The sequence below is a fragment of the Pseudonaja textilis genome, chromosome 3 (genome assembly GCF_049901715.1).
Source record: "Pseudonaja textilis isolate UNSWEBS1 chromosome 3, rPseTex1.2, whole genome shotgun sequence".
Lineage (NCBI taxonomy): Eukaryota > Metazoa > Chordata > Lepidosauria > Squamata > Elapidae > Pseudonaja > Pseudonaja textilis.
The window spans coordinates 56821187-56965365 of NC_141992.1; the positions used below are offsets into that span (position 1 = coordinate 56821187).

At 37.2% G+C, this 144179-nt stretch overlaps 1 protein-coding gene and 1 long non-coding RNA gene across 7 annotated transcripts; one reads left to right on the plus strand and one right to left on the minus strand.

The window, feature by feature from the left end:
• Positions 1-19604: 19604 nt before the first annotated feature.
• Positions 19605-57236, minus strand: PIK3R3 (phosphoinositide-3-kinase regulatory subunit 3). Its single transcript, XM_026707137.2, has 10 exons — positions 56302-57236; positions 30016-30127; positions 28851-28949; positions 26339-26519; positions 25452-25577; positions 24644-24786; positions 23181-23357; positions 22355-22429; positions 21710-21880; positions 19605-21050 (listed from the first exon to the last, which is right to left on the minus strand). The coding sequence occupies exons 1-10, from the start codon at positions 56405-56407 to the stop codon at positions 20852-20854; spliced, it is 1389 nt and encodes a 462-aa protein (XP_026562922.1). The 5' UTR covers positions 56408-57236; the 3' UTR covers positions 19605-20851.
• A 337-nt stretch (positions 57237-57573) lies between these two features.
• On the plus strand, positions 57574-106826 carry LOC113440697 (uncharacterized). 6 transcript variants are annotated; one of them, XR_015742856.1, is made up of 7 exons: positions 57574-57732; positions 59928-60065; positions 67048-67080; positions 70218-70259; positions 100046-100100; positions 104617-104779; positions 106284-106821. It is a non-coding gene; the product is annotated as an uncharacterized LOC113440697 (long non-coding RNA). The 6 variants fall into 6 exon arrangements; XR_015742855.1 differs by lacking the exon at positions 57574-57732 and adding an exon at positions 99445-99529 and having other exon boundaries at positions 59841-60065; positions 106284-106826; XR_015742859.1 differs by lacking the exons at positions 57574-57732; positions 104617-104779 and adding an exon at positions 99445-99529 and having other exon boundaries at positions 59841-60065; positions 106284-106826.
• The last annotated feature ends 37353 nt before the right edge of the window (positions 106827-144179 follow it).

Consider the following 144179-nt stretch of genomic DNA (forward strand, 5'->3'; position numbering starts at 1 on the left):
GGATACTGGTACAATTTATTCGGCATGAATTACAAAGCAAATTAAGTTGAATGGTACTTCTTGAACTAATACCTGGGTTGGAAGGTAATGATTTTCTGGTAAAGTTTGACATCATCATCATCATAAAAGGGAAAGCTGAAAGCTGATTGGGATTGAACTCCTGGCAGTAGATAGAGTCAGCCTGCAACATTGCATTCCAACTACTGCCTTCATCCCTTGAACTCTCTGAAATCCTACTATTAGTATTAACACATACTATTAGATAAACGTATTAGGATCTATCCCAATCGGAAACCCTGGATGACCAAGAAAGTCCAGTGCCTCTCACGTGACAGGACCAAGGCCTTGAGGTCCGATGATGGGGCAAGATACAGTGTTGCCAGAGCTAATCTGAAGAATGGTATTCGGAAGGCAAGACTGATTATAAGAGAAAGACTGAGGATAATTTTTATAGCAATAACATGAGGCAGGTGTAGCGAGGGATTCAACAAATTACAAACCATCAACTGACCAATGTCATCCCTGCTTCATTGGTAGAGGAACTGAATCATTTCTTTGCTTGCTTTGAAGTGGAGACATCAGAGACAGATAAAATACAACCACCAGCCAATTGTAGCCCCCACCTCATTGTGGAGGAACAGGAGGTGAGGAGCATTCTGAGGGTTGTGGACCCTAGAAAGGCTGCTGGTCCTGACAGTATCTCTGGCCGAGTGCTTAAAGACTGTGCTGAGTCTTTAAGTCTTAAGGCTGGAGTCTTTACCAGGATCTTCAATCGATCTTTATCCCAGTCTACTATTCCATCTTGTTTGAAGGCTTCCACCATTGTTCCGCTGCCAAAGAAGTTCCCTATCAATAATCTCAATGATTACAGACCAGTGGCACTCATTCCTATCATCATGAAGTGCTTTGAGAAATTGGTTTGCTGGCACATCATTTCTGGTCTTCCACATACATTTGATAAACACCAGTTTGCATACAGAAGAAATAGATCTACAGAGGATGCTATAGCTATTACTCTTCACACTGCTCTGACTCATCTAGAATGGGGGGGGGTGTTATGTGAGGATGCTTTTTGTAGATTTTAGTTCTGCTTTTAACACAATTCTTCCACATAGACTAGTATCTAAACTTCTGGACCTTGGACTTTCTCATTCAATCTGCCTTTGGATTATGGATTTCCAGTCTGGCTGCTCACAGAGGGTCAGATTAGGTAATCAAGCCTCTTCAGCCCTTATTCTTAACACTGGTACATCACAGGGTTGCGTGTTGAATCCCTTACTCTGTACTCTTTATGTGCATGACTGCATTCCCACTCACACTACTAATACTATTACTAAATTTGCAGATGATACAACAATGGTGGGACTCCTCTCCAGGGGGGATGAGTCTGCCTACCGAGATGAGGTGGACCGGTTGCTTTCATGGTATGGAGACAATAACTTGGTCCTCAACACCAATAAGACCAAGGAGCTTATAGTGGACTATAGAAGGAACAGATCAGACATCCATCCCTTGCTTATCAATGGAGACCGAGTGGAGCAAATAGCCAGTTTTAAGTTTCTGGGTGTTTCCATGAAAGAGGACCTGACCTGGCGTGCTCACGTTGCAGCACTGGTCAAAAGGTCCCAGCAGAGGGGGCTTCCAGTTTGGGTCTCTTCAGCGACAGACTGAAATCCGTGATCGTGCGTGGTTTCGATCTGTGCTCACCACTGGAGTGCCCCAATCCTTTGGATTTGGGGCTGAAGCCACCCCGTAGAGGTGGTAAAGAGGTGGGAGATTGCTAGCTGAGTGGAGGGGAGCCACATCTCTCCTTGGATGGTCTAAACTCCCTTCCCCGAAGGCAGTTGCAGTGATGGTCAGAAATGGCCACCTCAAAGAAGAACCCGACTGGATAAGATTGTGCAGGAGGAAGACAAAGAGGAAAGCAGGACAGACCAGGCTAAACAACAGAGAACATCTAAGCAAGGTACCCTGAATCTAAAAGTACCTAGAGGGATACTTCTGAAAGAAGATTTTTAAGCAGCGAAGGAGAGAGAGAAAGAGGTTAAAAACCCGTTTTTTACCTTTATATTGACAATTACAAATGCTATGAAAGAAATTTATATTAATCTATTTTGACACTGGTAGGCAACCTTAAGCTGAAATCTAAGTGTCAAAAGGAGAATAAAGATTTTTTTTCTTGGTCATTTTAAAGCCCTAAAAAGGAGAAGAGTGGAGGCAAAAGGGTGGGACTTGGAATAATGGAAAAATGGAGTGCCACCTGGAAAAATAAAGAGGATTAACAGTGAAACTTTGAAAAGACTCCGGAGGATACATTGTAACCGAAATCTTATTAAAAGATACAGTAACCCACGGAAAGGAAAAGTAAAGGAAAGAAACAAGAAGGAACAGTCCTGGATTATTGTGTGATTTAAAAAAAAAGTTTTTGTCATTGGTTTTTTCTTTCTTTTTCTGTTTTTACTTAAAGTCAATTGGGTGGTGGTTCAAAAGTGTTTAAAATGCCATCACACCTGGAGGAATTGAAGATGTGTCTTAAAAGACGGAAAGAAGATGCAGAAAGGGGTGGAAAGATCCTTTGGCTTTGTATTTGAATTTTTTGAAATGGAGATCCTGAACTATGAAAAGCAAAAGGAAAAGCTTCAAGAGCAAGAAGAAGGGCGGGACAAAGAAGAAGCCATTTTCAATGATCAAATAATGCAAAGTGTGGTAATAAGGGGAAAAAGGGGGAAAGGAGTTAAAAGTTTGAGATCAAAGGGAACAGCCAAAAAGAAAAATATCCCGAAAAAGAAGTATAACAGCAAGGAGAAGCAGGAAAGAAAACTACAGAAGGGAAAATTAGAGAAGGGTATAAAAAAAAAGGATGAGAAAAAGGGGGGAAGGATAGAAAGGGAAAGAACTTGTGAGGGACAAAAACAGGAAATAAAGAAACGGGAAACATACTAGGATTAAAGGTATTTGCTCAGCTAGAAAACAGAATGGTTAAGTTTAAAAGAGGATTCTGCAAAGGTACTAAAGATAGTGTTGTGACAGTACAATACTGTAATGAGTTAGAAATGAAATAAGTAAATAATCTATGAGATAAAACTATTGTTATGTAATGGTATGTTTATAATTAATGCAATAATAAAGAAGAGAGGGAAACATTTCAATTGTTTCTAAAGATTGATAAAATATTGAAAAGAAATGTGAAAGATTTATAAGGAAATTTATACCAGTTATTAGAATGAATTTGAATAATTATTTTGCTTATTAATAGTAAATAATTTATAAGATAAAACTGTATGACTATCCAATGGTATGCTTAACAGTTAAGTAATAATGAAGAAGGGAGGGAAACATTTCAATTGTTCTCAAAGATTGATAGATATTGAAAAGAAACGTCAAAGATTTACAAGGTTCATACCAGTACTAGAATGATTTTGAATAACTATTTTGTTTACTAAGATTATATATATATATATATATATACACACACACACACACACACATACACATACACATACACATACATATACATACATACATACATACACACACACACAAACACACGATCTATATATATATTGTTTTTGCTATGTTTTTATAATTTTTCTTTTTACATTTTCAAGGGGAAGTACCAAGCAGAGTCTGAATGATGAGATTTACATGATCTAAAATAGATATTAGAAATTTGAATGTTATAATTTTAGAATGCACAAATTCAATGTTTAATGAGATTTCATATGATAATAACAATAAGATTTAAAGGTGTTGCACTTCGATTGGGGGAATCATAGGGGGAATTTTGCTTCTTAAGAATGTTGAAAGAGAACATATGAAATTGTAAACAAGAGAGATAAAAGTATAAGTACAATGAATAAAAAGATATAGAAATTTAGGTAAAAGAAATACAATTGAATAAGAAGAAAATGAGATAACCATAAACAAAAATTAAGAAAGGTAAAGGGAGAAATAATGAGAAGTTGGGAAGAGTAATAAGATATGAGGTTGAATACATAAGATGAATATGCATATGAAATTGTGTCTGTATGGAAATGTGATAACCCGGAACCATGCTGTAGTCAAATAAGATGTTTTATTTGTTTTGTTAAAACTCAATAAAACTTTATTTTAAAAAAAGGGGCCCAGCAGAGATTATATTAGACTTCTCAGAAAACAACTGAATGAAAAACTGCTGGTGACTTTCTGCTCCTGCACCATAGAGAGTATCTAAACTTACTGCACCTGTGTATCGTTTGCCAATTGCACAGTGCCAGATAGGAAAGCACCCCAGAGTTAACGTCATTGCCCAGAAGATCATTGGTTGCCCTCTCCCCTCTTTGTAAGAGCTTTATAGCTCCTGCTGCCTTAGGAAAGTTCAAAATATTCTCAAAGATCCATTTCATCCTGGGCACCCTTTTGGGGAACTATTACCATCTGGCAGATGGTACAGAATATTAAAAACAAGCACAAATCGGCTGAAAAACAGCTTCTATCCCAGGGCAGTAGCTCTTTTGAATTCTATTGTACAGTGCAGTGTTGGTGCAGTGTTGGTGGTTTTCGGTTCAATGTATGGAGTGTGAAGGATGTATGTTTGTGTTTATTTTCATGGTCATGATGTGCACTGAAGATGGTGTACTATTGTTAATAAATCCTGAAAACAGTGTTTGCCTTTTTAGCATTTGTATCATATTATTGGCTCATATTCAACATGTGATAAGCTAGAACACTTGGGTTCTTTTCACAGGTATCACTATCCAACTCTCTTTGGTTCTGCACTCATGCTTTTCATTTCTTCTCCCTAGAAGTAGGACTTTTGCCTTATTAAAAAAATTTGTGCCTCATCTTCTATAATGTTAGTCATTCCTAATTTCATGTCATCTGCAAATTTGATAATCCATATAACCCATACAACTACATCCTTATTAAAAATGTTAAAACATGATTAAAAGCTAGGACTGAGAAGTGTGGCAATTCTATTCAATACTACTTTCCAAGGTGATATGGCACCATTTATAAGTACTCTCTGCGTACAGTCACTCAACCAATCTTTCTTACAGTTGTATCACCTAATCTGTATTTACCATTTTATTAATTAGGATATGATGACAGACTTTTTTGAATGCTTTGCTGAGATTATCACGGTACACTATGTCCATCAAATTTCCCCACTCTATTAAGCATGTAACTTTCAAAAAAGATGTACTGCATATATATAATGCTATGTAGTGCTAATAGTAATGAGTACTATAGTACTAATAGATAGAACTATCAGAGTTTCCAAAAAGATAAGCACTAATAAACTTCCCAGACGAGACATGTCATTTCATGTAATTTTAATACTGATCAAAGAAGGCCTTTCCAATATCAGTTTTGGGGAAAAATAGTTAAGAGTTGGTCCCTTTATGCTGTTGCATTTTATATCGTCAGAAAGAAATGATGTTTGGATGAGTGCCTGAATGGCTATAGCTGAGAAAGGAGTCACTTTGTGCAGAGCTTTTTAGAAGAGTCCCATCCTTAGTATTTGTGGAGATGGCTAGAACTGATCTTTGTGGGAAAGCTAAGTATATATTTTGTTCTTTTATTGGGAAATAAATCATACATTTAGTTTGTTATGAAGCACTATTTAACTGAGCAGTATTACCAATATCAAAAAACAGTTAAGAAATCTTAGATTTGATTTGTTCTGTACTACATGGAAAGTAATGATAGGGTTACAGTTCTTATCTGCTAAACAACTGGTTAGGGTTAGGGTTAGGGTTATTATATTTAAATAGTTCTGAAAAGAGTAAAACTTGCCTATCAGTATACCTTCTTGCTAATTCAAGATATGTGCAAAATGTAGAAATGGCTAAGAAAGAAATTATTTCACAAGGTACAAAAAAAGGCAAAACTAGTTTCAAAAGGTAAAACTAGTTTCTTTTTAAAAATGAACTTTCATTAAACAAGTTTCTTTCAAAGTAAAAACAATTCAAATTTAAAGGAAAAAATAAAGGAAAAGTGATAAGTAAATAGAAAAGAAATGAAAGAAAATAGACAAAGAAACAAATACAACAGAAGTGGTTTCTCATTTTCTTATTGGTAGTTATAAATATATTTATATTTTATCCTTTCTAAGGTTACAGCATAATTGCTTTAATTCAGTAATCTATCCTTTCTAATGATCAAACTGAACATTTTTTCTTTTTTCAGCAGAGTCCATAAATGGTACCAGTCGCTAATACATGCAGTGATTCATATATCTCTAAGCAAACAATTTTGTCACTTCTGCTAGTTCATCATTTTAGAAATCATTACTCTATTGCGGTGTTTCAAAGTCTTTCCATTTTTTTGATATAATACTCTTGCAGCAATAAGATATAAGAATGGTCTTCCATGGCTCTTTTCTAATCCTCCATTAATCCCAGCAAAGAAAGTTCTGGTTTCATAGCGAGTTTCCATCAACATCATTAATTGCAACCATTATTCTAAGTTTTTTCCCCACTTCCTCTTAACCCATTCACTCTTTCGTCATGTGTCTGTCTCCAATTGAATCCTCTTTATTCTTTCTGGCTGATCAAACCACCTCAAAGTACTTATTGTACTGAACACTCATCAGTATTGGTCACTCATTTCAGTCCACTTTCATTCGGCATTCATTCTTGGTCCTGTCTCTTCTTGGTTTAATACTCAAAATAAGTAATCCATACCCAGTCCATTCAACTTATCTTTATACAGGTAGTCCTTGACTTACAACACTTCATTTAGTGGCCATTCAAAGTTACAACGTCACTGAAAAAAGTTGACTTATGACCATTTTTCACACATGACCATTACATCCCCATGATCACTTGATCAAAATTCAGATACTTGGCAACTGACTCATATTTGTGATGGTTTTGCAACCTTCTGACAAGCAAAGTCAATGGGGAAGCCAGATTCACTTAAAACCGTGTTACTAACTTAACAGCTGTAATGATTCACTTAATAACTGTGGCAAGAAAGGTTGTAAAATGGGGAAAATTCACTTAACAAATGTTTCATTTAATAACAGAAATTTTGCTCAATTGTGATAGTAAGTCAAGGACTGCCTGTATTTCTCCCGATATACAGTACCCAATTCTATGTGCTGAGAGTATGCTCTTATACACAACCATTGCACTTATTTCAACAACAATTTGTACTACCCATGTTTAATTAGATCACATACCATCCCCTATCTTCCTACCAGTATTCATGCATATTAAACATTTTTCATCCTTACTAAGATTTCTGGTAAAATATACAGCTTTATCTACTTGCTTTGAGTTTTCCACCATTTGGTATAGCTGCAAATAATTTTCTTGTCACAAGCAGCTACCTTTTATTACATTAATGTTCAAATCCATTTTCCTTGTGGTATCACACAATCTGTCTAGCATTTGTTGAAAGTCATTGGTTTCTCAGCCAGTAACAGCATGATCTATGTATAAAGGTTCATGTACAATAATGTCTCCAACTAATACACCTTTAACAATACTGCAAGCATTAATTATGCATTTATTCATAAATACATTAAACAACCAATACATATTATTCTCTTTCTTCCAGCAGTGCTGTGCTATTTACTAAGCATTCTGTTTATTTTCATGCCTGCTTTATTTCTGTCACATATACCTCATTCAGCAACCAAGCCTTAATTTCATCTTCAAGCAAAACATCAATTCACAGAGCCTATTCACTTTCTCATATGCTTTCTTTAAATCAGCAAATGTTCAATAAACTTTCTCATATTCCTGCATTACTTAGGGAGCTACTGAAAAAGCTACAATAAAATGTGCTTATTACCTGCTTAGCATAAAGCTGTATTGTGCTTCCTAAATTTTGCTTTTGATTGCTTCTTGTACCCTTTCAATCAGAATTCTGTCAGACATCTTTCCAAGCATTAAAATAATCCCTCTGTAGTTTTTGCATGGACTCTTGCCAGGTTTTTTTTTACATAGGAGAATAATAACAGCATTCTTCCAATTGTCAGCCACAGATATAGTCTTCACATATGTTAAATAAGTTGCCTGACCATTCCAAAACAAACCATCTATACATTTTTGCATTTTTCAAGTTATACCATCTAGGTCTACAGTTTTGTAACATACCAACACACTTATCATTTCCTTTTCATCATTTTTTCTTTGGAATGCTAACATTAATAGCAATGTGATTGAGTCCATATTGCACTGATTGTGTCAGTTAGTTTTGTCTTTATGTTTTGTCTTTTGTCTTCATTTTTTTTTCCTTATGGTGATTTTTACCTGTTTTTTATTTCTTATCTGCCCACAGTTATATGTTTCAGATGGACGGCCAACATGTGAATTGACTAAATGATATTTGTTTCTGTTCCACTTATCACTTTCTGTTTTCTAAAGTATTCCTTCTAACGCTCTCTCACTTCATCTCACTTTCATTCCAAATCCATCTGCTCTATTATTTTTCCCATGTATTCTTCTAGGAGACTCCTTGCTAATCCTTCTTTGTCTATTCCCAAAACATTTGTTTTATTTGCATCAAAACTATTCTTCATTTTTTTCTGCATTTTTTAAAATCATGGAATCAAAAAATAGCAAGCAAGGATTGGAAGAGAACCTGGAGATCTTCTATCCACCCTCCCCCGCAAACCCATCAAGTTAAATGTCAATCTTTGCTTGCAAGCAGTTGATGGGATGTGAGCAACAGCATGTTTATTTGCAAATGGCTATTTAGATTAGAGGTCCCAACTTGCATAGAATAGGGTGAGAATACTTGGAATAAAACTGTCACTAGGCTTTGTTTGTGTTTATAGCATACTGGTCAAAATGTGCCCAAACTGACCAATAATATCATTACTCACAGAGACTTCTTTATGTGCTATAGGCTGGTAACCTAGACTACATCTTTATTTTATTTAAAAGCATGACTAAAGCTTTGGTATAAATTAAAGTCCTTCTTGAAGCTATTCAAGGACATTGTTCCCTGTAAATTTAAAGTGTGGAGTTTGAAGGGAAGCAAGTTGCGGGGGGGACGGGTGGGGGACGGACACTCTTTCAAAGGGGGAACAAGTGATCAGTCTCTCTGCTTATCTTGACCTATTGCTGCAGAACAGTAACATATTTCTCTTTTTTTCACAGTACAGGAATTGTGCTGGATGTAGCCAAATAGAGTGGAATACAAGAGGCAAACACCAATAAACATACTAAGTCTACTAAATTTAAAATAACCCTAAATCTGACCATGTGTTTCATGAAAAAGTTCCAAATTGCATTTGTGGTATGGATTCCCCAAGTGGTGACAATGCCTGCATTGTCGGATTTATAGTCTTTGCTCACTCTGAGGAATGGCAAACAGGATTGAGCAAAATGCCAACCCAGGGGAAAAAGAGAGAATATTGAAATATATACACGATTTCTGTGCTCACAGAATGGCTAATCAAAGTCAGCCACACCCCAAGGCAATTGGCTCACACCCAAGACAAGAGGATGACATGAAAGAGGAGTCCCAGACTTAAAAAAGGAAGTGGTAAGTGAATCACTTTCTGATTATTCAGGAAAATATTTAAGACAGAGCCTGGTGTGAACTGACATGTTAAAAGTCAGAACTGGAGAGGCAGATTTATCTTATTCTATCCTTATTTATTCCATCTCGTCCTTTTCTCCCATTTGCGTCTCCCCAGTTTTGCAGAAGTATTCAAGTATTTTGACAGGGTTTCATAAGCAGGGAGAAAGGGTTCATGCTTAACTTGAAAAGAGGATGCAGTTTAGGCCCAAACTCCTTTTATTGCTCCCACTGACTGGGTTCACTTGCTAAGCCCTGTCCTGACCCAGTTTAGTGTCAACAAGTGTACTAGAGATTGGACAAGTAAACAGTACTTAGAGCCTCTCTGTGTCATAGGTGCTGTGAATAAATGCTTATTTCAGTTCAGGAAAACTTGATGGCCTCTGGAATTATTAGCAAATTGCCACACCACACTGGCTTTTCCAGCTGAGATTTTTTTTCACAGCAAAGTTTAAAACCAATCTGTAATTTGGCCTCACTATCTGCAGATTTAAAGTGCCTTCAGCAGGGCCCTGTCAACTTGTTTGTGAGTCTGGATCTCGTAAAGAGTTCTTTCGGAACTGAATTGACAGAGCATAAGTCAACCTGTGTTCCCTCTTCTTCTATTAGACTGACATTTGTTTTATGAATGACCATACAACCCTTTCCTCTTTCCAGAATGATAGGAAACTAATTTCCAAATGATCCCTCCGTGCAGCCGATGCATTTATCTAGATGTAATATAATTTGACCCTTTGCAAACATTTCTTCAGGATGCTTTGGAGATTTGCAAAGAAAGACTGACTTTTGAAACTATTGGTAAATTCATTGAGAAGTCTCAAAAGTTTTCTAATCATTATGGTGGGGTTTCTGTATGCCCTAAGATACCCATAATATACCCATTCTGATGGGTATATGAAATGTGTTGCCCCAAGGTAACCTGAGAGATTTGGATGACGATAAACATTTTTGTAATATACAAGCTAAATGGCATTTGAGGGTTTTAACCCCAGTGGACTGAATAAACCACTAGCTCAGAAGCAGATCATATGGCTCATCTCTCCAATGAGTTGTCACAAACAAGATACTCTGCCCAAAACAGGAGAAAAAGAGGGCAATTTGTTTCCCGGAGAGTTGGATGTTTTGGCTATTTGCACTGTGGCAATTCTGGTTTGTAGACTGTAGATTACCCATGATGTGGATGTGGCTGCATATACTCAGAGAACATCTACCTGATGTTCTGTAAAGGACTCAAATGTGAAATTTCTGACCTAGCAAAACTAATCCCTCAGATTGTGCATTATACTAAAGAACTGGAAAGTGAATGTGGCACCAGTTTTAAACAACCTAGCAGTAGATTCAAGTAATTATAAGCCAGTTGACTTAATGTTTGTAACAGGCTAACTGCACGACATGATCATCAAAAAAAAAAAAAATCACCCAGAAATACAAAGGAAGGAAAATCTGCATGGGTTCTGCAAACAAATTGTTTCACCAATCTTCTGGAATTTTTAAGGACATGAAGAATGGGTATGGATGAAGGTGACACTGTGTTTTTGAATATTCAAAAAGCCTTTGACAAAATTATTCACGCCCTTGAGTAAACTTAATAGTCAGGAGATAAGAGCATTAGGATTCTGTTAGGATTGGTGCTTTTTTTAGTTCATAATCTTGAAATAAGGGATAAACAGCAATATGGCCATGTTTATAAATAATAGCAAATTATTCAAGATGGTAAGACAAAATAATGACTGTAAAGAGATCCAAAACAAACGTTATGAATGGTCAAGAAAACAGCAGATTAATTTTCAGTGTATAATAGCACAGATTGGGAAAAAAAATCTTCTTATATGAACTAATGGGATTTAAGTTGTTTGTATGTACCCAGGAAAAATTTTGGGCCAATCACTCACTTTCAGTCCAACGCACTTCACAGGGTGGTTGTGAGGAAAAGAGGAGGAAATAGAACGCATTGCCTTGTAACAATAATGGCAAGCGGCAAAATAGATTCCTCAATTAAAATGTGAAGCAGGTATGTGGCTGCTGTGAAAAAAACTCAAATTCCATCCTAGGTTCATTAGGAAAACGAATATAAATAAAAATATCAACACTATAATGTCTTATTATAGATCTATGATACACCTGCATCTGGAATATTGGGCAGTTCTGTTTCTTGAATTGGGAAAGGATATATCAGAGCTAGAAAAAAATGAAACAAGCTACCAAAACAATCAGGGTGGTCAAACAATTACATTGTGAGAAAAGTCTGTAGTATTTGGGATCATTTTGTTTGCAAAAAAGGTGAGTGAAGGTAGACATATTCAAGATGTATACCTGACATGGAAAAAGTACAGAGGAAGAAGTATTTGATCCCTCTCAAAACATTGGGACCAGGAATCATCTAATGAAGTTGACTGAAAGATTTAGAATGGATAAAAAAAAGTATCTGCCACACTGATTTTACTACCGGTGGTTTTCATTGCTATAAGAAGTGGTCTAAACAGAACTGGATAAATTCATGGAGAACAAATTTATCAAGGACTGTTGTCCTTGAAGATGCAGTTTTCTCTTACAGGTGAGGTCAGCATTTGATAGATACCAGTTCTAAGAAAACAGTGGTATGAGTAAGGCATATTTCCACACCTTATTTGTGAGCACTTTAGACTAGAGCCTTCTGATTGTTTTAAGAAACAAAATGCCAGATTATTATGGACCTTGGCTTGATCTATTTTTCTATTTTGCACATCAGAAAATTCAATATTTGGAAGTATGCTTGAATCAGAATAAATAAAATTTTGCCAGCTTTCACCAGAGTCAAGCATTTCCTCGTCCTTACCTATAATTTTGTTGATAGTTTTGATGACTTCCAATTTTTTTATACCTAATGTTTATTTTCATTGATTAAAAAACAGAAAAAATGAAAAGAATACAGTACATACATGTAAATATATAGTACGACGTATCTAAATTAACTTATATTGTTAATATTTTTTCTATTGTATAAACTGTACACTAAAGTGAAAATTGAAATGATAATTCAAAATATGGAATTATCAAATCAAATCATAGATATATCAAAATTTAAAAATAAAAAAACCAGAAGGGTTATTGTAGCCCCTTTTTAGGAGATACTGCAACTTAAAAAAAGGAAAAAAATATTCAATCTTCCTTTGTTCTCTTTTTTCCTCCTCTTATGTAAACATTTTATAACATGCTTTAAACTTCTGGGATTATTGCTTATTTTAATTTAAATCTTTTTGATGATTTTTAAACATTTTTCTTCTGAAACCACACTCTGAGTATCTTAATTTTCCTTACTGTGTGTAATAGTTTCCAATTTCAGTTTAATATAATGCAAATGTTGAGTGCAAACAGCATGACTTTAGGAAGTGCAGACCGCTCTATACATTGAATAAAAACCCCAAGCATTTTAGTTCAAATGTTTGTGTACTTTACTCTTTGGGAGAAATCTCATTACGTATCAAAACATTTAAGAATGCAATTCACACTCATTAAAATCAACATTCATAACATTTGGCATTTAATCTTAGCATTGCGTTGAACCTAAATCAGAGACTACTTAAATAATAATCTGATGGGTGCAATTTATAACAAAACCTGAAGCTTGTCAAAACTGAGAAAATAAATCTGTTTTGTGATTTATAGATAAGAGAGACAGACAGACAGACTGTTCTAGGAAGCACATTGCAAAGGGAACAGAACTGCAGGAATAGGACATCTTTAGAATTTTATCAGTAACAGCAAAATTGCAGTAGACTATATCTAGTAAAGACTGTCTTAACTGAAGAGAGAGTTCTTGTAATTAGCTTTGAATTATGCATTAATACGGTCAGGATAGAGGTGGTATGTAACTCCATTAGTTGCTTGATGGAGTTATATAAATATTAGTTTTTATTATGAAAGCTAGTGGAATTTGGTCAGAACACAAGGGATAATAAACCCCATTGAATTAAATTGAATTTATTCAATGTATATATTGCCCATCTCACTACCAAGTCGCTCTGGGCAGCCCTCTTATTATAAGATGGATCCAAGTATCCTTCTTTAAGAAATATTTCAGCTTTAACATTGTCATATTGTCTTAGGTTATCATAATACTCCCTCCAAATGCAAAATGCTTGAAGACAGAGATGTGACAAATAGATTTGAAATTTTGAAGCTAGAAAAAACTTGATGTTGGTGTTCTAACTAAGTAACAAAGCAGTTTAGTAATCAGGATTTTAAATTGGTAAGACTTTTGGAGATTCCACAATAAGATAACTACTGAAGTATCATGATTTATAAGAATTTATCTTTAAGAAATCAAATATTACATTTTAAAAAGCAAGCCAACATACTTTTACCATCACATCATACCAACTAGGCTGTATTTCTGAATTTATTAGAAACAGCGGTCAGTACATCCTTCTAAAACATTACATTTAAATGTGCTTTATTGCAATCTTTATTGCATTTTTATTTTAAAGCAAAATAGGCCAGAATGCTTAGTGTCTGGAATTCCAAAGCTCAATCATCTATTTAAAAAAAATAAAAAACAAAGAAACATCATAGTACACTTGGTGACACATATGATGTTGCACTACTCATCTAGAAACTTCAATATTATTAACATACAACTGTTTTCTCCATGAAGCAGTTTTTTTTCAAAAGTTAAACAACATGAATTGGGCTACATCATAAAATGACAGAACAGGTTTTACATACCAACACGAATACCAAAGTTACATGCTGGAATTCATATTAAAAAGAATAAAAATAAAAACAATAGTTGTGGCTTCGTGAGAAGCAAATCTTTTGATAAAGAGTATCCATTAAGAGGAAAACCAAAATGTATTTCAAGAATGCAGTGCTTAGGTGTGAGATGTACAAAGGAATGCACATTCCTAGCATACTCCATTAAAATTAATAACAGTATATTCTTCGAGAAAATGATACTCTATTTATATCTAGATATATCTGTTTCCATATATTGCAATTAATGTTACAGCACTGCTCTCCTTTACACCCTATTTCTAGATGTGGCTTTCACTTTAAAAAATGCAAATATTACTTTATCTCAAAAGAGTTGAGGACTTGTAGAAAGCATTACAATTTTGCTTTATTTGAAGCGAGAGAAGACTCACTTTACTTTTTGTAGCGAGGGCAGTCAAAATATAATCCAGTTTCAGGCTAAATGGTTCCAGCAAGAGGTGGGCAATTTGGACTCTGTGGGGTAATGTCATGGCTAATGCGTATAAATGTATAGGTGAACCCATTTTCCATGTATATATACACGTAGCACACTTGCTCACATTCAAAACCACAAACAGAAAAGGTTGCAGAGCAATAGATGACATGGGGCTGAAAAGTGGCAAAACACAATTAATAGATTCATGTTTCTTTATAACCAGTCACCCCAAACTCAAATACTCTATACAGGTTGCTAAACTGGCACAGACAGCTGGGGTGAAGGGTACGGAGAATATTGTCCTTTAAAAATGCCTGGAAATAATTCTGTTTTCCTACCAATCTGTTACCTGCCTTAAAAAATGCTGCAAGGTATTAACTGCAATCCTTCTACCTTTGTAGGCAGATTACCAAATCATGTGGAAAATCAAAGTAGACTTTAAATGACCCATTGTTTTATTTTTAGTGTTTCAGTTCTCTTCTGTCGAGCTCAGAGTTGCTTCTGTGCTATTTGCTGTGGAGCTCTTTAAATTATATTCTAAGTCACCAGGAGCTCTCTGTATCAAGACATGTTGCTGAAAACATAATAGAAAAAAAATTGCCTTAAAAACTATGGTGCCAGCCAAAATGGCAGTGCTTGAAATTTTTTTTAAAAGAAAAGTCAGATATGAGGGGAAGTAAAAATCATTTACGTTATCATTAAAATAATTCTTCTGCATATTTGCTATAGGTAGAAATATTCAAATCCTTTCCTCTTTTCCAGAATCTTACTGTATCTGTCAATCTAACAGTATGATCATTAAGAAAACAATTGATTCTTTGTATTTCAATGTAGCTTTTGCATTTTCAACAAAAACTTTGTAAAACCAACTAATATAAGATCAAGTGCCTGGATTGTGATCTATCCCATTGAAACAAGAAATTTAATCCCCAAAATTTGAATAACTTCTATATTTCTTTACATTTTCTCCAACATGAGGCTTTTAGTAGAATTTATCACGTTTCCTTGACATTAAATATCATCTGTAAAATACTGTTTTCTCTCATTCTCACTGAAATTTATTTCTGTTGTTTTAGTTTTGTGAGGGTGTTAATATTCCAAAGGAAGATAAGCTTTCCACACACACCCCAGCATTTCCATAGCATTAATTAACTGCCACTTCTATTTCATTGTCCCCCCAACTGTGAGATAATGAAAGATTGCTAGACTAGTAAAAACATAGAATGGAAAAGAGGCACTATTCCAGGGGTGGGATTTTACCAGTTTGCACCTATTTGCTAGAACCGGTTGTTAACATTCTAAGCAGTTCGGAGAACCGGTTGTTAGAAGGAATTACTGGCCTAATCCTGTAAGGAAGGCAGGAAGGAAACATTCCGGTGTTGCTTACAGAAACTGCCTCGCCGTTAACCCTTATTACATTCTTGGCAGGACTACACTTCCTGTCTCAGGAACTTCTCTGGAGTTTTTTTCCTCTCCTTTGTTGGTACTTTGCTTGTGTGGAGTGACCATCCAAAGTTACAATGGCACTGAAAAAAGTGACCTCTGACCGTTTTTCACACTTATGACTTGCAGCATCCCCACAGTCATGAGACACCAGGCAAGGAGATGCGTGCCTCAATGTGAATGATATTGAGCTGGCCACACCCATCAACTAAGCCATGCCCACAGAACCGGTTCTTAAAAAAATTGAATCCCTCCCCCTGCACTATCAGTAATGAAGAATCTATCACTGGCAAAAAAATATAGCCACTAAAAGTATGCTGGAATAGAGTGGTAGCCTAAGTACAACAGCAACAAGGGCTGTAGAGCCCAACTTTTTGATGACACAGAATATTTTTCTTGACTTAAGCAATGAAGCAGCAAGAGGTGAGCTGCAGGAAGTATTGTGGCATACCTAAAGTTTCTATGAAGGTGGAGAAAAACCTGGGTTTGAAGAGAAGGACTGATGACTCAGGTATAAAGAAAAGGCAAAGATAGCAACACTGAGACTAATGGTGGCTCCTTATTCTTAATGTTGAATTTAGCATCTGCCTAATCATTCCAGAAAGAACAACACCATTATTTTGTTTTTTTAATCTAGCATTATGCCCTAACATATTTCCACTGTAGTGTTTGAAAACAATCCTATCTTTGAAGTAAGATCTTCGGTTTTGTTTTTGAACAAGAATAACTTTTACTATTAAAGTTACTGACAATCAAATCTACAGTTAATTTTGGCTAAATTTTAAGCAAATAGGGAGTTTCAAGAAATGCAAAGAATTATCCTTCCAATGGCAATTCTCTTTAAGGATAAAAAAAGACTGCATGTAAATTTACCTCATAAACTTATTCAAATATCCCAAACCATAAATCACTGATTTAAGAATTAAAGTGCCCCAATTAAAAAAAACAACCAATGGTTGACCATATATTCAAACGCTTGGCTATTACCACATATAACCTTTAACCTAAAAAAAGTTAGCCACAATACACACTACCACTTTAGCTTTTTATTCCCCGTTAACTGTAAATTTAAGATACACAAAATTTAAAACAAAAACAAACAAAAACCCCAATAACCATACATTTCATCAGGAAAAAAAAATCAAGTACCAAAAAGGGATTTTCCAAATTTGAGAAAAGAGCAAAAAAGCAAAATTGCTACATGAACAAACACTGAATTAAGTCCCTGTGTATCTTGTCAAGACTTTTCATAGTGAGTGCCAACGTTTATCCCCCAAGTCCGTAACATAGCACTAAACATGTCCCAATTTCTTTAAACAAACCACTGTATACCTATTCCAAGACAGATTGAATGACCTGCTCTATTCCTGAGATTATGCAGGTTGATGTCTTATAGCATTGATGTGGCTTCTTTTATTTTAATCCAAGTGCTACATTATATAAAAGAAATACAATATGACTGCAGAAATTGCATATAAATGAATTCAGTTTAGATGGATTTGATGGATGTAGCTGGAAATTGGAGTACTGTATCCCAGAATAATGTCACTTAGTCCATGATCCCAATGAATCCTATGGATGTGCAAGAAGTTGTAACAGTGGTAGTTTATATGACTTTTGAAAAACAAATATATGCAAGAGTACTTTCTGAGGCAGCGTAAGAGGGAATGGAGACACAAACAGCTCCAGTTTGCTCATACGAGCCCTTGTATATGTTTAAAATGGGTCTCTAGTTCATAAACTATTCATATGATTAAATGAATGGTTCAGGGTTCTGCTTAGGGCTAAGAGTGCAAAAGAGAAGTTATATCCTAGATGTTTTGTGAAACCTTCAATTAAATGTATGCATTAGTTCTTGTTAAGTACTACTGGCAAATAAATTAATTACCAGAAATACTGGCATTTCAATTGTTTTTAACCTGACCCACTGAGCATCACAGTAAATTTAGCAATTGCATAAAAGCTGAACTTGTGAGGAAACAAAATACTGCAAAATTCTCAATCAAAATGTGCTATATTAGACAACACTATTTCGTCCACCATTTAACACTGCAAAAACAAAGAATGGATCATCAAGATCAGCATTTTTTTAAAAAAATCATACTTTTTAACAACCCAAATATTTTTGTTTTCAGAAGCAAAGATCTTTTCTTTGCTTTGGATGTACACGTTCGTTCATAGATTTGACTTGTTGTTTTCTGTTCATTTCAGCTTTGCTGTTAGCCAGTGATGCTTGTAGGCAGCTAATCCTAACAATCAGCCAGGAGAATTAAGAATGCTGCCACTTGAGGTCAGCTAAGTCTCACTAATGTAAAAAAAATTATTGCAGTCAAGAACATTAAATCATGAACGCCTGCTGAAACTGCATGCAGATGGTAAAACATATTCTCTATCTATTTCAATTAGGTTTTAAATAGTGGAAAACAATAGAACCACATTCATAAATTGGATCAAAGTGGCTCCAGAGGTATACATGCAATAGATGTTTAAAGGAAGTGTACATTTCAGAATTTACTGAAATCAACAAATTCCAGTGAGTTTGAATGGGTAAACAAGGTGAAATTTATTCATAATAGTGGGAGTTGGTAGATTTTATACTGGCAATCCATTTTGTGTTTATATTTGAAATAGCAAGATTGATTATGGAAGGCCCAGAAAAGTTCCACTGATGTTGACATATGACTTTTGTAGCCTAACCGGTACTTGAAAAATGTGCAAGTGCCAGATGAGACCGAACAACCTGCCTGGCACCCAGAGGATCTCCATGCTATTTCTGAAAACTAGCACTTAACAGTAAGTAAGTAAGCTCGCTCTGCTGGTGAGTAAAAACAAAGTGTGGTGTCCAGGCTTTATTTAAGAGGATGGGAAAGGGTCATTCATTATCTTTGCAGAAGCCTAGGGATTACACAGCTACAGTTCTTTTCACAAAGAACTACAGTCAATCCAGTTTTTTTCTGAAGACACTACTGTAGCTCTTGGCTTAAATGGCAGTAGAATAGTGCAAATCAGAAGTGCTGTTGGGACATATTAAGCAGTCTACTTTGGCCCCTCCAGCTGATGATTAGAACTCAAGATCTTTCAATTCCTGTTCAGCAATTTCATATTCTGCATAATACATATGCTTTTTGTAGTGCATTCTGCTATATGTAAACATTTGTAACAGTCGGGGGGGGGATCAAGATGTCATGAAAACAAGGAAAGACAGAAGAGGTTCATGTCCCAACCCCCTGGCATGCACTTTATGCTGAATTTGTTTGTTTCCCCCTTCTTTGTGTAATTGTTCTAGCTCAAGTATACAGAGAAGATTCAAGAAAATCATACATGGAGTGACAAAATGACAGCATTTTAGGAGCACAAATTCAGCACAAATTCTCACAGTCTAGTGGATCCAGTTCTCATTATTTGCTAATATTATTTGATGTTACACAGAATCTAGATGGATCTGATGACAGCAGAAAACCAAGCAGAACTGTTTATATTCTGATAAATTCTACCACTTTTATAGCTTGAGCAGTCTGACAAAATTCAGTTACCCAAATATTTGCTTGATGGTAAAACAATGAATTATAAAGATATGTATACAATCTGTGCAATGGAATTAATGATTTAGGGTGCAAGTCAAACATATTACAAATAAAATTACTGTAGCCAGTTTTAACAATATATAGACTGCACTCATAGGGATTTTTTTTTTTTGGTTTAGCAAGCCACTGAGAAGCAATCCATTGCACTTTTCAAGAATTTTTTTTTATAAAAACAAAATCAAACAATGTTTTCAAAACAGCAAAAATTATTAAGCATTTTAAAAAAACATGCCAAGAGCCCGCTTCATTCTGGTATACATTCCAAAGCTTAGTATCTTTTAAAAAGAACATCTGAAGTAGTTATAAGAAAAGAAAAATGTTAAAAACTAATGGGGAAAAAGTGGTGCAGTTACATCAGGTCAGTTATAAAAATGACATGAGAAAGTTTTAGCTTTCATAATTTTCTCTTCAAGTTTTGGCAAGTGTGCGATTGCAAATGCAATTATCCCCATAAGTGCTCAGTCCAGCAATGAGAAAAGTTTTGTTGGATAAAGTTTGTTTGTTTTTTAATTTGAAGATCTGTAGTGCTGTTGAAACTGAAACTTTGTTATTGTTGGTAATATATAAAGCAACATTTCTTTGAGGATATTCTTTTAAGAATGAACCTGAAACTTCCCCCAAAATTCCTTTGGTCTCCTCTCACCAAATACCATGCTACATCAAGATGAGCCCTCATTTGTAAGTTATCTAACTTGCAGCAAAGTTGCTAAAATTAACATGGAAAAGCTTCTTTAGGTGAGCCTTTCTCCTATTTTTCTGGAGTTTAAGACAGAAAGACATTACCAATACCTCAGAAAAGAAAAATCCATGTAGAAATTCCATTGATGGTGCCAGGCAAAAATGTTTCTACAATTTTGCTCCAATGGATTTTTAAACACACAGTTTGAGAGAGTGTTCTTGTTCTTTTTGGGAAATCAAGAGGCAGTCTCCTTATGAACACAGCTGATCTTCAGGTAGCACTATGGTACCTATCCCGAAGCTGTTGCTGCTAAGTTTCCGATTCACATTCATCATATAACTTCTTGTGCAAAACGAGCAGTCTAAGGAGAAAGAATGCCCTCTGGGTTCTAATAAAAATTGTAGAAAAGAAATTCGAGATAACCAATGCTTCACCTATACTTCATCTTCCTAAAATTTATCTACAAAGGGAGGGCATCTGTGCGTAGACAGGATAAGCAAGACGGACATTTAGAGAGTCATTGTGTTGGACGAGAGAGGTATGCTGGTAATGCAGGACTAATTCTTTAAGGGTGCTGTATAGGTTATATGGCTCTGCAAACCCATAACCTCTTGGAGTGCTGTAGATCACACAGTGTTTAACTTCACCTTCAGTTCTGTTAAGGAAAAGAAACAATATTTAATGTGATAAGTCAGCTAGAAGATTACAATAAAAAAAAAGATTCAGAAATTAATGAACCACACATTAGCTCTGTAATTCAAACTATTTAAAAAATTTTTAGAACACTGAGACATCGATAATTTTAAGAAATGTGGAGCTGTATCTAAGAGATTACATGTATACTATTTCTACAAAAATAGTTTTGTTTTTAAGTAATAGAATTTAGACCAATAGAACTGAAGAATGAAATATTTTGTCAAAAAAAATGATGTGAGTGAGTTGAGTGGGAATGAAGAAAAACCCAGTTTTTAAAGAAAAACCACTTCAAATTCCAATTAATTGTATCACTTATTTCATTAAAAGATTTGTATTTTACTGTTTGCTTTAGTGATTTTTTAATTGTATTAAATAATAAGTTCACCAAAAAGAGAAACATTAGGGGAATTGTGACTGGGAAAGTCCATTATAAAAAGTCAAATTAAAATATGCTGGTTTGTATTTTTAAAAAGTTTTTAAGAACTAAAAGGAAAACATCCTTAAAGTAAAAAGCAGATAAGACTGAACCACTCCCAGTCTAAAGCAAGTTCCTCTAATATAGTTACAGTTTGCAAGTATGCCGAGAGCTTTTAGGTAATTCATAAAGCCAATACTTACACCACAGAACAAGCATAGCAGCCTTTCTTGCTACTTTCTCGAATTAAAAATGCTCCATCAGGTTTCCCGCAAAGCAAATCTTCTGCCTGGATGCGATTGATGTCTCCCACAAACCAAGTCTTTTCATCATAATGTGGCAGATTTTCATCTTCCTCATTCAGAAAATATGTACTAAGAAAACAACAAATCCTTTTTCCTTAATGCAGAGTTACTTTTTATAATAGGATCATTTATTCTTGAATAAAACAATATATACAAACATCAGCAAAACCTTGCCTTAAAAACAGCACCTAACACTACTACCATCAACTTTTGTTAGAAGCATAACAAAAACTGGAGAGTAGGTATCGGTCATCTCATATATAAATGTGCATGTATATAATTAAAATAAAGAAGCATTAGTTACATTTTTGTGTTATATTCTACATATGGTAAAATCCATTACAATAATAAACTTTACTTTTTTATGAAAGTATATAAAACAGAATATCAGTGTCATTTGGCTGTTCTTATGGATGGTCTTTGACTAAGAAAATATACATATTTATGTGGTGATGACATTATTCTAGCACAGATCTGTATGCACCTTTGCTAGGATTTTAAATACAATTTGATAGCAATATAACATTAAACAATGGCACTTACTCATCAACAGTTTCATTTTTGATCCCCAGCCATTCATTAATTCGTTTCTGCCTTACTCCTTTATGATTAAGCCAGCTGCCAAAGAGAGACAATACTAGTTATTAACTTTCTATAATGATTTGGATCATTCCATCAAATGCCTCTCCAAGATCCCAAGAATACTAGGCCTATTATTTTACCAATATAAATGGTTTTATTACAGAATTATGCCCAACAATAATGTTTTAAGAGTAGAAGACAGTTGTGCTTCTTTTGTCTGTGTGTACATTATATGGCATTTTCTTTCTTGGCAAAAACAGCTGATTATGGCATAGAAAATATTTGTGGTATGTAAAAACATACACTTCCTCCTTCTTCCCTCAGCAATGAGAGAGAATGGCTAATTTATTCAATCATGCCCCCAATCATTGTAACACTAATGCATGAAGTCACCATATTGCAGAATGGCATAAATGAACATTGCATTGCCTTTCATTTCAAATTGTCTGGGAATATAGAACAAGAATAGTATTGAACATGCTGAAAAGGCTAGCTAAATTTATAATTCTTTTGTGTCAAGAAACTCGCTTATCTTATTTTATGTTATTAGTAGAGGCAAGCAGTGGTAGGGAAAGTCACCTGGTTGGCCAGGATTTTTTTGCTTCTAATTAGAATCCTACTCTGAATCGGGAACCTTTTATATTAATCAAAAACTATTCAAACATTTTAAAAATCCTTTTGTAATATCTTGTTTAATTTTGTTACCCTTCTCTTAGAATTAAAGCAGAGACTAGGTGTTGTAGTAGATAGTGAATAATGGTTAGGTGTTTAGCTTGGGCTTACTTACACAAGGTATTGATCTCTGATTTTGCGTAACTGGATAAGATCAGGTTTGATACTGTTCATTTTCTTGTCTGTTTCTCGGTTGTCCAGGGCTTGCTTCTTCAAATCTTGTTCCAGTCGTATCTTACTATCATGAATCTCACCCAGGCGTAATTTCAATTTTTCATAATTTATCATAATCCTATAAAACAAAATCTAGTGTTTTTAAAAGTTAAAAATACACTTCTCAAACTAAAATATTAAGTTCTGGTTTTAAAAGTATGCACATATTTTATCCATAATTATATAGCACCCAAGTCAATAGCATGCACTCCACAGAATAATTCTTGTCCAACTTGAAAACATCCCATTTCCAGTTCCTCCTTTTTTTTAAAAAAAAAAAAGCTTTAAAGTTTTATTAATAGTACATACTTGTGTCAACCTCAATCAGCTAAATTATCTTCATTATATCAGGAAAAATCTTTATGGTGTCTAGAATGTACCTATATCCCTACAAACTGCTTTGATGTGTCTTAGGGGATAGAAGTGATGCGACTGAAGACAGAATTCTGATCTCAGAGGGAACCACTGAGGTTTCTTCTTGCCTTTTTGCCAGCCTCCAATGCTGGGTCTTTGACAAGATGAAATATCTTGATCCAGGAAAGTCCTAGCACAAATATGAAAGTGGGCTGAGAATATAATGCTAAGCCTGATGTAGAGATCATAGAGAATATCTTTGAAAGACAGTGGAAGGATCCATGACCAAGCTAATGATCAGATGAGCACAGAGACTTTTCCAAGAAACAGCGGCTTACACTTGTCCCCCCAGCTTTCAAACATTCATATTACCAAGCGCGGGCTTTTTTTCTCCTTAGTCTGACCATTTCCTTCTTTCAGATAACATTTAAATGATATTGTGAGGAAGATAAATGACATGCTTTATAAAAATGATTTTGGCATATGGTATCAGAATCTGAACTAAAAGGAAATTCAGTTATATAATTGAATATTCTTCTGCTGCTATAATTATACCTTTAGAGTATGTAAAAACTTCATTCAACACGAATGTGTTGTTAAATTTTCCTGCTTGGTTGTATCTCTGTCTGTCCTGTAAAGATTCTGCTGACTTCAAACAGCATAATTAAGTTTTTTTAAATTACAATTATTATTTTTATAATGAAGAATTATTTAAATTATTTATATATACCTGAACTGTTTGTCCCTTAATTCAGAAAATGGAAATTCAAAGTATTTTTGTAAAGACTGTATGTTAAAACCATTAAGCTTTCTGAACTCAACAGAACATTCCTTCATAGCTGGAAACCGCATACTTATGTAATGACTCCAGATTAGTTATTTAGGTACTGTTTAATATTTAATGCAGCTCCTTCAGAGCGGAGTGAGAACAATTAAACAATTTTGGGCTGACAATGTAATTACCATGCTGAACTAAATATTATTAGTAGGTATAGTATTTGGTAGACTTACCGTTCAATTTCTTTCTCATTCCCTTCTCTTCGAAATCGTTCAATGTATTCTTTGCTATACCGTTCTTGGGTGTGGCACTGCTCTTCAAATATTTTAATTGTTTCATTAAAAGCTTCTATTGCTGTCCTCTTCATTTGAATTTCCTGCACAAAGCAGTCCATTTAAAATATGATAGTTTACAACCAGAAGCATAAAGCTATTAGAATGACTCTTATGTATTACCATTATATGAAAATACAACACACTAGTAATATAGGGGGCAACATTTACAAAATTCAAACTTTTTTAACACTTAAAATTTTGTTAAAATTGATTCAAATCCAGATTTGTTACCTTACATGATGAAAAAAGCAACAATTTGAGTAAAGAAATTAAAGTGGCCTCAACCATGAAGAACCAAGCCCCCAAAATCAAATATGAACCCTCCAGCTCTAGATCTTAATGTAGAAGCACAAGAGAGTTTAAGGAGGGAAATTTTTCTCCTGAATGTACCAATCTGGGAGGTTTTTTTAAAATAAAGAAATAAAGAAGTAGTTCGTAATATTCCAGATGTGATTGTATCTCAAAATGTCTACCACATGTGAAAATGCTTTCTGTTCCAGAAGGTTTATTGCCAAAAATAGTCCACACCTGGAACATAGAGATTGCATATCCATGATGTTGTAATCTCAGTTTAGAGGGAGTGTAAAATTCTGTAAAGGTACAACTATACATAACTACAAATACAGCAGGCTTGGTTTAAATAACAAATTTTAATTTCACATTGGCCTCTGATATGTAGTAAAATGTAAATCAACTTGCAATATACCTGTGATGTTCTGGTATATTCTTCATATAATCTGTCATATTCTTTACTTTTCTCTTGATATTGAGTGTGGTATTCCTGAAGCTTTTTGCCCACAGCATCAATATTATCTTCTTTTACCAACTGATCCTGCATACATCAGAGCAGAAAATAGATACATTTTTTTACGAAAGAAATTCAGATGCTGCTTTTGGTGCATAACTACCTCGGGGAAAACACATAAATCGTCTTAATCTTATAGAACAAATTCTTTTCAATTACCAACATTCCTCCACCCAGATTTTAAATGCTGATTGTTCCAATTACGAAGGAAATCTATACATCTAAAGATGATATAGTTTTTGGACCTTTTCAGAGATCAACTTTTTTAGGATAAATGTCCAACACCAACTTCTTCATTAACTGTTTAATCTCACTACAAACCATGCTAGGTTTTCATCAATGAAACTGGGTCTTTTTTTTTCTTAAAAAAAGATATCAAATACAATTTTTATGGTAAGTAGATAAAATTATAATCTGTTCATCTTACTTTTGCATCAAGATTCATTTAGATACACTTTTTAAAAACTTGATGTGAAATTATATTAGATGAACAGATCTCAACCATTATAGTTTAAAAATGATGCCAAAGAATTGATATACATGGTGCAAAGATAAATTCTTGTTAAGAAGTCTAAAAAGCACCTGAATTTATTTATGTTTAAATAGTAAACTTTTATTTTTACATTAGATACTTAATGAAAAGGGTACTCTAAAGTAAAAGCTGTTGAAACAATTGTATTTTAGCTGTGGTAAATTAAAGTATTTAAATAGGAGTAGAAAAATTGTTCAGAGCCTATTTTTCCACAAACATTCAATGAGTTCCACCTATATGCTCTTTGAAAACTTACCTGCTGATATTTAGACACAGGATACATCAGCTTCACATCAAGTTTAGGATTATACTGCGCAAGAGATTCATGATGATAGTGGTTGATCAATTCCACAACAGAATTAAATGTCAGTGGATCAGAAAAGCCATATTTCCCATCCATATGATATATTTTTATTAATTTATTATTGCCACCCTTCCTAGAAGGTAGATAATAATCATCATCAGGTACATAGCACATTGCGTTGATGATGTATACAAATCATAAGATACTTTATGCTAAAATAGAACACCAAATAGAACAATCCCTGCAATATTATTTTGCACCGTAAATTTTCATTTTTGTCTGTAACATTTCATTCATTTCTTTAATATTAATGCTTAAAAATCATATAAAAATGCATCCTAAGTAGAGCTACACCCAAACCTCATTAAGAACACCATGCTTAATAAAAGCTTTAAATTAAAATTTGGTAGAGGGAATTTTTTATGAATGTATAGAAAACATTATTCTTTCAGCCTGAGAAAATTTGTAAGGCATGATTTGGCTTCCCCTAATTTTATAGTCAAATGTTCTACAGAACTACAAGGAAAATAGTTAGCTGGCCTCAAATATATTGCAAACATTTGTATATCTGTGTTGCTATAGACAAATAAACAAATTCTTCTGGATTCAATATATTAAAACAATTGGTAGGGTGAACCTGGAAAATTCAGTCCTTTCCATTTCCAGATATTATTTTACTGTAATGTACTTTTCTTGAAGAATTAGTATCTCAAAAACAGCTGAGATAAATATGAGAATGTAATTCTCAATAGTTTTTAATCATGTGACTGTTGCACATATACATGTAACAAAACTAAAAATATTAATGGCCTGTCAAGAAAGTGTTTGAAGCAGAGAGCAGAAGCAAGCCTTTAGCTTTTGCATTCTTTTTTTAGACCTATCCTGCATTTACTAAAAAACCCCCCAGCTGCCATTAATTTTCAGAAAGCAAAATAAAACACTGTAAAATAAAAAGAAATGAAGAAAAAACAAGTATTTTTTTTAATAAAATAGTCACAAATAGGAATCCCATAAGACAGATCTAAATTTAAGAGAGTAAGTCACCCAAGATTAGGAATTAAATACAAGAGACAACGATTCAATCCAAAACAATACTCCTTATCTATAATCAAAATAACCTTTGATTTGAGTTTGACTTGGTTTGAGAAACAGTTTGAAGTAGTGACTAAGGCATCAGCTAGAAACTGGGACACCGTGAATTCTAGTCCTGCCTTGGGCAAAAGGCCAGCAGGGTGAACTTGGGCTAGTTATTTTTTTCTCAGCCCTTGGAAAAGGGCACTGGCAAACCACTTCTGAAAATTTTGCCAAGAAAACTGCAGGGATTTATTCAGGCCATCTTTGAGAATTGTTCATAACTGAACGGACGAATTTCTTTTTTAAAAAAGGCATTGCTTGTTACCTGGCTATAGCAGTAGCATATATGAAAGAAAAAAGTAGTCCTCGACTTATTACTACAATTGAGCCCAAAATTTCTGTTGTCAAACAAGTCTGTTGTTTTGCCTCACTTTAAAACCTTTCTTGCCACAATTGTTAAGTGGGTTGCTGGAATTGTTAAGTCAGTGACACAGTTGTTAAATGAATCTGGCTCCCCATTGACTTTACTGTCAAAAGGTCACTTGTGCCATTGTAACTTTGAGTAGTCACTAAATGAATAGTTGCAAGGCAAGGACTACCTATATGTGAGAGATATCAAGAGACTGGAAGTATATAAAAGACTGAGAAATTTCACCTCTTCCTTTCTCCTGTATGTTTAACATTTTGTGAAGTCAATTTGAGTCTCATCGGCTTGAGGTTGACTCAGCCTTCCATCCTTCTGAGGTGGGTAAAATGAGGACCCAGATTGTTGGGGGCAATATGCTGACTCTGTAAGCCACTTAGAGAGGGCTGTAAAGCACTGTGAAGCGGTGTACAAGTTTAAGTGCTATTGCTATCATGTTAGTTATTCCAAGGAAAGGCAAGTATTATTATTACTATTAAAGAAAACCTTCATATATTCTTGCTTATTTCGAGATCTTTAGTTTGCCTTCAGATAACTGTCTGGTAGAAAAGAAAAGGTTTGCATAACAACTATAGGGAAACTGCTAAGGATAATTATAACAACCAAGACAATGAAAAGGACCTCTGCAGTACTCAAAAGCAGCTCAAATCCTGACAATCCTATTTTTAATTCAGACTTCTGATATCCTTTGAAGCTACTCTGAAACCATCACCTCCAGAACCTGGTTTTATAGAGAAAGAAAAAAGTCCTAGGCTGCCAATTTCCATACAGTTTGCAAATGCTCTGGCACAGATGATGCTACTCTTTCGTATTATGCGGCACTTTTATAGCCTAGCACATACAGTACATAAAAGAACATTCTAGGATAATAAAGAATATTTACCATTCACATTCACTGGTTTCAATACATCAGTTTACTAGCAAGCACTAAACAGAACTTTAGAACAGACGGGACAACTTATTTACCGGAGTGTGAGTGTATAGTCTCCCTGTTTCTTTGTTGATGCATCTCGCACCAAGAATGTTCCATCAGGCATGTCTCGGAGTTTGTCATTTACTTCTTCTCTGGAAGTATAAAAAGTAAATAAAATACATTTACTTTTACTTTTAATGGGATCCCATCATAATAGCAATGTTAATTGCTAAAACATCTATCGTACTCTTGTTTTGTTTCCTTCTAAAACAATTACACATTTCCTACTTAGAACTTTCAGAACACTGTTGCCTAAAATAGTTTGCGGTCAATTTTTAGAATGTACTTATATGGTCTGCAGCTTTAATAAAACTTTTTTTTAAAAAAAGCTAATATTTGAATGTGTTACTTCTGATTAGTTATAGCTACTGATTAGTGCAGTAACTAAGGATTGCTTCACATCAGATTATTTACTGTTGATACTTTTAATCAGCTGAATCCAAAGACAATTTTACATTATTTAAATGTATTCAGTGTATCAACTTTTGTTTTGTAACTGATTATTTTCTGAACATATACTTGGTTATAATAAATTATTAAGATGCATGGGACTTTAAATAATAAGTCTATTTTTTGTTGTTTTTATGAACCAATTTTAGAAAATTGCAAAATCAATGATTTGAAGAATGACACTGATATGTGGCGGTTACTGGGCAAAAAGGATTTTTTTAAAAATGAAATGAAAGGAGATATGCAAACTCTTTATTGATAATCACAATATTTCTAATTTGCACAATAATGGTTGCAATGTGACTATAATTGGAACTGTAGCTCTGCCAGTGGAAAAGCATTGCTACACCCCTGCCACCTCTCTAAGAGTGCACTGTACATGACCTACTGAATCATATACTCTGCATTATCTAATCAATACTTTCCCCCCGATTCTTTTTAAAATTGGATAGTTGCATTCAATGCAAAAAACTTTAAGATCAAATTCACTTGAAATTAGGCTACTCTAGACATTTGATTTTAATGTAAAATCAGTTTATACTTACAAAAATATAGTTTTTAAAAATTAAAGTGTCCATTTCTTGATTTCATTATGGTTTAACAAGTAGCAAAATTGTAATTTTAACACTGAGTAAAAAAAACTTTTCACTAAGCTTAGTATCTTCACAATACTATCTACATAACTGCATATTATTTAATATTCTTTACCTTGAGATGTCTCCCCAGTACCATTCTGCTTCCTGCAATGACGAGCTGCAGTTCTCTTTTATCTCATTTGTATTTATAGGAGTTATTGATTTGGAAGGCTTTGGAGGAAGAGCTGAAAGAGAAATTTGGTCTATTATTTCTTACTGCATAGTACCATCTAAAAATATTAAAGAGAGGATTCAAGTGGGAATAAGAACACTTAAGAACACAATTGTTAATAACATTCAAGAACTAATGTCCTTCCTGAAATTACAATACTTTTTATTTAGCTGTTATTTGATTACACATAAAACTATTTCATCTGCAAATTTTATTCTGGAATTAGGTAGCGCTTGAATTAAATAAATTACATTAATATGTTTGCCATAACACAACATACAATTATCTTGCATTTTGAGTTCAATCAGTTGTTACATATAGCCAGTTAAAAGGCTCTGTCGCTCTGAGTATGTATGTTGAAATGGAAGAAGCACTGTATGATAAAATGGGGCTAAGACTCAGGATATAACATATTGATGGAACAGTGGGGGAACATGTGCCTAGAAAGACTGAAATTTACATTATTATAATTTAAAAGAGAACTTTTATAAAATTATATGCCGTTAGTTGATTCCAGAAAAATTGTCTCAAATGTATAAAGGTACTTCACATTTATGTTGGAAATGTGGACAGTAAGAAGAGTCATTTTATGATGACTGGTAGTTAAAAAGCCAGAAATTTTTGGACTCAAATACATATAATGATACAAAGAATTTTAAAGATCAACGTTCAACTGAAACCAGAACTTCTCTGGTTGGGATTAATGGAAAGCCAATTAAAAAAGAGCTGTGGAAAATTATTTAATATGCATGCATGCTTGCATACACACACACACACACACACACACACACACACACACACACACCCCTATCTTCTGGATTCAGGTCTGTTCTCTCTGACCTCAAAAACATACATGATTACATTTGACTAATCCCCAGATAGAAAAATTAACAAAAAATACCAGATATGAAAAGGCAATTGCAAATCACATTTGTATCACTGCCAAGAAAACTAACTGGACATATCCATGAAGTCATTGGGAGCTAAGTTTGACTGAAGGGAGACACAATTTTAGGAGTGATGAACCACGTCTTTTCAATACAGTACTGGGAAAAAGAAAAATTTATGCAAACCATTAAAGATCTCATATAAAATATTTCCTAAATCCTTTCCCACAAATGTTTAGTACTATGTAATATATTGCACAAAATAAGAGCTGTATTTAGTTTCAGGAGTATATTTTGTATAAAACATGCAAGATCTGCATCCTAAGGAACTTGATAGTATACTGCCAAAAACACATGGTTTGGATGCATAAAGCTCCTGACATTTCCATTTAAAATTACCCTATCCAAACTGGGTCAGGGAATTTTCTTTTAAGAAAAACAGAAAGCCTATGAGAAACAATGTCCCTTGATGCTTTCAATACAGCTATGTATGTTCATAAGCAGGAAAAGTAAATCCTAATGTAAATCCCAAGTAAATCCCACACTAATATTGCTAAAGGGAAAACAAATAACAACGCTGAGGTCAAACTGCATGCTAATATTTTAAAATTTTCATGTAAAAACAGCAAATTTATTCTCTTTTACTCCAGAAGGCAGAAAACAAACCAATAAACTCAAGTCCTAAAACATTTGAGTTTTCAACTAAATTTCAAAAAATACTTTTTAGCAGCAGCTATTCAAAAGTGGAATCAATTATCTGAAAGCTGGTGGACTTGCCTTGTTAAAATTTTGTATCCTTTGTTTAGAGATTAACTTTGTTCCAGTGGACTAGACCTCTGAGGCTCTTTCCAGCTTCATGTTTCTAAATGTTTCCTATCCCAAAATATGTTTCAAAACTTGACTTGAAGAGTGAAAACAAGTATCTTTATTAGCCATGTTGATGATAGTTAGTAGATAGGCGTAACAGAAGGTTTAGAAAAGGTTTGGAATGAATTCCTATATATTTAGAACAAGAGAGCAACAGGAACTGTGATAGTGTATAACTTTTCTAAACACCAACTTTAGTTGTTAGCATTGTATACCTATGGAGCAGTCCAATTACAGAAGATAATTTTGCAGATTCACAAGATGTCATTATATTTTTCAGATACATAAAATAACATATTTGAGCATTTTTGTCCCCATAAATTTAAAATAATTGATATGACAAATTTAGCATTCTTATTTTAATTTCTGTTCTGATCCTGAGATACCCAACAGATATCTGCTAGACACTAGGCTCACAAAAAGTACCATGCGATCAGTCATACTTTCAATCACAGTTCTGAAAATTCCAGAATTATGTATTACCAGGATATTATATTTAATTATATAATATATTTATATGTTATATAAATAGGGGATATTCGCATTAACTTTATATGAAACCATCATTATTTCACAGAATAAACTGTGAATATAAATATACAATATTTAAAGAAAAATTGCTTCATATGCTATCAATGGAGAGGACAGACTATAAATTACGAATATAAAACCAGGGTCTTAAGTAACAGAGAGGCAGATTTCTGTTGAATATTAGGAAAAATTAAACAGTAAGAGCACTTTAACAGTGGAAATCAATAACCAATAAGAATGTGAACTCCATTTCCCTAGATGTATTGAAACAGGCTAGACAGTTATGGGCACTTTTAATTGAATTTATGCACTGAACAAGGGCTAGACTTATTTGTTTAAATGGTCCCTTTCAGTTTTATGATTCCATGAAATAAACAATAGCATGCTAGGATACAGTTACTCTGAACTATGTCCTGCTGTAACTGGAAAGGGATTGAGAGAATTAAGAACAAAATATGCCAGTTGCAATTTACTACTTGCTGTACAAAGAATAATTTGCAAGTATACGAAATCATAATCTAAGCAGCCACATACGAAAACTGAGCTTGGCTCAATGGTCAGTGTAGATGCCAAATAACTAAGAAGACCAGAGCAGAAACCTCTCTCATAATCTTTTACAGCATCTGTTACAAATCCCAATGCAATGTACTGGATTTGTCTCTTTAGAAGGGTAAGAATACTTCCTGAGTTCTTTGCAGTTCATAAAGAGACAAAAGAACTTGTATGCTGCTAAAGGCAGCTTTATTGTTAGCAGGCTATTTTCATCCTAGGATAATCTGTGAGCTGCTCTGATTACCCTGGTGGGCTAAAAGCAGACGGCAATTTCATTTGAATATATTCATCCTTACAAAAAACAAAAACAAAAAACCCGAGAATGAAAAATAGAAACTAAAAAGACAAAGTTCATGCAACAAAAGAAAAAACTTCTAAGTAAACTAATATAGAGAAAGAGAAAACAAATGTATTTAAGAGGAAAAAATAAATATATTACTAAACCTTGACCTCATGGATGGACAACACTGAACCAAATCTGCTATAATATGAAAGAGAACATTCAGTCAGAATACATCCAAGTATAGATTGTGGAACATGGCATCAATTTTAAGTACCAACTATATGGATTACATTTAGAAAATGAAAGATAAAACATGTCCCAGAAAAATTTGAGCTGGAAGATACAGTACATAGTTGGAACTCATGGTCAGTATAAATAATGGGTTAAATATGCTTAATGAGTAAAAGAGACTCTAGGAGCTATATGTAGATATATTAGAAACAACAAAGTGAAAAAATATTCCCAAAATTTTAAACAGGAAAGAACTGAATGCATAGCAATTGAATGATGACTTTCAGTATCAAGCAAGAGAGCAATAAGAATGTATCTCAATCAAGAATGCAAAACAAGGAAAATAAAAATGAAAAATGTTTCAAAGGAATTATAGGAATATTTTCAGTATAGCCAAGACAGAATTATTAAAGAGTAATCATAATATTATCTAATAGAGGCCAAAAATATTAAAATAGCAACTCCTTTTTAAAAAAATACAGAAAAGTTAATACAGTAAAGGGAATATATTCATTAAACCACTCTACAGAAACCTGTATCATAGGCAATAAGCCAACTGACCTATAGGAAAGCATTAGATGCTAAAAAAAAAAGTACCTGAACTTATTTTTATTGTTAAAAATTTAGGCAAAGAGGCAGCTAAATTGCTGGTAAGTCCAACAAATTTCAACAAATGTGAAATAATATTCTAGGACCTAGAAATGAAAAACTATCAGGGCATCCTAAAGGTCAACTATAGTCATCCTAAAGAACGGAGGCAAAAAAAACAACAACCTTGAAATTACTAACCTGTCCTAGTAATTTCTCACAGAACAAAGTTTTGCTTAAAATTTTAAAAAGAACAAAGGTATACAGGAAGACAGCAAAATGAATGGACAGGCAGTTTTCAGAAAAGATAGAGGGACATAAGATGCGATAACAAACATAAAATGGATAACAGAGGAAGGAAGAAAAGGTAAAAGAAAATTACCTTTACTTTATTGACTACAGCAAGGCTTTTGTGTAGATCATACCAGACAGAACGTGTCCTACATTACAGCTAATCAAAGTGTCCAAGATCCAATTATTCTTCTGAGGAAGCTTTACAATGTTCAAGAAAGCTACTTTAGGAATCGAATTGGGAGAATCAGGATAGTTGAGAATAAGGAATAGATTGAGAAAGAATGCACATTGTCCCCATATCTATTTAACTTGCACAGCAAATACATTTGAATAGAAGATGATGACTTGGACCAAAATATGAGACAAAAATGCTAACAATTTAGGATCTGAGATGACACCACTTTGTTAACTGAAAGTAAAGAAGCTTTAGAAGAGTTCAAAATAGAAATTGAAAAATCTGTGTTGGTGTTGAATGTTTTTTTAAAAAAACTATTTATTCAACTGCTAGTTGATGGCAAAGCTTGACATATATTTTAGTTTTCTTGGGATCAAGAAAAGATAGTGTGTATTGTGCTAGGAAAAATAAAGAGATTTACTACGGAGGAAGCAACAACTAATTAAGATATTACCATTTCTATGATCTCCATTCCACAAAAGACCCAAACGAGTGAAAGTAATGGTTATTCCAGTGAGAAATATAGAAATGTAAAATCAAAACTTTGAGAAAGAATGAGATGGAAAAGATGGTCACCTTCAACTTACAGATTTAGAGATGTTTACTGAAAGCATTATGAATGGCAAAAATTAATCAATTGGTTCTGAATGAAACAAAGACTGATGCTCCCTTAACTTGGAAAATTTAGGAAAGTAAGAGAATGAGAAGGCAGCAGAAAAGACAGATGGACAGGATCAAAAAATATTACTGGAATGTGCTTGAAAGAGCTATAAATTATTGCTGGCACAGGTCCTGGTATTTATCTACAAAGCTGCCAGGAGTTTCTGCTCAGGTTGATAACATAACTAAATTACTAATGGTAAACAGTTTTACATATATTAACAACTTACTCACATTTTTATGGTATCTTTTATAACCCACATCACCATGAACAAAGTTTCCAAATATAGATTCAGAATGGTTCCTTTGTTAAAGTAATTGTAAAAGTTTATTTCCAATTCTAAAATACTATGAAAAATAGATTTAAATGTTAAAGAATATGCATTGGAAAGTTCTAGCAGTTGCATTCAATGGCTTTCATACAAGTAGCAGAGGCTTTTATTAACTGCTGTGGATTTTCTCTTGTCTCCCAGGCCAGGTGTGAACTTGGCATTTTTAATAACCAACTTCCAATATTTTACCAACAGAGAAAAACCAATCAAATACCAGCTGTTATGTGACTATCAAGTGATGCCAAGAATCCAAAAGCAAACATGTCCAGATAAAGCTTGTCCAATAGAACTAAACTTGGTCAAAACATCCCATTGCTTTATTTAATAGAGTACCAATTTTTCAAATTACACATTATTTCACTGCATTTTTAAAACAATATAAATAATAATTAAGAACAAAACTTGTACATTTAATTTTAACCCCTTTAAAGCAAAACTAAACAATAAAAAGGAAAAAACTGAAAAAACAAAGGCAAAACAACACTGTTTTTCTACTACATTATAGAACTCTGATTTTGCGTAGTTTTTAAAACTCAAATAAATGGGTCAAACAGGCACAGCAGAATATTCCTAAGGAATAAGCAGAAATATTCTTCTCCCCAATCTGCTGAGAAGTACAAGTACAGGTACTTTTGGTCCTTTGGCCCCAGATGTTAAAGAAAACATTACTACATCTTTGGGCAACTTTATATAACCGCAAACCCATCATTTTTCATTAGTAATCTACTGTTCCAAAATTAATAAATCAGCAGCCTTACTCCCACTTTTAAAGTAAGAAAAGCATAATTTGAGTTTGAAAATATGTATTTTAAAATCCATATTGCTGAAAATCATTGGGAATAAAGCATTATGAATTGGCTGTAAATGATGCATATTTTTTCAAAGCAAACTATCTTAGTTTATTATTTTAGATAGATTTCTGGAAGTTAACACAGTACTTACTATTCATAGAAAGCGTGAAGAATCACATGAAGGGCCCTCAAGACTGAGTTCTTAAATTTGCAAGACACATGCAACCTAAGTTATTATTTGGCCAGCTAATAAAATCTGGCCAGCTAATAAAACCTAGGTTAAATTAGCATCTGTTTGAACCAAAAAATGGATGTATAAAGTAATTTAGATTCTTTCTCCCATAAAGCATTATGAATAAAATATTTTGATTTGCTGATTTAACAAATCTCTAGTCTTTGGCGTACAGCAATAGTAGGGCACCTGGTATCAATGCTCTAGAAGTATCATACAACAACTTTAACTGTCAAAAACTACACTGATGAAGAACAGTATTGCCATATACTGTGTGCACTTTAAAATAAACCTTAAAATATAATTTATAGTTGACAAATATAGAACAGTTTAATGAAGTGGGCGGAGAGTGGGAGGATTAAAAATGTAGATGGAAAAACATTTTCCTTCTAAAATAAGATTCCCTCATTTAATACATCCTTAATGCAATAAATATAAATGATATAAAATATGAATATAGTGAATAAATATATAAATAATTCTTTCCCTTGGGGATCATATATACTGTGGTCTTCTGATAGAATTTTAAATACTGTATTCTAATTTTCCTTTAATATATGAACCTATTTGAAAACACAATGTTAAAAATTGTAGCAATGATTTTCATTGACAGGAATGTTGTCTACTCCTGAGATGTCTTGATATTACAGTTGAACTATTCTTCTGGGGGAAAAATTCAGTACAACAAAAGCAAGTTTGAAAAACAATACCCATCTCTAGTTTTGCATACCCTCTTTACAATTTGAGAAATATTTATTTTTCTATACCTGGGAATCAACACAATCAATCTAGCTAGGCATATGCAAGCTAAATTAGAAGATTAGACAATAAGAAACACAACTTTGTACAATGCAACAAGGCTCTCTTAAAATGTATCTGCAGCTGTACTCCCATTCTTAAAGTTAACATTTCCAACCAACCTGATGCATTCAGAATTCCAATGATTCTAACTTAGCATCAGAAACTGAATTTTGAAAGAAACAGCATTTCAGTCAAATATGAAATGTGCTTAAAATCATGTTAGTGATGTCAGTATGCTGACTATTTATGAGTTTCTATCAAGGATCTTTAGCACAGCTGCTCATGCTTTGTAAATTATTTTCCTTTTCTGTACACATAATTTAGCTCAATAATTCAATTTTTGTGTGAATGTGTTTATCTACATAGAAATAATGGCCTTTTTCATTCAGTGGGTTTTCATGTATAAATAAAGTTTGTATAAGACTGCAGTCTTATTACCTCAAAATATGAAACAAATTGAAGCTTTAGACAGCAAAAAGAAAGAGTTACTAAAAGATAGTCATACTAGTATTTTATACTACAGGTAGACCTCGCTTAGCAACAGTGGTGGATTAAGGCTCACTGGTACCCAAAGCACTGACAAATCTTGGTGCCCCCTCCTTTGTACATACTGTACAAACGAAGCCATATTCTCAATTCTGTGGTGCCCCCTTTGGGCTTGATGCCTTAAGCACGTGCTTAGTCTGCTTAATGGTTAATACACCACTGCTTAGCAACCACTATTGGGACTGGCAATTCCATTGCTAAGCACTACGATCACTAAGTGAAACATCACATTATCACAATGGGCTTATAAACTAGCTTTCCCTTCAGTTGTTAAGCAAATCACTGTATTCATTAAGTGAAACATCATGTGATGGTGATTTATACTTTTAGTTCTGCCTTCTCTATTAACTATGATTGTCACAGGCCAGTTTTCAAGCATGCAAATGGTGAGCACAAGACTACAGGATAGTCATAAATCCAAGGACTGGTCACAAAGCTATTTTTAAACATAGCTGTAACTTCAAACAGCTACTAAACAAGGCAGACAGGAAACAAGACTTATCTGTACTACCGCAAATCTTGTGGTAACTTAAAAAAAAAAGGTAAAGGAATCCCTGCACATTTTACTTGGCTAGTTGTTGCCGATAAAAATATTTTTTATACTAACACATATGGGTCTCAGGCCACTTCATCACATCCATGCAATGAAAAGTCCTTCTCATAGGACTTCACTCCATACATCAGATGAAGTGATATAAAATGTGATAAAATAAAGTTGGATATAGTTTTTTTTTTTTTTAAAAAAAATGGTGGTATAGTGATTGAGGGATTGAACTGGGACTCAGATTCAAAACCATCCTCAATTATGGTAGTTCAGTGGGTGACTTTGGGCTAGTCACTCTCTCAATTCAGCCTATCTCTTATGACCGTTCTTGTCAGGGGAAAAATGATGGAATTTTGATGTATACCCCCTTGAGTTCCTAAGAGGAAAGATGGGATATAAATGTAACAGAAGATCAGGCACATTTTTCCAATTGTATTCCTTAGTATTATGTATACAGTAGAAATCTAAGTTCCAAAAATATGTTCAAATCCACAGATTACTACAAATATTCATTCTGTTTCAAGAATTTGAATCCTAAAATTCATGAATAGGAAACATTTTATTAGTTCATACACTGAAACAGAATTTACAGTTATTACTAAGTATTCTGTCACTACCATTTTTAGGAAAACATAATTTAATGAACAAAGTGTTAGGTATAATGTATATTTATTGTTCTGCACAATGCAACAAACTTTAAACAATTATTGTATCAATAGGCAAGAATAGCTATTACTATGGCTGTGCGTTAAATAATGATGAGTTACTTACACACTTCGGGAATTTTCCTAATAGTTTCATTAAAGAAAGTAAAAAAAAATCTTTTTAATATCTCAGATTTTTATATAATGATATCAAATTAATATTAAATAAACAAGCAATAACATCTACAATCTTCCAAATCCTCTAGAATCACATTTAATTATAGAAATAGGGAGCAATATATTCACCAAATTAGCCACCTAATTATTTCTTTGGGGTTTAATGAGTATTATTCCATTATAGCAAAATAATCAAGCCTATTTACAAATGCAAAATGAAAGAATTATTAAGGCACACATATTTTGCTGTATCCAAATAAAACATTAATATCATATTTGTAATTCTTTAGGTACCAGAAGACTATTGAATAAATTATATATTTCTTGCTTCATACATAATATGAACTACATTCAGAAGTTAGGAGGCCAATATTCTCAGTCCAGCTCTAGACATGAGCATTTTCTATCAAAAGATCAAACCAGCTGAATAACAGGATCTACATGAACAATTTAAAGAGTGGATTGGAAGTGCAACTCTCTAAGCTTAATCTAACCGATATACCATACTGGCTTATGTTGCATCCTTTCATTTCAAAACTCGCTAAGCAAAACATTTAGTTCAGCTATTTTGCTTTCATGTTCTTCTGAAACAAGATAATCCTTTTCTTTGCTTTTTTTTGCAACCGAATATTTGAAGGAGATGGCTTTACACAATGCTTATTGTACATTTGTTACTTTGTAACAAAATAAATCTGATCAGAACAGTAATGGAAAAGATTAAAAAAGAATATTTGTATTTAATGGTAGAAACATGTCAACATTAGGCTAATCAAGAATTAAAACAGCCTAAAAAAAGAATTTTCTCATTTTTATAACTATTGTAATTTGTTTTCATATACGGGGAAAGACCTTGGAGATTAAGAAAGAAGAGTACCTAGAATAGTATTAATTAGTCTCTTCTGCCTGCTTATCCCTAAGGTAAAAGTAATCTGGATATTCAATAGAGACTTGTATCTTTAGCTTAAACTAAAGCTATGAAGTGTCTTCTATGTTTCATGGAGAATATCTGTATCCTTACCGCATAGCAACCAAGGGGAAGAAGTGCAATTTAACTTGCAAAAGTGCCATGAAAAGCAGGCTATACAAACATTCTTAAAATCATCTTGTGATTTTTTTTCCCAAGATCCAACAGCAAATTATGTGTTATTTGGTTTTTTTAAACTGTATATAGATATCTTAAATATACATTTGCTGTGACCCTAACTCAAGTCATTTTCTTCAGACAAACTACCTTTTCTAGATGCATTAAACAACCTCTGGACCAATCAGTTTTTCTTGTTCCATGTAGAAGCCAACTGTACAATTCTGACTATTACAAAACCATTCCATTCAATGCAATATTGCAAGATTTTTTTTTAAAAGGCAGTCTTTCTTGGGAACCAATTTATTTATTATTTCACTGCTGCCTTTTAAGACATATCCCTTCCGAAAAGGGTTTGCAAACATCTTGCAGGTCAATATAATAACATGCAAGCTGTAAAATAAAACATTAAATAAGATGAAAATAAATGACTGAATATGCCTCAATTGGGGGAAACTACTATTTATTTAATATCTCTCACTTTAGCAGGAAAGTCTCTCATTGCAGCATATAGATCCATAAAAAGAGTGTCTTTTCCCTCAGGCTACAACCTAAAATATATTCATCCCTAGGACGAAGGGAAGGAGTGAAGTAGTATTAGTATGCACTCACAGCCAAATAGCCACATTATTGCACAAAACAAAACTGGTGGAAGAAGACAAGATATATATTACATGCATATATTGAAACATTTGCTATTTGGAATCTTTATTATTTCATTCCAAATGAACACTTGTAAAATAAATGTGCCTGAGATGTAAACTAAAATCCAATAATCATAAAACACATTCTACTTGTCTTTTTCAAAATATTCTCCAAGATGTTATTGTTTATAATAAGGAAGCCAAAGAAAGATTGTACTTTTTGCACTAAAAGGTACCTCTAGAGAACATTTTCACTGTTCTCATTAATTTGCACTTATGAAGAATTTCTCTAATTGCTTCAACTAATTCTGAAAATCATTAATGAACCATTATAGTCTCTGTTTTCAGGTTCTGCTTTTTTGCTTATTTGTCTTTTCTGCAATATTACTATAGTAGTATCAAAAGAATCAGACATGCATTCCTCTGCAATTTTGGGGGGGAGCGATGGAACAGTGGGACAACATTTGTGCAGCTTCATTTTTCAGACTTTTAAGACTGACAAAAGCAATTCTTGACAGTACTGTATTTTCAGCTAGGTCTCCTCTATTTCTCCACAGTCTGATCACCAAAACTAAGAATGACAGACCACAAAAGCTATTGTGCACTCTGCTTCTACCAGATGAGAGGTTTAGAAAAGCAGAAAACAAAACGTCCTAAAACTGGTTTCTCTCAGTATGTAGAGGAAAAGGAACTGAGATGCAATCTTTATTTTTCTCCCATGAGCTGTTCAGAGCATCCAGAAGTGGGAGGTGCTTCAGTCTCTTCTGGAAAGGCTGGGCTTAAAACTCCGGGATGCTCCTCCTCCTCCTTCACGGGGCACCTCCCCAGTGTCCCACGGTTTTAGCTCAGTGTTCATGGTAAGAGGTTGTGCACTCCCTGACTTGAACGGTTTTCTGACTCAGCTAGTCAAAATTCAGGTTTGCTCTTGGGTTAATTCGGCTTGTAAATTTTTCCCCAATTAATTTGGCAATTTCAAGGCTTGTGGCTCTGTTAGGTCATCCCCCCGATAAGTTTGAGAGCAGTTCTTCGTGGCTGGCAGAACTTGCCACTCCGCAGGCAGTCAGACGGCTACTTCAGGCAATTAGCTTATCTAATCCCCCGATCGTCTTATCTCTGCGATCTTGGCGGAGCGTTCGCAGCCGCGGCTCACTTCTCCTTGCCGTTTCGACTGACAGAATCATTTATCTGACAATTTGGAAAGTCAGCAGCAGCAGCTCGTTAAACTGCTGAGGCAATTAACACCAGAGATTCTGCCTTCCCGCCATTTTCAACGGCTGGCTTCAAGTTCACGCCTAAATATCACAGGCGCCATTCCCTGCTGTTTCCCATCTTGGGGACCGGGGCAAGTACCTTCCCACTCCACTTCCCTGGCATTATTTCTCTTTTATCTTGCTGGTGTTGGATAAACAGGCTAGTCCTTAAACAGGAATTTTTTCCTTTTGCAATTGCTTTTGGATCATTACATTGGAGTGAAGCCGCAAGTGCCATTTCAAACAGCGGGATGTTTTTGACAGGAAAGGATCCATCCAGGCCCTGTATAGCTGGTTTCCCTTGTTGGGGACCAGGGATCCAGAATATTTCTTGCTTGGAGCGCTTGGGGGTTTCCTTGTCGGGGACCCTTAGATACTGTTTTCCATATACACCATTTTACATGTAGATATAGGCACGTATATGTATATATATATACATACATGTGTGTGTGTGTGTGTGCGCATGCGTATATATGTGTGTGTGTGTATATATATATATATATATATATATATATATATATATATATATATATATATAGACTTACACTCCTGGAGAAGCATTCTATTTTCAATCACAGGGGTAGGCATCACCCCTAAGTACAAATAATAATAATAATAATAATAATAATAATAATAATAATAATAATAATAATAATAATAATAATGTTAGAGGCACGAGAATCAGTCCTCCACAATGGAAGGTGATGTCTTCCGCTCCTAGACAAATAAGTCCCAAGATAAGTCAGTGGGCCTCAAAAAGGCCTCTAAAGCGGTGGATAAGGATGCCCATAGACGGCACCAAGCCTTGGAAAGGCAGTTGCAGAAACAGGCCAGGGAGGCGGACAAGATGACTATGACACAACAATCGGATCAGGGCCCAAGTACATTGTTGGGGCCCTTGGACTTATCCACCCAGCCCAGATAGGCTATTTCTGGACAGCCTCCCATAGGCATATGGGCCGAGGCCAATCTGGTTTCGCTCAAGGCAGAGCACATAGCAGGGGCCTTAAACACACAAGCGGACTGGCTCAGCAGGGCCACGATAGATCAGACAGGGTGGCGCCTACACCCGTCTTTCTTCCAGGAAGCAGTGCAGAGGTTTGGGCAACCGGTGATCTATCTATTTGCCTCTCCCCTCAACGCCCAATTGCCCCGGTATATTTCAAGGTATCCAACTCAGGGGGCAGAGGCCGTCAATGCCCTGCGATGTCAGTGGCCTCCCGGACTTCTATATGCGTTTCCTCCACTCCCTGTAATACCCAGGTCGATCCAGAAGTTATTGGAGGAACGAGCAGAATTGATATTGGTTGCCCCTTACTGGCCCAGGCGAACATGGTTCGCAGACTTACAGGACCTGTCGAGAGAACAACCTTGGAAAATTCCACCATCGAGCGCAGGAGTTGGTGCTTCCAAATTTTTGTCCGAAACCATCTCATAGACTGGAGCATCAATGGCATCGACTTGATGTTCGAAGGGCATTAAGCATCTATCTAGACCGCATGGCGGCATTTCAAAAATCTGAGACTCTATTCCTACCCTTCAACCCATCCACTTTAGGACACAAAGTGTCAGCGACGACCATTGGTAGATGGTTGAGAGCCACCATAGCTAAAGGTTACGAATGCCAGTCTATCTCAGTTCCTAAGGGCATTACAGCCCACTCAACAAGGAGTGCGGCAACATCAGCAGCCTGGGCCACATGGGCTTCCATAGACGAAATCTGCAGAGCAGCAACTTGGGCTTCAACATCGCCCTTTGTCAGAAAATATAAAATTGATGTCTATGCCTCAGCAGACGCTTCATTTGGCAGAAGAGTCCTGCAGAGGGTCCACAGAGTTTAGGAGTGGATTTCGATCCAGACGGAATCCCTCCCTAAGGACAGGCCAAGCTTTGGTATGTCCCACTTCTGGATGCTCTGAACAGCTCATGGGAGAAAGGGTGTTGGTACTTACCTGATACGCCCATTCTCTGTGAGCTATGAAGAGCGTCCAGCCCCACCTATTTCTTTCCATCTGGTGGGGTTCCGTTCCAGTCAGGGATCTAGATTATGTGATGAGTTCCAGACTTTGGCACCCAGTCTTCGCAAAACTGGAGGACGCTGGGGAGGTGTCCTGTGGAGGAGGAGGAGGGTCCCGGAGTTTTAAGCCCAGCCTTTCCAGAAGAGACTGAAGCACCTCCCACTTCTGGATGCTCTTCACAGCTCACAGAGAACGGGCGTATCAGGTAAGTACCAACGCCCTATTTCAATCAAGCATAAGAGAATAATGGCACATTTCCTGCCTTATGATGCCATAAAATGTAGTTTCTTTTTTGTTTTACCAAACATTTTAATGACTAAAATCTTTTTTCTCCTGAAGTCAAGTTGCATCTCTTACCTCCTTAGATTTAGATGAATGAAAAATCACAACTAACATTCTCCTCATATGAGACCCATATATAAGGGGAATGTTTGATGTGATTTTGCATTCATCTAAATCTAAGGAGGTAAGGAGTGCAACTTGACTTCAGGAGAAAGACGGTGCTATATATAGTGGACTACATTTAAAGAATAGTAACAGCATTTATATACCACTTCACAGTGCTTTACAGCCCTCTCTAAGCAATTTACAGAGTCAGCATATTGACCCCAACAATCTGGGTCCTCATTTTACTGACCTTGGAAGGATGGAAGGTTGAGTCAACCTTGAACCAGTGAGAATGACTTTAGCATGAAGCAGGTGATCAGTTACTTAAGATTGGCATAGAAGTTGCCTAAATGAAATTTGTGAAGAATGATGGCAGGATTTGTCAGCTCTCCAAATGCATATTATAATCACTGAGATAAATAACATTAAAATTAACTTTTGAAGTTATTTATGTTCTGATTTTTAAAAAACTTTTCCCTGGAAAAAGAACTCGCCATTCCTCTAATGCAGTTAATTCCTATCTTCTAGAAACTCAACACAATGTATATTTAGCATTCTGCACAATACAGCAATTACTTTATTTGATAGATTGGGCTGAGGTACAGTTTTAGGCCTTAAATCAACATATACATAACTTTTGCTAGTTTCCAAGTAGCAGCCATGCTTTGCTATGACAAAATAAAATAAACGAACTAGTCAATAATACAATGTGCATGCTTTATACTGATTAAAAAAACAAATACAGAAAAATTCCATAGGATTTTTCTAAGGAGAACTTATAGTAATTTTGATTTGGAAAAAGACCACTATTTTCTGGAAATTATTTAATCAGTTCACTAATTTAACATTCTGAAGGTAGTGATTAATGAACTATACTATAGTTCAGCGGATATATGCATACAAATGAATTATTATTATTTTTTAAAAAAAGTTATCTTTGTAGATTAATCTTCCTTTAGATCTCAATCTAGCCACATCCACAAATAAAAGTAACTATCTATTACAGGTTACTCAGTTAAATACTTGGTAGGTAAAGTCAGCAGATGTTTGAAGCATAGGGCAGTGTATCTTACCACAGAGTCCTGCACATGGCAAATCAATAGGCTGTCATGTCCAGCCACAGGGGTGTGAGTTTTGCCAATCCTGCTGCTCTTGTGTTCATTTGATTACCTTATCACAAAGAAAAGATATCAAAGTCGGGCTGTTTTATTAGGGCATACTGGTTATCCGTTGAAGAAGACATAATGCCATAAATGCTGTTTAATTTCACTCAGATTAAAAGCTGAGTATAGTAAATTGAATATAGCTAGAAGTAGTTCATTTTACAAAAACAGACAAATTGGCTCAAATTGGCTTGTTTTCCAGATAGTTATCCATTTCTAATTAAGAAATATCATCGTACGGCTGTCTCATTACTATAAGTAAGATGACCAAAAGAACAATTTGCCAGCTTCAATTTTGTCACTGGAATTTCAATAATATTTTTTTTCTTTTACGCTGTTATATTAACTGTAATATCCAAAGTGGAAAACACTATAGCTAACTTTTAAACGACTTACTCAGTATACTGGGTATATATCTATGCTAAGATATGTAACACAAACATGCCCTTTTATTTAAGTTAAACACCACATTGACATGCAGTTGATGCCATTATGATTTACTACATGCTAATACATGTACATACTGATTCAAAAGACCTATAATGCAGCACGAAGACTGATAATAATGCAACTGCTTTTCTGGTGTGTACATGATTTTAGAAAGGGTCAGGCATGAGCCATGCCATACTACATCTCTGATTTAGGAAGTGCACTACTTTTTAATCCTCCCTTGTATTTTTGTGGTATAAGAAAGAAGTTTGAAAGATTCCCAGTATCTTTTAACATAGAGAAGAATCATGAAATCCAGTACAAATCAAAATATCACTCTACAATATCCATCACCTTTTGCTTGAAAGTCCACTGCCTTTAAGAGATTTAAAATGATTTTTTGTTCAGTATGTCACTGTCCATCCATACTGTAATATTCATTAGTATGTTTTTAAAAATATAGCACAAATAAAACTCTACATTTTAAAATTCTTTCTTCAATTTTAGGATCTAGGTTTAACAAGATATATTAATTCTACACATCATAAACTAATAATGGAACTACAGTTGCTAAGAACGTAACGACATTCTGAATGTTGTAATCATGTCATATCAATAGTAGTTATAGAAAACTATAGTATATAAGCTTGGAAAAAGAAAAATTCTTAAATAATGTGAAATGTGTAAGACAAACAGCCTCTCATCTACAATTATTTATTCTTATGGGTGTGAAAATGAAATATTAACAACAACAACAGTTGAAATGTTCTACAGCAGCATTATGCCACAACTATAATGTACTTATATAATATGTCATGACATGTTATCTATTAACATTGGGGAAATTTACAGCAAAACAGTGAAGTCAGAGTATTCTGTCTTAAGTTGAATTGAAAGATAAATAACAGAGAAAAATGTTTCACAGGCTTTCATTATCTGACTAAAGAAATCTATACAGCTCAAATTCAATGAATACAGTCATGATTCACACCACAGAATTTTAGGAGATTGTGTTATCCAACAGCCTTATGAATCTTATTAAAAACACATATATACTTTACACTGTGTTCGCTGTCATTTATGTGGACTCAGCAACTATGACATCTAATCTTCACACATCTAGTACTCTTTACAAAAGGATTATTCTTAGAGAATGGTAACACTTCTGCAAAGCGTGCTTTTTTCCAACATTTTGTCCTTAACACAAATATGCTAAAATTCTATTTTATAATTCACTTTATTGATGTTGGTTTAGTTATGCAGGATCCAAAATAAGTACATCACTGGGACCAAAGGTTTTTCTTCCAAGCTTTAGGGCTCCTATTGAAGCCTGTCATCAGGGAACTTCTCTCTCTCCAGAATATGCAACATTATCCTGGGATATATATATATTCGTTCATTTTAGCGAAGTGAATGTACTATAGCAAGTCTTATTCCAAGATGAATAGCATATTCTAGCTCAGAGTTGAACTGTGGGGTCCTTGGTGCTCTCTCAGTATGGTTGTTTTCTTGCAGACATTTCATCATCAAATTAGCTAACTTTATCAATGCCTTTCCAGCAAGGACTCAGACAGTACCAAGATCCATCCCCACATTCCAACATCTAATGCAACACAGAAAGTTCATTAATAAAAAGGCAAAGAATTAAAGGGAATTTTACCGTTACCTTCTACTTTGGATGTTAGAAGATGTAAGCTTTGAGGAAATTAAAAAAACAACTGTTCAATGAAATTATCGAATCATGCTACTAGGCAACATCTGGAGATGGGGAAAATAAGCCCCTGCATGTTTTAGGTATATTTGGCAGGCAGATGTGCAGTATGAAGTTATAAGACTTACATGGATGAAATCATAACATTTCAGTTGATCTAAACATGAACTGTCTTCACAGATTTGCTTTTTCCTTCATCAAAAAGGTTATTTCTTTTTTAAAAACTGTTCTTATCTTTGTCTTGTGGTGGAGAGGGTTAAGCATCTATATACACTTTTGATTTTAATTTGGCAAGATCAATGAATTCTGCCACCTTCATATTTGAAGTGCGTCAACTTGAAAAGAGGCTAGATTTTAAAACCTATGTTGACTAATTTTCAATTGATGAGTTTTCAACAACAAATACTTTTGAGAGAATCAATATATATCGCTATCTTATGACGGAGAAGGTCACTAGCTCTCTTGTCAAAGATATAGTCTGATGGTTTCCCAATTTGTGCCCATTTTATTGGGGGCTGTATGTCAGCATGCTTCAGAATACACTCAGATAGCTGTACCTGTGCTTTTGAACTGGCTGGAGATTTCAAGATGGCAATGGTGGCAGGTCTAATCCTAGGGGTTTCTATAGGCAAAAAGGAACTGGCCTCAAAAGAAAAAAGATTTCTAGAAGAAAAGGAACTTCTTGGAGGTTAAAAGAAAACCACAAGCCAAGAAATGAGAAGAAACGGTACAATTTTAGAAAAGGTGGCTACATGACTCAAATCTGTAAGATCTGACTACAAATATCCCTGAACACATTAAAGACTACTCTGATAAGGGAGCAAGAGGTGAAATAGCTGAAACAATGAATAATACCTCATTAAACTACGAGACAAGACTGTAACCTTTAAAAAAAAAAAGACTGTTCACTATGTGAAATAAAGGATGCACCTAATCTTTTAGAAACTAAACATCAAATGGTGGTCACCATAGCTAAATGTCATTAGAAGCATTTTTAGATACAGGCTGTTTCCAGTTTTATCAGGGATAGGTTTTCTGTTAAAACTGTTTCTCCCAAGAGAAAACTGTAAAGATTTAGAGTCCTGACTTTATCTGATAGTGAGTATACCAACAGAGGTTGGAGAAAGGGTTTTCTTTGAAAGTGGGACTGAATCCCAAATTGCCTTGTGAACACAGTATCTCATTGAAGTATTTTTATGTAATGACCCCCAGATTTCTCAGTATTACCAAATGTGTCACTTGTTCGATACACTAGAAGATCCACAGAAAAATGGAAGTGAGAAACCTTGGAAATGCAGGAGGTACAAATAACAGAAGAGGGGCATTGCAATGTCTATATCTATGCCTGCCTATCTAATTCACTCACTCACTCACTCACTCACTCACTCACTCAGGTTTATATAGCTGCTCATCTCACAACTACAATTCCCTATATAATTTACATGTTTTGGTGCCTGGGCAGATTTGTGGGTGTCCGCTGATAATTGTGACAGATAATTTCTACAAACAATGTGGAAATAGTGCAATCTTGAGTACTACATAAAATCCCTAGTGATGGTTGTTGCCTTTCAGAGAAAAGCTATGGTCATAATGGGATGTCTATGGAAAAGTCAAAGAGGGTTCAAGTTTATTCTTAGCCTGTGTAATTATGTTATTAGGTACCAGAACTGGTCGGTGTAGGCAGTCTGGTTGGAATTGTTTCAATTGTTCTTACAGATTAAAATGGGGAAGGAACTGATTTTCAAAAACCTTGTAACAAATCTAATGAAAACATGCTCCACGTTCCAAAGACAAGTTCAACTGATACATTATTCTCCAATATACCAATCTTCAGTAGCTCACTCCTCTAGGCTATTTGGAAACGAAGGGAAAATGTGATAGAGAAGAAGCACCAGCTTTCTCATCTGGCTTTGAAAATAAATTTTGACAGAATGAATCAGCTGGTCTTCTAGCTGTACTTTATAAAAGAGATTATGAGGGAAGGGAAACATTACAGAAAGACTTGCAAAAAGCTCTGTCCTTGGATTAGAAGAGATAAGGTTTTTGTTTCAAGGGCCAAATTAACTGCTAGAAACACAGGAAAGCAAAGGAGAGCTGGAAGATACTGAGAAGCTTCATGTTGTGAGAGAATAATTAACAACTCTGCAAATTAATGGCTAACAGCCAAACAAACAGTTGCACATCTGTGAGCCTCCCTCGAAAAGTATATCTCCCTTGGAGGAGCTAGCATCTCTGAAAACTGTGGACAACTGAGCACCAAGCAGATTGGTTTTCTGAAAACCCCAGAGGCTTTTACTTCAAATGAAGCTAACTTGAACTTCTAAAAATGAGGAAACTGACCTCTGTTTTTAATGTGGACATTTTCTTTTGTTTAAAGCAATGATTTTAGATTAGCATTGAAGCTTCCGGAATCTGGTTGTGCCCTCTAGGGAGAAGGAAGGAGAAAAGATAAACCCAACTTCCTTCTTAAAGTTTAGCTGGCGCCATTGTTTACAGAACTTGCAGACTATTTGGGGAAACTCCTAATTTAGTTTCTCCCACTTATACTAAAAACCACAAACAAAAGATTATTTGAGACCCCCTTAGTAAATATTAATGAAGCAAGATAGTTGGGCAATTTATATTATCAGGTCCATGCATTTGTTCTATAGTATTTAAAAATATTTGTCTATCATTTCACTGTTTAAAAAACGACTGACGCAGTTCAATTACAATAAAAGACAATACTGAACTTAGATGAACATGTTATATGTATAGGAACTTTTTAAAAAGTTGGCTTGTACTTCTATTTAAATGTACAATAGAATTAAGTAAGATTATCAGAAGTTACTTGAAGTCATATTCATATTGTATCTACTTTCACATACTAATTGTAGAGGAACGCTACTGAGAAAAGGCTAGTTTTGTTTATGTTAGGCTTGCTACAGACATGGCTAATTTCTGTGGGACTAGAGAGCTAGTTTACAGATCTCTCTAGTCTAAACAAAGCCTTTTCTTAAATTCAGTTCCTGGTGACTTCACAGACATGCTCACAGTTTTCCTGGCAAACAATACAGAAGTTGTTTGCCATTGCTTTCTTCTTGGATTTTATTTTTTTACTCTGCATGTAAGCCTGCAGCTCAAATATATATCCTGTGGTCTCCCATCCAAATATCAAAAAGGTAAGTGAATGCTAGTGGGATACAAATGTTACATTTATGCTAAAATTAAAATGTGGTGGTGGTGGTATGTGCTGGACTGCTGAGAGGGTTCTGGGTACTGAGAAAAGTAGAGAATGGGCAGATAGGTAATTATGGTAAATCTATTAATACTTGATCCTTGCAATAATTGCCGCTGAGCAAATTGTATTTGTTGACAAAGTTCTATTTTATATTGAAGACTCCCAGAAGATAAAATGTGATATGCCTAAAGTAATGCTCATTAAAAATAAGGATTGAATACATCTGACCTAAAAGCAATCATCATCACTTGGAGACTGAATCATTTCCTCAAGAAGCTGCCCTAACAGCAGCTACCCTAACCTAACACCCTATCTTCTCTTTTAAGGGAAGTGTTGGCCTCAGAAGAGGTCATAGAGAATGCAGAGTCCCTTTCAGTCACACCTGGACATGGGATGGAAATTGCACCCATTGCTCCCATGTATGATTTATTATTAGATCTGGAAAGAAAAAGCCTAATCCCTTTGATCCGCCTGGATTTCTGAGCAGCCTTCAATACCAATGGCTGGGATCAGAGGCACTATTCTGTTCCTTATTAAGTGAGGAGCTTCAGTCAGGAGCATGGTAGAAGAGAAGCCATTGGGCCAACATACAGAATGCATCTGAAATCTGGGACCATGACTTCCGCAGAATTGAAATCGGACAAAGCTGAAATTGCTTCAGTGCTGCTGTGCTGCCACCACCCAGAGATTCAGTAAATCAGTCCCTCCCTAATTCTCTGGAGGCCAGGTGGATTGGCTCCTCCTTTTGCCTCTGGAGATCATGTAAGCCAGACTCACACTAGCTCTCTGGAGACTGGGAAAAACTGTCCCACCATCCGCTGCTGTAGAGTAGTCAGCTGCAGACAAGCTAGTAAGAAGTCAAAAGTGGCTCCCATTCCCATTGCTTTTTTTTCCCTTGGTCATTCTGTTTCTCGATTTAAGTAAGTAAATATCTCTGAAAAGATAATCAAAATGGCCATGGATTGTCTAGTGGCTTATATGGGCTTTTTCGACACCATGTAAAATCTACTCATTTGATTTCAACAAGCAGATTTGAAATTATAATTTCCTGCCATTTGGGAGAGAGGTGGGATAGATTCCCAAAACGCTGCTCCTTTGAGATGGCCTTCAACCTCTGGAACATTTTTGCCTTCCACCTTTGGAATTTTAATGGCTCCCTTCCTGTTAAAATTCAGGGAATTAAAATACTGTTGTTTCATGTAATTTTTATGGAATAAGCTTTATGCTACGTTTAAGTTATAGGTAAGTTTTTATAACAGGTTTTGTTACTTTTTTGATATTGATAATTGATCTTCTCATTCAATAATTATTAATTTGTATTCTACTGTATTTATTTCATTGTACTGTAGGAAACTGTTGAGCATCAGTACTTGAAATGGCACACCGCTTTCGTAAATGAGTAAATTATGTCATCAGCAATGCAGACTGCTGTTCTGAAGTGATGCATTTTTTTAGTCCACTGAAATGAGTGGAGCTTCTCTATCAGGACCACTGGATTTCTTGTCCATCCTCAAAATCTTCAATTAAAATACAAAACAGTTTTCACCTATTAGAAAAATCCTGGAAATAACTACTATTGGGCCTACATCTTTTTAGCCTTGCATTTACAAACAATTTATACGGGGTGGTAGATGAAACCAACAATAAAGATCATTATAATAAATTTGTTTTTGTTTTTGTTTTAAAAAAGATGAAGTTGTCTTAACTATAAGTATTTAAATCTAATAAAGTCCTAGTCTGGCATTATCTGAAGTGGATGGCAATGATTAAGCAGAGATATGAGGCCATTTCAAGTAGTCTACCCCTAATATGGCTTTTTCTGGTTTTTATGATTGCATCATACATACAGAGGAACAATTAATCAACCAAGACATCATGAGTGGAATTACTCAGTGTATCCTTATTCTCCACTCATGTGCTGCATTAATCGGTTTAAACTGTACTTTAAAAAGTCTTTAATTTTAAAAAAGATTCAAGATGTATGTTTAAAGGAATATTTACAGACAAATATCCGATTCTCACAAATAGTCATTATGATTACTTCCAATATTATTTTCTCTATTATGTGTATTTAGTTTTTATTTATCATACTTATCCACCTAAAAAAAACCCTTTTAGGATCTGCATCTCAATTTCCATGAACTTGCTTGTATTAACTATTCAAGCATTTAGTAAACACTCAACAAAGTCCTCTGAAATGCAAAATATAGTGGGTTTTTCTGAAGAAGTCTAGTTTAAGCTTTAGTAAAACTATTGTTACAAATCCAAAACTTTTTTCTAAACAAATCAGTAAAACAGAGTACATGATTCTAGGGTCTGATATATACCTTATAATGAAACACCTTGACAAACGCTCCCCTCCCACCAAAGCATCTCAAATAATACAGCTATACATTCACCAATATTAGTATTATTAAATTAAAACTTAAATGAAGCATTCAACAGACAAATGCTTAACTCCAAATAACTGGATCATAATGAACTTTTTGGAAAAAAAAATTAAATTTCTGAGAGCATATTATAGACATATTCACAAAATGATTACTATGGATGGGGAGTTTGCCTATTCATTAAATAGCTAGCTTTAACAGTGCTCATAATCAGCCACACAACATATTTTACCAAAACAGAAAGAAATGAAGTTGCTCTCCACATTATTCCTCTATCCCCTAGAATGTTCTCTATCCCTCCAACCTATCTTTGTCTTTTTTTCTGAACAGGTGAGCAAACTTCCAAACAAACACTGAGCTGCACTATCTATCATTTTTATTAGTCCTCTGAATACCTACTCAGCTCAGAGAAATTATTCTAAACAAATATGATGCCACAGGCTGGAGCTTCACATTACAGTGTGCCAGCTTCCCATTTTTAATTAAAACAATCTAAAAAATTCAGAGAGCATAAGGAGTTGAGGGGTGTTAAGAATACACCTATAGATACATGCTGCCTATCAGAACTGCAACAATCTATCTAGTTACCTAGCATAACAAGTATCTTGAAGAACCATGTTGTTTCACACATCCATAGGATTGCTGCATACAAATGCACCCCACAGAGAATACAATTTCTTTAAAACCTATGGAATAAGTTACTTGTCCTCATAGATTTAAAGAAACAAGATAAATGGTTGATGAAGCATCAAATTTTGAGTGGAAATAAGGAGGATTCTAATTGTTTGCTTGCTCTATTCTTAGAAGGAGTATTACCTGCTCACAGCTAAAAATATAAACTTATAACTAGTACTTTAATGCCACTCTCCATTACCAGCTGTTACATTCTGCTATCTAAACTTGTATTATCCCTTAAGACATCTTAAAGTTGAAGTGCACACTGCAAAATTATACCATGCAGAATTTGCTTCTTTTGCATTTTATTTAAAAGAAATTCATTTGCATTTTATTTAAAAGAAATACAACTTTTTTTCCTCTCTAGGTTATAAAAGCTTGTATCCCAGAAAGACTATAAAGTCTAGCTTTACAATGAATTTTAGCTTTGTTGGATTATTTAGATGCATTTGCAGATATCAGTTATGCGTTGTGATGTGTTCTTGTTTAAAAAGTGAGATTTAACTGAAATGGAAATATATATTAAAAATAAGGTTTTAAAATAAACTTTTTTAGAGTTTTGACAATCTGACACCCTAAACCTCTATAGTACTTAATTTTGTTGCTATATTGTACCACAGCTATCAAATTACAAATATTAATAAAACAAAGATAATAGCCTGTAAAGTTCATGGCATGTAAAAAAAAACAGCGAAAATCTATGCACGTTCGATTTAGTGATCAGCAGACTTCTTACATATGATGACTTTTAAGAAAATTCTTCTTAATTCAAACACTGAGACTATAATACTATATTAATGAAAGAACCAGTGATAGTTTTTCAGTGTCGAGAAGATTATTCTGAAAAAAAGAAAAACCCCTCAGAAAATTTATTATAAGAATCAGAGGCTTAAACCTCAGTGAAATATAGAAGCACCAGTTTTATAAACTTTGGATACCTGAAAATTCTATTAACAAGCATTCAGCCAATTAAGTTTTCTTTGGTAACCCACTGAATGTTTTTCTCCAGAGAAATGAATGAAGGAGAAACAAGCATCATCACCATGGTTAAAGTCAAACTATAATGCTATTACATCTGCTTCTGGTATTTCTTTTGCTTTACAATATAAAGACCACCCCCCAATCTGCACCCTCCATGCAATACCAAGTAATGGCAAGCAATAGCAAGTAATAGCAAGAATGTTTTCTCTATTTAAAAAAAAATCAATATTGTATTTTCCTAAACAAAAATGATGAAATTTAAGAAAATGTATACAGATACATTTTTCATATTGAGGATTTCATCAAAGTAGAAGCTTCAAGAACTGTGAAACTCTCACAATCATGATTCTAAACACATCACCAGAGAGTCAACCAACCTCTGGCTCCTTTTGTATATTATTCCTTCCTAGGCACAAAAGAAGAGCTATGTGAGAGCAAAGAATAATACTTCTCAAACAATGGAAATACTCAACATTAAATGTTATAATGCCTTTAACCATTGTAAGATACTGACACTGTGATGGTAGGCATGCTTACTTGGTCTTAAAAGCCCACTGAACTTAGTGGGACAGATTTTCAAATAAACAAGCACAAGATTAGATACCAGATTTTTTTTTTTTGCCTAGAACATCCCGTATAGAATTGAAAACTAAAAACAGAAAGTGTTAGAAAAGAACAATATTAAATCTTAAATGTTTACAACTAAATATTTAGTGAGCTAGCACATCAGCCCTTTAAAAAATAAAAATAAAAGGTTGCAGGTTAGATAACAATGTAATGTAGGTAATAAATCCACTAAATAGAACTTTGAAAGACAGGAAAACCAAATGCCCTACATTTTGGAATTTAGAGTGTTTTCCATCTTTGCAAAATATAGTCCTTTGAAAATGGTGACTACAACAGAATAAGAGCAAAAGTTTGCAGGCTTTCCATTCAAGCATAGGTTCCCCCCCGCTCTTCAGAAAAGAAAGCTAAAGCCTGCACCATTGGGGGGAAGAGAACAATGAACTTCTGCAGATGGCTGACACTGAAAGGAAAGAAGGGGAAAAAAAAAAAGCACGGCTCCTCTATAAACCTGAACGCAAACCAAAAAACTGCTTTACCTGGAGGGTCCATTTCGATATAAAATATCAGCTCCGTGGAATACGGCATCATCACCTCCCTCCAGTCCGTATCGTCGCGATCCATATCCCACACTGTATTGTACATGGTGACAAACAGGCAGGTGGGCGACGATTGCTCGGGAGGCTCTCTTGCCAGGGCTCTTTTACTTTTTTCTTTCTTTTTTTTTTTAAACACACAAAAGTCTGGCACAGCACGAAGTTAAAAAAAAAGCCTAGCCTCCCGAAGGGAGAAAAAAAAAAACAAAAGAAAGAAAGAAAAACCGGGAGGGGATAGAGGAGAAACTTTCTTAAGAAATAGCTCGATGGCTTCCCCTTCAGGAAAAACCACTCCCCTCTCAGGAAGCAGAAGAAATGCTCTTCCAATTCCCCCTTTGCTGCGAGGGAACGCTTATTTCAGCTTCCCCCAACCCCGCAAATCCAAAATAAAAGATGGGGGGCAGGCAAAAAGAGAGAGAGAGAGAGAGAGAGGTTTAAGATGGGAGATATCGAAATTCGGGAAAACGGAGCAGTTAGAAGATGGGGGGGTTGTTCTTAAAAAAAAGGGGGGAAAAAAGCAAAGTTTTAAGACAGGTCTACGCTGATTTAGTGACAAAACCCTCCCGAGGCTCCCTAAAGCCACGAACGGGCAGGCGCGCCTCGCTTCTCTACCCCTTCAGGGGCAAAGCTCGCCGCCACCGCCGCCGTTTCAGCGACGTTTCCGTCCCCCCTCGAAGCCCTCAGCGCTCGGCGGCGCTCACTGCTGCAAGCAGCGGCTCCCGACCGCCTCCTTGCTCCACGCAAGCCCAGCCTCAGCTCCCGCGCGCGCTTTGGTGCTCGGCTAGTCCCAACCCCGGCCAGTTTCATTTTAAAGAGGCACCGAGGCCCCAACCGTCGCTAACCGCCTCTATGCCGGGGATAAGCCCCGCCTCCGAGGTGGGACAAGGAGAGGGCCAAGCGAGAGCGAGGCCACGCCCCCCTAGGTTTTAACTCACTCGTGCCCGGGCTGGAGATTGAGCCGAAGGGCTTCCTCCCCACTCCCCACCTTTTTTCTTTTTGTGTGGTGCTTCTGGCGAAGTACCTTGGCCGTGCTAGGGAAACAAAAGCTGCTGGAAAGCGGGGACAGTCGGCTTCCAGTTTTACCTCTAATTTCATTATTATATGTATATAGTGCAAGTGGCAGTGATGCGAGGAAGGGATGCCTCCAGCTGGAGCGGCTGGCGACAGATGCCCCTCCGTCACCCGTCTGCGCCCTGTGAATGTAATACTCCCCCCGCTCATCGATAAAGCCGCCAGAATATTCAGAGATAGGAGACCCTTCTTCCCACTTCTCTCCTCACCCCCATTTTCTTAGACGGCACACAAAAGATGCAACGCCCCCCAAGTGTCCACTTGATTCCTGTCATGATTTGATACCGCGTAGCAAAGTAAATGGTAGGTTATCTTTCACCACCTATTTCCTGCACTTTGGGTTGATATATAGACAATATGTGGGGTTATGTGTGCCTGCTACTGGGACTGTTTGCAGATGGTGATGTTCTGTTGCACCAGTGACTCTATAACTCTTTAATATACACAAAGAGCAGGGGAGAACTTGGAATGTGTTTAATATTTCACTATGGAATTATGTGTATATTATCGATACTATATGATAGGTCACTCTCAACAGTCCACCATTTGAATGACTGATGTAAAATATGGAACCTCTAGACATGTGTACTTTATGAATAACTTTGAATGATGCACATATGGTGGTATAGAATGTGAAAAGTGTCCACTGGGTATCAAGCTAATAACTAAGCACTTTAATATTTTTAAGTACTAAGTTTAAGAATGACTATCAAAACTGAAGCTAGGAGTGTGTATTATATTCTAGTCTTGTGTAACAATTCACACAGGTATACAGTAAACCTCCATGCATAAATAGAGGAAAGCTGGCTTTTCAAAGGAAAGGGTACACTATAAATTGGGTTTTCATGACCAGTGATGGTAGTGGTTGAAGTTGAAAAGGCATTTCTTTTACCTCTAACAAACTGCAAGTTCAAATGTATGTCTTGTGTACAGCAAGTGTTGGTCAAGTGAAAATATTGTCAGTATTTAATTATTTTATACTTTTCTAAGACATGCTTACAAACACATGGACCCCCATCAGTATCTCAGTGTATTTCAGAATTATGATTAAAGTTAATGCATAGCTGACAGACTTACAGAAATTTTGGAACTATGCTGAGAAAGGTATTCTTATTTAAAATAAATCTTATTCTCACCAGTTGACTTACTCTGAAGATGTAGGATTGGCATCTCATTCAATTAGTGAGGTTTGTTAAATTTCAGTGCAGTGTCCCTTAAAATTCAAAATCTAATCATGTTCATATTTGATCATAAGACATTGCCCAACCTTTAATATTTGGAAGAATGGATATACAGTACTGAAGAATAGTGTACAAACAACACTTGGTTTCATCCACTATGTTTGTGATGTATTCTGCATATGTAGAATCAGAATATTCTCATCACTCAAAAACACAATTCTCTTGCAGCACATTATGAATTATTGACATGGTTATTCACTGTAATATTTGTGATCCATAGCCAAGCCTTGCAGGATTATTTGTGGTAATAAGGTTATCATATGGAAGAATTCTCTGCCCAGTCACATCTGGTACATGTATATTTATTTTGCTTCATGTTCATACAGAATATATATGATGGAAGTGTTGGCCCATCATGCCATTATTTACAACTGGAATAAACTCAATGACACCTGCAGTCATTCTAATTAGATTTCTAATTAGTAATTGAGATTTAACATATCATCTAGCTAATATCCTCACTTCACTAAGGTTATGCCAGTCTCTTAATGAGAACCCGCTTTAGTTTAATAATTACAAAGTTGTCAGAAAATTCAATTCCAGGACCAGCTTGTTGCTATCCTTGAAGATTTAGGAGTGTAGGATTAGTAAGCAAAGAGTTTAGGTATTTTAAAGTCCATATGTCTTATTATGCTCCAGGTGGAGATTAGTTATTTAAGCAGATATTCGAATAGCTTTAGATACATTGTTAAAACTTTCAAGTTCTTTGTGACAGAAGAGGGCTGGCTTGATCTATTTTGTATGGAGTGGATGGAGCAACAGCATTATTTGGTAGGGAAGGGTAGGAAAGAGGTGTGTTTTTTTGGGGGGGGGGGTTGAATATATGTGTGCATTTTCACTTTTCCTCTCTGCTCTCCTTATTTCAAGAAAAAGCAAAGTTGCATATTCCGTTCCTGGCTCGCTTCCAGGATGGACGCCAGGTCGGCGGGGTGGCGGCGGTGGAAAGTGAACGTCGGAAGGGGGAGGGAGAAAGCGCGTATTAGTTAGCCCCGTTTGCCAGAGCCCCCTTGCTTGTCTTTTGTCTGGGAAGAAGCAACGAGCTCGGGGATTCGCTAAAAGGTCTCCAACAGAAGCAGCCAATGGCAAGGTCGCGAAGCCGGCTGACAGTTTGAGGATTGGTTGGCAGGCTCAGTTACTAAGCGGGACCGAAAAGGAGGATGTGGAGGGAGGGTTGCGTAGAAGTAGGAAGGAAAATGCTTACGGAGCCCATCTCCCCTTGTCCTCAATCAGTTCTTTTCTGCCCCGTTTTACTCAAAGGTGTTTCAGCAGCAACACGAACAAATAGACCAAGTGATGCGTGTCGAATGGCAGCCATGAAATTTGAATACTCCTCTGGAGAGTTGTAGCCTTCCCGATCGGACCGTCCCATATAAGAGACACGAAAGTACCTGAATGGTGAGTGGCGGGCAGTGTAGGACGGGGACCACCGTTTCAAGCTCACGTCAGATGGCTCCGTCTACACGATAGCCTCGCTTTCCACCGTTTGACAGTCATCCTAGTAGCCCCGGTGCCCTTGACAACAGAGATGATGATGATGGTGATAAAAGTATAGGGCTTTACAGAAAGTGACAAGTTCCGTTCTAGCGGAATAATATTAAATCCCACTACGGTTTCAAATGAACTTAGGTCCTGGGTCTGAAAGAATTTAATGTATTTTGAGATTTCAAAAATAGAGAGATTAATCATAGATGATTGGGTCTTAAATAGGCTGTTATTGGAGGGAACAATATCCTCAATTAAAATAACTAAAGAGAGGAAAGAAGGAATTCTGCATTTGCCTCCACAGATCTGAAACAGATTGGTAGTTAGGAAACAACTAAGATAATCCTGGCCAGGTTTCCTCAGAAGTAAATGTCATCTTAATTCACAGAGACATACTTCTAAATGCAGAACTGCAGCCTCCTTTGTATACATATTTACTTTTTGTTGTTAGTATCCCAAATCTAGGGCACTAAGTATATTTATTTCAAAGTAAATTTCACTGAATTCAATAGTTAGTGTAAGAAAGTATATTTGTAATACATTGCAACTTTATGCAGCATTTATAAACTTTGCTATCTTGTTGCAGCTAATCCAAAAGTAAAGGTGCAAGCTGAACATCTAATCAACCTCAATTTAATATTAGAATGTTTATGTGACCACAGTATAGGTGGGTCTAAATAAATTAACTCAGAGGAAAAAATCAGGAATCTTGGACATTTCTGACTAACAATGGAGCCTCAGGAGCCCGATTGAATGCATCTAGCATGAGGTAGAATCAAAATGGTGTTGAATAAGGTTGGGCGCAGCTTATAATTTTACAGTTGTCTGAAAATGCCTGACTAAAATACGTGCAAAATTCACCGAATGTATCACTGTACATATCTGTTCATCTTACCTGCAAAGAAATGTCCACATCTAAAGACATAAAGCTTAATTAACATGTTTATTGAAACATGAAATGTGTTGCTTCTTTATACACTGTAGTTTATTGCTGTGAAAATTAAGAAACCCATACTTTTTCTAATCATATTTTTTCTGGAAATATAAAGCAGCAAGATATAGTGAGTGAATAAGCCTCTTGCTAATCCAAAGCTGAAGTTTTGATGTATGATTAAAGTGAGCTAATATTCTGCTGAACATTTAGAAGCCTACATTCACTTTTCAAAATCATGCCACAGAATCATGGCATAGAGAAATTGAAGTTTAAAACTACTGCTTAAATAATTCACTTAGAAAGTTATTAAAAGAACTATGTTGCTATACTAAACTGACTCTTTACAGGAGAATTGCTTAAAAGTTCAGAGTTCGCTTCAAAATAATTCCACTAAATAAATTATGTATCATTATTTACTGTTTAGTGAATCTGTGATTGGCAACTGAGCCTTCTTTTTTGTACATTCTTCAGAAATTATTTCAGTGTTTTTCTACTTGTCATTCTTTAATGCAAACTACAATTAATAAAAAGATGCCAATTAATGCAAAGATATTTCTGAGATTGTATAACCTTAATGAGATACTCTTTCTAATAGATGGATGTGAGTATATACAGCATTTGTACAACGAAGTCATATAAAATTCTTAAGGAAGTTTGGTATCTTTGTAAGACTGTTTTTATAACTCCCACAGCTCCTGTAGACTATGCATCCTAGATAGAAAGAACAATCTATCTTGCTAATCATTAGTTGAATATATTTTGCTTTACACTAATTTGGATACTAGTTACTAGGCAGAAAATGTGTTTGCAAGGTGGAGATTACTTCATATGAGATGAAAGTAAAGCAGAGGCATCACTTCCTTACCACTCAATGTCTGGCCTCATTTTTCCACAGAAGAAGGATTCAACTTATATTACTTTTTGCATCTACTTCTCTTTTTAAAATTTGTTTTTATTACAGTTTTCAAAAATACAAATCTCACTGACTTCCAGTTTGAAGGGCTTCGGTGACAGACAGAAATCTGAGATCGTGCACGGTTTCTGTCTGGACTCGCCGCTGGAATGCCTCAAGCTGGCTGGTTTCGGGGCTAAGCCACCCCGTAGAGGTGGTGAAGAGGGGGGAGACCGCCAGCAGGGTTGAGGAGAGCCGCATCTCTCCTCCTCAGCTGGCCATTACTCCCTTTCCCGAAGGCGGTTGCAGCGGTGGTCAGAAATGGCCACCACAAAGAACTCGACCGGAAAAGAATGTGCAGGAGGAAGATAAGAAGTGAAAGTTTTGGCTGACCGGGTTAAATTGTAAAAGCAACAACCAAGGTACCCTGGAATTTAAACTTACAAAAAATAACATCGCTCCCAAAGAAGAGTCGGAAGCAGCGAAGGAAAGTGAAAAGGAAAGGTTTGGCTTTGTTTTTTCTTCTCTCTCCTTCCCTATACTGACAATTAAGAGAGTTAAATAAGAAATTGGAAAAATCCGCTTTGACATCAATAGGCAATTAAGCTGACAATAAAACAAAATGCCAAAGGGATAATAAAGATTTCTGGACATTAAAATTTTTCTTTTTCATAAGCAGGAAGGGAGAGAAAAAGAATAAGGGCAGGATCTGGAAGAGGGAGGAGACTGCCTGGAATTAAAAAGAATCTACAGTAAAACTTCAACAAGACTTCTAAAAAGATACATTTTAACTGAAACTTTGTGACTAAATAGTAACCCCAGGAAGAGAAAGTGAAAAAAAGAGCAAAAAAGAAACAGCTTTCATGTATTTGGATTATTTGGTGAACTTTGGACTCTTGGTTATTATATTTGAATGACTAAAATCAATTGGGTGGTTGTTTAAAAATTTGTACAATGGCACCACTTCTGGATGAATTGAAAATGGAACTTAAAAAGTACAAAGAAGATGCACAAGAAGGGAAGGGTTCTTTTGGCTTCATTTTTCAATTCTTAGAAATGGAGATTTGGAACTATGAGAAACAACAAGAAACAACAAGAAGACAGGGACAAAGAAGAAGCCATCTTTAATGAACAAGTAATTTTATGTGGGGAAGAAAAAGGAAAGGGGGGGAAAGAGAATGGAGAATTTAAGACTTAAAAAAACAACCAAAGAAAAGAAAAATAATTTGAAAAATAAGTATACTGGAAAGCAACAGAAAAGGGGAATACAGAGGAGAGAAATAGGGGTAGAGAGACAAGGGGGTAAAAAGGGGAGAGAGAAGAAGAGAGGGAAGAAGGAAAGGAAAAGAAGTTACAAAGGACCGGAGCAAGATATAGAGAAACAGGACCTATTTAGAGATAATGGGTGAAAATCTAACTGAAAAAGGGATTCTGTAAAGGTACATAAGATTGTATTGTTATATCAGTAATAGAAATAACTTTAGAAAATTGGAAACAATGTATGATTAAAATGAGGGATAAAATAGTGTAACTTAGTGAAATGTTTGTGAATAAAATAAGTGAAATAAAATAAATGAGAAAATTGAATTAGGAAGGAACGGGAACATTTTAATTAATGTTTTATAAAATATAAGTGAAGGGGCGGAATTAACTATGGAAAGCTTATAATTGTTCCCATAGAAGTATGATATTTAATTGAAAAGTAATGTTAAAGATGTTAAGAATTTAATGAATATTAATATTAATGATAGAATTGAACTGGAATGAAATGTTGTTTTAATTATATACATTTATAATTTTTTTTAAAGAATACAATGTGTATTTTAAGAATGTACCAAACAGAATCCGAATGGAAGTTATGTATTATATTGAATGTTACAACTTTAGGGAAAAGATATAAAGGCGTCATACTCCAATCAGTAACTACAGGAGAAATTTTGTTTAATGAGAAAAGATAATAGGTAATTGAAACAGGACAGACAAAAAGTATAAATACAATGATTTGAATTGAGATGAGATAATTAAAATAAAATTGAGAAAATTAAAAGAGGGGAGGAGCTATGCAGAAAATGTAAAATAGTAATAAGATATGGAATAGAATATAAAAATGAGCATGAACCTGAATTTGTGTCTGTACGAAGAAATGTAACCCGGGATTAGGCTACTTTCAAAAATGATGTTTTATTTGTATTTTTTTTCTCTTTGTGAAAACTCAAATAAAATTTACAAAAAAAATAAAAATACAAATCTCACTTATATTTGTGACAACATTTTTGGCTTCGACAAATACATATATCTTATATACATTATTATATACATATCTACATTGATAATCTTTTAACATCTCTTGCTTTATTTACCATAATCTTTCTTCCTAATCTTTATATCTGTTTTTTAGCCGCTCATACCATTTATCCCATATTGCATAATATTGAATAAGTGAATAAGTGAATCTCTTATTTTGATGTCTATAGAAGTAAGAATGTACCTTGCTCCTTTTTTCCCCATAAAAATGCATGCCAGCCTATCTGGAGGTTATGACCTTCTAACATTAAGATTATTTTATCTTTAAATTTACCCAATCTTTTATCCAATTTAACTTTTTGCATCTACTTCTAACTGATTACTGAATCAATTATTTGCATAACTATAATAAAAGCTATTTTTCTGAAAGAGCAGGATGACATATATTTTAAAAATAAAAATAAACTTCAGTGCCTACATTTGAATTCCATATACAATTCATCCATGCAAGATCAAGATTAATCCATGCAAAATCAGCCTTTCTGCTGATTTTTTTTTATTACAATTTGTTGTTATTTTCAGATAGCATGTATTTATTGCTTATCTGGTAGTAACATGTCCTTTTCACTAAAATATAATAAATAATAGGAAAACTGACATAATTTGCATTGAATCGTTGTTGACCTTCTCTTATCAAATGCCCTCTGCTAGCCGTAGAAATGTTCACTGAATTTAGGTCAGATCATTTTCACTGTAGTTAATTTCCTATCACTTGTATTTTTAGCAATAGCTACCGTTTTTCATCCCTTATATACAATGGATATTAGACTCCTATAAATGTCTGATCAAACATAAATACACAAAGTTCAAGAGAACTTTACTTCATGGCAACAGCCACAGGATTTATATGTCTGAAAAGATAATAGAATGTTTATATGCTCCATGAAAAAGATTGCACAGATATAATAGAATATAATTTTTATTGGCCAAGTGTGCTTGGACACACAAGGTATTTATCTTCGGTGCATACTAGTTGGCTTAAAGACAAGTGAGCCTCCATGGCTATAGTAGATTTGATCCTGAATATTTCCAGTTCTGGTCAAACCTTACAGTATATTTTACTATACTTTACTGTGATACTATAATTCCAATACCAGTAACATTTAGGAATATATAAATTAAATTCTTTTCAGTATAAATGCATGCAAATAAACTTTGAATAATACTCAAATATCTTGTTAATAGAGAATTTCTTCTATTTTATGTAGCCCAAATTTGCCAGATTTCCTCTACTGTACTGGGGAATGCTCTGTTACTGCAGAAGTCCATGACCTTTGGATTTCTATAATAATAATAATATGCTGATGATCTTAAAAGATATAAAATGAATAACATCAACAATCTGCCTGCTCTCTGATGCAACAACAAAGAGCTCAAATTCTTTTTCATTTCCTTGCATCTAACAATTTCTACTTTGAGGTGACATTAAATTTTAAAGGTTTGAGCATTTTCATGTAATTTAGAAAAAGCCAGAAGAATTTTTAACAGGATATGCAGAACACATTCTGGATTCCTTTTGGATAGTACTACAAAAATATGATAAGCAGTAACCCATTTCAACACTAGCAAGTTCATAGAGCCTAAGTTTAATAGAAGAAAACAAGAAGAAAACATAGGGAAGTAAGCCAACATTTGCATACTATGTTAAACAGAAGTTAATTTTAATCAAAGCTTGTTAAGTAAATCACTACAATTAGGTTTTTAATAACTTAAGTCATAAATCATGCTTTGCATGCCTTGGGCTTAGATTCATAAGTCTCCAAGCCCTCTGATTTTCACACTAACTTCTTAAGGAAACCTAGAACTTGCAAACTGGTAAAGCAGTAAGGAATTGATAAAGCCCAAAATATAATGGCATTTGTACATATAGCGAGATGCTATCTATTAAAATTACAGCTAGGTGGGTCGCATTTAGAATCTGAGAAATATCAGAGAGACAACAGTTAATGTCAGTGGGGCACATGATTGGAAGACCCAGATCCATAGAGAAAGTTCTGATACTGGGAAAATGGAAGGGACAAAAAGAGGATAACTAGCAGCAACATACTATAGATGGATTCGGTTATAGAAGTGATGGGTGTACTGCTGAAAGACCTGGTTGGAGACATATTGTTATGGAGAAAATCTATGTGGTTATTAAGATTAACACTGACTTGATGGCTTATAATTAGTCATGTTAGTAGGCCGATCACCAAACACCAGAATGGAAAACCGAATAAAGCACTTTAAATGCTATTCTTTGTTTGGTACCCTTGTTTGTCCAAAGAATGAAATTTCCCATGTGTAAAAAGATGTAATTGTCCTTTAAAAGAGTTAAAACTGGAAAGGAAAATTAATTTAAATTTCTTTTGGGTTAATTAGTGTTAACTAAAGCATATATAACCTTTGCTAAGACTTTATATTTAGATGTAATAATATTGTGGATCACACACATTATATACAGAATGCTTGCAATTTTCTAGTATGTCAGTTTTTCAAAAAGATAGCCATACACATAAGCCATAAATTCTCTTGTTCTTGGAAAGTTCTGATGCAGGTTACCTCACACCTTTAATAGAAAAAAATGTGTATACCACAATCTCAAATCTTTTTACTTTGACTTAAATAAGCAAACCATTGTAAGTACAGTACTAGAAAGAAAAGTAAAACCTCAGAATGAGAGCAATTGATGTAATCAATGAGAAATTTCCTTCCTATGTATAAATATACCTCCTACTCTAATTGTGAAAGTAAACCCACTGATTAACCAACCTGGAACCAACAAGAGATGGGAGTTGGGAGAAAGAAGGAAAGAAAAAGTGAGTTTTATAAGAACAAGTTCTTTATCATATACCTAGTAGGATGTGGGAGTGGATATTCATTAGCAGCTACAATTTAATTGCACTATCTAGCATTGCCATCAATTATACTGTCAATGGAAGTTGTGAATAACATGGACAATTAATTTTTTTTGACAGTCTACTTTGATCACAGGTTTTCATTGGAATTTTGAAAGGATCTATTTTCAAATTTTCCAAATTTGATTTCTATCCTCATTCTATCCTATTCTCTTTTCCAAGAAATTAAGAGTCTTTTTTATGGGGATCTTCTTTCATTTTATCCCCACAATAGCATGCTTATGAGGCAGGTTGAGTTGAAAAATAGCCCAAAGTAATCCTTTGAGTTTTTGAGGCTAAAAACGATCTTCTCAGCCTAATCCAACACATTTATCCTTATACCACACTTCATTCCAATATAGATTATACAGTATTGCTACCATATATCCTCTTCCAAATTGGTGAAGTACTCATAGCTGCAGATTGTATAATGAAGTGAAGTTGCAATGCAGTTCATAAAAACTTAACAAAATGATAAATAGTGTTGTTCAGTCTAGATATTAACAATACAATCCTATATGTGTCTATTCAGAAATAAATATTGCTAAATTCACTCAGACTTACTCCTACATTAGCAAGAATCAGATTGATTTTTAATGCTATTTCATTAATGCAGAAGCAAGCGAGGGAAATGGATGAATGCCTTATTTATTTCCTTCCTTCTTTGACTTGTGTGCCATTCTGGTCATAAAACCAACTCTGATAGGCTTATAGACCTGAATACAGTAATTGGATTAAAAACATGAAACTAATTTTTAAAAAAACATGTAATAAATGCATAAGAAATGGTTCAAATACATACAATATTCCCCTGCAAGAAGGAAAAATTAAACACATTAGACCGCAATGGCTTGCAGTAAAACCATGTATTACTGGTTTAGGAAAATCCAAGAGCTGTGGGTTAATGCAATCACTGGAAAATACTTTTTACAGAAATGATCTGTGACCGAGAATGCCAAATTCTATGATTCCAGGAGATATTTGCTACAGATAAAGGGATCAGAAGGGATCTTTTTCTGTCACTTTTTTTTAGATGGGCAGAAGCCACTGGGAGTAAGAATTCCTGAAAAGAATCAGGTCTTAAGGTATGAAGGTGATATCCCCATTTTGAGTTCTTAATACAAAGTCACACAGGTAAAACAATTTGTGCCCATGACTGTTTGAGCTGCTGCATTCTGGACTAGGTGAAGCTTCCTGCTTGTTATCAAGGAGTTGCCCTACACAGAGGATATTACAGTAGTCCAGATTAACTAAACCATGAATAATAATTGTGCCAGTCATGTTTCTCAGCCACATTTTTCATCTCCAATTCATCTTTTATCCATTATGAATCCAAACTCTATAATTTAAAGGAACTTTAAATTATAAAAAGAATAATCTCATTATATAAATTCTCCATTTTGATATGGAATTTCCTTTAGTCCCATGACTGAGCATAATCAGTGATAGATAAATTATTTGAAAAGTTATCCAAATTTTCAGTAATTTAGCATGTTAAGATAAGATACCTTTTAAAAAGAAATAACTTGTTTTACGATCTTTATAAGCCTAAATTCCTGCTGTTTTAGGAATATGTTAGATTTTAACACACATGGAATATTATTGTTTTATTTGATCACAGAGTCCTCCAGAAAGTGTTAAATAACATTTATTTGACTCTGTGGTTTCATCTATGCCAGAGGTCTCCAAACTTGGCAACTTTAAAACAAATGGACTTTAAATCCCAGAATTCTGGGAGTTGAAGTTTACAAGTCTTAAAGTTGCCAAGTTTGAGGATCCCTGATCTGTCCCCTTTTTTGATGTATCTGGTTGCATTATTTTGTGTTTTCATACTTAACTATACTTGAAAAATCCCTGATTTTTTGCATGAATTCTTGATAAATGAAGTTAATTAAGATTCATAGAGTCTTAACTGCTTCCCCCCATTTTAATCCAATAAAAAAGGCTTGGATGAGTAGAAACCATATATATGTATGTATATATGTATATAAAGTGTGTAGGTGTATCAGTTCTGTGACATATATTGGACATCTATGGAGATTCTCAGTCATCCAGGTCATGGTTGTCTCAAAGGTGCTTTTTTCCCTTTTCTCAAACCATGACCTAGATGACTGAGAATCTCCATAGATAGCTGTGCTCTTTGGGATGAACACCCTTGAATGATGCAGGAGTATGAATGGATTTTCAGAAAAATGGCAGACTACAGGAACCATTTGCGCTTCAGTTTGAGAAAAAAAATGCAAATGACCAGCTGTCTGCAAGGAATAGAAATCCTTCTATTTGCCACCATCCAGTCAGAGCTGAAGAAGCTTCTTGGATGAGAAGCGAAACATCTTCATCACCCCCGCCCCCCAATAAAGTCCAGTTGCCTCTTGAAAAAAAGCATCTTTGAGTTAAAAGAGAGACTACGCAAAAGATAACCCCTGAATCTCTTAGGCCTTAATCTAACATTCTCACCACTATATCATGTTGTTTCTCTGTTTGTAGAACATGCAATTTATAATGCTTCATTTAAAAGGTGTGACCCAAATTTAGGAATGGAAAGTAGGACCCCTACTTTTGAAATGCTGTGATAAGGATTTGGTTATATTTTGAGTACCATAATTTGAAAATACTGAGATTATAGTCATGGGTCAAACCAGAGTTTGATTTTAAATATTACCCAGAAGGCCTTGAAGAAAAGAGTGCCATTTGGATCCCACTGTCAGATCTGTTATTTTGACACCTTTTCCAACAAGAAGGATAGATATTTGATCTAAGTGAGTAGTAAACAAATTTAAGGGGAAAAAAGGCTTTGAGGATATAAAAAAAGTTTTAAAAAAGTCACATTACTTCATAATATGTTGAACTAAATATTCAGAGGCCTAAACCATAAGCAATTCTTACACTGAAGGTAGCATATTGCTTTCAGTAGCATTCTTTTATTCTGATCTTTCAAAATGGTCCATTATTCCACAATGCACAGTTGTCTGGTTTCAGTCATTCTTTTAGTACAATTTTAAAATGTTAAAAGGTTTCTTCTATCTGTAGAAAATGATTTTTTGCTTTCTTTTCCTAAGGAACACAGTCAGGAAATGAGACAGAGGATCTCTTAACATGAGGTGAAAATTGCAGCTGCTTAATGAAACTTTAATTCTTTCATTTGAAATAAAAGATATTAGATATGACTTATCACAATGGTAACCCTGAGGGTGGGGAAGAAGGAAGAATACAGTTGAAATGTATTATGAAACAATACTCAGTGTGGCTTACTGTATGTGTGAGACATGTCTGACAGCAAAAGTGGGTTCATATTTCAGGCTTAATTCAGAGATAATGAGTGATGCCCACAAGGACTTTTGTTGGCACCTTACCCTACCTGATCTTAATTTTATTTTTAGATTTTGTAAATTAAATAATTAAAAAGAAATCAGGCATACTCTAAAGCCTAGAGCAAGCTTAGAGCAAGTTGTAAACAAATTACCACGTATTGCTTCCGACATATAATGTATATACTCCCTTCAAGCATATTTAGTATATTAAAACAGTTGGTGGCTGTTGTAGTCCATGCTTTATTTAGAAATGCCCAGACGTTGCAAAAAATACGTTTAAACTAATGACTTGCCCAGAGAAAAAGACAAAGATAGGTTGGAAAGAAAGGGGAAATAGATTAGCAACAATTTTGATTACCAATCAATTAGAGTTTTAACCAGCTTCTTAATGATATTTTTTGGGAAAGTTTTTATAACATGCACTGAACACTCCAAAAATGTCCACCTTCCCCAAAAGTTGTTTATTCTTATACTAATAATGGTTTGATTTAACTATTTGCAAAAAGCTAGTTTGTAACTCAAGGTATACCAACCATAATAGCTCAATTAATACAAGAAATGTTATAGCCTGGCTGAAAAATATACATGTATATTATCAGATATATTTTCTGGGGTATTGTAAGGATATTTTCTTCACCTGGAAATGTAGGAGAAATAATTTTCACAAGCAGGTTTGACACCCCTTCCCTTTATTTTAAAATTTAAACAGTAACTTGCAACAACAGTACTACAAATAATACTTTTTGCAGATCTGTGTTTGGTTATCATTCAGATCAAAACTCTGCAAAGAAATATAGCCTTTTGCAAAATTAAATCTGTTTCAGTGGCTATATTCTTTCTGATTTTGTCCTTTTATTAAAACTAGGACCATCATTTTAAAATCTAGTCATTATATAAAAATATGATACATACTTTTGATACATTCAGTTGGATATATCAAATTTTAATACACAGTTGGAGAACCTAAAGTATACTTAGTGTTTCAGTTCACTTTTGTAAATTGCATGAAAATATATGTTCTCTTTTCTCTTCAGAAGAGTACAGCACATCCAAAGATACTTTTCTGAATAAATTATGGTTTGATAGGAAACCCAGAATCAGATGTAAGCTGAGAGTCTTGGTCCTAGAATTTTTGTCTCTGATGACATGAAGCGTTTATTTAATAGGGCTGTGCAAATCATAGGAAAGAAATCTTTGCAACATGCTGGACTGCTAATGAAGATTCCCAGTTTCAGGACCTGCAGAATCTGATGGTTTGTAATTTTGTATTGACATTTTATTTCCAATGGTGTAAATTGCCTAGAGCCTGAAAACCTGAAGATTATGCAATAGAGAAATTCTGGGAAGTAAATTAACAAAGTTACAAATAAGTGTTATGCCCTGATGCATGCATGTATGTCATGTGACATCACAACACATACACAAAAAGAATTGTTAAAGCAGCTTAGTGAAGATGAAGGGACTTGTGGACATGGCTAAATTAACCCCTTTGATTAGTGAAAAAACAGTATTTACATTTATGTTTGACTGGAAATCTTTTATAAACTTTTTGCATGAAATGGAAAAATGCACTTATTATTTTTGGTTTTGATGATGAGGAAAAAAAGTCTGGATAATAGACAAAAGAGTGAGTTTGTAATCATAGAGTAAGGGTTAATTTTGTAATTTTATTTATATTTGCTGCAAAGGAAATCACAAGCTTCTTACTGTTTTTTTCTGTCTGCACTGTTGCCTATTTTCTTGTTTTCTTTACTACTTTGTCATTGACTTGTTTTAGTTTTCATGTTCTTCGTGAGACTTTTAATATTATGTATGTATTGTGTTGTGTTGTGTTGTGTTGTGTTGTATTGTATTGTATTGTATTGTATGGTATTGTATTGTATGTATGTATGTATGCCTATACTAACTGAACTGTTGAAGCAGCAGCATCGTTTGGAAAGCCTGTGTGGCAACTTCAAAAATAGCTGTACATACACATCAGAATGGGAATGACCAGGGGTAGCATATGATTGCCAACAAATGGTTCTGTTACTATGTCAAAAGAATTATTCTGTTTGTGCTTTGGCATGTTGCAAAACATCTCTTTCAAATGCTTTGTTCATACCTATTATATAGCCTGTCAATGAGGAATCACAGCCACATCCCTACACATTTGGAACTATTCTACATTGCTCATTCTATGTAAACTTGTTCTCCCAAAATTTATTTTAAAAGTTGGTCACTGTCCAGAATTATTTTGAGCATTCTATGTAAACTCAAGTTCAAGATCTGTTTGAAGTCCCTATGCTTATAAGTATAGTATGGTGTTATAAAATGACTTTCTTTTTTATGTCATTCTCCAAATTTTGGAATTTTTGCAATGCTGCACCTTCCTATCCTAGTTTATAATGCTATGCTAGCTAAGAATCCTGGGCATTGGAATTAATTTCTTTGAATTTCTACAAGAGCAGCTGAAAGCCCACTGGCTACAAATTCTGAAAACTAAAATCCAACAAAATCTGGAAGGCACTGGATTGAAGAAGAGTTGAGTTATATGAACCAGTCCCCATCAATAGAGACAAGCCACAATCTTACCTCCAATCATAGATGTTCATCTGTGGGTTCATCAGTTTTATTTACAGGTTCAGCTATAAATTTCTCACTATGGCCAAGGACAGAGAAAGGTCATTACTACAGAATAAATGCATTCGTTTGACTAAGAAACTCTGAAACCCATAGAGAACTGATGTTTTAAAAACTAGTTCAAAGGATTATGAAACCACAAACAAGCTTTGAGTTTTGATTGGACTAAGTAATCATGTTATTCTTCTTGTCTATGAAGAAAGACAATGTAAACACTGCAATGCTGATTAATATACCAACATACCAATGTAGGGTTTAATACAGGGCTCCTAGTCCAATAATTGGATATTAACAATTATTCTTATGCTATTCTGAATTATTCCTATGCTAATCAAAATAAATAGGTTAACTCATATTTACCCTTTCTAGTTGGAATAGTAAGAGCTCTTGAAAAACCTATAGCTCTTGAAAAACATAGATTACTCTAATTTGGATCACATTGCTTCATCAATAGTCCATCCAGGCTACAGATAATCCTGTAAGGATGATTCCTCACTCAAGCCCTGGTCACATCCTGAATGGATTATTGTAATGTGTCTACATGGGACTGCCCTTGAAAAGTATCCAGAAGTTTCAGCGGATGCAACATGTACTGTCATGGGCAATTATGGGCATCCCTTAATTAGTGCACATTACACCTCTGCACCGTGAATTGCATTAATTGCCAGTATGCTTCTGGTTCAATACCAAGTATTGGTAATGAACCATAAAGGTCTTCATGATGTGAGGCCAGATTATTTTCCCAGTTACATTTACCTATCCCATCAGGTCTAGCAGAAGAAACACATTAGTGGATCCAGGGAGAGAAAGCGCCTTTACTGCCAGTGCCCACTCTGAAATATCATTAGTTAATTCATCCACCACACTTAATTTTTGAAAGACTCTGAAGACATGTCTTTGTCCTTGTACCCAGGGATCCAGTTATGGTTTGGGGCCTGCTGGATGGTTATATTGATTGATTATGACTTGCCCTTACCTGCTTATTGTGTTTTATGCTTTTAATGTAGTTTTAAAATATTTTTAAACTTCATTAAATACTTTATGAAAGTAAAGTATTTTTGAGGGGGAGGTTATGTGGTTGTTTTAATTATATGAGCCACCCAGTCACAAATGTGAGATGGGCAGTTGTACAAATTGAAGAAATAAGAAATAAATAAGAATAAATAAGGTATTCCCTAAATCTTTGAATCTTTAGAAATGTCATATTTTCCACAATATATGAGTTATTCTACACAACTAAAATTGGTCGAAAACTGCTGGATGTGTTTTGTGTGTGGATATACATGTGATTACTTTTAATTATTTGTGAAAAAACTGATTTAATGCATTAAAGTGTGCATTACTTGGCCTGTATGAAAGCATCTATCTTTTCCACTATCTATTTATATTAGGCAATTCATAGGATATTATGGGCGGAGAATTTAATTTGAAAATTGGATGACAAAATCTCACCTTAAAATACTTCACTCTTATCCTTGGCATAGAATTTGCTTCCTTATTTTCATTAGTTGCAATTGCATATTTTCTGCAGCATTATATAAGTAAAATTATATTAGCTGGGCCACACTAAGTTTTCACTTGAGGTGAGGTGTTGATGAGGAAGTGCAGATATTTGAAGAAATTGGTCAACATGCCAAGAAAGGCAGGGAAATCACCATCATCCCCGGCGACAGTGATGGGATTGCTTTAAAAAGGAATTCATGTAGGCGTAGAAAAATATATTTTTATGAACCTGCTAGAGCAAGTCCTTTTGGAAAGTTTCTTGAGTAAGAATTAGAATTTTATTTCAAGCTTCTAAGTTATGAAGTATCCCACCCATTTTGTGTTAACAGCAAATTTGGTGAATGCCTTTTACCCATCCAATGAATAAATATATTAAAAAATACAATTGCAGAATGGAATCTTATAACATTGTATATATTCTGTTCCTCCAATCTCTCCTGATGAGAGATTTACCTATTTACTTGAGTTTATCAACATCTATTTTTTTGAAATCCAAGATCTATCTCTACCATACTCAGGTTAAAGAATAGTATGTTTCCCTTTAAAAAGAATGCATTTTCTTTTCTATTGCTTTTGTTCCACTTGAACAAATGTCATACCTCAATTGTCATATTCCAATCACAGGAGTCATCCCACAAGGACTCTATTATAACTATTAAATCTTATTTCCCATACTGTGAGCTTTATTGTATAAAAAATGAAGGCCATGAACTTTATGAGCCAATGTTCTTTCTGATTTTTCACTGAGATTTAGTGAGCCATAGTAACAGCAACACTCCCATTTCTTCTACACAAGTCTTTGTTCAAAGTTCTTGTTCAGAATGTTTGTCTTTCAAACCCCACAGGTTTCAATTTAAGACTCTCCTGAGCAAACTTAACAAGCTTTGTCCAAGCATATTTTTATTAGTCTATGTGAACTGCAACTCATCTCATGCCAGCAGTCTATCATTCATAACTCAAACCATGAATTCAGAAACCAAACAATTGCTGTCAATGTAATTTGAATAGCCAGTCATTCATTTTCAGTATTCCCTTTTTTCTTTTTCAGTCTTCTTTTATGAAGTGTGGATGAGAGTACTATTTCATCCCTCAGATTCTTGAACTTATTCCTAGACTTTTAAGGTTTATGTTATACTATTATATAGTCACTTAGGTGAGATGTGCAATGTAGAAATGCCATGAATTAATATAAGTTACTTTTTGTGGTATTTGTTCATATAGAAAAGGATAACTCTCACTTTTTGGTAATTCTTGTAAGTGATTCTGGCACATTTCTGGTCCTTGTTTTTGGCTAACAGCACAGCTGATGAGCTGATGGTTCCAGTTGGCACACATTTGTTTCAATAAGTCATCAATGGCCATGACTCCTTATCTTCCCATAGGCCACAGTTGTATTCCCTTTGATTTCCACAGATTCAGAATCCTATCTTTTCTCTGACAGTGTCTTTTCCTTCCCCAGAAAGTTTAGTTAGAGTCTTATTTCTTTTGCATGGGCCAGAAAGTGTCTTCTACATTTCCTATTTCTAGGTTCTTCCCTGGAACTTGCTTCTTTGCTTCATGCTGTTCTGTATGGAGAGTTGCTTTGTCTGCTACAGCTACCATTTTGAGTACTAAAGAATACTGAGTTATGTGGAGTACAATCTGATTCATAAGTGGGCTACTAGGACAAACCATATAACAATGAGACAATAGAACCTGTAATTGATGGAATGCTACTATAATAGCAGACCTAATGAGAAAAGATATATAAAATGTATGAGGGAAACTATGGATGGACAGAAGACCTGCATCCATACTAAGTCAGAAACAGCTAGCTACCCAAAGCTTCAAGGTGATGAACAGGAAGTTGATACCACAACTTGAGACAGATCAACTATACTTACATTCCAGATTCAAAAAGCCCTGGAAGAACAACTGGGTATGCAGCCAACACCTGAAGCAGGAATGTCACTGCTACCCTCTCTGTTAAAGACCACAGCTGCTCATATGAAGCATAAGAGACCAATACCAAGGCTCGGTGGAGAAACACCACCAGATAGTATGCTAGAAGATGCCAATAGGACAATCTCTACTACCACCATAATTCAAACCAATGAATTGATATACACTACAGCCACTGTAATCCTGCAACTCCTAAGCTGGGAGAATAGTTCCAATAGGAATGATGTCAGAAGTCTATGTGTAGAAGATGGTTAGAAACAGCTAAGATACTGTGTTGTGTAGGTCCTGCTCCCACCTCCTGCCTCTAGTAGAGGACCTGAAATTGAGGAAGACATATCCCATCCACAGGGGTCAGAAGAGAATTTTTGAATTAAAAAAAAGTTAATGTGGCTTTTCATCTATTTGACAATTCCAGGTATATCCTGCAGTAAGATCAATCTATGAGAAACTGTTTCTTAAACCTTTTTTTTACAGTAACTGCTTCAGCATGCAAAAGAGATAATTAATCACCTCTGCCATCCTTCCATTTTTAGATTTTTGCCAAAATTCAAAGTCCTTACTTCAACTTGAAGAAGCTTTGCAATGTGTTTAGCTGCTAGCATATTTTTTTCTCATCTGTGGAATGACACTTCCTAATCATTTGATTATTGGAAAGTAAGAATGGTTGGTGTTCAAATTTCACTCAGCCCTAAGAGTATTCCTCTTCATAGGACAGATGTTGGGGACAGGCATGAATGATGATAGGATCCTGAAAGCTGAGTATAATTTCACTAGATATCAGCAGTGTGAAATCTTAAAACAATGCTTTTAAAAAAATCACTTCATTTCTGAGGTTTGGACTGAAAAAGCTGAACCCTTGTGAGATCTGATAAGTTTTTAGAAGGTGATCCTTGAAGCTGTTTCAGTTTTGGAGAGCTGAGGATCTGGGATCAGGAGTCATTGCAGGGATGGTGACAGAAAGAATAATTGGAGACATTCCATCACTGCTGTTCTCCCACAGCAATATCTAAATAAGTCCATTTATGTACTTGTTCCATATAAACCTGACTTCTGCTGACATTGGTTGAATGTTGTCACATGTCGGAGTACAACTGCCTGCAGTAAAGAAACCTTCATGTATACAGCTGTACATGCCTTTTGGCTTGTGCAAAAGTTAGGAACTTCAATTATCAGGTTCTTAGCTCATGTGGAAGACTGAAATTCTTTTCTGCAGGCATTCGGAGTGAATGCGCAAGTGTAGGAAGTTGTCATCTGAACAGTGTTGGAAGGGAATAGAATTTAATGTTCATAGGATAGAATACTTTATTGGTCAAGTGTGATTGGACACACAAGAAATTTGACTTGGTGTAAATACTCTCAGTATACATAAAAGAAAAGATACATTTGTCAAGAATTGAGAATCATAAGGTACGACATTTAGTGATAGTCATTGGGTATAATAAGCAATCAAATCATACTAGGAAACAGTCAATATAAATCAGATAACAGATAACATAATCAGAGTTGGAAGGGACCTTGTAGGTCATCTAGTCCAACTCCCTGCCCAAGCAGGAGACCTGACACCATTTCTGACAGATAGCAATCCAGTCTCTTCTTGGAAGCTTCCAGTGATGAAGCTCCCACAACTTCTGTTCCATGGGTCGATTACTCTCACTGCCAGGAAATTTCTCCTTATTTCCAGGTTAAATCTCTCCTTGTTCAATTTCCATCCATTGTTCCTTGTCTGGCCTTCTGGTGCCTTGGAAAATAGCTTGACCCCTTCCTCCTCTTGTAAGGATACAAGCAACAAAGTTACAGTCATACAGTCACAAGTGGGAGGGGATGGGTGATAAGGAGTGTTGAGAAGATTAACATAATAGTAATAGTAGTGCAGACTTTGTAATAGTTGAACAGTGTTGAGGGAATTATTTGTTTAGCAGAGTGATGGCGTTCAGGAAAAAACTGTCCTTGTGTCTAGTTGTTCTGGTGTGCAGTACTCTATAGCGTCATTTTGAGGGAAGGAGTTGAAACAGTTTATGTCCAGGATGTGAGGGGTCTGTAAATATTTTCACAGCCCTCTTTTTGACTCGTGCAGTATACAGGTCCTCGATTAAAGGCAGGTTGGCAGTAATTGTTTTTTCTGCAGTCCTAATTATCCTCTGAAGTCTGTGTCTGTCCTGTTGAGTTGCAGAACCAAAAAGATAGTTATAGAGGTGCAGATGATAGACTCAATAATTCCTCTGCAGAAATGTATCAACAGCTCCTTGGGCAGTTTGAGCTTTCTGAGTTGGCGCAGAAAGAACATTCTTTGTTGTGCTTTTTTGATGATGTTTTTGATGTTAGGTGTCCATTTTAGGTCATGTGATATATCAGAACCTAGAAATTTGAAGGTCTCTACTGTTGATACTGTGTTGTCTAGTATTGTAAGAGGTGGTAGTATGGGAGGGTTTCTTCTAAAGTCTACCACCATGATATGAGTTTTATACTGATAATGCCTGCATAGGGCTAAGATTATTTTCAATTATTCTCTAATTCACATGTTTAGTATAATTTATTTTATTTTCTTCTCTGCTAGAAAAAAAAATAAGATGGGCTCACTTTTAGAAGAATTGCCACACTCATGGATGAACCTCTATCCCTTTTACCTGGAAATAACAGAGATTTGATGAATTCCATATTAAAATTATATTAAAATACTTAATTTAAGGCTGTGATGAAAATCAAATGTGGGAGAAAATAGCAAGAGTGACATCCTCCCTCCCCATCTTTTAAATCTATTAAACATAGCTGGACTCTTAACAGTTTCTCAGACAATAAGAGTACCTCTTAACATTTTTATCTTTCCCAGTCAGAGTTCCACTAAGAGTCACAAATAATTAGAGACATTCTAAATTACTATTACAATTTACAGTTATAGTTAGCTGGGAAAGTCTCCTGTGAATGCTTCACTGAGATTTCATAATCTCAGTTTTCTGCAATCTGATACCTTCCAGATGTGTTAGAGTATAACTCTTGTCAACCTATTGGCCAAGCAGCCTAGGATGACTGATGTTAAACTCCAACATATCTGGAGGATACCAATTTGGGGGAGGCCATAATATACTCTGATTCTGTTTCCAATTATTTCAAGGTAGTTGAATAATTTTTCTGTAACATAGAAGGAGCTGTCCTCAAGTAATCTCAGGGTGAGAGTGAGGTGGGGATGAAATTAGCTTGAGGGGTTCAAGGCTAATGTTTTTCCCCCCTCTGACTACTGATTTCTATTTCTTGCACTTTAAGAGGACAGACCTCTCTGGTTATATAAATGGGAAGGAAATTACTGACAGAAAATATTAATAACCAGTCAATTGAGGATATCTGGGAGGAAGGGATAATACTAGAAAGAGTCAAGCAAGCAAAAATGGAAGAGGTCCAATGGTCAAATGAAAGGATGTGTTAGAAAGGATGAGCAGACAATGTAGAAGACAACTCTTAGTTTAATACATGCAGACGGTACCAGGCTTGGAAGACTGTAATAGATCAAGACCCTGAGTAGCTATTTTTCTGGAAAAGGCAACATATCCCTTTAATAAATTGATTTTGGTTTAATTTAGAATTTTGATCTGATTTTGGCTTAATTCAGGGCAAATTAATTTTTGATTGATTTGTCGGAGACACACAATCTACCTAGTGTAATTACACCAGGGAAGCTTCTTCGTGATTTGTCCTCCCTGCTAAACTCTTTCCTAAACATCAGTAGTAATTATGGGAAAATGGCAGAAGGGAACCCATATAGTTATATAGACAGGGATGTTCAATGGCCATGGAGAATGGTTTTCAAAATAATGAAATTATATTTTTCATGCTTCAGAGTGGCAATGGGGTTTCTACATTTCCAAATGATATCCATATTTGCAAGTCAGAACTGGGAAAAGCAGAATTGGGAAAAGCTGATAGTACTACGATTTAGCAAGATATCTGGACTACTTCTTCAAAATAGCCTGGGCCAGATTTATAACATGAGTGGGAAAACTCAAACCCTTGAATGATTCTTCTGAATCCACTAGATATTGGTACTTCTTATTTCTGTGAATTATAATTTCCTTTATTTACAAGGAGCTTTTTTTTAATGTTTTCTATAATTTATTTCAATATATTACAGGCATGGAAAAGGGAAACACATAATTATATCAAAATTTTATATTTCTTCAAAACATTCTAAGTGTTTGCAATCTTTTTAATCTTTTAAATAGCTTTTTTAGCTTTTAAAGCATTTTTATATTTTCTACCAGTTTAAAGAATATTTGTATTTTAAATTTTACTCACCTAAGTGCCGTATTTAATATTTCAAATCCTTGGAGAATTTAGTATTCTTAAATTTAATTTTTGAAATTTAGTTAATGTGCAAGAGAAAGATATATGTAAATTGGAGCATTTGTCACATTTTAGTCAGTATTTAAAAGTCCAATATTATGTGGGAGAGAGTTAATTAGAAACAATTTTATATAATGCTGCCAGTGAAACCCTTTGCTATTTTGCTGGCTATTTTTGCAGCTCTATAAAACAGCACGATCTTCAATTTATTTTAGATTTGTGTGACATTTCCTTTTGCTACTTTCAGCATACACTGTTTTTCTATTATGCTCTTACCACCAGCCAATGACAAACTTGTAAACATGAATTGTAAGCCTGCATAATTTTGAAAAAAATTATCAGCTCCATTGTCAACCATTCAATTTTATACCTCTACTTAAGATATGACTTTTGATGTGTTCCAATCAATTTCTGAATTGTGATGAAGTTTATGTTCTCTTTGAGTTGGGGATGTGCTCTGACAGTGCAGCAATCTAGAACTGCCTTCCCCAAACACAGGACTCTTCAAATATAATGGGGTCAACTGCTTCCAGAATTCATAGCTAGTAGATTGGGAAAGGATGCTTTAGAACTCATAATTAATCATTGGCATCTTTCTCATCAAATTGTGATTTTCATTGGCAAACTAATGAAAAACACATTTAAATCTATCATTTATTCTAAAGGGTGTGTAGTTTGGACATTAGTAACATGAAAGAAAGGAATCAGGCCATTCATGGAGGATAGGGGATGCCAAGTGTCCTTAAACAGAAATCAATAAATAGACGCAGTACTGCCTAAGGAGTTGTTTTCTTGTCTATTCAACTGCAACAAAAAAGTCTGCACATACTGGCTATCTAGTCATGTTAACATTATCCTTGGTTAACCCACTGAATATTAAACCCAAATGTTTTATGAACATTACAACAGCATAAACTGTTAACCTGGGAACTGTAGGGCAACTTACTTTGAAAGGGAATGGCAATCACTCAGTGTGTTTTATTGCTGTGTGGGACATCTCTCTAATCTAAAACCAATGGCAACCGCTGGGCCATAACTTATGATTCTTTCCTTCAATATAAAGTTACAGTGACATTTATAGGTTTTTCTTGCTTAATTGGTGACCTCTTTCAGCCTTTTCGCTTTGACTGAAAATGTCTCTGCCTTTGTGTTGCCTATAGATGAATATGCACTCCCAATCACTCCCAATCCTAACAGACAGGAAGCAGCAGGTGGAGCTAGGCGGAATCACATCCGATACCTGTACAATCAGCACAGGGCCACCCCCAAGGCGGTGTGCTTTCTCCACTTCTCTTCTCCCTATATACCGAAGACTGCATCTCAAACGATCCATCTGTTAAAATACTGAAGTTTGCTGATGACACAACAGTGATTGGTCTCATTCGAGACAACAATGAATCTGCATACAGACAGAAGGTTATACAACTTGCCTTGTGGTGTAACTGGAACGGAACACACTCAAAACCGTAGAAATGGTGGTAGACTTTAGAAGAAACCCTCCCATACTACCACTTCTTACAATACTAGACAACACAGTATCAACAGGAGAGACCTTCAAATTTCTAGGTTCTACTATATCACATGACCTAAAATGGACACTGCCCAAGGAACTGCTGATGCAGTTCTACAGAGGAATTATTGAGTCTATCATCTGCACCTCTATAACTATCTGGTTTCGTTCTGCAACCCAACAGGACAGACACAGATTTCAGACGATAATTAGGACTGCAGAAAAAACAATTACTACCAACTTGCCTTTAATCGAGGACCTGTATAGTGCATGAGTCAAAAAGAGGGCTGTGAAAATATTTACAGATCCCTCACTTCCTGGACATAAACTGTTTCAACTCCTTCCCTCAAAACGACACTATAGAGCACTGCACACCAGAACAACTAGATACAAGAACAGTTTTTCCCCGAAAGCCATCACTCTGCTAAACAAATAATTCTCTCAACACTGTTCGACTATTTACAAAGTGTACACTACTATTACTGTTAATCTTCTCATCAGTCCTTATCACCCATCCCCTCCCACTTGTGATTATAGGACTGTAACTTTGTTGCTTGTATCCATACGATTTATATTGACTATTTCCTAGTATGATTTGATTGTTGATTGTACCCTATGACTATCATTAAGTGTTGTATGTTATGATTCTTGATTCTTAACGAATGTACCTTTTCTTTATGTATACTGAGAGTATTTACACCAAGACAAATTCCTTGTGTGTCCAATCACACTTGTCCAATAAAGTATTCTATTCTGTTCTGTTCTATCAAATCTGTCCCGATACCATTCCATCTTATACTGAAAGATCAGGTATCTAAGAACATTCATAATCAAGTTTTCCACTTGTAATCTATTGAAATGCAAATTAACCATAGAACTTTTATAATCTTTGTATTAATGGCCGTGGTGTTCAGCAGAATAGAAAACTTTCTTTAGCATAACTAGCAGCATTATAAATTTTCTCCCCCCAAAAGGTTCCCCTTTATCTAATCTATTTACTAATAGATTGGACATTTGCCAGATCCAATACATTCAAAGCAGACAGCTACAGAAAAAAAAGTTAACATAATTGCATCTGTGCAATTATTTACATAGATACTTTTCTCATTATAAATGTATTAGATAGGCATGCTGGAAAAGTGAACTTGTTTTGCTGTGTCAGAGAAGAGCTTTGAATATTGCTGAATCTTCAGAACTAATCCTTGACTTGGCTTCCATTGAAGCAGTAGAAATAGGCACATAGCAAAAATGTGTTGGTCATGATCAGCAATTCCTAGTGGGACTTTCTGAATGAAGTATGAGTCTGTAAAACAGAAGCCAGAGCAGATGCCATTAGGTGACATGACTGTCTGCTTTTCCAAAGTGATTGTGTCCTGAGGTCAGACAGAGATTTCTGTTTCTCCTCCCCTCTCCCCCACTTCTCTCTGTCTCTCTCCTTCCTTCCTTCCTTCCTTCCTTCCTTCCTTCCTTCCTTCCTTCCTTCCTTCCTTCCTTCCTTCCTTCCTTCCTTCCTTCCTTCCTTCCTTCCTTCCTTCCTTCCCCTTTTCTGGGCTTGCATTCTGTAGCCTTTAATGCCCAGCGCTCATGAATAAAAAATAAATAAACATAAGAAAAGGGATGTCAGTGACAAATCTAGCATCCCTCTCTTTTCTGAAACAATTGATATCTAATGTCATCTATCTTTGTTTACTGTTTCCCCACTTAATGGTAATGTTATCTACTGAATTGTTGCAAAATCGTTAACTAACTATTCAGCAATGGTGTAAGAATTAAACTTGATGTGTACATGAATTTTTATCGAACTCTGAATTGGGGCTTTTTGGTTCTCTAGCACATCCTCCAACTTTTATTTTAATACATGAGCATAATTTCAGATAATCAGGCATTGAATTAGATTAGACCACATTAGATTATGTGTGGAGAAATCTAACGATTTAATTTGGAACATATTCTCAAGAAGCTTTATTTATTTCAAGGTTAATCATTTATATGGAGGAGATTGTGAACATCTATGTATTTCCTCCCAGTTTTGTGGCATTTCTGATTGAATTTTGGTTTTGTACAATCATGGATCTAGTAATATCACTGATCTTGCCTAATCTCATGTCCTCTAAATATGTTGGGATTCCAATTCCCCAAACCCCCTAGCTAGAAAAAGGCCTTTTGGTCATATTGACTGAGAATTTCTGAGACATGTAGCCTCAACACATGTAGGGAACTCCAGTTAGAAAGAATGTTTTATATAGAGACATACCCTCAAAAATAATGCCTTTGAAAATACTGTTTGCGATATACATATAAGCTATTGCGGGCTTTATATAAAGAAAAAAAACTTTCATACCCAAGCAACATAAATGGTTTTGTTCTAATTTCATATCAATGATGGCACCTGGAAGCTTTTGCTGATACATAATGCTGAGTTAAGTTGCTAAAGGAGGTATCACATCTGTTCTGAAAGAGATGCACTTGCTGCCAATTTGCTACAAGTTTAAATTAAAGTAAACTGCTTATTATATGGATAAAAAATTGTATAGGTTTGTACCACATCCAAAATTTAGGTTTCTCCTATATATTCTGGCTCTACTAGAACTGATAAATCTGAATAGATCTTCAGTAGTCTGGATATACTTTACTATAATGTCAATCTTTTTCAATGATTTATATTGTTCTGACTACTGTTGTTGATATTCATAAATTGCTTGGATTTAAGAAAGACCTGCAGTCTTGAAAACATCATATATTCAGTCATTTAAAACCAATCAATGAAATAGTGAAAATTTAAATCTAATTCCCCGAGGCTGGTAAATTTTCTATTTATTCATTACATGCTTTATTTTACTTTATTTCCCCCCCTCTTTTTTCTTTTGACTATTCTTTTTTCTTTTCTCTTTCTTTTCTCTCATTTTAAATGCTTAATAGAATTTTTTAAAAAATAGAACACTGTTGCCATTAATAATCCTTACCTCTTTTCAGTTGTTTGAATACTTGGGGGTAACTGGGCACTGACAATTAGGAAAAGATGTTCTTATGATATTTTAACATCACTAATTAAAAATTATTTTGCAAGGAAAAAAAGTGAGAGAAAAAAAACATGGCATATGTTTTATATGGCATCCACACAATAATTCTACATTTAAAGGAAAATATTTGTACTCAGGGTGAAATGAGGGATCTTTGGTGCACTCTGAGCTAGGCTGTTTTCTTACAGAGGTTTCTTTACCCAAACTAGGTAATGATCACTAGTTGTACTGATGATATTACCTAGTTTAGGTACTTAAACATCTGAAGAAAACAATCAAGATCAGAGAGCACCAAACACCACAAAACTCTACAATTGTTTATGGCACCAAAGAAAACCTCTGCAGCTGAATGGCAAAATAGAACTGAAGATAAAAGTCTACCAAGACCAAGGTATAGATGTCATATTTATTTTAGAACTATTTGTATAAAAGGTGAAATAACAGTCAAAGCATATTTGTTATATCACATTTATGAATAATGTGTACTTGGATGGCTGAATTTCTCTCTGATGGAATGCTTACTATAATTAAATGCATAAACGACCATGCACAACTACCGAATTTGTTCATGTGTGCCAGAGGTGGTATTCAGCAGGTTCCGACCAGTTCTGGAGAACCGGTAGCGGAAATTTTGAGTAGTTCAGAGAACCGGCAAATACCACCTCTGACTGGAGATTTTACAGTATCCTTCCCTTGCCACACCCACCAAGCCACACCCACAGAACCGATAGTAAAAATTTTGAATCCCACCACTGACACATGCCATTTAAAAGTAGTATATTTGTACGCAAGTTTAAAAAGCAGACGATGTGAACTGGCTCTGAGAAAATCATATAAAAATCCCAAGTTTTGGAGGTCTAAAAATTTCAACCATATTGTTAGCCTCCTTCACCTCAACAATGAAATCTAAGCATGAACTTGAAATGGGGGAAAAAAATCAAGGTCACCATCCAAAGGAGAAAATCTAACGAATTGAATAAATGACACTGCAGCTTGTCAGAGACAATCGCTTTAGATAAAATCACAGTTAGTCATGGAACTGACTAGAAAGATGACAAACCAAGAGTTAATCCTGAGTGTTGTCCTCGATCTAGAATAAGACATGTGGTTGAAGACTTACTTCACTCAGGTTCTGTACCCAGATTGGCCATCCAATTGATGTAGGAAGCATTCTTCTGTTCAGGTTCTCTAGCAATCAGTACTGAGAGGCCTGTTTCCAAGGAAGAAGTCAAAGATGTACAAGAGTTACTAAATACACTATTTTTAGGAATGATAAAGAAGCTGAATACTTCCTTGCAAGAACTGTTCTTGAACAAAATTGATCTATATAGAGGGTCTACTCTATATAAGCTTTGTATTTATATAGAAATTTATGGAAAATAATCATTATAAAAAAAAATAGATTGATCCATGCATTGTAAGATATCTATCTATGTCTGTCTGTCTGTCTGTCTGTCTGTCTATCTATCTATCTATCTATCTATCTATCTATCTATCTATCTATCTATCTATCTATCATCTATCTATTAATCTGCATGGAAATTTATATTTATTTTTATGTACATTTCCTTTTACAGAAGATAGATTTGAATAGTGATGTCAGTTTATATATGATGTTGAAAAGGTTGAATTAGCAATAGCAACAGCACTTAGACTTATATACTGCTTTATAGTGCTTTATAGCCCTCTCTAAGTGGTTTACAGAGTCAGCATATTGTCCCCAACAATTTGGGTCCTCATTTTACCCACCTCAGAAGGATGGAAGGCTGAGTCAACCTTGAGCCTGGTAGGATTTGAACTGTCAAATTATAGACAGCTGGCTGCAGAAGTAGCTTGCAGTATTGCACTCTAACCACTGCACCACAGAGGCTCTATTAATTAATTAATTATTAATTAAATATAAAATATTTATTATGTATACAAACCACGTATTGTATATATGTGTGTGTGTGTGTATACATATACATACATATATATGTATTACTATTATAAATAGTAAAGCAAAAATCAAATTTATTTCTATCATGAGAGAAATTGGAGAAATTAATGCACACAACCCACTTATTCAAAATGAGGCATTCAGTATTTTTAATATTTTTTCTTCTGTAAAAATTTGTAAGCAATTGCATTTTGTTTCAAACAGTTCTAGGAATGATATTATTCTGAAGAATAACAAAGATAGCTATAATCACTACTTTTAACACGCAGAGAAAATCTATTGTGACCGATTAAATCAAAATAGTCTCCTAATTTTTTTTTTTAATTATCCTAGAGCAGGGGTGTCAAACTGAAGGCCTTAAATCTGGCTTGTTGGGCCAGCCTGAAAATAACAAAGGACTGGCCCGCAGTGCCTATGGCAGCCAAAACAGGGCAGAGGGAAGCTTTGTGTGGTCCCCCTGCATCCCATTTTGGCCCGTAGAGTGCTGCAGAAGGCTGTCCAGGCACGGGGGGGGGGGTGCGCGTGGCCACCCCCTGTGGTCCATTTTGGCCAGCAGGGTGCTGCAGGAGATGTCTGTCCCACCTCCCCCTCCCCAGCAGCCAGTCCGCAGAAGAGAAGTACAATGCTGATCGAGCCCTCAAAGAAATCCAGTTTGACACCTTGTCCTAGAGAGAACCAAGCACAGCTTTTACCATGCTGGAGTTTGGATTATTTATGAAAGATAAATAACTATTTTAAAAAGATTTTTAAAATCCTATCTTTATTATTTTTTTAAATAAATAAGCATACCTAATGTTGTTTCCTTCTTCCATTTTCCCTACAAAACCCCCTGCAGTGATTTGAGCTGATAGTGGCTGGTCCAAAGTCACCCAGTCGGTGTTTATGCCTAAAATGTGACTAAAACTCACAGTCTCATAGTTTCTAGCTTGGTACCTTAACGGGTAGATCAAACTGGCTCTGACAGACACATATTGGGCCAATAAGAAAGATGAACCAGGAAGCATTTAATTAGGGTAATGACCATGGATGAGTTTCAGCAGGGGTGGGATTCAAACTTTTTAACAACCGGTTCTGTGGGCGTGGCTTAGTTGGTGGGCACAGCTTGGTGGTCATGTGACTGGCTGGGCGTGGTCAACTCAACATCACTCACATCGAGGCACGCATCTCCTCGCCTGGCCTCTCATGACCGTGGGGATGCTGCAACAGTCGTAAGTGTGAAAAATGGTCATAAGTCACTTTTTCCAGTGCCATTGTAACTTTCAATGGTCACTCCACACAAGCAAAGTACCAGCAAAGGAAGGAAAAAAAACCCAGAGAAGTTCCGGAGACAGGAAGTCTAGTCCTGCCAAGAAAGTAATAATGGTTAACAGGGAGGCAGTTTCTGTAAGCAACACCAGAATGTTTCCTTCCTGCCTTCCTTACAGGATTAGGCCAGTAATTTCTTCTAACAACTGATTCTCCGAACTACTGAGAATGTTAACAACTGGTTCTAGCGAATAGGTGCGAACCTGTAGAATCCCACCCCTGAGTTTCAGACCTGTGGAATTCAAATTTTCTCCATTGAGGACAATACATGCAGGCTCTCTTGATCATTCTTCTGTTCTGAGAGTACATACAACCTTTTATGAGTATTATAAACACAATAGTTTGTGTCTATAAAAGGTCTCTCCTTCCAACCCCTTCTAGTGCAATTAGCAGTCAGCTTAGGGACCTTAGGGTATTACTGTAATGGAATTACTGATGAGTTATACATGACTATCTGCTACATATGGTGGGTCCTTTCTTTGCTTTAACGCTACATGCATCTGCAGTATATTACAAAGAACTGTATTTCAGTTTTGAAATGATCTTTAGGAGCAAAGGCTCATCTGAAAACAAATTGGGGAGCAGATAATTGTTGCAGGGATATCGCTGTGATGAGTATGTATATGCTTCCCCTTACAGCACACCAGAAAAATTCACGTCAGAATCACTGGGTTTTGATTTTTCTCATTTTCCCCGAAGGAAACCATCAAATGGCTCCCAAAATCCAGTTCTGCTCATTGTGTAACTTCAGCATATGATTCCATGTCCACTGTGGTCCTCAGGAAGTGCACTGCAAATAAATAACACAATATCTGCAAGTTGCAAAAGACAGGTGGTATAATACACACACACACACACACACACACACACACAACAAAAAACCTTTATTAAGATTCCTGCATTAACATTCCATTAATTCATTCAGAAGAAACTGAAACCTGGAATTATAACCATCACAGAAAGGCTATTCCTTTACCTTCATTCCTATCTGTGATGGCAGGGCCATGGTTATAATTACTGTTATAATTGTTTGGGATGTGGGGATAATTACTATTTGGGGACTGAATCAATTAAATTATTAGACTTATCAATCTTTTTCATTTCTGTGTTTAGCCATGGAAAACAGCAGTCAGGATTTTTATTTGCTATATTTATGTCATGGCACCCAAAGCAATTACCCCTACATCCCAAACAATGATATTTCACTGTTAAAAGGGAACTATGTTACATAGAACAAATAGATCTTGATCTTGAGTTTCACTCTACATGTTGAAAACTGCTTCTACACCAAGTGTCTACATGCAATTTAGTAGTGCACTTTAAAGAGGAAAACAATCTGGCTCCTCAGCAAATGCCAGAAATAAGATTTTATTTAGCAGTGCTGCTAAAACTTGCTTCAAGAAGATGATTCTGATGCATATTTCCCAAACGTTGCTTTTCAACTGAGAAGGCCAACTTTCTGCTATTCCACTTGCCCCTCAGCCAGTGGCATAAACTGCAGTAAATTGTGACAAGAAGGATCTGTCTTTTATTTGCTTTATAGGGTAACTAACAATATACTCAGTGGATTGAAGCATAGTAAGGATCACAATGACAAACCAATTGATTCTGTTTTTATTAACCTGTATTGATTTATTACTAGAAATATGGGAAAAAATAAGCAAAGTAAAAATATATCACCATGTATACAGACAATACTGTACTATACCATTTTAAAACAAAGCATTATGTAAACAACGGATTAAATCTGGATTGTACTGAATCATATAGCCTAGTCTTTTAACTGTATCTATAAAGGCATAATTCAAAATCTGAAAGCAGATACATTTTTTCAATCCAGAAACTTGTATCCAGGATGTAGCTTCATTCTAGCTACACATTAATTAAAATCTTTACTCTATCCCAGTTCTCTTAAACTGAGAACTTCTAAATTTTGGTACACAACTTTACATTTGCCTTTTTAAATATTAATTTTCTTCTCCATTTCTTATTTACAAGAATATAAACATTAAGTCAGGAAGGGAAAACCAAAGTGTAATTTCAAATCATGTGTTAAATACCCTTCAATTTATTGTATCTCCAGCATAAAAGTTTGATCACCAGCCTTTCTTAAACTTCATCTGGGATGTCCAGTAAACATGAAATAGCATTTTTAATTAACTAATTGCATTTTAACATTGTAAGACAAATTTCTAATGTTTTTTTAAATACATTTAAGGCTAGTGATTTACTGTAACAGAATATTTCAAAAATTTTGTAAATTCTTATTAGATTTGATCTTAGTAATAGTCTTCAGTTGTTATACAGCTAGATTCTGCCTGTTGTGGAGCGATGGTAAGGAAGAGGCGTGAGACCAGAGCGTACAACTAACAAGGCTTTATTGCAGGGAATAAAGGGTTGTCGCGTCTGCTTGCTAACTTGCAGACTAGCGGGCGACAACGGGCTGGCTCTGCTCGACAGCCGGCTTATATAGCCGACTGTCAAACGGAGCCAACCAATGGGAGCGGCTGGTGCTCCCGCTCAAACAGCAGACCTGGTTGGGAACCCCCACCAGTTCCATGGACATAACACTCCTATTCCCCAGCTGGGAACATGCGTAGTCTTGTAGGTAAGTTGGCTGTCTGCGCTGGCGCCCAGAACGTCGCAGTTCGGGTGAACTGTTGGCTGGTGACAAGTCCAGGCCCTCGGGGCGTGCCTCGACGGTCGTCGGGGCATGTGCTTGCCCTGGCGCGGTGTTCTGCGAAGTCGGCGAGTCCCTTTGCTCGGGCTGACCCGGGCGAGTCTCAAGGTCCGGTTGGCAAACTGGAACGCTCGGCTGCTGAGTCGGTGATCCTGGCCGGAAACTCGGGTCCTCCAGTAGACCTTCCTGTTCATCGGGGAAAACCGGGTCCCACAGGGAGCTCCCGTCTGGCACCGGCAGGGAGACGTTGGCGCTGGCAGGTCGGGTTGGGTTGGTATCAGCCGCACGTCGCCTTCGGAGTTGGTCCACGTGCCTTCGCCACAAGCGTCCGTCTTCCAGGAGGACCCTGTAGGATCTCGGACCTGTGACTGACACGATTTGACCTGGTACCCACAAAGGATCCCCTGCATAGTTCCTGGCGTACACCAGGTCTTGCAAGGCAAAGTCTCTGACCAGACTGTCAGACCCTAAAGGGGTGTCTGGGCAGTAGTGGGGGTGTAGCCTGTTCAGGGTGGTTCTAAGGCGTCTCCCCATTAAAAGTTCGGCGGGAGACTTGTTAGTAGTGGTGCAAGGCGTCGTATGTTGGCTGAGCAGGAAACGAGACAGTTTAGAGTGCCTGTCTTCCTGGCCAAACCTGGCGAGTGCCTCCTTGGCTGACCTAACTGCTCTCTCTGCCATCCCGTTGCTGGCGGGGTGAAAGGGAGCTGTAAGGACATGTCTGATGCCCAAATTAGCCACGTACATACTGAACTCACATGATGTGAACTTCGGGCCATTGTCAGACACCAGCGTGTCTGGAAGTCCATGGGTGACAAATAAAAGGGTCAGGGCTTTGACTACTGCTTGGGTGGTGGTCGTGGGAAGCAAGGCCACGTCAATCCACTTAGAGTAGGAATCCACGACCACCAAGAAAGTCTTGCCATGCACTGGTCCAGCCAGGTCGATGTGCAGGTGAGACCAAGGGGCACTAGCACTTTCCCACCTGGTGGGTGTGGCGGCTGGCGGGGCAGCCCTGGTTTCTTGGCAAGGTTGGCAAGAGCTTACCCAGTTGGCGATTTGAGCATCCATGCCGGGCCACCAGACATAGCTGCGGGCCAACGCCTTCATCCTTACGATGCCCGGATGGCCCTCGTGAAGTACCTTCAGGATGGGTACTCGAAGGGTGGCTGGGATGATTACTCTTGTACCCCACAATAGACATCCCTGTAGCCTCGACAGTTCCTGCTGGCGGGTTTTAAAAGGAACAAAGTCAACTGTACATTGAGTTTCCGGCCACCCCCTTCCCACCCAGTCCAGAACCTGGGCGATTATTTTGTCTTTTTTTGAGTGCGCCGCAATGTCTTCGGCTGTCACTGGAAGTTTGAATTCGTTGACCTCAAAAATGGCGTGAATTGGTGCAGGGTCCTCGACTGGGACTGGCAGGGGGCAGCGACTGAGGGCATCGGCATGACTCAAGTTCTTGCCAGGACAATGCACCAACTTGAATGAGTAGGCGGCCAGAAACAAAGTCCATCTGGTCATTCTGGGTGAAAGTACCTGCGGGGTCTGCTTATCTCCAGATAAGAGTCCTAGGAGAGGTTTATGGTCAGTCACAAGTTCAAAATGGTGGCCAAATAAGAATTCGTGGAACTTTTTAACTGCAGCCACCGCAGCCAGGGCCTCTTTATCGATTTGGCTGTAGTTCCTTTCTGCCGTGGAGAAAGTCCTAGAAAAGAAGGCAATTGGTGCCTCAGAGCCGTTGGGGAGTCTGTGGCTTAGGACAGCCCCAATCCCAAAAGGGGATGCGTCAGCAGCCAGGACCAGAGGAAGGCATTGATCGAACTGGACTAAGACCGCTTCCAATGTGAGTAAGGATTTGACTGCTTTGAAAGCGTGGGCTTCTTTGGGTCCCCAATGCCAGGGTGAGTCTTTATCTAAGAGTCTATGTAGGGGTTCAGCGACAGATGCTTTGTGCGGGAGGAATGAGGCGTAGAAGTTTAGAAGCCCCAGAAAGGCTTGTAGTTCAGTCTTATTGGTTGGTGTGGGTGCCTCGTGGATGGCCTTCACCTTGGACTCCATTGGGTGGATGCCAGAGGCGTCTATCCTATAACCCAGAAAGCCCACCTGCCTAGTGGCGATGGCGCACTTCTCCCTTTTAAGTTTGAGGCCATGCTGCCTAAACTTCTCTAGCACTGTCCTGACCCTCTGAATGAGTTGAGGTCGGCTAGTAGCTGAGACTAAGATGTCATCGAAATACAGAACAACTCCTGGGAGACCTTGGAGAATCCGTTCCATGAATGATTGGAAAATACCCGGGGCCACACTGACCCCGAATTGGAGGCGCTTACATTTGAAAGCCCCTCTATGCGTGACTATGGTTTGTAATTCAGCTGTCTGATCATCAACAGGGAACTGTTGGTATGCCTGGGACATATCTAACTTGGCGAAAATGGTACTGGGTTCGAATGTGTGTAACAGATGCTGAATAACAGGGACGGGGTATGCGCTGACCTGCAAATAACGGTTGAGCGTGGTTTTATAGTCTGCGCAGATCCTTAAATTTCCATCCTTCTTGAGTGGGGTGACTATGGGGGTCTCCCATTTGGCAAAATCAGTAGGTTCTAACACCCCTTGTTTAAGTAGTTTGTCTAATTCTGCGTCCAATTTAGGACGGATGGCGAAAGGCACCCTGCGTGGCTTAAGGCGGAGAGGAATTGCCTGAGGATCTACGGAAAACGAGATGGGGGTGCCCGAATAGCAACCCAGCTCGCTGCTAAATACGTCAGAAAAATCAGAAAATAATGTATCTACGTCAGAAGTTGAGACAGCATGGATCCCAGTTACACTAAGGCCAAGGGAAGGAAACCAATCAAGTCCCAACAGGCTGGGGAGGGCACCGTTAACAACCACTAAAGGCAAATGGCCTTTAAAGGCTTGGAATTGAACGAGGAACTTGCCTTTCCCGAGGACAGGAATGTTCTTGCCCTGGTAGTCCCGCAGTGTCAGGTGGCATCTTTGGAGCTGTTTCCTTGACAGTCTGGGCTGGATCTTCTTCAGAGTGTCCCAGGAGATGATTGAGAGCGCAGATCCCGTGTCTACCTCCATCCTGCAGGGTTTACCTTCTAGGAAAACAGAAATTTTAATTTTATCAGGGGTTTGGGAAGTATGGTTAGCGTGGTAGCAGGTATAGCAGTCTTCCACTTGCCTTTGGGAAATAGAAGGTGGTGGAGGTCTTTGAGGCAAGGAGCGCCCTGCTTGGCATACTCTAGCGAGGTGACCCTTCTTTTGGCAGTTCAGGCAGATGGCGTTTCTAAACCTGCAGGATGCCCTAGAGTGGGAGCCTCCGCAGGTTAGGCACAAGGGCGGTTGCTTGGGGGTGAAGTTGTTTGACTGTCCCGCTCCTACCTGTGAAGGCTTCTGATGCTTAAGGCGGTTAATTTCTGATGAGTCTGTGGGGTCTTCTTCACTGAGTACATCTTCAGAATGGACGGTTGGACTGCTGGGCTTTAATGGAGTGCCCTGAATCTCAGCTGCTGACTGGGCAGAGAGCTCAGCAGCCAGGGCTTCTTCCATGGCTAGGGCCAGAGTCAAGTCCTTTTTTGCCAGTAAACGTCTTTGGAGTCTCAGGTCTCTAACCCCACAGACGATCTGGTCCAGCAGCATGTCTTCCAGATATTCTTTGAAACTGCACTGTAAGGCAGCTGTCCTCAGGGCAGCCATGTATTCATTGATCGACTCCCCCACTGCCTGCTTCCTGATTCTGAAGGCATACCTTCTGGCGATCTGGGATGGTTTTGGCGCGTAGTGGTTGGATAGTATTTCCTGTAGCTCATCCCATGGGATGCTTCTGATGGCGCGTGGTGCGACTAACGCTGTAGCGGTGTCAAAAACGGCGGCCCCACAATAGCTGAGGAAATAAGACTTCTTTCTATGTTCCGCAGTGTCAGCTAACCCGATGGCATCGAGAAAATGGCTGAAGCGATTCTTGTAGGAGTCCCACGTTTCCTCGTTTGGCTTGAATGGCGGGAATGCTGGATTAGTATTCATCGTGGGTAGTGTCGGGTTCGTCTTCTTCAATCGTCTTTGAAATCACGCTCTTAAAAGAGCACAGGCTGTGACTGTCTCTCTGGGCTACGTAGCTCTTTTGAATTTCGCGCTCTTGGTGAGCATTGGCGGCCGCGGCTACGGTGCCGGCGGCTCGTTTCAGTGACTACAGCTCGAGTAACGGCGGTTTGAATTTCGCGCTCTTTGTGAGCGTTGCGCGGCTGCGGCTACAGCGCTCGTGACTTCACTCTCAGTGATTTACAGCTCTTTTGAATAGACGTGTCTGGTTAGCCTTCGACAATCCCATCTTCGTCGCCAGTGTTGTGGAGCGATGGTAAGGAAGAGGCGTGAGACCAGAGCGTACAACTAACAAGGCTTTATTGCAGGGAATAAAGGGTTGTCGCGTCTGCTTGCTAACTTGCAAACTAGCGGGCGACAACGGGCTGGCTCTGCTCGACAGCCGGCTTATATAGCCGACTGTCAAACGGAGCCAACCAATGGGAGCGGCTGGTGCTCCCGCTCAAACAGCGGACCTGGTTGGGAACCCCACCAGTTCCACGGACATAACACTGCCAATATCTATTTTTAATCAATTTTGTTGGCTGCTACCATACTAGATCAAACTATGGGATCAGCAAATGCTTTCATTTATTATACTAGCTTTTTTGATAAACCAAATTATTTATGTAGTGACTCAAAAGCTTTAAGAAACTTGAATACTTATGGAGTCATCTTCTTTTTTTTTGCCAAAATTCTGTAAAAAGCAACATAGAATTTTTAAAAAACCTTACAAAATGTTAGAGTTAGCCTGAAGAATAATTTTCTCATGGAAGCCAGATAAAACTTAAGCCTTTGTCCCCAAATTTTCCAAATATTTGCACTGCTTTTAATGTAGGAAAAATAATTGAGTGTTGAATAAAATGAGAAGCACTTGCCAGGATTTCAGAGTCTAATAGCTTCCCGATGTTCCTCATAATGGTTTACATTCAGTATTATTAACATTCCACATTAAAAAAGGATATAAGTTCAGTGTTATGAATGGAAATGTGGGAAAGTAACCTCCCATTTTCTTAAGGAAAACTAAGTTTAGAAAAAAGAAAAGAGAAAAAAAAAACCTGGGTATATGCCTGTTCCATAAAAACCCTCAATATTTGTTAATATTTAAAATATCTAAAACGAATTATCATAGGAATTCCTTTTAAGGTATAAATCAGTTTAAAAGTAATATTCATTCTGATCACAGTTATTTTTTCCCCATAATTTCATAAGAATTTTCAACTATCCCATATGATATATGAGGAATAATCTCTATTATGATGTTTAAAATATTTAATTCTGCTAAGAAAGATGTCTGTCTGGGAATATTTATTCCAAGGTACTTAACAAGACTTTGTACAACAGACAAAACCCCATTTTTAAATACTTTTCCATAGATGCCATATGATTGACAGAGAAGTGTATGAGATTAGTTAATATGCTGATAGTTTATCATGTAGTAATTCAGGATTCACAAATTTAGGTAAAGGTACTTGATAATTGTGATAATATCATTTGCCTACAATATATATGTTATATGTAAAATTCTAGTTACCTAGACACCTGAACTTTCCTTGGATTATCTAACACTATAGGATAATAGTTGTAAAACCATATCAAATATAAGAGAAAATAAAATATATCCTCATACAGTTCGAAGATATATGCTAACAGGTAAAGAAATAACACTAACATAATGATCTCAGCTGAGAGAGTAATTACTTTCTGATCCAATTGAGTAGGAACAGAAAACAATCAGTTTTTCCCCAAAGGATGTTCAAACATTTGATCTGCACTTTAATAAAGATTTTTTCTGCATCTACAGAAGCCACTACAACTAAGTAAGATGTTCAGATTCAATTTCTAAAGTATCTACTAATTCTCTGATATTATCAGAATCCTGCCTTGTGCTTCCCTTTTACTGTTGTGCATGCAATCGAAGGAACTATATTCTACATATTCTGTGCTAGTATTGCTTTGAGAATTTCAGTATCTACATTTAACAAGGATATCAGACCATAATTTGTTCTTACCCAGTTTCTACTGATACTTAAGTGTTATAAAACAGAAAGGGAAACATTCCTTGAACATAAGTCAAATTGCTGTTATATAGGACCAAAACTTTGTGTAAATAACTTCTAAATCCATCTAGACCTTGACCGTTTCCTTTTTTCCTGTTATTTATTGTGTATCATTCAGTTTTATGAACAAAAATATGATTAAATAGCCCTATCTCCCTTTGATTTACTTGATGGGATGATAAATGTTTCCTGAAGTTAACTTTGCATTCATTTAGATTACTGTCCTACCCTGACAGTAATGCAGTCTATACCTGCATAGACAGCTATCATCAAACCCTCTAGAATTAATGTTTGCAATCATTGTCTGCATATATTAAAAAAGGAAAAAGGATGACTCTACAAACTATAGACCCAACAGTCTCCTTAACACAATCAGTAAACTCTTTGCTACAGAGTTTTACAACCTATAACAGAAATCCATGGACCAGAAGGAACAAAAAACAGATGGCCGAGAAGTAAGCTAGCGTTAGGGAAGGCCAGTCTAGCTGAGATTAGCTAACTCCTGGGCTGATGGTGCCTACCCACTTTAAGACCTCCTTCCCAGGCAGCCCAACTGCTTTGCAAAGAGCAGCTATCGAAGCCCTCCAACAAAGCAAACAAAGTAGATAAAGTAATAGAAAATGAAGAAGCTAAAGTGCTCTGGGACTTTAAAATTCAAGCACATGACATGCAACACCCCAGATTTAATAATTGTTGATAAAAAAGACAAAAAAGTCTAGATAACGGATGTAGTACTTGGAGAAACAGAACACAAACAGAATAGAAGAGAAAGAAGTGGACAAATGGCAAAACATAAAAAGAAAGTAAAGATAGTATTAATAGCACCTTTGGGGATATAATCCTCAAATATCTGGAACATCACTTGAACGCCATTGGCATTGACAAAATCACCACCAATCAATTGCAAAAAAAAAGCTTTATTTGAAACAGCTTACATCCCGCGATGATAATTTTAACAGCATCAACACCTGCCTATCCTAACTCCTTGGAAAGGACTCAATAGATGGACAAAAATGCCAAATCCAGTCTGAACATCTGGCTGACTGTGTGATGAACGAAGATAATAATCCACCAGTTAGGCATTATTTGATATGGTTGTCAGAGTTAAGTTCTCTGAAGAAGATGAGGGATATGCCAGAGGTTCAACCAAACTGCATAGGTTTCATCAGAGGAGCCAGATGAAGGGTGTCTCTCCCATAAACAATATCGTGATTTAATTTACAGAAACCTATACTGTATCAATTGTCACATTGGTCAACAAGAACAGTGCTATGTGTTGGAGTTCCTGGACATCTGGCAACAAATGGACTTGGAACTGTTGGCTGAGCAACCGGGCCAGTAGCTGTAGCACTTCTGAAAAAAAAAAGATGTTTACCTGTTGCAAACATACAATGCAATCATATCTTTAACGCCATCAAACAGCAACATCTGCCTACTTGAGGTCTTTCACCTCTGATCTTAAGGAGAGATGGACTTCAATAATATTTGGACTTGTTGCATATAGCCTAGAATATCAACATGAATTTGGTATAAAACCAAAATTAAAAATGCAGCATGAATATATATAATTGTAGGGAAGATTTTTTCCTGGGATTAGAACCTACTTAATGTCTTATATCAGTGTCATTTCATACTGCTAATTTTTGCAAGGTAATCACTGTCCTATATAAAATAGTTTTCTTCTAGTCTCAGGCAAGGGGAAAATCTGATTTTCCTGAAGTAATTCTGGATTAGATAAATAATCAGTTATAATATGAATGAATTACATATTTAATAACTAACTTCACATTCAGCATGAACTGGGATTTTTCAGTCAGTCTAATAGTAGTACATGCAACTGAAAATTACTGAAAAGAAATTGAATTTTTAAAAATCTTACTATATAGAATTTATCCAAGAGCAGCTTTAATCATATGATAGTCTTATGCTGTGTTAGGGGAAAAAACATTTTCTGACAAAAATGTTTCTTTTTATTTTTCACAGAGATGTTTTTCTAATTCAATTCATTTTTGATACCATAGCAACTGTGGAATAGCTAATGTTGATGGGAATCATATGCTCAAAAAAGGTGGAAATCTGCTGTCTTTCTTGAGCTGCTCCAACCGAAACATGTAGTTTTTTGTTGAATGTAAGGGATGTGCAAATTCAGGTGTGCAAATTACATGGTATCCCAAAAGCAATCTGGTATTATTCAATAGTGAAAATGCTTTTCAATAAAAATTAAATGTTTGTAACATGGCTCCATTAAAAAATAACTAAAAATTATTACTGATTATTATTCTTTAATTTTAATTTAATTATTTTATTGTTATTCAAATATTTGCCAGTTTAGTTCTTAAACAACTTTGTAAAGAAATAGAGTCCATATATTTTCATTTAACAATAACAGTATCATAATTCTAGACAGTAACATAACTGTTACTTTATTTTTACACCATGTACACAATTTAGAACACCATTTCTAAAATGATCTTGTGAATGAAAATGTAATGTAAGAAAACTGGGTAATATTTTCTTTGTGTAGGTTCTGTGATATCACATGAGGAATATTAATTTAAGACTTTCCTTTTTCTTTTTAACTTAGGCACCATGATTTTCCAAAGAATCTTCAAAAACAGATGAGCAATGCTTGTGGAAGAGTGAGTACCGTGTTTCTCACAAAATAAGGCTGGACCTTATTTTTTTTTGACCCCCCCAAAAATGGCTAGGCTGTCTTTTCGGGGGTGACTTAATTCCTCCCCCCTCAGGTGGGTGGGCGGTGATGGCTTGGATGTTGACCTCGGTGTTGGTGGGGCACTTCATATCTGGAGACCTTCCACCACCATTGCTTTCCCTTCTCCCTGTGTTGCCGCGGCATTTAGAGCAATGCTACAGCATTTGGCGCAGCCATGTGCGGCCAGCCAGGGCTCCTGCCTGCAACTGGAGCCCAGCAGAGACACTTGGCTTCAGGCGCTCCTGTCGCCACCTTCCCTTTGCTTTCGAAGGCAAAGCCATTTCTTTTAAAAACGACGCCCTGCTACCGGTACGACAAAGCCAAGGCAGCGAGAGCCTCCCCGCTGGGCCCTCTGCTCATCCCGCCAGGGCCATGCCAGAGCCATGCAGGCTGGGCAGAGCCAGGAAAGCAAGCCGCGGGTGCGCACCTGCCAAGCGAAAGAGCTGGGCCGATCCATCAGCTCCGCTGGGATCACCAGGCGAAACTCTTCGCACTCTGCCCGGCGCCAGGCAGGGATGGTGGCTGGGTGCTTCTCCCAGGGTGGGCTGATCCTGCGCTGTGGCCCTGGGAGATTCGCCTCCCCACGTGGGGTTGGGTTGCCCTCTCGGGCAGGAGCGGCTTTGTTGTTCTGGTAGTAGGGCGTCATTTTTAAAAGAATTGGCTTTGCCTTCGAAGGCGAAGGGAAGGCAGTGACAGGAGCGCCTGAAGCCGAGTGTCTCCGCCAGGCTCCGGTTGCAGGGAGGAGCCCTGGCTGGCCGCATGTGGCTGTGCCAAACGCTGCAGCGTTGCTTTAAATGCCACAGCAGCATGGTGAGAAGGGAAAGCAATGGTTGCGGAAGGTCTCCCAATACAAAGTGCCCCACCAACGCCAAGGTCAACACAGGCAGCACCATATCTAGGTATGTAACAAAAGTACTTCCTAACGGCAAGCCCCCCCTGCCATTCCCCCCATTCACATGTTTAATATAGGCCTTAATTTGGGGGGAGGGGCTTAATTTGATTTTATGCCTATAAAACATGCTGGGACTTCCTGTTGGGGGAGGCCGTATTGTTGGAGAAACACGGTAGTAAGAAGAAAGCCCAGCACTGCAAAATCACACAAAATACTCTCACAGCAAAAAGTTCAGGATGAAAAGGACAGTTTCTGTTCCAAACATAAATTTGAAAATCAAGTGAAATTGATCTAGAAAATAATTTTCACCCAAGAATGATGGAGTTGGTAAGCAACAATCTGCTTAAACATATGTTTCTGGAAGGAATGCCCAATCAGTCTATTTGTTCTGGCCTCTTTTTGAGGCCAGGGAAGATGGCAAAGGATTGGTGAAGAGCATGGCAGCGATCCATAACTTCTCCTGTACTGTGGTAGAGTAGAGAAGCTGAATGTCACCAAGGTCCTCATTAGCTTGATGAATGGATGGTATCTACACTGCTATTCTCTGGCATTGAAACAGGGACCCAGTACTTGTATTTGCAGCCCAAAGACAGTTTGGACTTCTAGGTTGGAAGCTTTTATTTCCCTCTTAAAGAATAACATTTTTGAGGCACAAGAATGACTTTCTGTCCAAGGAAGAATTTATAAATGCCCAAGCAGAACCAGGCAATTCCTCTACAGTATAACAAATTAAGACAGACAGAGTTCAAATGAGCAGATGGGTGTCTCAATCTCTCCAAATGTGGATTCCAACTGACCCAAACCATGTGATTGTAATAAACAATTCTAATAGTTAAGCAGGATAAAAACAAGGAATATGTTGATATACTCTTATATTTAATTCCATTAAACCTTGTTTGTTACTTTAACAAACTTCAATCTTTTACATGGGAGGAATTTAGTGAGGCTTAATTTTTAGTATATTTGCACAGAATTGCAGTGCCAGTCATCCAGTTTGAAGAGATATCTTCAAAGCCTTTGGCAGTCTGCCTTTGTTCTCATCAGAAATCTTGGCTCCCTCACTCTTCGCTCTTAATTCTGGAATTTAATTTACAAAATTGAAGATATCCTTGGGAGTTCCATTTCTTCCTGATTGTTATCTTATGTGTCAATGTACACTCATTATTAGTGATTTATTTGGTGAACCACACTTAAACCATGGCCTAGTATGATATGACAGGCATTACCTTCTTGGTTTTCTGAAAACAATTTTATAATGTCCTTTCACCAAACACAACTAGAAACAACTAGATAGGAGGATATAGAACAAAAATGTCATTAAAAAGTTTTTTGAAAGTCCAAATATATAGGTTGTGAGTTCATACATATCAGGACATGGTTTCCTGAAAAATACAATTAACTAAATTTACATGTTGCCCGATACACTGGTTTACATACTTTGTTATCTAACTTAAAAAGCCATACTAAACATGTCATATTAGAAAATTTTTGGATCCCAGACAAAGTTTACCAAACTAGATATATTTTGTTTTTTATACTTTCTTAAAAAAACATTCTGAGACAAATAATGCTTCAGTTTTCAAAACAAAACATTTTTTTTTATCAAACTTATTTCAGAACTTTATCAATAATGCTTTTCATCAATATACCAGAATATACAATAAACAGAACTTTTTTTAAAAAATATAACTCCCTGGCTTCTTTTCTTAAAAAAATCAAATCAGTATTGTAATGGCTACTTTCCAATTCTCACACAATGGTGCCAATTTCATGGCTAAGCTGCATATTTCTCTTAGAAGTTCAGCAGTTTCAAAATAATTTAAGAAGGTTTAGGTGGATGTCATCCAGATTTCATGAATAGTTATTTTTTAAATTTTGTTTTTATGGATTAGTCATTATTTGCTCTATCTGTTTCAGAGTTGGTTCAGCTGTAATGCAACTTCCTCCATAGCCAATTTCCTGCTTCTAACATATTTTTAAAAAATCATAATTTACTGCTACTGTTACTGCTTTTTGCAATGTATCTCAATACATTTTTTTCACTTGCCTTATTGTCAATTTATATTTATTTTGCCAGAGTGTGTATTCAACCTTCTTTTTCTGATCTGGACAATTTCTGAAAGAAATTATGGGTGTCAAACTCATGGCGTCATGTTGGCATCACTTGATGTATCGCAATGTTTTTTTCCTTTGTGGAGCTGGTCCGGGTGTGGCCTATGTTGATGCATCTGGTCCACGGGCCGCCAGTTTGACACCCGTTCTAGACTTTTAAGGCTTCCTTGAAGCTGATTGTTTTCCATGGTGGCATTTTCTTTCCTAATCTAATGTACATTCTAAATAGTTGAGCTTTTAATTGTAATATTAAACTTTACCTTCATTTGTCTGTTTTTTAAATTCACCTTGCAATACTTTAAAACATTTTTTTTAAAGTCAGCTATGACTTCTCAGATGTTATTGCCAGTATTCCAATAAATACATGTTATTCCAACCTTTATTCATTTGTTTGCTCATTCATTCATTTCATTCAATTTTTTCCCCTGCCACAATCAATGAGATTTTGGGTAATTTACAAAATGTAGGCAAAATTTTACCCCAGTAACTTATATAGAAAAAAAAAATCCACAATAATCCCTCAGAATAATAAAATCATGATGAGTAATCACTTTCATGAATGAATGAATGATGATCACTTTAATTATACTCAATCATGTTAACTCTTCGAACACACATTGTTAGTGTCATTTTCAACTGAAAATATTCTGTAGTTTTAAACTTTTTTTCTAAATGAAATCAGGGGGGGCAGTCTGATTTCAACCAGAAGATAAAATAATTGAGATATTTAATTTTTTTTTACAAATGTTGCCATTGTTATGATATCAATATGCATTTCCCGATCTATGTGAGACTAACTGAGTCACTTATTTTTCTGAAACTTCCTCCTTTGGATGTCTCCTATTCCTGATTTTCAAGGACAGCCTCAACATTTTGCTGATATTGGAGAAAATAGTACTATTAAATGACTAGCATTTTGCATTCCTAAAATCATTTACCATAAAAATAAATGTTCCGATATGATGTTTGAAAGTTACTATGTCTTGTCTGTGCCACTGTTGCACTAGGAAGTTACAACAGTGACTCTTTGGCCCATAAACAGCACAATTTTGTGTGCTAAAAATTATCTGAAAGCAAACAACGAAATTCAATAAGATCTCTTTATGATCAGTACTTGGATGGGGAAGTCCTTGGACTATTCCAAGCTTATTAGAAAGAATATAATCATAACAAATATATGATTATACAGTATCTATAGCTGCACACATACACACATTTAGCAATCACTGAATGCAAAATACTGCCTATGTAAATTGTATAACATTTTGCAATTCAGAGAACGTGTCACTGATTTGATGTTTAAACATGCCCAGAGAAGGAAGTCCCGGACTTTGCAGGATGATAGAAAATCTTCTATCAATAGACCTTTGCCTATTGAGTTGGCCGTCTACACAATGCAAAGGTCTTTTAATCTGTTAATCTTCCTCTGTTTCCAAAGCTGAACTCAGAGCAACCCGGAGATGGAGATCTCAGACTGACTGGCAGCAGCAACCAGTCAAACCCACTGGTGCTGGCAGCTAATCCAGAGACACATTGTTCAGCCGAGATCATTTGCACTGAACTGAGTTTCCGTCCATTGTTTCAGGAGGGGATACAATGAGGTGTGTGACAGCAGGGAATCAGCTGCGTTACATATTAGCTGCATTCAGCATGCTTGGTTGATGTTTAGCTTAAAGACCATGTGAGTTTTTCCCCCTGATGTGCTGGCTAATGAAATAAATTCTTGGAACACCAGACTGGATAATTGTGTTCTATTACTTATGAATATCTCACAAAGGAAAAGACTCTGATCCCAATGATGGGTTTATTTTATCCACATTATAGCTTAAAAAAAAGAAATTGACATTGAGTAGATTAATACAAATAATTTGTTGTATAGCACATCAGTTGGTTACTTCTGCATTCTGCAGCTGTGTTATTTTACCTGAAAGCCACAAAGCCTATTTTTGCATCTTCTAGCAAGTTCAAGTTATATAGAAGTTTGGCTTCCCATGAATACATTGATTAGCTCTTCCTGTCAGGAAAAATAGCTAAACAGGCCATGTTTCTGATTCCCATATGTGATTAGTGTGACACACAAACAAAACCAAATTAATAAATAATAAATTAGAAGCCAAAAGCTTGCATCTGACTCTGGCTTGTAAGAAGAATAAGCTACAGTTTGTATGTCATGGCAGACATTACCACAAAGGGAGATTCAATTATTTATGGTCACTGAAAGCTATGATTATGGTCACTGAATTTAGATTTATAAATGTACAAACAGACAAATACACATACATACCAGAGGTGGCATTCAGCAGGTTCTGACCAGTTCTGGAGAACCGGTAGCAGAAATTTTGAGTAGTTCAGAGAACTGGAAAATACCACCTCTGACTGGAGATTTTACAGTATCCTCCCCCTGCCATGTCCACCATGCCACACCCACAGAACTAGTAGTAAAGAAATTTGAATCCCACCACTGAAACACACATATTTCCAATGCTATAACTTATAAGATGCTTAACTGATTAAAGAACAGTACCATGCTTGCTCCTGCTGAGTGATCAGTTAATTAGAGCTGTTAGATCTGAATAGAAGTGAAAGTTGGACTTTGAAGAAAGAATACTGATGCTTTTGAATGTCTGTGTTGGAGAAGACTCCAGAGGGGAAGTAGCCAGGAAAACAAACAAATGGCTCATTGAACAAATCAACCCAGAGTTCTCACTCAAGGCCCAAATGACCAGGCTTAAATTGTTATACTCTGGACATATTACCCATAGATCCATAGGTCTCTGGAAAAGGTTCTAATGCAGAGAAAGGTGGAAGGAAAGATAAGGAGGACAGCAGCAACATGAATATTACAATGATGATTGGTGCACCATTGCAGGAACAAGTTAGACAAGTAATAACGGAAGAAATTTGTGGCCGACTTGATGGCGCATAATCAAACAATAAATCACCAGATGTGGGCTGCAAATATCCAAACAGTCATGAAACATCAGCAAAGGAATACAGTTTTGGTATCTCTTGGTTATCATTTGTAATTGTCTGGATTTTTTTTGCTAATGGTTCTAAATTAATTATCTAATGATATTTTTCTCATTATTTTTCATATGATTACAGGCTGTAAAGCAGGAACATATTGCAGACTTGCAAAGGAGGAGGCAACAGACACAGTAAAGGATACAAAACTGTCTCACACCAAATCAAACTGTTTGACAAAAATCCCTTCCCAAGGTCTTCAACATACTGTTTTTCTAGCATCCAGTTCCTTTGACTGCAGTTGTTAGCTAGAGATTTAAAGTGGAAACATCTGCTTGCACAGTAGGCTATATCTGCATGCTCACTAAAAGTTATCATGAGATCCATCCCCATTCATGTGAACCTAGATGATTTGGTGAAGTAGTACAAGAACTAGGAAGTTTTTAAGTGGTATTTCCTAGTTCATTACAAACGTTTACTTAATTTTTAAATTTAAAAAAAAATAACTGAAGTTTTATTTATATTTGGGTTAACTATGTATTGAAATCTTTACTACAGTTTCTAATGCTTGGATTAAATTATATTTCTTCAATAAATCCTATCATCAACTTTAAATATGTCGTTTTCAAATATATTTGTTTTGAGGGGAGGGATTGTAATTTAAGCCATGCTCTACATGGGTAAAAAAAATTCAGATATCAGATAAGCATAAATTATAAGCTACATTGGCCTTAGACTGCACAATTTGGCTCAAATGCTGATTTTTTTTTCACATAAAGTAAATATTTGCCTTTATTCCTATGGCTATCATTTCATTCCCAGTTGCACGGTTACAGTTCTGTCAATATCAACTCATATGGACTGTTTTGTGATTGTGCAGTCCCACCTTAAATTTTGAAAGTGTGATTGTGCTCACTCTGTATGTTTTTTTTAAAATGTTGTTCAATTGTGTCTGATTCTGAGAGACTCCATGGACAGGGCCCTGCAGCTTTCTTGTCAAAATTTGAATCTTGACTTAGTGCCTCAGATGGGACTACAACTTACGGTTTCCTAATTTCTAGCCTCAGTTGTAGCCACTGTAAGTCAAGAACTACCTGTCAACTTACGAGCACAATTGAGCCCCAAATTTATGGTGTTAAATGAGAAATTTGTTAAATGTGAAATTTGTTTGGTCCCATTTACAACTTTTCTTGCCACATTTGTTAAGTGAATCACTGAAGTTGTTAATTTAATAACATGCTTGTTAAGTGAATCTGACTTCCCCGTTATAAATCTTGATGCCAACCAAAACCAAGCATTTAATAGTGAGTACCATACCAAGTGCATTAATCAAACAAGTGGCAAGAAAGTAGGGGCAGGCAGGCACAACACAGGTTATATAGACAGTAAACACAGTGTCAGATATAAAGATCTCAAGTGCCTATATACAAATGCACAAAGTCTGGGAAACAACAGGGTGAACTCAATCTACGAACACATGAAGGTAAATATGATATAGTTGGAATAACAGAAACTTGGTGGGATGAAACCCATGACTGGAACATACTGGTAGAAGGATACAAACTATTTTTTAAAAAAAGACCCCATAAAAGAGGAGGTGGAGTTGCACTGCATGTAAAGGACCACTTTATTGCTACAGAAATGCATGAAACCAAGGATGAAAACCTCCTAGAATGTACATGGGTCAATATAAAAGAAAAAAAAGAATGACATGGCCATAGGTATATATTATAGGCCACCCAATCAAGCAGAAAAAATAGATGTCCTTTTTGGCAACCAACTAACAAACATATGCAGGAAACACACAACAATAGTAATGGGAGACTTTGATTATCCTGATATCAATTGGAAAACTAATTCTGCACCAAGTGAGAAATCAAATAAGTTCCTAACCAATCTAGCTGACAACTTTGTTGTCCAAAAGGTGATACAAGAGGGACAGCCATACTGGACTTAATTCTTACAAACGGAGAAGAAGTGATAGAGGGAGTTGAAACTGCAGGAACCTTGTGTGAGAGTGACCATGTCATACTAGAATTCAACATAACACAAACTCAAGCAATAGAACATAATGACACCAGACTCTTGGATTTTAAAAGAGCTGATTTCAATAAATTCAGAGAGAACTTGGGAAAGATTCCACGGATGAAAATCCTAAAGGGGAAAACAACTCAGGAATCTTGGGAAACTCTAAAAAGTATGATCATAGAAGCCCAGACCAGCACAATACCACTGAGAAAGAAAAACAAGAAATCCAAGAAAAAACCAGCATGGCTGCACAAAGATCTCTCTGACAGATTGAAAGAAAAAAAGGACAAGTACAAAAAATGGAAAGAAGGACATACAACTAAGGCAGAATGTCAGCAGACAGCCAGAATCTGCAAAGACGAAGTCAGGAGAGCAAAGGCTCAGAACGAACAAAGACTTGCAACAAAAATCAAAGATAATTTTAAAAAGGTTTCTTAAAACATAAATAACAAGAAAAAAATCAAGGAAACAGTCGGTCCACTAAAGAGAGAAGACAGCAAGGAAGTAACAGGCAACAGAGAGAAAGCAAAACTGCTTAACTCATTCTTTGCATCTGTCTTCATGCAAAAAGAAACTATAGCTCAACCCACCAAAAACATAACTGTAAAAAACAGACCAGAAATAAAAGTTAAAATCAGCAAAAAAAGTAGCAAGAGAACACCTGTCTGATCTTGATGAACACAAATCACCAGGGCCTGATGGATTACATCCCAGAGTTTTAAAGGAGCTGGCAGAGGTCATCTCAGAACCACTGCACCATATCTTTCAAAAATCCTGGAGCACCAGGGAACTACCAGAGGACTGGAAAAGAGCTGATGTGGTTGCCATCTTCAGAAAAGGGAAAAAAACTGACCCAGGAAACTATAGACCAATCAGCCTAACATCAATACCTGGGAAGATACTGGAAAAGATAATAAAAAAACAGGTTGTTGCTGTGACGATCTGTCAGTCTTTTCCTGTGCTGCGTGAGTATTTTCTAGAATTCATTTTGTACTATGGTGGATGAAGTTGACTGGAGATCTGCCAACATCTAGAAACAAGTAAAGTAATAACTAGCAGTCAGCATGGGTTTGTTAAGAACAGATCATGCCAAACCAATCTTATTTCATTCTTCAACACAGTGACTAAATTAGTAGACCAGCAAAATACTGTGGACATAATATATTTAGATTTCAACAAGGCATTTGACAAAGTAGACCACAACCTACTTATTAAGCTAGAAAAAAGTGGAATAGATAGCACCACCACTAGATGGACTCGCAACTGGCTGGCAAACCATACTCAACGAATAGTCCTTAATGGCTGTAAGTCTACATGGAGGGAAGTAAGCAGTGGGGTGCCACAAGGTTTCGTCTTAGGCCCAGTACTCTTCAATATCTTCATTAATGACTTAGATGAGGGAATAGAAGGGGAACTTACCAAATTTTCAGACGATACTAAGCTGGCAGGAATAGCTAACACCCAAGAAGATAAGCTCAAGATCCAGATGGATCTTGACAGATTAGTACACTGGGCCCTATCTAACAAAATGAAATTCAATGTAGAGAAAAGTAAAGTCCTACACTTAGGCAAGAAAAACCAAAAGTACACATATAGACTGGGTGAAACCAGGCTCAATAGCAGTAACTGTGAGATGGATTATGGAGTCTTAGTAGACAACCAGCTAAATATGAGCCAGCAGTGTGCAGCAGCAGCCCAAAAGCTAATGCAATCTTAAGTTGTATTACCAGAGGGATAAAAACAAGATCAAGAGAAGTACTAATACCACTCTATAAAGCCTTAGTATAAGACCACACCTAGAGTACTGCATCCAGTTTTGTTCACCACATTATGAAAAAGATGTTGAGACTCTAGAAAAAGTACAGAGAAGAGCAACCAGGATGATTAGGGGACTGGAGACATATGAACATAAAACATATGAAGAATGGTTACAGGAACTGGGCTTGGCTAGTCTAGTGAAGAGAAGGACCAGGAGAGACATGATAGCAGTCTTCCAAAATTTGAGGGGCTGCCACAGAGAGGAGGGGGGTCAAGCTATTTTCTAAAGCGCCTGTACGCCAGACAAGGAATAATGGATGGAAAGTGAACAACGAGAGATTTAAGCTGGAACAATCAACCAATGGAACAGCTTGCCCTCGGAAGTTGTAGGAGTGCCATCACTTGAGACTTTCAAGAAGACATTGGATTCCCATCTGTCAGAAATGGTGTAGGGTCTCCCGCTTGGGTGGGGGGTTGGACTAGATGACTTACAAGGTCCCTTCCAACTCTGATTATCTGTTATCTGTTGTCTTTGCTAGTCAGAAGGTTGCAAAAGGTGAACACATGGCCCTGGGACACAGCAACAGCCATAAATATAAACCAGTTGTCAATCATCTGAATTTTGATCATATGATCATGGGGATGCTGCAAAGGTGGTAAATTGTGAAAAACAGTCATAAGTTACTTTTTTCAGTGCTGCTATAACTTAAAATAGTCATTAAATGAACAGTTATAGGTCAAGGACTACCTGTATAACATTGTTTTGTACTATTACTGTAGCACTTCATTGTTTTGTTTTTTGTTATGATTTTAAACTTTTACATTGGTTGGAGTTGGCATATATTACAGGTTGCTTTCCTGCATATGCTATAGGCTTAATTAATTAATGCTCTTGGTAGATCTTATATTTGAGGCTGATTTTAACCATGTTATTGTAATGTAGATACTGATGAGTCAATATGAAATGTTTGCATCTACCTCTATTGGTCTTTTGACTATATTGTTTAAATAGATTACATAAATAAATTCAGCAACAAGATTTTTATTACACTAAACTAATCAACTAAACAAAACTATAGCTTTCTACAATAACATTCAACAATCATTCAAAGTTTATAAGTATAGCAATAAAAGGAAGGAAGGGAGGAAACCTGGAACAACTATATGCAGTAAATGGTACAACTCAAAAATCCTGTATAAAAGTCTTCTTCCTTACATTTTATCAAAAAATGTTGATAAAGACCCATCAACTACAAATCAAGTGAAAATTTATCTTTCCAGTGCTGCATAAAATTAGTCTTTTTAGACAGCAACCACGACCAAACATTTCCTTTTTTCTGATAACTCCCAAAGGACATACGTGTTTTTAATAGTTAGCAATTGCTGTAGGACATATTAACGATCCATTTCATGGCCAACTCAAACTGCATAATAATTGAACAAAATCAAACCATATTAATTAATGTTCCAACTTCTGAATTACATTTCTGGCAGCAGTGTGATTGTAGCCAGTCTTTACTGAACATCTGTTGAGGCATCTAGTAATTCAATAACCAGGTTAAGCCTACCGAATGAGCAACCACTGTAAGACTGTATAGAATGAAGTTTGCAGTTAGCTGTAATGGTTATAAAGAGCACCTTCTTTTTTCAAAAAAACCAGAATGGAAGTGAGGTGATGGTGGCAGGGCTTTTTGACTTAACTTTAATCATTCTAAAAGGATCCAAGAGGGGATGGTCTGTCTGGGATCCAATCAATGACGTTTATATTGCAAAAGGAAGTCATGATATGTCGTAAATCTGGGGTTATTCTACCACATCTTCTGAACTTTATTTTTCCCAACTGAAGCCAGGGAGATGAATCTGGTTTCTTTTGCATGCAAAGCATGTGGTCCATCAAATAACGGCATAGCTACTGTTGCTGTATTTCTCCAATTTTAAAAGCCCAAAGAAACCTTTGTGGGTGCAGTTTGGTAAGCCAATCGCATATTTTCCATAGAGCAAGTTGCAGGATGTATATTTAGAAATAGGTATGTACCCCAAAAGCTTGTTGCGGAAGTGGAAAACTGGTTCTCTCACCCTATTCCTGCTTGGAGGAACCTTACAGAAACACCTTAACCCGTTTGTGGGGGGGTTAGACCCTCCCTGGATAGCAATCCAAATTCTGTTCACCTCCTTACCCAAATTTGACATCTCCTTTGCCTATGCGTGGCTGCTGAAAGGATGCGCTTTTGGTGGAAGCCCTATTGTTCCGGGACAAGGCATGTATTGCTATTTTCCTTCTTCCCTTTATTTTCAACCTTGATAATGCACCGATCTCTCGCTCTCTCGCTCGCTCTCTCTCTCTCCTCTCCTGTCCCCCTCCCACCCGTTGCCTGAGTGAAGGATGACGATTTCTCTTGACTTCATTCCAAAAAGGCTGTTTTCTCTTTATTGATGGGGATGGCGCTGTTCATTCTTATCGGAGGAATAGGTTTCAGCTCCGCGCTGCTCCATTAGCTCCGCTGTACCGTGGGGAATAAAGCTGCCCACCTCCTTCGCTGCGATCGCTGGCATTAGAGCACTCTCCGAGCTGCTGCCAACTCGGTGATGTCATCTTCAACTGCAATGCGACCTCCCCTCCTGGCCTTGTGCAAAACTCCCTTAATGAGGCGTCTGTGCTCCTGGCTGCTTCCTTGTTAGCACTCAGGAAAACAAAGGGCGTGCTGCACAAACCCATCTTTGCAGGCATTCATCTTTATTGTTGCATACTGACCCAAAGAACCTCTTCTACTCCCTCCCCCCCTCCGACTGATTGAAATTCAACCAGAGAGGAGGGGGGGGGAAATGCCAGGAGAACAAATTGTCCTTAACTAAACACAGTTTCTTCCACCCCCCCCCACCCCCCTTTGCTTTCTGCCATCCTCCCCACCTCCCCCAATCTGTGCAGGAGCTGCTCTTAAGTTTGCTTCCAAGATTCTCCTTCTGGCAAGGAGAAAACGATTCAAGAGGCTGAATTTCTGAACATTAGCTCAGCCTTATGGATGAATTCCCCTCCCCAACACAGAGGCACCTTTCCGCCATGCAGCCTTTACAATTAGCTGCAACAAACCATTGCCAAGCAGCAGAATTGATCCCCGGAGAGAATAAGCCTTGGCTGCTCAAACTCAGGTGTATTTTCTTTGGGGGAGGAGGGGGGGGGGGAGGCAGAGTACACAAATGAAAATAGGTTTTTCTCTCCCGCTCCCTTTTCTTTTGAATGACTGCAATGGATTCTTTAGTTCAGAAAGCAGTTCAGATTATGGAAGATACACGTGAAAGAACTAAACTGAATCTGGAATTGCTCAATCCAGTTAAATTCTGTGGTGTTTGTAATGTATTGGCTTCTTTTTTTGTTGTTAATCCTTAAATGAGAAGAGATTATAGGGTTTGGGTATAGACAAAATACAAGGGGGAGGGAAAATGAAAACAATACATAAAATTATACTCGGTATAGAGAAGTATCTCCCCCTCCTTCTAACAGCAGAACTTGAGACCATCCAGGTAAGCTAAATCATGGGGGATTCAGGGTGACAAGTCCTATGAAAAAATGCTACCAAACCAATTCACTGTCACAAGAGTTCTCACCTCACAATCAAGAGGCTGCGAGTTTGATCCTAGGTAGAGGCAGATATTTCTCTCTCTGGACAGAATGTATCTGCTGAAAAAAAAACACCTCTGCATTAGTGACTGGTAGGGGATCCAGCCAGTAAACACTCAGCTCCATTCAGTTTCCCAGACTCCCCCTTCAAGGGATTATGGGGTTGTTAAAAGAGGATGATGAAGAGAGCTAATGTGGTGTTGTGGTTAGGTTGTTGGACTGGAAGGAGGATTCAGGCCTATCCTCAGTCCGGAAGCTCAGTGGGTTGCTTTCTGTTATTTCAACCAATCTCTCAGGGTTAATATTGTGTGTGTGGGGGGGAAATGGAGGGGGGGGGGAGAATCTGCCATGTCCACCGATGTGAGTTCCTGAATTGAAGGTAGAATATAAATCTAGCATCTAAATAACACACACACACATAAATATGGCAATGTCACCAACTTTGATCTTTAAGACAAATCCATGTAAGACAAGGTTATGAGTGGCTACCAAGCTCCTTCTGGAGGAGCAGCTGTATAAAAATAAAACAATGATTACTCACTGTTACCATGGTTATTTAAACTCAAAGGAAACAGTGGCTTTTAAATGGGAGCTGCTTGGGACTTGAACCATCTATCGCATGCAAGTATTTGTCACCTAGAAAGGTCTTTGATCCGATTCGTTGCAGCATCTCTCATTTTAGCCTCACAGAATTGGTGTGAGTGTAAGAGTTATGTGTAAAAGCAGGAATTTGGATCTGAAATCATTTTCTCAGTGGTAAATTATAGCATCTTATAGCATCCTCTGACATAACGGTAATAAAGACAGGTTTTTCTATTGCTACTATAATGCTTGAGTGATTTTGTAAGTTGCTATAAATCACTGGTCTGAGACTCTTACTGTCAAATCTGTCATAGGACACTTCTGGACAAAATAAAGAAATAAAGATACTGTACATAATGTAGAAATCTAAGTTTCACTAATTGTAATGGAAACACCTTCTGCATATATATTCTCCTTGGAATGAGATACAAATATCCCTTTAGCAATATAAATGGCACCATTTTCCAAAATTCAATCAAAGTTCATGTATGGCTCTTCTTAAAGTTCAAGTATTTAGATTTTTTTTTTTTTTTTAGTATTTATTTCATTTGTCAATCGCTTACAAGATACAGGTATAAAGAATAAACATAGTTTTGAATACATGAGATAGATACTTATAAGAAAAATAAAAAGAAACAATAGGACAGGGACGGTAGGCATGATTGGTGCGCTTATGCACGCCCCCTACAGGCCTCTTAGGAAGCGGGTGAGGTCAATAGTAGACAGCCTAGGTTAAAGTTTTTGGGGTTTGGGGAAGAAACCACAGAGTCAGGTAGAGTATTCCAAACATTGACCACTCTGTTGCTGAAGTCATATTTTCTGCAGACAAGCTTGGTGCTATTAACCTTGAGTTTGTATCTATTGTGTGCTCTTGTATTGTTATGATTGAAGCTGAAGTATTCATTTGCAGGTAGGACATTGCAATGTATGATTTTATATACTATATTTAGATCGGACCGGAGGCGGTGTAGTTCTAGGTTTTCTAGGTCTAGAATTTCAAGTCTGGTGGCATAAGGTATTCTGCAACGAGTAGAGGAGTGGAAAACTCTTCTTGTGAAATATTTCTGGACTTTCTCAACTGTGTTAATATCAGATATGTAATGTGGGTTCCAGACTGATGAGCTGTATTTGAGTTTTGGTCTAGCAAATGTTTTGTATGCTCTAGTTAGTAGTGTGATATTACCAGAGAAGAAGCTACGTAGGATTAGATTAACAACTCTTAATGCCTTTTTGGCTATGTAGTGGGCTCTAGCACTTAGATCATTTGAGATGAGTACTCCAAGGTCCTTGACAAAGTTTGGATCCTCAGCAAGGTCTTGACTATTTAGCTTGTATTTTATTTTCTGATTTTTTTCTGCCAATATGTAAGACAGAGCATTTATTTGTTGAGATTTGAAGTTGCCATTTGATTGACCATTCTGATACATAGTCAAGGTCTTTTTGGAGGGTAGTAGTATTGTCTGTGGTGTTGAATAGCTTTACATAGTCAGCAAAGAGAACACAGTTGCTCTTAATATGATCACAGAGGTCATTTATGTAGAGTATGAAGAGAGTTGGTCCTAAAACACTGCCTTGGGGGACACCACTGTTGACAGGTACAGAATTTGATAGGGCACTTCCAATTTTGATCATTTGTTGTCTTTTTGACAGGAATGCTTCTATCCAGTTATGTAGGTGTCCAGAGATACCATAAGGTTTTAGTAGTAGCTTGTCGTGTACCACTGAATCAAAGGCTTTACAGAAGTCTATGTAGATTGCGTCTATTGCTTTGCCCTGATCGAGTTGTGTAGTCCATATGTTTTTGCAGTGTAAGAGTTGCAGATTACAGGATAGTTTTTTTCTGAAACCAAATTGTTTATTAGAGAGTAGGTTGTTTGTTTCTAAGTGGAGGATGATGGATTGGTTAATAATTGATTCCATGACTTTACAGCTGACGCAACATAAGGAGATTGATCTGTAATTTTCAATTAGGCTGGGGTCTCCTTTTTTGAAGATGGGGATGACTGTGGCTTGTGACCATAGTTTTGGCAAGGAGCTGGTCCTGAAATACTTTTCAAAGATTATGCTTAGAGATTCAGCTATGGCAGTGGATAGCTTTTTTAAGAAGTAGCACATATTCCGTCCGTCCAATAGATAGGGATGGTTTTAGATTATAAGTTATTTGGTCTGAAATGGTTGAGTCCAGCAGGAACTGGGAAATGTTTTCAGGACTAAAAAATGTTTATTCCTAGAAATTGCTGATGGAACATGAATAGTTTCATGCAAAGGACAAGCGTAAATTGAACACACCTAGGAGAAAGAAACCATTTTCTTTCAACAATCTGTTCTGTGGCTTACCACACTTGACAGCAAAAGTCATCCTCATCCCTGAAACAGTTAAGTTTCTAAAATAGGACTTGAATGGCTCGAAAGAGAATAAGAGGAATAGGCAACAATGCCTATACATTAGGTATAGTCCGCACACATATGGGATTGGGGTGGGGAGAGTAAAAAAAGTCATGTCAATCAGTCACCATCCTGACTTTTTTGAACTCCCTACATCCCTCCTGATGCACCTACAGATGTTGTCATATATGTACTTCTTGATAAGAAATCCTGTAGGTAAGGCCAGGATGAACAGAAACCAAAGATTAAGTTTTTGAATAGTAGGATTTAAATAACAATGGAGGTGCTGAATGGAGATTGAATGGCAGCTGTAACAATGTTTGGATGCTATGAAACAGAAGTGTGACGAATTAAGGGTTATTTTCTAGTCTAAATAATGTTCCAAATAAGAGATAAGTGTCTGGTAGCAGTGTTTTCTGCTTAGCTTACAAGAATAGTGCTCTGTTTGAAAAAATGTCCAGTCCAAGCGCAGTTTAAAGGCAAAGAGCACTATGAAAGGACATGAAAGGGCCTTGAAGTTAACCATTTGATAGTTGGCTAGAGTTGTGTACAAAATATCCAATCATAGTCTCCACCATAATGGATTTACCAAATTCCTATTATGAGTGTCGTAGTTGTTATGGCTGTGAAGTGCTTTGAATTCCATACTCAGAATGTGAAACTGGCTGAGGAATTGTGGAACTTGAAGTCCTTAAAGCTGCTAAGTTTGAGAAATACAGATAGGATATTTGCACTTGTGCATGCTTTGAAGCTTTTTTGGAGATCAAAGCTGCAATACTGCATAGCCCTAGTAATCAACTGTAAATTATCTGTTATAGATGGATGTAATTAACATAGATATTTTATCCAAATCTCTGACCACATTTTATATAATTTTCTCTTGAGCAATGCATTTGGCTAGCCATAAACTAATTCAAAAAGTGATGCCCGAAAGTCACATTGTATACAAATAAGTATTAAAACAATATGTGATTACTCAAAATTCTCTTCCCTCCCCATTTGGGAAGAATTAAATAGATTTTTGCACCACAACTCCTACATAGTAGATCTTTAAAGAATAGGAACAGCCCACATGGTCAGCAGGACCTGCATACATTTCTGTATTCCACTTTTAAAGGAGCAAAAAAACTCAGCTGCAGATTTTACTAACCACTTCTTGTGGATAAACCAAGAACAAGTTTTGGAACAAATTCTTTTTGACATCACATATAGCAATTCTTTTGCTGAGGTGCATTGCTAGGATCAGTAAAGGGAACGAACCACTAGTAGCTAGACTAGTCATAAATAAATAATAGAACACCATTAATAATAGTAGTGCCAATCCTTTTCCCATTGCAGTGGCTAATGATATATGCAGCAAATTTATATAAATAACCAACAAAGTTTTACCAAAGGTTCTGGAAGCAGGGGATGATAAGACAGTGCTGATTCGCTGTGCTGACTTGTTAACATTTTACGCTTATTAATGTTACCAGCAGCCTATACTAATATGGGGAATGATTGTCTCTCAGCAAACTATGTGGTGTTGATCTAACTCCCAACACTGCTGTGTATCTTCTACCTAGAGGAGGACAAGGCAGTCCTCCCACTTCTGTGCGGCTCTGCAGCAGCTGACATAAGCTATCTGCTGTGCCACTTCATTTGCCTTTCCGTGTTCTATTTTTTTGCAATTTGATATCTGCACCAAGCCTTCTAGAAGAGAAAATGAATTCCTACAGAAACTCCACCAAACCCTTTCACCCTGTCTTTAGAAATACATCACTATTTGCATAAACTATTAAGCAGTAAACTAAACAGATGTGACCTTTTTTGTTCGTAATCCAGCATGGACATGAGCTAAATTAACATTTATTATGACTTATACTAAATTCCAATTCAGCATAGGTGTCAGTAGTGTCTTTAATATTAACTTTCAGAAAGTAAATACCACTTTGTATTGCACAAATTTCTAACCCCAACTCCATTGATTTACAATTCATCCCAAATTTCCACGTGCCAGGACTGGGGCATGGACAACAGCAGAGGAAAAGTCATGAGCCTGGAATAAACTAATACCACAGACCAAAGAGTATTGAAACCCAAAACATGACGACCTCATTGCCAAAAAGGCTCAATGTGAACCAAGGCCTTCTTGTACTCTTCCCAGTGGCCAGCCTTGGTAGAAGGATTCCAATCAGGCCAAAAAGTTAGTGCAAATATTGGTTGCTTTTCAGTAACTTCATATGGGAGCAACTTACTGTTCTTCGTAGAATTTTCTGATATGATTCCATTACTTTCTTCATCCCCAAAATGGATTAGTATTCAGCTGATTAGTATTCAGCTGAATAATGGCAACAGAAGCTGGGTAAATTATAAAGGAACAATGTCCTCATAGCACATGAGTTGTCATCTTGTACTCACAGAAGTGAACAACTGGTAAGCTCTGGTTGATCTGCCTTACTATGTGACTTAAAACAAAGCTTATGATAATCTGTTCGACATATAATTGTGGATTCAGGATTGACAGAAAAACAAATAAATGTTTGTGGGCAGCTCATACCTGCCCCACACCTTATAAATGCCATTGAAGCAAGAACCCATTGTTCCTGCTTCAGTAAAAGTGGAAGCACAATTAACTGCACTTTCAACATGGCCTGAGTAAGAAGTCATTCATCTTAACACGTTAACATCTATATGGGCCAATCAATCAAGGAGTAAATCACAAAACGAAGAAAGGAGTGATGTGAATAAGTTATTCGAGCTAGTTATGTACCCCATTTTGAAATAAGTTCAGATCTTGGTGAACAAGGATAAAAAAATTGAGATTTCCAGGAGCTTCTGTTGCTTAAAAATAATTCCTGGTGCTATAGCTTTAAATGTATGAAAGGGCTCATATCTCACTGTTTTTCATTTTGATGGTGTCAACCCTTTGAAGTACTCCAAATAGGAAATCACACACACCCTTCGTTTGGGCTGAGATACAGGTGATCCCCATTAAACAACCACTCCTTTAGAGACATTATGAACTTACAGCAGCACTCAATGAGTAGAAGTTATGAATGGTCCTCATACTTACAACTAGCAGTGTCCTCACACTGGTCCAATTAGCAATAAACAAGGACTACCTTTATCTATTATCTCACCATTGCCCTGACTGTAGATGTTCCTTTTTTCTCCTAAAATTATTTTCACAGCCAATTACAAATAATTGGGCTTTTGATATGTGGGGCTTTTTGCCATTGGTTTATTATTTTATGATTTTAAGTTACTATGTGGTTTCTTTGAAACTGAATTGGTAGCATACAAACATAGAAGATAAATATTCCATCCTTATGATATATATTTAACTTAGTAATATTTATTCTGAGATAAGTATGTATGGTATATAGCGGGGGTCTCCAACCTTGGCAACTGTAAGACTTGTGGACTTCAACTCCTAGAGTTCTTCAGCCAGCTAAACTGGCTGAGGAACTGTCAGAGTTGAAGTCCACAAGTCTTAAAGTTGCCAAGGTTGGAGACCCCTGGTATATATGTAGGACAACAGCTAAAGTATAGGAGTACAAAGAACAAGCCTCATATCAGTCAGAAGGTATACTCATGTATTTGAGCATCCCTCATTTAATGCTACCTGAAGGGAAAAAAATATGCAAAACAAATATATGTATGTAAGTATATATGGTTTGCACCTCTCAGAATAATAAAATAACAGAGTTGGAAGGGACCTTGGAGGTCTTCTAGTCCAACCCCCTGCTCAGTCAGGAAACCCTATACCATTTCAAATAAATGGTTGTCCAATCTCTTCTTAAAAACTTCCAGTGTTGGAGTATCCACAACTGCTGGAGGCAAGTTGTTCCACCCTTAATTGTTCTAACTGTCCAGAAATTTCTCCTTAGTTCTAAGTTGCTGCTCTCCTTGATTAGTTTTCATCCATTCCTTCTTGTCCAGCTTTCAGGTACTTTGGAGAATAGCTTGACTCCTTCTTCTTTGTAGCAGCCCCTGAGATATTGGAGCACTCCTATCATGTCACCCCTAGTCCTTTGCATTAAATTAGACATACCCAATTCCAGCAATTGTTCTTTATGTTTTAGCCTCCAGTCCCCTAATCATCTTTATTGCTCTTTCTCTGCACTCTTTCTAGAGTCTCAACATCTTTTTTACATTGTGGTGACCAAAACCAGATGCAGTAGCCAAGTGTGGTTTTACCAAAGCATTATAAAGTGGTATCAACACTTCATGTGAACTTGATTGTATCCCTCAATTTATGCAGCCTAGGACTGCATTGGCTTTTTTTGGCAGCTGCAGCACACTGCTGACTCATATTTAAGTGATTGTCCACTAGGATTCCAAGGTCCCTCTCACAATTACTACCAAATGCACAGGTATAGTATAGGTCGTACCTGGCTCAATAGTTACTACTATTGAGCCAGGTACCACCTATACTATACCTGTGCTTTTGGTTTTACTTGCCTAAATCTAGAACCTTAGGAAATGTAGTCCTTAGGATGAAAAAAATAAAGCTTTAAAAAGTCTTCATCCAATGAACTGCGGCTAACACTTCATAGAATATGGAGTTACATCCAGTATGAAGCAATTACATTACATACCAAATTACCAATTTTCCATTGATGATTTACTGCAGCCCCAGATGATATTTTCCAAATATTGTAACAAAAACATACATAGTGTACCAGGTTGTTTATACCTAATATCCAGAAGGTTATTATTAATATCAGTTTCCAGTCCTGCTTTATGTCAACAGTGCTTTGTTTATTAGCATTCACATTTTAGAAGAGAAACAAGAGGAACCATAATTTTTATAAACTGCAATGGTTGTCGGTGTGCGGATTCATTAGGATATTACTAATGGCTAAGAGCTGACTATTTATTACTTACAAGTCTCTGTGTAGCTTTATCCTTCAATTTCTACACTGCAGGATATCCATAAGTTCTCTTCCCACCTCCCACAGCCATCCCCAAATGACTGATGTGTTTGATGTTCATTTTGTCTAAGGAAATCAAAGCCTGTATCAATAGATGAATGTATTGGATTTACTTCTCCAAGGACAGTCTTCTTTAAACAAGTTGGTATATTTTAGACAGTATCCTGTAACCATGTCATTTTAATTAAAAATGTACCAAAGGACTATTCATGTTAAAGCCATGTGAGAAGTTTCAGAAACATGCCCTTAAGCACTTTAAATTAAAAAAATAAAAATAAGGTGGCTCTTGGGAATGGGGAGGAACTTTCTTTTGATGGGATTAAATAAGATTTATAGATCTTGCAACAGAACAGAGTTTTGTTTAGTAACAGTAGCGGGAAATGATGGAAGCTTGCACATGATTTGCAGATTTTTAGAGAGAAGTCATTGAAATGGAGGAGAAGAAAGAACCTTTTGCTGTGTTATTCATTGCTGAATTCTGATTGGGCAGTTTACCTTAATGGCAGATGCCCCCTTTCTTTGTGGTAAGTTAAATTAAAACGATTTCTGGACCAACAAAATCCAGTCTGATAGAGACAATCTTGCTGCCACCTCTGATCTACGTGATAACTTAGAAAGAAGGCAAATACTGTCAGATTAGATAGAAAGAAGAAAAATAGTAGCTGATAAGGATATTTACTTTTTCAATAAATCAAAAAAGCAAAACAAAAAACAAGGGACAAATGTAAAATTTCTAAACAGAAGATCATGATGTCACATGTTTTTGAATCTTCTATTTATCTATTTTGTTGTAGCAAAGAGCAAGAGCAGGTCAATAGTTTTGACCATAGCTGAGGAAGTATCTAGTTACGCAGTTTGAAATCCCTGTGAGCAGAGGTGATGTTCAGCAGGTTCTGACCAGTTCTGGAGAACCGGTAGCGGAAATTTTGAGTAGTTCGGAGAACCGGCAAATACCACATTTGACTGGAGATTTTACAGTATCCTTCCCCTGCCACGCCCGCCAAGCCACGCCCATAGAACCGGTAGTAAATTTTTTTGAATCCCACCACTGCCTGTGAGCTAAACTTTTTTATATTATTATCCAGTTTTATGGATGCAATAGGCTCTGCTGAGCTTATAGGATGGAAGGCTAAATCTTCAAACCTCTTAAGTTTTCAGAGCCTACATAAGCAGGACCCACCTCCTGCCTATTATTTCCTGCTGCTACCAGTTGGCTTCAGATGAAGGGTTTCTGAAAAAGATAGGGTTGTCACAACTTATTCCACTTTTCTGGAGAGATAAAATCCAATAAGCGAAATAATTCCTAGAGCATCATGTCCCGGGAAATACAACATTGAAGTATTTATTCTTTTCTTTCTTGTTTCTCACACAAGAAGTAAAGGAAATCAAACTTTTTAAAACAAAGGACAAATGATGAAAATAACATGCAAACCTTTAAATATCCAAACTGCAAACATTCAATATTGAAGAAGATTATTTATGGAATTGTTTTGGTTATGGGAAAGCGGGAGTTTGATGAAAAAAAAATACAAAGAAAATGTAATAGTCTTGGTAAACGAAGTGATGCTGCTGGTTTGCTATAAGTGAGTATTTTACCAGAGTCTAAAGAGAGATTTTAGGGAAGATTTCCAATTTATTATTAGGGATCAGAAAATAGATTACCATGCAAGCATACTCATGTATCAGCCTATCTGTGAACAAATTGACCCTCAAAATTTTCATGTTTTCATTTTCACAAGTGATTTATCTGCAGATGGTAGGTACATTAATATATATAGGATGCATGGGTATTTTAAAAATGCAATACTGTAAATATTTGCAGATAAGTTAAACCCCATTTTTGGGGTTTACCTTTTGGAACCTAAAATTTTTAGCTTCTCTGTAAAAAAACCCTGTAAAGCACACCAAACTTGAAAAAAATCAAAAGGCTGAGAAAATAAATAAATTCTAAGGGGTAAAAAGAAATAAAAGACAGGAGAAACAATCACAGTAGCACAGAAATTAAACCTAGCACAATTTCCTGGCTAGACTGTTACTGTGAGAGTAGCAATTTTGTGCGTAAGATTTTTTTTCTGCTTCAAATTATTCTAAATTCCTTGAGAGTCCAGAGTTTTATCAGGGGCTGTTCGAGGAAGAGGTAAGTCCCACTCTTCTTGCCTTCCTCTAGCTACTTCTGCCAGAGGTGGTATTCAGCAGGTTCTGACCAGTTCTGGAGAACCGGTAGCAGAAATGTTGAGTAGTTCAGAGAACCGGCAAATACCACCTCTGACTGGAGATTTTACAGTATCCTTCCCCTGCCATGCCCACCAAGCCACGCCCACAGAACCAGTAGTAAAAATTTTTTGAATCCCACCACTGACTTCTGGCCTTCCTTTTTCTTTTTCCATGCAAGGAAATCCATGCAATCATCTCTCCCTTATAAAGATATGGGCTTGGCATGACAGAATGGCAGCCTGCATGCCCACAACATGCATAATGCAATCCTAAGTTGTATTACCAGAGGGATACAATCAAGATCAAGAGAAGTACTAATACCACTCTATAAAGCCTTAGTATAAGACTACACCTAGAGTACTGCATCCAGTTTTGTTCACCACATTATAAAAAAGATGTTGAGACTCTAGAAAAAGTACAGAGAAGAGCAACCAGGATGATTAGGGGACTGCAGACTAAAACATACAACGAACGGTTACAGGAATGGGGCATGGCTAGTCTAGTGAAGAGAAGGACCAGGGCAGACCTGATAGCAGTCTTCCAATATTTGAGGAGCTGCCACAGAGAGGAAGGGGTCAAGCTATTTTCTAAAGCACCCAAAGGCCAGACAAGGAATAATGGGTGGAAATTGAACAAGGAGAGATTTAACCTGGAAATAAGGAGAAACTTTCTGACAGTGAGAACAATCAACCAATTGCCCTCAGAAGTTGTGGGAGCGCCGTCACTTGAGACCTTCAAGAAGAGATTGGACTGCCATTTGTCAGAAATGGTGTAGGGTCTCCCGCTTGGGCAGGTAGTTGGACTAGAGGACCTACAAGGTCCCTTCCAACTCTTGATTATCTGTTATCTGTTAACAATGAACTAGAGATGTAGTATCTTAAGGATAAGCCTAAAGCGGATAAAAAAAAATACAGCAGAATTTCTGTTGTTGATTGGAGGCCTTTAGCACATTTTTTTTTCTTCAGCAGCTATTTAATTCAGTCAAAGGTTACATCTGGATCTCAGAAAGTATAATAAGCGGAACAGTCTTTAACCTGAAAACAGCTATGTAGTCCATGACTCTGTAGCATTAGTGGCTATGTCATCAGAGCAGTTGTGGGGGGGGGGGCACTGATGATTGAAGCACTGACTTATTTGAAACACATATAATGAGCCACTGTGAAATCTTGAGACTTTCAAATAAATCAAGGTAGCAAATCAATCTGCCTTATTGGCACTAGGGAATTACTCGGTAAGATTAAAATAAGGAACAACAAACATGGAAGCAAAGCACAGGAGGTAATTCAGGCAATCTGGATCTTACATATGCATTCTCTTTGAACAATAGTTACTAGCAGAAAAACTGCTGATAGGAAAAGTGTAAGATAAGGAATGCATGCACGAGAGGGAAAATTTGAGGAGTGTATGACAAAGGAGGAGGAGGAAGAAGAAGAAGGTTTCAAATATGAATTTGAATTGAAGAAGGACCATTAGATGATAAGGGTGTGAAAGGAACACAACAAAGTGGAGGTGGAAATTGGAGAGAGAGATACCTAAGTTTGCACTGAAGTCCTTTTTAAGAAAGGAATTGAAACAACTAAAGTAAATTGAGCTGAGGAAAGAAGATATTCTAGAATAATATGAGAGGCTGTACAAATAACAAATCACAGGATGGCATCTGGGTTTCTTTTAGAACTCAACAGAGTAAATTACTGATGTCCTCATAAAAATATATAACTTCTCCCTGAGGGCAGGCTTAACATCAGAGGAGTGAGAACTAACAATGTGATGTGGAGTTTTAAAAAGTAGCCCAGGGTAGATCTGGGAATGTATAGGCCAGATAGATTAATATCTGCTTCAGACAAACTGGTCGAACAAGTAATCAAATAAGAAATAACTAAACAAATAAAAGTACACGTGCTTTGAAGGAAAATTAGCATGGATTCAACACACACAAATCTTCCCTCACTAACTTGTTAGAGCTTTTTGAGAACGTCAGCAGGACTGTGTAAAGGGTTGAACCTCCTCACATTGTACACAGGTAGTCTCTGACTTACAACTGGTATTTTAGTGGCTGTTAAAAGTTACAACAGCACTGGAAAAAGGGACTTAATGACCAGGTTTTACACTGACAACTGTTACACCATCCCAATAGTCATGTGATCAAAATCTAGGCACTTGGCAACTGCCATTATGACAGTTGCACTGTCCTGGGGTCACATGATTACCATTTGTAACCTTGCCAGCCAGCATCTGACAAGCAGAGCCAATGTAGGAAGCCAGATTCGCTTAATGACTACATGGTTCATTTAACAATTGCAGTGTTTTGCTAAACAACTGTGGCAAAAAGGTCAAAAAACTGGGGCAAAACATCACTGAACAACTGCCTTGAATTGAAATTTGGGGCTTAAGTGTGATCATAATTTTAGGACTCCCTGTACTTGAAATTTCAAAAAGCCCGTAACAAAGTTTCTCTTCAAAGGCTCTTGAATAAGCTTTGTGGTCATAGAATAAGAAGGATCCTCGTAGGGATTGCTAACTTGCTAAATAAAGCAGAAAATATGAGTTAATAGGCAATTTTCTCAATAGAGAGAAATTAGAAGTGGTCACTCAAAGGTTCCATGTTTAAACTTACTGTTCAATGAACTTAATTTGAGGCAAGCAATGAACTGAACTCAGCTTTGTGGAGGATACTAAACTATTCAGGATGGAGAAAACCAATCTGGATTGTGAAGGATTGTAAAATATAGTTTTAAATTATGTGAACCAAACAACAAATGCGGTTCAATTTAACTATAATCTGTTGCAAGGGAATGACTGATAGAATATCAAGTTCATAAACTGTTCGAACAATTCTTTGTTCAATGTTCCCCAACTGGCTGGAATCACAATACACAAAGCCATAAACCATGTTTTATAGGCCACAATGGCTTAGACTGATGTGTAAAATCGCAAATTGATACTTGTTGCTAATTGATTATGTACAGGACTTTGCTGCAGGTAGCAATGAATATCGTGGAAGTGGCGGTGACTTTTGAAGGAAAACATACTGAGCAATTTCTCTTGTAAATGGCACAACTTTAAATAAATAAATAAGCAAGCAAGCAAGCAAGCAGCCACTGAAGGAAGATTAATTATCTGGCATATTAGTCCCAGGGAGACTGATTAGTGAACAGGTAGAAAATAATTGATCACTCAGTTCAGCACCTGATTACTTTGTGCTTCAGTTTATCATTCAGTTGTTACATGCTGTGGCTTAATCCCAGGAGTCTCTTGCTTGGTAGCTACCTTTGGTGATTCGGTGAAGAGATAAAATAAAAGCAATCTGCACATGTTCAAAAGCATCCTAGGTCTGCACAAATTCAAAAATCAGCTGTCCCAATTCAGATTCTGTATCATATAATGGACATAGGTTCAAGGAACAAGAGAAGCAAGGGAATATTCAGATGGATTGATAGCCTGAAGTTTGTGCATATGATTATGCTTGGTGTTCCTTAATTACTGACAAACATAATAATGACAGAAATAATTCCAGGGCTCCTGGAATTCGCAATGCATCCATTTAGATCTGATTGAAAAAAAAAACTATTTTGGATTGTTGGACAAGATTGAAGTTACTCAGGAACACCGGCTTTCCACCTGCATAGTCAAGGCCCAGATGAGGGTTTAGTTGATGTGAGAACTGTGTAACATAAAGAAGTATATCAATATTCATGGTTTCTTTTTCCTTAATTGTTTCTTTTGGGATTACACATTTTTAATTGAAGTCTGTTCTCTTTGATCTATGTCTGAAGAATTGGGTATAAGTAAAAATATCTAATGAATATCTGCATCAATGGAAAATGCTATTTTGATACAAAGAACAGAAGACAGGGTTTGTTTGGGTTTTTTTTACTTGCTATTATAGCTATTATAATATCAAGTGGCTCTGGGTTTGGGGTTAGTTGGCTCAGGGAGTATTGCCACCTTTGGTCTTGGATAGGGTGGCACTACCCCAAACAGACCCTGTGCGTAATCTAGGGATTTTCCTGGACTCACGGCTCCTACTCGAAGAGCAGGTGGCGGTCGTGGCCAGGAGGGCCTTTGCACAACTGCGGGTTGTGCACCAGCTACACCCTTACCTGGACCAATGGTCCCTACTCACAGTCACTCATGCCCTAGTCACTTCCCCTCTTGACTATTGCAATGTACTCTACATGGGGCTGCCCTTGAAGAGCATCCGGAAGCTCCATTTGGTGCAAAATGCAGCGCCCCGCATGGTTTTGTGCAGACCCTACTGTGCACATGTATCATCTCTCCTGCGGCAGCTGCATTGGTTGCTGATTTGCTTCTGGGTACAATTCAAAGTGCTGGTTGTCACTTTTAAAGTCTTTCATGGCTTGGGACCAGGTTATCGGAGAGAACGTCTCTTGCCGGTCACATCTACCTGATCCATTAGAGCGGGCAGGCAGGGAATGTTGCAGGTCCCAAGCCTAAGGGAGATACTCCTGGTGGGACCTAGAAGAAGGCACTCCCTGTGGTGGCTCCCTCTCTCTGGAACTTCATTCCCCCAGAGATCAGAACGGACCCCACTCTAATACTCTTCCAGAAGGTGCTGAGTTGAGGGGTGATTTTGTTATATTGTATTATGCTAATGTATTTGATTCTTTTTGTTAGTTTTTATTGTTTTAAATGTGGTTTTATATTTTGTAAGTGCCTTGAGTCGCCATGGGTGAATAGGTGGCAATATAAATTCAATAAACAACAACAACAACAACAATAACAAGACATGTTTAGGTAGGAGAGCCAGTTAGTTACATTACTCTATTCTGAGCTAGAAGAACAAAATATTTTATGTAAAATAAGACAGACCCATTGGTTATTGTTCTTTTTTCAAAGATTAGTACATGTGGTTTGTGTAGGACATATCTTTTGCATTCTTCCTTCCTTCATAGGGAAAATGAATTTTACACAAGGGATCTTACAAGCAGGGTATTTGCAGAGAAGGGCTCAAAAAAGTCAAGATGATGGCCACAACTATACAATCAAAGGCCTGTCCCCTTTTTAATGTATTATACAATAGATAGATGGATAGGCAGATGATAGGCAGATAGATAGGCAGGCTTTGCTTCCATCTTCTTGCTATGACTTCAATCTTGATTGACACTGTTTCCTCCTTGCTGATATTCTTCCTGCAGCCAGGAAAGGATGGGGAGGAGCTTGAACAAAGCAGGACCTGTTTCTACTCTCTTCACAATCAGTGCATAATTTATAGCCCTTCAAAAAATTGTGATGGAATTGTGGCACTCTGTCTCACTTGAAAGCATCTGTTGGCATTCCAATGTCCTAAAGAGGTTCTGGGCATGCATTGCACATGTGCAAAAGTGTTTCTATTGTTTCTCACTGACCGAAAGCTTCTTCCAGCTAATAGAACTGCTGGTCTAGGCTTTGAGGTAATAGAGGTAATAGAAAAAGCTTCAGTGAGGCAAATTTAAAATGAGGAATTTGGATTGTCTAAAATTGTGAAATGGTTTATTTTGAATTAAAACATTTTTTGATTTCCAAATCTGATACAGTTGCATAGTAGTTTCTAAAACTTCTAAATTACTCTCAGGACTGGAATGTATTTGGATTATTCTATGTCTAGAACACTTTTAAAAATTAACTATTAAAATATCCCTAAAGTGGGATGTTAGGTAATTGCAAAAACTTTGGGATAAAGAGTTAGGATACTACATAAGAAATCAATTGCTAGTTTACAAAAATCAGGAATGGTTTCTACAATCTTAAAATGTGATTAATTCAATTTTGTTTCATATTTGGGCATTGCAAGGAATATTTTAAAAGGATCAATTTATGTGGATTGGAAGTGAAAATGAACGTGAGGGGATACTTCTATAATACCAATTTAAAACTTGTCAATTTATTAATATGATATTATGTAGAGCAATATATTTTTCTACCTTTAATAAGACAGGAGAAAGAGAGAGAAAAATAAAAACATGAATAAAATGTTAATGTATTTGGGGTGGAATGTTCGGTATTAATCACTATATGACAAATTACAGGAAGTCCTTTACTTATGACCACAGTTGAAACCAAAATTTCTGTTGCTAAGCAAGACAGTTGTTCAATGAGTTTCCCCTCCCATTTTATAATCTTTCTTGCTACAGTTCTTAATTACTGCAGTTATTAAGTTAGTAACATGATTTTAAGTGAATCTGGTTTCCCATTGATTTTGCTTGTCAGGTGATCACCTGACCCTGGGATACTCCAACTATCATAAATATGAACCATTGCCAAGCATATTGTAGGTATACAAAGACAGATTAATATTATTCTAGATAGGCAAGGTTTACTGATGTGTTTAAAAATAGGGTTGAGTGACATTGTATATATGTTTGTTTTCTTTGTTTCTTTTGTTTGCTTTGAATTCCTTTGTCGTTTTTCCTCCCCTTTCTTTATTAAACCAATACAATAAAAAACAATACAAGGTGAATCAAATCAAAGCTGTGCCTTGATTAGCGAAATCACAGTTTCCTGACATACCCCTAGTAAATCCAACTGCCAACTGAAACAAATCTGGACATTTCCCAAAGGGAACAAAAGTTTGTGAAACTATTAACTTGTCTGCTGGTGGAAGTTATATAAGAGAAACAAAGTCGGTAGCATTTGCATCAGGGGTGTCAAACCCACGTCATCACAGCAGTGTCACGTGACGTATCGTGACTTTCCCCCCCTTTGTTAAACAGGCGTGGCCGTGAGTTTGACAGTCTTGATTTACATGTATAAAGCCTAGTTTAAATGAAGTGGCGAATAGATTTCTTGTTATGGAAAATCATATAATAAAATTATAATCATCTAATTTTAAGAATTATTCCCAAGAAATTATTGGACAACAATGCTTTACTTGAGGTGCTGTTTTTCCAAGTGAGGAGATTGTGTAAATTGAAAAGGATAGCATCTAATCATCTCTGAACTGCTGCTAGCAGAATTTCAGGTTCAGATCCATCCACTAAAATCTGAGCCAGTGTGGCTTATTTGGTCTTGAGACTAAGCCTGGGGCATTCTATATAAATATAATTTCTCTGTAAAGAACTAATAAGGGAATTATAAGCAGCTGATTCTCTTTAACCGAGAGTCAACTATGTTACAGAAATAAGGCAGCATGTTCTTAATTCCCAATACTCCATTGTATTGAATACCTTCTCAACTTGCAGGAGGAACAAAAGGAGAACAGGATGCAGCTGGGCTGGGCTGGCTTGACTATCTGCCAGTTGGGAATGTATGAAAAAGGAGAGCTGGCAGAATTATTTTGTATTAATAATGTGATGACTCTCTTTCACGGCAAAAGAAGGAGAAAGGCTTCCTCCCTCCTTGAATGGCCAGGGAAGCAAACAGGATAATTAAGGGGAATGTAGGTTTGGCATTAAATACATTTGGCTACTCTTGAATTTGTTAAAATCATGATTTTAAAAAACTTACTAGCTGTCCATCATTATAAAGAAAAATTACAGAAAATGGGAACTGGGAAAAATCTTGGGGAAAGTCAGAACAATTGACACTTAATTTAAAATGTGAGAGGAAAGCCACACTTTCTCTTCTTCCAAATTTAACTCGGGCAAGTTGTCTTTTTTTTTTCTTGGCAGAACTAATCATGGATAAATTCTGCCTGAGAGAAATTATCATTGAATAGAAAAGGAAACTAAGGGTCAGTGAAGGAGTCAGTGTCTCCATCTTCCTTTCATACGAAATCCCCAGTGTTTCTTTGGTCATTACCCTTATTCTTATTTAAGAATCTGCCACCATCATATCTAGTTGGACCTCAGAATGGTATTTCTGTACCTGCTTTTCTTCTAATCAGAATAGATATCATCTTAGGTTGCAGTCTGAAGTTTCTGAAAGTCTATCTAATTCGTATGTTCAAAAACTTTGATCTGTTAAGGGAATTATATCTGATCACAATCAAAACTTATCAGATTATATCTGATTAGAATCAGTTGAAGCATTAAAAGTTTCAGGATCTATGTAGCCCACTAGAAAGTATGAAAAGGCAGTTTGGAGAAGAACTGGTCATACTGTATAGAATAGTGTTAGTAAATGAGAATAACGAGCACATTTTTGCAGGCAAAGTTTTTAAATCACTTTTCCAAGATACTTTTGCATCTGAATGAGGAGCACTGCATCTGAAGAGCATTAACTGGGCCTTCAAGGTCGAAAAGCAGATTGTATATGTGAGCAAAATGCTGTCCTGCTGTTTTATCCTAGGAGCTCCCTTCTTGGCAAACTCTGTGGCCCATTCAGTATTTGCTTATCTATTGCTATCCCCTACAGCAGGGATCCCCAAACTTGGCGACTTTAAGACTTGTGGACTTCAATTCCCAGAATTCTCCAGCCAGCTATGCTGGAAGTTTTGAAGTCCACAAGTCTTAAAGTTGCCAAGTTTGGAGACCTCTGCCCTACAGATACAGAGAACTACATTTTTTTCTTCACTTCAATGCCAGTTCATTAATAAAGTATTTAATGAGATAGTAATTTGCTGATCTCCAAATGACCAGGATATTTTTTACAAGTATGCAATATATTCTGTCCTCTCAAATAAGCCCTCAATTTGAGAATTCCTGACCCCAAGAAGGATTGTGACATAGCGTAAGTCCACTTGCACCCAGAATACTACCACTATTTATTTTATCTTTTTGAGAAATGAAGACTGGAGATTTTAAAGCAGGGAACAGGAAAACATGTAGCTAAAATTTGGTACCTTATTGGGGGAAAGTTGCTATAAACCTTGAAGTATTATGGCTGAGAAGCATCATGCAGATCTTGCCTTTCACATGCATTTTCTTTCTAGTGAAATCTGGTATCTTGTCTGTCCAATCAAAATAAAGCCTAAACATTCTATGTCCCCCTTAAACTTTCAGACCTACTGTAAAGGCTGAAAGTACAGTTGCTTTTGGCCATTTATGTATATTGCTAACTCTGTATCATTTTATTGCTCCCTCCTGAATCCTTTCTAGTTGGCTTGCATTCTTAAAATATGCTGACCTAAACTGGCTGTTTTCCAGATTAGCCAGTGCTGAGCTGTAAGAGTAATTTTTACCTCTTATGCCTTATAGTGTATTACAGACAAGTTCTTCAGAGAGGTGTTTCTAAGGGATATTAGCCAGCTGACTAATCAGACAAATGGCTGTAGAAGTGTCAGCTGATAATTTCCCCACTTTGCCAAACCGAATTCAATTTCTGTTCAGTTAGTTCTCTTGCAAGGGCAGTGTGTCATCAAATGGCTACAGAGCAGTTCTTGCAAAGGTCTAATCTGTTGCCATAGGCAGGCAATGAGGATGTGTGGGAGGATCAGCAATCATCTGAACATCTTCCTACCAATCCTTGGGAATGTTTCCCTGGCGGCACGTTCCAACTGTTGCAGCTCTGAAACTGTGGAGGTGGATTGGGTAAATCAGCCTTGCTGTGTGGTCCTGGATAATCAAAACTGACAAAGATGGTGGGTCATGAAGCTAAAAGGCTGTGAAGAAAAGACATTTCTATTAATAATACATGGTACAGGTTAATTTTGATAAGGGTCACAATATGTATTTTATTCTCAAGGCTGCAATTGTATGTACAGTTAGAGTAGAAAAAGTTTCAGCTTGACTTCAGAGTAGACATAGATTAGAAAGGAAAATGCAATTGCTGGCACTGCTAACTATAATTATGTAATTCTGCATATATATTCCCTTTGAAACAGCTCTGGGGTTGACTGAGAGAGACAAAAAGAAATTCCATAGTGTTAAGTTTGGGAAAAGAGAGGCTGAACCAGAGCATGAGTGCAACAATACTTTATTATACAATAAAGGGCTGATCGTGCTTGCCACGCCTGGAACTGGCTCGCAGCAATCAGCGACTGGTTGGACCCCGCAGCCTGCTTTTATAGCTGGCTGCTGGGGAGAACCAGCCAATGAGGAAAGGGGGAGAGCACCCACTCAAAGTGAGTGGACCTGAGTGAGAACTCCTAGAGTTCTCAGGACATAACACCCCTTCCCCCCAGATGCGAACACGCATAGTCTTTGAGGTAGGCAGGAGGTTTATGTTGGCGCCCGGAACGGCGCAGCTCTGGAACGTTGTCTGCCCGTACGGGGTCTGCCTGGGAAGGCAGAGTCGGCAAAGTGTCACCAGTGTGCCCCTCGGTTCGGGCATGCCCGGGGCTCGTAGGGTTGGTCACTGGGGATGTGCTCCCGTAGACTGGATCGGGCTGGTCAACCGTCTGGGCGCCACTGTCCGTGTTCGGGCTTTCGGGACCGGCTGTAGGTGTGAACTGGTCGCGGGCATGATGTGGATGTGGGGCTGAGGATGAGGCCTCCCTTTGTCTTGTGACTCTGGATCCCTGCTGGCGAGGGTGCTGAGGCGCCTACGCAGTTGGTCTATGTGCCTTCTCCAGACGCGGCCATCCTCCAGTCTGACCCGATATGACCGCGGCCCGGTGATAGCTACGATCTCGCCCGGGATCCACAGGGGGTCTCCAGCGAAGTTCCTCGCGAAAACTGGCTCCTGTAAGATAAAATGTCTAACCCCCGATGTGGAAGCGAGGGGAGAGTCAGGGCAGTATTGTGGGTGAAGTCTGTCCAATACAGTCCTCAGACGCCTGCCCATCAGGAGCTCAGCTGGGGACTTATTGGTGACTGAACAAGGAGTTGAGTGCTGGCTCATCAGGAACCGCAAGAGTTTGTGGTGCCAGTCATCCTTGCTGAACCTAGCCAGGGCTTCTTTAGTGGTCCTGACGGCCCTTTCAGCCAATCCGTTACTGGCAGGATGAAATGGGGCTGTGAAAATGTGGCGGATACCCAGGTTGGCAGCAAAACGGCTGAACTCGGTCGATGCGAACTGTGGGCCATTGTCGGAGACAATGGAGTCGGGTAGCCCGTGCGTTACGAACAGGCGTGTTAACACGTTGGTGATTGCTAGTGTGGTGGTCGTGGATAGCTGTGCTACGTCAATCCATTTGGAATAGGCGTCCACGACCACTAGGAACGTCTTCCCATGCAAGGGGCCCGCCAGGTCGATGTGAATTCTGGACCAAGGAGCGCTGGCGCTTTCCCATCTAGTAGGGGTGGCAATGGGGGGAGCAGGATGGGATTCCTGGCAAATGCTGCAGGAACTTACCCAATTGACAATGTCCTCGTCGAGACCCGGCCACCACACGTAGCTGCGTGCTAATGCCTTCATTCTCACGATGCCAGGGTGTCCCTCGTGCAACGCTTCCAGAACTCGGGTACGCAGTGAGGCCGGGATGACCACTCGAGTGCCCCATAATAGACAGCCCTGCAAACTGGACAACTCCTGCATGCGAGTCTTGAAAGGTGTGAATTTGTTTTCAACATTGCCACCCGGCCACCCCTTCCTCACCCAGTCGAGCACCTGGGCGAGCGTTTGGTCTGCCTTGGTTTTAGCAGCAATGTCAAGGGCAGTGATGGGTAGGTCCAACTGGGTGATCTCGAAAATAGCGTGGACAGGAGCAGGGTCTTCAGCCGGAGCCGGCAAGGGGCAGCGACTGAGAGCGTCAGCGTGGGACAGTGTTTTACCCGGGCGGTGTATAAGTCTGTAGGAGTAGGCTGCTAGAAAGAGGGTCCACCTTGTCATCCTAGGGGAGAGGACTTGAGGGGTCTGTTTGTCCCCGGCTAGTAGGCCCAGGAGGGGCTTGTGGTCCGTGACCAGCTCGAAAAAATGGCCAAAGAGAAATTCGTGAAATTTTTTCATGGCTGCAACAGCTGCTAGGGCTTCCTTATCGATCTGGCTGTAATTGCGCTCCGTTGCAGAGAGCGTCCTTGAGAAAAAGGCGATGGGGGCCTCGGCGCCATTGGGAAGCCTGTGACTTAGTACCGCCCCAATTCCAAAAGGGGATGCGTCTGCTGCCAGCACTAAAGGGAGGTTAGGGTCGAATTGAATAAGTACCGCCTCTGACGTGAGTAGTGATTTGATGGCGTGAAAAGCCTGGTCTTCTTTGTGCCCCCAGTGCCACGGTGACTTTTTATCCAGTAATCTGTGTAGGGGTTCGGCTACTGATGCTTTATGGGGCAAGAAGGATGCGTAAAAGTTCAATAGCCCCAAGAATGCCTGAAGTTCAGTTTTGGAGGTTGGAGTGGGTGCCTCGTGGATTGCCTTAACCTTGGACTCCAGGGGGTGAATGCCAGAGGCGTCAATTTTATAACCCAGAAAGTCCACCTGTCTAGTGGCAATGGCACATTTTTCTTTTTTTCAACTTGAGGCCATGCTGTCTGAACCTCTCTAACACTGCTCGAACTCTCTGGAAGAGTTGGGGTCTGTCCCTGGCCGAGACTAAGATGTCGTCGAAGTAGGGTACTACACCAGGGAGGCCCTGCAAAATCCGCTCCATGAGGGATTGGAAAATACCTGGGGCAACACTTACGCCAAATTGGAGACACTTGCATCGGAAGGCACCCCTGTGAGTGACAATTGTCTGGAGTTCCGCTGTTTGGTTATCAACAGGGAACTGCTGATATGCTTGAGACATGTCCAATTTAGCAAAAATGCTGCCTGGTTCGAATGTGTGTAATAAATGCTGAATGACGGGCACAGGATAAGCGCTAACTTGTAGAAATTTATTGATTGTCGTCTTGTAGTCCGAGCAAATTCTCAGGCTACCGTCTTTTTTGAGGGGTGTGACAATGGGCGTCTCCCATTTGGCGAAATCTGTTGGCTCAATGACCCCTTGTTTTAACAGTTTATCCAATTCCGCATCTAGTTTTGGCCGAATAGCGAATGGGACCCTACGCGGTTTTAGCCTGATTGGGACTGCCTGGGGGTCAACTGAGAATGAGATGGGGGTACCGTTATAACACCCCAGCTCTTCGCTGAATACATCTGCGTAATCAGCGAATAAGGAGTCAGTGTCTGAGGTTGAGACAGCATGGACTCCTGTTAGCCCTAGGCCGAGATGGGGAAACCAATCGAGCCCCAATAAGGTGGGGAGATTGCCGTTAACTACCACTAGAGGTAGGTGACCTTTAAAAGCTTTAAAACTGACAAGGAACTTGCCTCTGCTGATTACAGGAATGGTCTTCCCCTGGTAGTCCTTCAGGCTGAACTGGCATCTCTGGAGCCGGCTAGTGGATAGGCTAGGTTGGAGCCTCTTGAGGGTGTTCCACGAGATAATTGAGAGCGCTGACCCTGTATCAACCTCCATACGGCACGGTTTACCTTCTAAGGAAACGGATAGAGAAATTTTACTAACAGTGTGGCAAGTGTGCTTGGCATGGTGGTGCGTGCGACAGTTCAATACTTGCCTCTGTGGTCCCGAGTGCGGGGGGTGTCTTTGTGCTGAGCTTTGAGGGGCTTGGCAGACTCTCGCGATGTGTCCCCTTTTATGACAGTTATTGCAGGTGGCTCCTTTAAACTTGCAAGTGGCCCTCTGATGAGATCCCCCGCAGGCTAGGCACAGGGTGATGTGCTTGGGTGGACCGATGTTTTCTTGTTTGGCTCCTACCTGTGGTCGTCTGTCGTTGGAGAGGCGGTGGACGTCGTTTTCATCACTGATGGTTTCCTCTGCTACCACCTCCTCGGAGTGGACTGGAAGTGATGTCAGCTTGGCACTTGGGCCATGGATTTCGGTGGCTGAGTGCGCTGCCAGCTCAGCTGCCAAGGCCTCCTCGACTGCTTGTGCGAGGTTGAGGTCTCTTTTTGCGAGAAGGCACCTTTGCAGGTGGAGGTCCTTGACCCCGCAGACTAATTGATCGAGGAGCATGTCCTCCAGGTAGGTTCCAAACCCACAATGCAGTGCTGCTGTTCTGAGGGCGGCCATATACTGATTGATGGTCTCCTTGTCCGCTTGCTTCCTCATACGGAAGGTGAATCTCCTGGCAATCTGTGAGGGCCTGGGAGAATAGTGGTTAGTGAGGATTTCAAGTAACTCAGACCACGGAACGTTTTTCAACTCACGAGGGGCCACGAGGGCCGTGGCAGTATCGAAAACGGTGGCTCCACAGTAGATCAGGAAATACGATTTTTTCCGATGCTCTCCAGCATCCGCCAGGCCAATTGCATCGATATAATGATTAAAGCGGTTCTTATATGATTCCCACTTCTCCTCATCTGGTTTGAACGCTGGGAAGACTGGATTGGAATTCATGGTGCTGGGACCGGTAGAACTACCTGTGGAAAAAAATCTCTCTGGGGCAGCAGACAATGTTTTAGTGCCTGTGGCAGGCAAGTGATTTCAGCTCCGGAGAGGCTGTTCGCAGTCCTCTCTTTCTCTCTGGGTTAACCACGTTTGGCTGTTAGCCGTTGGTGGCGTTTGGATTCGCGCCTGTGTGGGTGTCAGTGACTTGGCTACAGCGCTGTGCTGTACCTTTAGGGTTGAAATTCAAATGGCAGCCGTTTGAATTTCGCGCCTAATACTGAGCGGCTGCGGCTTGCAGCGCTTCACTTTCCCTGTAGCTTGGCTAACAAGCGGCTACAGACGCTTCTAACTATCGATTCTGACCGCTCTCTCTGGCTGCGGATCAGCGTTCGCTGCTTATCGCTTGCTGGCCGCTTTCTCTGTCAGCGGATCAGCGTTTGCTCTTTTTGTTTGCTCTTTTTGTTTGCTGACCGCTCTCTCTGGCATGCGGATCAGCGTTGCTCTTATCGCCGACCGATCGCTCTCTCTGGCTGCGGATCGGCGGCTAGTGACTCAGCGGTTGCATGGTGCTTCTGGTAGCCATCCCATCCTCGTCGCCAGTGTTAAGTTTGGGAAAAGAGAGGCTGAACCAGAGCATGAGTGCAACAATACTTTATTATACAATAAAGGGCTGATCGTGCTTGCCACGCCTGGAACTGGCTCGCAGCAATCAGCGACTGGTTGGACCCCGCAGCCTGCTTTTATAGCTGGCTGCTGGGGAGAACCAGCCAATGAGGAAAGGGGGAGAGCGCCCACTCAAAGTGAGTGGACCTGAGTGAGAACTCCTAGAGTTCTCAGGACATAACACATAGTTTGCTTCTTAATGTGAACAAGAATTGTACAATAATACCCTTCATTCTGGCCAAATGTCTCACTTGTCCTTTGTTCTTCTATTGTAATTTTTAAAACAAAACATGGCTATGCTCATACCCACCAATTCATTCATTCATTTGTTCTTTCTGAGGAGAAAATAGAGTGGAAGCTGTCTGCTAATGAGAATGATTCGATAGTGATGTTGGCTTCCTCTATTACCGACTCCCCCTGGTTTGTCTCTAGTATCTGAATTAAATCTGGCAAGGCTTCAATTGCTCTGGAGTAGGCCTTTGCAGTTCTACCAATTCTACTTCTGGGAATACTTTTTTTTAAGTATTATAAACGGATAGTGATCTGCTCCCCTTGTTCTGTTTTTTCTGATTCTAGATGTTCTTCTTTCCAGAACTGGTGCGTTCTTTTGAGGTATTCTTGTCTCCTTGGACTTGATTTGTGATAACTAATGATTATTTCTTTGTTTTCAGTCTTTGTATATTTCTGATGAGTGAACAACTTTTCTCTCAGTAGTACTGCAGCTGCTGGCCCTAGTTGCTTAGCGAACAGTTCTGAGTCAACTTGTCACCAGATTCCAGGAACTACGAACATCTGACATTGCCCTTGTTGACCTGGCCTATGCCTGATAGGTTTCTGTAAATTACATCTCAGCACAGTCTTTATGGGAGAGACACTCTTCATCTGGCTTCTCTGATGAGAATTTTCCAGTATAGTTGAACATCTGGTACAGTTTTCATCCTCTTCAGAGCAAACGAGTCCCATAACCATGTCAAGTAGTGCCTCACTAGGGATTATTATAATTATTATTTCAAGGAATATACATCTGAGCAACAGATAATGTACCAGTCTGGGATTATTTACAGTTTGTTTAAACTCCATTCTTTATATTTAAAGAATAACCCTCTAAGAATGATTACATGGAGGTGGACTAAGTCAGGCGTGGGCAACCTGCTGCCCTAATTGAAAGTTCAGTTCTTAGTTATTTTAAAAAACTGCATCAAGTTCACATCTCTAGAGGGAAATAATCTCCTGTGTGAGGAAGCAGAGAGAAGATAGAAAAAGAGAAGATGACAGACAGAAATGGTCTGGTCCCTTATTGCTCTAGTCATTCCCATCTTGGATTCCTCTGTACCCAATGACCCCCTGATGGATTATTGTGAAAACTCTGGACAGAAAACACTCCCCATTATTACTATGAAAGCAAACTGATGTATAATAATGTAAATAAACTGCAGAAGAGGCAAGATCTGCAATGATGGGAGGCAGACAAATTCAGGAAATGATAAGGGGTGTTGAGAAAGTTATCAGGAAAGCAGATGGGACAAACTTTAAATCCTGAGTTTTAGTGAGCTCCTTTTTCTAAATTCCTTGCATCGTTTTTTTTCCTGTTATGTCCATCAGTCAGATGACAATCCAGAAATAAAACATGTTGTTTTTACTCATCACGTTCTCTGGATTAATTTGTAGCCTGAATGGTTGTGCTGCCCACAAGATGACACAATCCCTCTTCCTTTCCTTATTTCCTTGGAGTGGCTGGATATAAAGTAGACAGTAAAATGGGAGATGAGGTCACAGAGGTGGCCTTAGGATTCTGCCACTTGGTCATTATGGGACTGACAGTTGGGCAGGCAATCTAGTTCTAGAGGCAGGTCTTTCAAAAAGACAAGGCATGAATTATGGGGCTGCTTGAGCAATATGTACAGGTGACAAAGGGAAATCCTGAGAGCTCTCTAGAGAAAACCACTGCAGAAATAGATATCCTAATGTTTATTGATTTTTTTTCAGGTGCTCTAACTGTCATAACTCCCACCCTTTGAAAGGCAGATTATAGAATGGGAGAAGATATTCTCGAATCTCTTATTTTTACTACTCCAGTGTGATTCTAGAAGCTGTAGTGAAAATAAAGGAGTAGGTAAGTTTTCAAAAATTATATGGACTTTTGCTTTGTAGTGTGAAGCCTAAAATAAAAGTTTCTAAATATGAACTTGAGTTTTGTGAGGGAAATGTTAAAGACACACACAAAAAAGAATGGCCCCCTGATTTATTTTTTCATAGAGTTCTTCTAATGTACCTATTTGTAATATCTAAAGAAGAAGCTTCATCCTGCAGAAAATCTACTATATGGCTGCTTGCAGGTAATAATGACTTAATGGCACATCATTAAGAAGCTTGTTTGGATTTAAGGATGCACTATAATGCAGTACCCAAAGCCTCTCCAGAAGTAACCAGTGAATTTTTATTGAGACATAAGTAGCATTCTCAACCTTTTTGGCACCAGATTTCATGGAAGGCAATTTTTTCATGGAATGTGGGGGGAATGACTTTGGTTTCACTTGCTTATTTGCCTGCCACTCACCTCCAGTTGTACAGCTTAGTTCCTAACAGTGTTGGGGACTGCTGGACAGAAGGGAAAAATTATTAAATCCAGTGAGAGCAATTGTTAATTAAATGTTTTTACTGTTATTACTATTATTACTTTATTAGTATACAGATTTATTTAATTGCAACTATGATTATTTATTGATGTTTTTATTTTATTTATTTATTTATTTATTTTCCTTGATCCTGTTCAATGTTTTTGTGTTGACTGGCTTTGAAACCTAAGCATAAGTCTTTTGGCTTAAAAAAAAAAGTGGCATTATTTCTACATGACAGGATGCATACAAGAAGTCACCTCCTTGTAGACAATTAAAATTACGGTCAAAGCTGAAAACTTTGTAGGAGATGTCCAGCTTGATTGGTGCCTGAAGTTCCTTTCTGAGGGCATATCCAGACAGAACTTAATTAGTAACTTAGTTATTGGAATTACTTCCCTACTTCCATATATGTAAGGTATTTCAGCTCCTTTATTTTCACTCCTTAGAGACACTCAGTGAATATCACAATTAGTGCAAGGATATCCTGAACAATACCAGTGTCAGGGTTCCAAGTAACAGACCCAAAGCAATCAAAACCCTGAGGGTTAGAGTTTCCTCAAAATATGAATTCATTAGGAATGTCATATTGGCACAGCTGGAGAATATCCAACCCTGAAGGACTCAGGGTTTTCCCCATCCAAATCAAAACACAAAGTTCTTGCCCCCAGGTCACACCTCTATCACATGGTCCAATCAGATCGCAGTCCCAATTCCGGCTGGCTTTTGTCCATGCCTCTCCAACACCTGGTAGATTATCCTTGGTTCCCACGGGAAAGAATATTATTTTGGCTACATATCCCCCAGCTATCTCTATCTCCCCCTTCATGTTCCCACAGTTTCCACCAGCCTTCTATGGCATCCCTGAAGATGCCCCCAAATGGCATCAGGGCTGACAATCATTGCATTTTGCTGGGACAATGGGTAGTCTGTCACCTAACCAGAGCTTCCTTTGAATATGCACTTATTTATTTAGCAAAATAAAAGTCACAGTTTACTTTAAGAAAAAAAACAGAATAAAAACAGAATAAAAAGTATTAAACCAATTAAGAAACAGCAACCCCCTCCATTCAGGGTAATAATAGCTAGAAAAAGGCTAAAATAATAAATTAAGCTTTTAAAATGTATTTAAAACAGAGCATATCACTGAAGAGAGGTCATTCTACAGATAGTATTTCAAAGAAATCTCATGTCCACATTGTCTTGTAGAGAGCAAGTGTTATCTCAAATATCTTGCATGTCAAAGGGGATGATACAATTAAAAATCTTTTAAATCATTGGGTCCAAATTGTTTAGGGTTTTTTATATACCAATATCAGTACCTGAACCTTGCTGAGTATGAATAACTGAATTAAAATGGTCACTCTGTCCTTCTATGTATGAATGCAGCTAATATACCAACTACAAAACTATTTCTTCAGTAACTTCAACAAACACAGCTTATACCTCTAATTCCTAGGCCTGGAACCACTCACCTACATTGCTTTTATCTTAGCAGGACATAGATTTAGGGTCATCCTGTCCACTGCTGCATCAATCATTGGGTAAGTGAGCTTCTTATGATCCTTATGATTCATTCTTATGAATCCTTATGATCAGCTGTAGAAGAATCCAAACACATTCTATATGTCCTAAAATCCAACTCCAATGAGGCCTGTCTGGGGATGGAAGACTTAAAATTCAATAATTCTCAATGAAATACAAATAACGGCCAGATTCAGAATTCAGACCTCCCGGCATTTGTGATAAATCAATTATTAGTCTTCATCATTTTCCAAATGCCAAAGCTTTGAGAAAACAATCCTGCTTTGATCTGTACTACATTACCATATGTAAAAGAAAATTCCCCCCCTAATGTGTAATCTTTTAAATGACTTAGTTCAAAGACTAAACCTACAAACTTCCTCCATAATTAAGAGCCAAGGGTAAAACTGTGGAGATATTTTTAGAGAGCGTAACTATAAGGTCACACTATTACCTTATAGTAATAGTTATATACTATTCAGTACAAAGAGAATTTTCAAGCCTATATAGTGTCTAACCTTCTGTTTAGACTCATACTTTAGCAACACTATTCTGCCCTTTCACCAAAAAAAAGTAAAATAAGAGACTAGTCTGAATCCACAAACTGTGGCACATAGGGTTCACCTTACAAGTTAAGGCCTAAAATTCTCCCTAGAATGTTTGAAAATACAAGTTACTTTATTCATGATATGAAATAGTATGTGTCTGGGTGATGGAGGATATTATAACCAGAACTCAACATAGTTGTATATTGTAGAAATATAAAGGTAAATATTTGTAAACTAGGAAAGTACTGAAAAACTGTAGATATAATAAGGAAGGAAGGAAAATCCTCCAGACAAATGGATGTCACAAAGCACTTTAATAATGAAAAAACCCCTCTTTTCTTGCTTCTTGTACAATTCTTAAAAGCAGATAACAGATAATCAGAGTTGGAAGGGACCTTGTATGTCATCTAGTCCAACCCCCCCGCTCAAGCAGGAGACCCTACACCATTTCTGACAAATGGCAGTCCAATCTCTTCTTGAAAGTCTCAAGTGACAGCGCTCCCACAACTTTCAAGGGCAAGCTGATCCATTGGTTGATTGTTTCACTGTCAGAAAGTTTCTCCTTATTTCCAGGTTAAATCACTCCCTGTTCAGTTTCTATCCATTATTCCTTGTGTGGCCTATAGGTGCTTTAGAAAATAGCTTGACCTCTTCCTCTCTGTGGCAGCCTCTCAAATATTGGAAGACTGCTATCATATCTCCCCTGGTCCTTCTCTTTACTAGACTAGCCATGCCCAGTTCCTGTAACCATTCTTCTTATGTTTTAGTCTCCAGTCAATCATCCTGGTTGCTCTTCTCTGTACTTTTTCTAGAGTCTCAACGTCTTTTTTATAATGTGGTGAACAAAACTGGATGCAGTACTCTAGGTGTGGTCTTACTAAGGCTTTATAGAGTGGTATTAGTACTTCCCTTGATCTTGATTGTATCCCTCTGTTAATACAATTTAGGATTGCATTAGCTTTTTTGGCTGCCGCTGCACATTGCTGGCTCATATTTAGCTGGTTGTCTACTAAGACTCCATAATCCCTCTCACAATTACTGCTATTGAGCCTGGTTTCACCCAGTCTATATGTGTACTTTTGGTTTTTCTTGCCTAAGT

Coding starts and splice junctions, on each gene's coding strand:
- PIK3R3 (XM_026707137.2), bottom strand. CDS start 56,407: ATGTACAATACAGTGTGGGATATGGATCGCGACGATACGGACTGGAGG. Junction 26,520..28,850: donor GACTATACACTCACACTCCG/GTAAATAAGTTG, acceptor TCTACCTTCTAG/GAAGGGTGGCAATAATAAAT. Junction 21,881..22,354: donor AAAAATGAAACTGTTGATGA/GTAAGTGCCATT, acceptor TTGTTTTCTTAG/TACATATTTTCTGAATGAGG.